We start from the raw sequence: 144,179 nt of genomic DNA on the forward strand, positions 1-144,179 counted from the left end.
TAAGGTGGAAAAAGGCTGTTCTTGTGACATTTGAAATATGATTTTCAAAAGACAAGTTGCGGTCTAGTATAACACCCAGGTCTTTTACTGTAGAGGATAAAGTAACAGGACGTCCATCTAGATTAAGGTTGTATTGTAAGAGGTTTTGTGGGCAGTTTTTTGGACCAATCAGTAATACCTCCGTTTTATCTGAATTTAATAGAAGAAAATTACACGTCATCCAATATTTTATATCTTTAACCCTTTATCGGGCGAGGAACCATATATGGTAACTTAATCGCGCACACAAACTGACTCTCCCCTGCCTGTTTGCGTTGTCATGTGAGCGCATAGATTTCTCCTAGCCAATCAGCGAAGATCAGGCTACGTCACTGATAGTCACATGATGGCATCTGACAAATCAGAAGTTGCGCGGAGCATCTCAAACTTCAGCGTCGTTCCGGATATTGGAAAGTGAGGTAATCCGCTACTACCTACTCCCACATCAGCGCTAATAACTTAAAAACAAGAAATGGTAAGTTGATGAAACTCACACATTCTATGGTTGAATAGTTGTGCAACATGTTGAGATAGGTGTTGTTTGCATAGATTTCTTGAAAGTAGTGACATTTGTTGCATGAAAAATGGTGAGACCATATTTGATCATACGCCCTGTTCACGTAAGATTAGCGCGAGTCCATATTTAGACATACGCCCTATGCGTATAGAAAAGCCGTACCAGGGTATTTTTTCTACAAATAATGCATTATAACCAAAGTCTGTGATTATAACGTAGGACAATAGTATTTACTAGTGCATTGGATGTTATCACAGGTTTGAATAACATTATAAAGTGATCCAGTGGGAAACGTAACACATTTATAGACATTTTCAAGCCATAGATATTGAAATATGTGTGGTTTTGGTCAGTTTTATGACCTTTACAACAGTTTTTAATACTTATAATGATATTTTGCACTTCTTATTATATATTTACACTTTATGTGTACGTTTTATGCCCTTGAAACAGTTTTTATCATAGTTAAATGCCATGTATTGGTGTGGTTTTTTTTACTGTTAAAACTTATTACTACTAAAATAAGTGGTACCACCAGTACTTGACCATACCAAAGATCAGTAGTACAGATATTTTATAAATGTATACATTTATTTATACAAATGTGCATTTATAAAACATGAATCATATTAGATGTTCTTAGGAGCACAAACCATAAATGAATACCCTATTCATTAATTTGGTTTCAAATTATGTTAATGTATTAAAATAAACATTTTTAATAATTTGGGTAATATTTCAAAGGATTTATATTTTTAGCACTTAAGTGTTATGACAGACCAGTCCAATGTTACTCACTTATTTTTCTTATTATTTATATTTCAGTAGATCTGCACTTCAATGTTACTCAACAAATAACTCAAACTGGGCTTGATATTGACTCAAAAATGTACTCTCTGTTCTTTGCAGCTATCTACGCGAATATTTTATGGCAAGAGGGGGACAGTTGTGCCAGCCCACCCCAGCATCAGTGATGATGAGGGCTCTGAGGAGGAAGATGATGATGTGGCAGACCCTGACTTCCTCCCACCCACCCATAACCTAGACACTCCAGGCCAGAGTGATATAGGCCCCTCTGCCAAGAGGAAGTGTGTGCAGCCTGCAGTTGAGGTACTTGATGATGATGATGATGACGACGACGATGATGATGAAGAACCAGCACCACAAGCAAAGAGGCCAACTAAGAAGGGGAAGCCAGCAGCCAGGCTAACCACCTGGAGGAAGGATGACCTGGACAACGCCGCCCTGCCTGAGTACCAGCACTGTCCCCCAGACTTCATTGAGACTCCTTTTCAGTACTTCAGCAGGTACTTCAGCCCCCAAGTCGTCAAGCACATAACATACCAGACCAACTTGTATGCAAACCAGAAGAACATCAACACCACCTTCACCACCACTGAAGACGAGATGATGATCTTTGTGGCTATACTGATGTACATGGGGATTGCTGAGCTGCCTGCCGTTGAAGACTACTGGGCAATGGAGACCAGGGTCCCTCAAGTCGCAAACCTCATGTCATCGAAGAGGTTCAGGCTGATGAAGAGGCTTGTCCACTTCAACGACAACACCCAGATCACTGGCACCATCGATCGATTCTTCAAGGTGCGGCCACTGTTCAGTCATCTGAATGCTGCCTTTAGGAGTGAGCCACAGACCCCCAAGCAGTCTGTGGATGAGGTCATGATTGCCTACAAAGGCAAGACAGCTGGCAACCTGAGGCAGTACATTAAGAACAAGCCAGACAAATGGGGATTCAAGTTGTTTGCTAGGGCTTCTGAGGATGGCTTCATCCATGACATGGTGTTGTATCAAGGTAAGACTACGCTGGAGGCCCACGGTGTTCCCCTGACACCTGAACAAACAGCCATGGGTGTCACCAGCCAGATCGTCTCCGTCCTAGCCAGCACCATGTCCTCCTCCACCACCACAGCCATCTTTGCGGACAACTTTTTTACCAGCCTGGAGATAGTGCGGTACCTCAAGGACAAAAACTGCAGGTACACAGGGACAGCCAGGGACAACAGAATAGGCAAGCCTCCACTCAAAAACATCAAGGAGATGGAGAATAAGGCTGTCCCTCGTGGTACGTATGACTACGTCACCAGTGACGATGGGATCCTGGCCCTCAGGTGGAAGGACAATAGGATTGTCACTCTTCTGTCAACAGACATGGGGGCAGAGCCCATTTCCTCAGTTTACAGGTACTGCAGTGAAACCAAGAGGAAGGAACAAGTGAGCTGCCCTGCTGTCATCAAAAGCTACAATGCCAACATGGGGGGCATTGACAAAAGTGACATGCTGGTCCATCTCTACCGCACCCCCATGAAATCAAAGAGGTGGTATATGCGCATGTTTGCCTACTCTGTGGATATCAGCCTCACGAATGCCTGGGTTTTCTACAGGCGGGACTGCAAGGCTATTGGCTTTCTGGAGGGCCTGTCTTTAAAAAAATTTAGAATCCAGGTGTTCAGGGAAGCTAGCAGCCAGAGGTCACTCACATCGCATCCCCGAAGGAGCTCAGCATCTCAAGGCAGCCTCAGCACTTCTGTTGCCATCCCCACACCTGTCCGGGGACACCGCAGCACAAATACAGCAATCCATGTGCGGTTTGACATGTCCCTGTTCCACGCCCCTGACTACACAAACCGCCAGACCTGCAAGTACTGCAGCCGGAAGGGGAATATCATGAGGTCGAACGTGGTCTGCAGGGTCTGCAAGGTCCATCTGTGCCTCAATGCTGACCGCAACTGCTTCCTTAAGTACCACGAAGCAGTGGCCTAATTCGATGGACTTGAATTTTTTTTTTTCCTAATAATAATTAAAAATGTTCCTAATAGTAATTTAAAATGTTCCTAATGATAATTTAATTTAAAATGTTCCTAATAATAATTAAAAATGTTCCTAAATAAATAATTTTTATGTTTGTAACAAGTTTATGTGTTTTTATTATATTTTTATATATACACTTTTTAAAGGTGCCATGTGTAAAAATTGAGGTAAAATTATCCAAAAAATGAGCTACACGCATCAAAAGAATGAGAAGAAATAAGGGCAATGATGTCATTAAAAAAATGTCAAGTTATAGTGCTGCAGAGATATCAACCTTAATTAGCATTAGCATTTCTAGCCACGGCCCGACAGGTGTTGTAATACCAGTTTCGGCCATGGGAGGCGGTATGCGGGCCACATAACCACCAGCCAACCTGCAATACACGACACGAATAACTCGCACGGCTTGTGGGCGTACTTGAACCTGATGTCTATCGTGTGGAAAGTACAGAGCCCACTACTTCATTTCAATTCAGGGAAGAGAGCGGAAGGATGGCTGAAGCCTTTGGCAAGAGACCCCTACAACCACCGCGCTCTGAAGCACAAATCAGATCAGATAAGAAAAGGACCGCTCGTCACGGTCCGGGCTCGAAAGCGCGGGGGACGGCGGGCGAACTGCAGCGCATAGCCCTGTTTTACAACGTTCAGCACCCATTCTGACACGCCCGGGATCGCTCCCCATGCTTTCGCACGCATAGCTAGGGGCAGAATGGTCTCCGTGTTCTGACCGCCGCACTGCGCGGGTTCGAGAAACTGAAACGGAGGTATCAACACGGCGCGCGCGCGCCCTCGTTGTCTGAAGAGTGCTGCTCGCTGACGACAGCAGCCGCTGTTTCACATTCAATGACTCGGTCGCTAAGGACGGAGAACAATTTGTGGCGCGAACAGGTCATTTGTAGCCTACTGTATCTTTCAACAGTGTTCGTGTTGTTTTTACTATAGTAGAGATGATCGGTTCACGTGCGCTGTCTGATGTTTACTGCATCACTCGACATGGAGAGGTTGGGTAAAGTAATAATTACAAGAGCTTCACGGTTATCAGATACAAGCATTTAACGGCCCTGTAGTATATATATATATATATAAATAGTTATTTGTGTTTGCGCACGTGATATCAGGAAGCAATGTAACGTTACCTGTAATACACACATGATGGCAATGCGCAAATCGTGTGTGTGTGTGTGTCACAAATCATTATTGTTTCTTCAACTTATTAAAATATCTTACTTTACTGCAACTATCTGTTTCTGCTTCTTTATCATATTTATAGTGTGTGATTTATAAAATACCATATCCTACATCACATATTTTGATATGTGAGGTATACTGCCCCCATCTGGTATGGAATGTGAAATATGACTTGATTTTTTTTGCCAGACAATGACACATGGCACCTTTAAGGGAAAAACATTACCCTAGACTGGCGAGGAACCATATATGGTCACTTCATTGCCCTTGATTTTCAACCTAAAAAAATATATTTTTTTAAAAACTCACAAATGTTTAGAAGTCTTATAATATCCTCCAATAACAATCTATGGTTGAAATTTAGAATTTCCAAGTATTTCAATGAGTGCCCTATAAAGGGTTAACACACTCTGTCATTTTAGATAATTTAGTGTTATCATCTGGTCTTGATGAAATATATAATTGAGTGTCATCAGCATAACAGTGGAAACTTATTCCATGTTTTCTTATAATATTACCAAGTGGCAGCATATAAATTGAGAATAGCAGGGGGCCTAATACAGATCCCTGCGGCACTCCATAATTTACTGACGTTATCTTTGATTTTTCCCCATTTAACCCCCTGGGGTCGGCAATCACGCCGGCGTGATTTGCGCGTTTTTTTTCACATAGCAGCTGAATAAACTTAAAATACTCCGTCATATATGGTCATACAGACTTAATAAAAATGAAAAAAGAATCTGTGAGATGTCTACTTTTGTATGTGTCCACTTACAATCAAAACAAAACGTTGTGCTTTTGTAAAATAAAGAAATTAAACAGGGTGTGCATTCTGCCTCTCCGTCTCGTGAACTTTTTTTTCTTGAGCACGTCTCTAAACATTTAAAAAACTCAGCGAATACTTGTCACACATTTGTGAGCTCTATATATTTATAATCATTTAAGTGTGTAGTTTTAAATTATCTGATTCAAAACGAAAACAAATATTCTCTGTTTAAGTAATTTGTATAAAACCAACAAGATATTCAGTTTCTCTAACCCTTCCTCATTAGTTTTAATGTGACCACACCCACACGCGCAAAACATATAGAAATGCAAATCGTCCATGTGTCGCGCGAACGCCCCCATTACCTCAACAACAAAGCGGCAAACTTTATCAGTCCTCTGCAGTCGTCGAGTTTGGAAGACACGCTGTGAGATTATTGGGTTTACATCTGAAGAAGATGATCGCGATTTGAAGACAAGAACGATTTTAAGGTAAGAAATAATTCTGAATTATATTAGTTAGTGTTATTGTTGCATAAACTTCATATTGCCATTGAACTGTTGCACGATGCTTCAGTGAATGTTCCCTGCACGCGCTGTGAGTTTGAGTCATTCGCGCGACGTGCGTTTGAAAAGCAAAACGCACCATGATTTTACTCCAATCTCATTTCATAACGTCATATCGATTGTAAACATTTGAAGTAACATATGATAATCAATATGTTTTTCTCTAGTGTAGTGTTACTGAAGTGTTCCTTTTTAACTATGCCTGCTATACTATTGTTCTTATTATTTGATTCAGCCCTGCAGGTATATGCCTACAAGGCACAACAAATGTATATATATGTATATATATATATATATATATATATATATATATATATATATATATGTGTGTGTGTGTGTGTGTATTTTGTACATTTTAAAAAGGAATTTTCACCAGAAATCTAAAATGTATTCCCACAATCATGCAGCCCTGGTTTCTTCTTGATATCAGCATGTTCACAGCTTTTTTATATATATTTTAGGTAGCTACCCGTCCTGCTGACTTCAACATGAGCATGAGGAGGTAAAGTGAAAAATCAAACACCTTGGAAATGACAGGTAGGCTATGCACTATGTTTCAGGAAAGGAAAGGTGTGTGACTGGTTAAGTCTCTGGTCGTTAGTTCAGTGTGGTAAATAATGTGCTTTTTGCCATTTGTTGTGTATCTTTGGATTATGTTGTGTTGTAAATAAATTCAAACAATCAAAAAGCCATTCTTTTTTAAATCTCCTCATTCTTTGTGCAAGGTAATGTAATGATAGTGCCTGAGAGCTCCTAATAGGGCCATTATGGGAGGCCCTTTGTCTTTTCTCAGGTGTGAAACACTCAATATTCATGGTGGTTAACGCCTCCTCGCATAAAGCTTTCTTACACAAAACATGTCATACAAATTTTAAATCAATATATTGTCTCATCTGAATGAGTATTCAGGATGATTTTCACATAGTTTTGGAGCAAATATTCTAGGCTACATGATACAATTTTCAAAAGCCTTGCGAAGAAATAATTAGTTTGTGTTTCATGACATATTTCAGTGACTTTTTTTTTGGTCATTTACACAAACCACGCATACATGTTATTATCTCAAAACTACAAACTTTTACATACATGCTGCTGACATATTATTGTAGCAGAGTTTGTGCTGAATGCAGTGTAAGAAGACCTTAGCCATGAAAATGTCACAAGTAACAGAAATAAGCACAAATGTTAGAGCATGTCAGAACACCTCCAGGACCCAGAAAACACCTCAGACCCCAGAGGGTTAAATGGACAAAATGGTAACGGTCTGATAGGTACGATCTAAACCAGCTTAATGCCTGTCCCTGAACACCAGTGTAATTTTGAAGTCGATCTAAGAGTATTTTATGATCTATAGTGTCAAACGCAGCACTAAGATCGAGTAAAACTAGTATTGAGATACAGCCTTGGTCAGAAGCTAAAAGTAAATCATTTGTAATTTTAACCAGCGCAGTTTCTGTGCTATGATGTGGCCTGAATCCAGACTGAAACTTTTCATAGCTATCGTTTTCTTGCAAGAAAGAGCACAGTTGAGCGGACACAACTATTTCTAGTTTTTTTAGACATAAATGGAAGATTTGAAATGGGTCTGTAATTTGCTAGGTTATTTGGATCTAATTGTGGTTTCTTAATAAGAGGTTTTATAACTGCCAGCTTGAATGTTTTTGGAACATGTCCTAAAGATAGAGACGAGTTAATACTATTGAGAAGAGGCTCTTCCACTACAGGTAACACTTCTTTCAGTAGTTTAGTGGGTATTGGATCTAATAAACATGTTGTTGGTTTAGATGCAGTGATAAGTTTATTTAGCTCTTCCTGTCCTATAGTTGTAAAGCGCTGTAGTTGTTCTTGAGGGGCGATAATTGAGGCTGAATCATAAGACGCTGTGTCAAAGATTGTACATTTACAATTGTGTTTCTGATGCTTTCTATTTTCTCAGTGAAGAAATTCATGAAATCATTACTATTAAAATGTAACGGAATATTTTGTTCAGGTGATGTCTGTTTATTTGTTAATCTAGCCACAGTGTTAAATAAAAACCTTGGATTGTTTTGGTTATTTCCTATTAGTTTGCGGAGATGCTCAGCCCTGGCTGCTTTTAGAGCCTTTTTATAACGTGACATACTGTCTTTCCACGCAATTCTAAAGACCTCTAAATTTGTTTGTTTCCATTTGCGCTCTAAGGTACGAGTTTCTCTCTTGATAACATGCGTAGCACTGTTGTACCATGGTGCTTTAGTTTTCTCTCTAACCTTTTTTAATCTAATTGGTGCAACAATTTCTAATGTACTAGAGAAAATGGTGCTCATACTGCTAGTCATTTCCTCTAGCTCATCTGTTTGTTTGGGTTCACTGAGAAGCTGAGATAGATCAGGTAAGCTATTCAAGAATCGATCTATAGTAGTTGTAAGGATTGTTCTGCCTGGTCGATAACGCGGCGCAACATGACACATTTCAGCCGTACGTAGTATGCAAGTTACCATGTAATGATCAGTGAAATCACTTTGCGGTATAATATCTATATCGGTTGGATCGGTTCCATATGATATAATTAAATCTAGAGTATGATTAAGACGATGAGTGGGACCACTAACGTTTTGCTTGACCCCAAAGGAGTTTAATAAATCTGTAAACGCAGCCCCTAACGCATCATTTGTGTTATCAACGTGTATGTTGAAATCTCCAACAATTATTGCCTTATCGACATTGACTAATAGATCTGAGAGAAAATCTGCAAATTCTTTTAGGAAATCAGCGTAAGGCCCTGGCGGTCTATATACAGTAGCCAAGGCTAGAGATAATAGGGATTTCTTTCTTACATCTAGGAGCGTAACATTTAGCACAAGTACTTCAAACGAATTAAACCTGTGGCCTGTTTTCTGAGTAACATTAAGAATATCTCTATAGATTGTTGCAACACCGCCGCCACGACCAATCAGACGGGGCTCATGCTTATAACCGTATCCTGGTGGAGTGGACTCATTAAGACCGAAATAATCGTTCGATTTAAGCCAGGTTTCAGTAAGGCAGAGTACATCGAAGCTGTTATCAGTGACCATTTCATTTACAATAACCGCTTTAGGTGTAAGCGATCTAATGTTTAGAAGACCTAGCTTTAGAAATTGTTTTTGTTCACTAATATTGAGATTTTCTGGTTTAATCACAATTAGATTTTTCTTAGATCCTACAGTAGATTTATTGTTTGGCCTCACTAAACGAGGAATAGACACAGTTTCTATAAAGTGTTCTACACTGGTACTTATATAAATTAATTTGGGACAGCAAAGAATGTGATTTGGACTTTGACTTACTAGTCATATGGTGTGTAACGTCTTGGAGATGTTGTCCGACAGAACAGCCGCTCCGATTCTGCTGGGGTGCAGGCCATCAGCACGGTAGAGCCTAGGTCGCTCCCAAAACAGATTCCAATTATTTACAAAGAGCAGTCTCTGTTCATTACACCATGACATTAACCATTCATTTAGTGCAAACAATCTACTGAACCTTTCTTGTCCTTGTCGGTACGTGGGAAGCGGTCCAGACACGACGATCTTTGCTTCAGGCGATGTTCTGCGTACCGTCTCGATCAAACTCCTGTAGTCCCTCTTCAGAACCTCCGTCTGCCGCAGCCTGATGTCGTTCACCCCCGCGTGCAGCACGACAGCTCCGACGCGCTCGTCACCGTTCAGGATCTCGGGGACCTGCGCAGCGACATCGAGAACACGAGCACCAGGAAAGCAGTGAGTGCGCACCATACCTTTACCTGAGGTAGCGCAGACATGCCGGACCATGGAACTGCCGATGATCACAGCGTCGTCGCGTTCCGTCTCGCGAAGAGGGGAGAAGCGGTTCCGGGTGGAGATCTCGAAGACCGGGAGGGGCGGAGAGGTCCTTACTCTGGTCCTGGCTCGCGTCTTCCGTTGTGGAATCATCCAGGGTCCATGGTGCTGTGTCGGTGCCGGGGTGAATGAGGGCAGGGATGCTCGGGTCCTGTGCAGAGAAATACACGGAGTAGAGGAGGCCAGAGTCGAAAAGTTACTAACCACTGATCACGAATCTGCTTCTCCACGGACTCCAGCTCCAACCGCACCGAATGCAGCTCAAACGTGTCCTCACCTGCACTCAGAGGTAGACACACATCCGATGTATTCGCCATTATGACAGATGAACAATAAATTAGCAGTGATGCTACCAATATCACTACTAATTTAGGACTGAAATCATGGATAGAACCCGTATCCTTCCAGTGATTCGAGTTTAAATAAGACGGTCGATAGGCGAGACCACGCGTGCAAATGCTAGCGGGCTAACGTTAGAGATAGTAACGGAAGTTCGGAAAGTTGGATATAACCAGCGATATCAAAGCAATCCGATTGTTTTTTATAGAGAGTAGTATCGGAGATATGTTCACACGCTGAAAAAATAGAAAATGCTCATTTATTAATGAGTGTAACGACGAAAAAAAATCAAGGATTTATGAATCAATTCGACGGAGCTCCAAACACAACAAAGCGATTCGAAACACAAAAATGAGTGTAAAGAAGAAAATCAAGGATTTATGAATCAATTCGACGGAGCTCCAAACACAAACAAAGCGATTCGAAACACAACACAAACTCCAAACACAAACAAAGCGATTCGAAACACAACACAAACTCCAAACACAAACAAAGCGATTCGAACACAAACTCCAACACAAACAAAGCGATTCGAACACAAACACAAACTCCAAACACAAACAAAGCGATTCGAAACACAACACAAACTCCAAACACAAACAAAGCGATTCGAAACACAAACACAAACTCCAACACAAACAAAGCGGTTCGAAACACAGACACAAACTCCAAACACAAACAAAGCGATTCGAAGCACAAACACAAACTCCAACACAAAACAAAAATTTCAGTGATTCGAGTGTAAATAAGACGGTCGTTAGGCGAGACCACGCGTGCAATGCTAGCGGGCTAACGTTAGAGTTAGTAACGGAAGTTCGGAAAGTTGGATATAACTAGCGATATCAAAGCAATCCGATTGTTTTTTATAGAGAGTAGTATCGGAGATATGTTCACACGCTGGAAAAATAGAAAATGCTCGTTTATAAATGAGTGTAAAGAAGAAAATCAATGATTTATGAATCAATTCGACGGAGCTCTCAAACACAAACAAAGCACTCACTCGCGACGCATGCGCAGAAGTCTATTATTAGAAGTCTAATAAATCAATCTATTGTTTAATGTGAACGATTAGCCCGGATGATTTTCAGATCATTTTGAAGTAAAAAGTCTAGCCGACAACATCCATTAGTCAAAAGTATTGTGGGAATATGTGAAGTACTAACCCTAACCCATCTCAAGGACCCCAAAAACACCTTAGACCCCAGAGGGTTAATAATCTGTGAAGGGATAGGATCATGTGGGGCTGTTGATGGTTTCATATGCTTTACAATGTCCCACAGTTCAGTGTGGGAAACAGCTTGAAATTGGTCAAAACTTGCTGTAGTAATGGGGACATGTAATGGTGCTTCAGATACAACAGGAATAAACTGTGTTCTGATGTGGTGAATTTTCTCAGTGAAAAACTTCAAGAACTCTTATTGGTGGATGCCTCCACCTTCTGAAGAGACTTCGGGGTTAAGAATTTAATTTATGGTATTAAATAAAATTCTAGGGCGATGGGAATGTTTGCTTATAATGTCAGAGAAGTACTTAGTCCTGGCTTTTTTTAGCTGCAGCTTGGAAATTAACCATGGAGTTTCTGAATATTTCTAGAGAGACTGAGAGGTGATCCTTTTTCCACTTACGCTCAGCTCTTCGACAAACCTGCCTGAGATGACGGGTGGAATCATCAAGCCACTGTTGAGATTTAAAATTAGGGCGTCTGAATTTAAGAGGGGCCACAGTTTCAAGGATAGCTGAGCAAGATGTGTTGAAGGAGGATATTAGCTCATCAGGGCTCAAGAGGTGGTCATGGTTAGTAATAGAGGCAGTGATATAATTTCCCAGGAAACATTCAGAAAACTTATTTGCAGTAAAAGGGTTAATATGACGAGAGTAGTGACCGGAAGTTCTGGCTGTATACAGTGGGTTAAATAATTTAACATTGAACAAAATAGGCACATGGTCAGAGAGAAATGCCTTCTCAATGCTTATGTTATCAATGGAAAACCCATGGGATAAAATCAAATCAAGGGTGTGCCCATGCACATGGGTCGCCTGATTTATGTGCTGAAGGAGGCCAAAGGACTCCATTACATGGCAGAACTCACTAACCAAGGGTTTACCTGGGCAACATACATGAATATTAAAATCACCCAAAATCAACCATCGATCATAAGAAGATGCATAATGAGACAGAAAATCTGAGAATTCTTTTATGAAATTATTATTTGGTTTGGGGGGCCTGTAAACAAGTGCGCATATCAATGGTGAGGCAGCAGATTAAATTTTTACGCATTGTACTTCAAAGGAGGAAAAGCTCCCAGCAGAAAGTGTTTGTACCTTAATTAGATTTTTAAAAATCAAAGCCACTCCACCTCCTCTTCCTGAACTCCTCGGAGTGCTTATGAATGAACAGTTTGTGGGGCAAAGTTCACCAAAGACAGATGACTCACCAGCACCGGAACCAATCCATGTCTCCGTTAAAAACAACATGTCCAGGTCTCGCTGAATAAAAAAGTCGTTTAAAATAAAGGTTTTGTTTGACACAGACCTGCAGTTCAGTAGCACCACCTTAGCAGCAAGGTAATCCAAAGGCTGTGGAAGTTGAGAGCGTTGTAATGGGCGAATGTTCCGAAAGTTCACCCCGCCACTTCGGACCCGCAGTCTTGGTGGAGCTGCAGGGCAATCAGGCGTCATTGACTGAGCTGAAAAAATGGAGAGATGACAGGAATATCTCAAGTCCCATGATCGACGAGCCAGGTAAAGGCCTCCGCATCTTGCAAAGGCGATGTAGGGCCGGCGAAGTAATGGTTGCGTACGGGAGACATTCACAACTCCCCTGATCCGCACTCGAACACCGCCGCGATTTCCTCGCTTCCTGCGCCGCTTCTTGCGGTGACAAATGCAGCAGGAGAGCTAGCGAACGCAGTCCGCGGGAGAGTTGATGAACGTCGGGTGGCATCTGTAGTAAGGGCCGAGACGCCCAATGGACTGTAGCTCTAAAGAATGTTGGATGTGTAACAGTATAGAACGATCATAAGTCCGTAGGGCATCGGCGTAATGCCAGAGCGACAACAGGAGGAACACAAACAGACACAATAACATACGGGCAGGTAGGAGCTGACGGCAAGCCGACCAAAACACAGGCGCCATCTCTCTCCCACCAGACCTCTGAATTAAACCTGAAACAGACCACTGCAGGGTTCTCTGCTTTCACTTCAGCTCTCCTTGGCCTCCTGCTCTGTGACTTGTACCAGAGGACTCTCGACAGGATTTCATCCTCTTCTTGTGCTTTGTGGATTTGATCTGCTGAGAGAGGTTGGCTGGTTTCACTGTCCTTCACCATGCTCAAAGCACTGACCTGAATCAACCCCACACCCCGGCAAGGGTTTCTCCTTTCCGTTATGACCTCTCCATGGATGCACTGATTACATCTTGACTGGCCTCAGCCGTACAGCAGCGCATGTAGTCCTCAATATCCAAGGGCATCCGTGACAACCCATCTGCATCGGAGTTGTTCTTGCCTGGGCGGTACCGGATGGTGAAGTTATAATCGGCCAACTCCGCCACCCATCTGTGTCCTGTTGCGTTGAGTTTTGCGGCGGTGAGCACATACGTCAGTGGATTGTTATCTGTATATACCACGAACGATGGTGCATGGTAAAGATAATCCTGGAAACGTTCGCAGATGGTCCACTTCAATGCTAAAAACTCTAGTTTTCCAGAATGCAGATGGTACCTCTTTTCTGATGGAGGCGATCACTCTCATCTTTCTCTGCTGTCTCTGATATAACACTACACCCAGACCAACTTGGGATGCATCACAATGTAATACGAACGCCTGGGTGAAATCCGGATATCCAAGGACAGGGGGCTTCGTGAGTGCATCTATTAGCTGGTTCAACACTTCCTGGTGAGAGTTGGTCCACTGTACAGGTGTCTGCGATGGTAAGTGACCCTTGTTTTTCGTTCCTGTTTTACGGGGCTTCTTCATGGTCGGGTCTGGAGTGCACTTTATGGGAGGGTCTTTGTCTTTCTCAGGTGTGAAACACACAATATTCATGGGGTGGTTTACGCCTACTCGCATAAAGCTTTCTTGACAAGACATGTCTTACAAATTTTAAATCAATATATTGTCTTATCTTAATGAGTATTCAGGATGATTTTCACATAGTTTTGGAGCAAATATTCTTGGCTATGTGATACAATTTTCAAAAGTCTTGTGAAGAAATGATCAGTTTGGGTTTCATGACCTTATTTCAGTGATTTTTTTGTGTGTGTCATTTTCACAAACCAAACCAAAGCATAAATGTTATTATCTCAAAACTACAAAATTAGGTAAAACTTCTATAATTAACCCTCTGGGGTTGGCAAATGCACGGGCGTGTTTTGTTAGTTTTTTTTTTTACATAGCAGCAAAATAGACTTAAAGGGCACCTATTATGACATTTAAAATGTTCCTAATGTTGTTTTGGGAGTCCCCAACAACAGTTTTACGTGCATGCAATGTCAAAAAACACTTTTGTTTTCGTATAATATGCATTTATTTTTACCTGATTTGCTCACCGACTCCCAAATGATTCGTTCAACGACTCATTTTTCCAAACCCCTCCTTTGCGCGACGCTAATCTGCGATTGGTCAGATGACCCAGCAGTGTTTACAGAGATAATACTTATTGTCTAACACGGAGTACAATGATGCTTTTATCAATTAAATCGTGTTATAATAATGATTATAGTCCACTGCTTTGTAGTTTGTAGTAAAAAACTAAAAATAAGATAAAGAATTTAATGTTATGTTAGCGAGCATAGCCCAGAGTTCATATTGTAAAAGCACAATCAGTCTTTGTTTGCATTAGCCCGATGCATAAACATAACGTTTAAAAAAAAAAAAAAATGCAGTTACGTTACAACGAGGTATTACTCTATTCTTTAAGTCAACTCCGAAAACAACGACAAACACTTCACATCTCAATACAATTGCCATTGAAGACCTAGAAGCTAAACGGTGCTTACACAACAAACAAAATAATAATTAAGCATGCTACATAAAACATAAAAGCAACAATTATTAATAACACTTACAGGTTGTGATACGGAGGAGGAAGCTGATGCAAATACACTTGGAACCAAACCTTCCTTCAATATCAGCCGGCTCGCGAATCCAAGTTTGATTGCATTTAAAAGCAATCGTCTTCAAAATGGCGCGAACAAAGCACAAGGCTCGGACTATACTTCTGTGGTATAGTTATATGAATTGTAGCCACTTCAAATGCTCCTCCTTGGGCAGATGAAAAAAGTTGGCTTTTGTGTCGCACTTCAGAACACAGCGTCTCATCGCCCTGATGTTTTCCCTGGCTGGCCTTGGAGCGCAATAAGTGGGCGTATCGTATTCAAATAACTTGACAAGTTGACGTCATCTAGTCAGAGAAAAAGCTTCGGTCTTCTAACGATTCATAAAAATGACTCCGAGTCGACTCTTACTTTTGAAAGACAATAACTTTATATACAGTGCACTTTCATATTTCAAACTTTGCAGGATGTTTTTGTTCACTTAGATCTATGTTACACACTACATGAAAGGTAAATTTCAAAATTCCATAATAGGTGCCCTTTAAAATACTCCGTCATTTTTGGTCACACAGACTTAAGAAATATGAAAAAATAAGCTGTTAAATGACTACTTTTTTATGTGTCCACTTACAAACTAAATAAAACATTGTGCTTTTGTAAAATAAAGAAAATAAACAGTGTGTGCTTTCTCCGTGAACTTTTTTTCTGGAGCACGTCTATAAACTTAAACAAAACTCAGCGAATAGCATGAGCAATATATCTTCATAATCATTTAAGTGTGTACTTTTAAATTATCTAATTCAAAACTAAAGCAAATATTCTCTGTTTATGTAATCTATATAAAAAGAGCGAGTTCTCATTTCAGCTCATTATAGCTAGTTATCTTTTAATGTGACCACGCCCACAGAAAGCGCGCTATTCAAACGCAAATGATCTGAGGGAATACATGCAAACCGGCCACATCAGCTCGATAAAACAGTTTAATCAGATGAATGTACTATGTGTCATCTTGCGAGGCTGTGAGGAATAATCCTGGGAAATTTACCTCAGAAGTGCTGGTTTCACTTCGAGGAGCAATGGATCCAGTTGAGGATTAGTAGTAAGTTTTTTATTCTTATATGCTTTGTTCTAATCGCGATATGGAATAGTATCTGTAAACCGCAAAAAGACTGTGATATGAATCGCGTTTCTGTGTGTGATGAATGAATGGCACATATGCGGTGTTGCTACTAGTTGTGACTAGTTTTGGATAGACTATAAAGTTTTTACTGTAAAATAGACATCAAATAAGCTTTTGTTAGCCAGTTTCTGCTCATATGTTAAATATATAGCCTAGTATGTTTTGTCAAAAATAAACACATCTATAACAGATGTTATAGTGTTTGTTCCAATGTAACGTTAGGCTATATCAAACTAATGAATCCTTAACTTTGAAATATGTATGATAAAATGTATACTTTAAAAAAATAAATATTACACTTGAAATATTGTTAAAATTGTAATTGTTGTTGATTTACATGTGAACACTTTTTAATAAAATAGCAAAAAAAATATTTTCAAGGTAGATGTAAAATAATCTTAATAGGTCAATATAAGCCTTCTCATTAAATTATTTATTATTGTTTTTTATTAGTGACACATTTGTGCAGAGGATGTATTCCAAAACTTTCTGAAAATACAGTATGAGAATTAACTGCACAATTACTAGAAATGTTTACCTTGGATATTATACAATTTGCATGTGTAAAAAAAATTGTGAAAAAAAAGGAAAAGTTTCCAAATCTAACTTTGAACCAATTCTGTAGAATGGCTCATATAGCTTATTTGAACAGGATTTGTTTCCAGGTATGACTATGTACTAAAAATGTGCTTTTGACTTTAACTTGGATTTTAAATATATATGTATTTATTTACTTTCTTGTGTGACACACCTGAATGAAAGGCTCATTATGCAAGCTCATTATGCAGGGTCATTATCTTCTCAGGTGTGAACCACTTATTATTCATGATGGTGTTGGATCGTCCACGCCCCTGCGCATATTGTCTTTCCAAACAAAAAGTGTTTTACAAAATGTAAATCAATGTATTGTTTTATGTGAATGATTAGGCAGGATTATTTTCAGATCATTTTGAAGGAAAAACTCTAGGCGACAACTTCCATTACTCAAAAGTATTGTGAACACATTTACTATGCGTTTTGTGGCGTTATTTCAGACACTTTAATTATTATTATTTTTTTAATAACCATGCATAAACATTATTCTCTCAAAAATACAAACATGTACATGTATGTTGCTCACATATTATGGTAGCCCTGTTTTTGATAAATAGAGTGTAATTACACCTTTGCCATTAATATGTTTATAAGCAACTGAAAAAAAGCACAAATGTCAGGGCATGTCAGAACATCTCAAGGACCCCAAAAACACCTTAGACCCCAGAGGGTTAAGCACCAGATTATAACTAATGACCCCGTTCCAGTACGGAAAAGAGCATATCCCGTTCCAATCAATAAGCAAAGCTTCATTGATGAGGAAGTCAAAGCCATGCTGAATAAAGGTATAATACGACCATCTGTTTCCCCATGGGCAGCTACAGTAGTGCTAGTGCCCAAGAAGGATGGGGATATACGTTCATGTGTGGATTTTCGAGCACTAAATGCCAAAACCCCACTGGATGGTTGTCCCATGCCTCAGATACAAGAGATCTTGGAGTCTGTCTACGGAGCAACTGTATTCAGTACCCTAGACCTCAAGACTGGATACTGGTAAGTGGTGATGGATGAAAGTAGCATCCAAAAAACTGCTTTTGTTACAAAGTACAACCAGTATGAGTTTGTTCGTCTACCATTTGGGTTGAAAAATGCTGGAGTAACATTCCAAAGGCTCATGAACAAAGTTCTACAAGATCTTATTGGCAAATGTTGTTTCGTGTACATAGACGACATTGTCGTGTACTCCAGGGACATCCAGCAACACTTCCAGGATCTGAAGAAGGTGTTTGTTGGCCTGGAATAAGCTGGCCTAACCCTTAACCGTAGGAAATGTAAATTGGTAAGGAAATCACTGACTTTCCTAGGACACGTCATTTCAGCGGTAGGCATCAAGACAGAGGATTCCAAAGTGGATGCTGTCAAGAATTTTCCTGTGCCTAAAAATATTAAGGGAGTTGAGTGATTCCTAGGTCTTGCTGGGTGGTATTACCGATTTATTCCATATTTTTCGGAACGTGCTGCTCCACTTCATGCACTTAAGAGGAAGGGTGTACCATGGAACTGGACTAAGGAGTGCGAACATTCTTTAGAAGATTTGAAGGATGCCCTACAAAAGGCCCCAGTTCTGGTGCCCCCAAACTCAAGTAAATCATTTAAAGTGCAGACCGATGCTAGGGACTTAGGACTTGGGGCTTTACTGACTCAGGATTCGGAAAAGGGAGAACATGTCATCGCCTATGCATCCCGTCTGCTTCAAGGAGCTGAAAAAACATATCCCGTTTCAGAGAAGGAATGCCTCGCTGTAGTCTGGGCGGTTGAGAAGTGGCGACAATACCTAGAAGGGAAACCCTTTGAAGTTCTTACTGATCATGCCGCACTCACTTGGGTATTCAACCATCCTCGTCCAACATCAAGACTTACTAGGGGGGCTATCCGACTTGTAGGAAACTTTTCCTTCCTAAGCAAAGACCAGGAGACGTTGGAATCACGTTCAAGCAGAAGTTATTCTTTATTGAGTGCGTCTGCAGTTTTCCAAAACAGTCTGAATCTAAAGCAGTTTACATTGTAATTTATATACCTTCCAAGGGGGAGGGATTTATCTTGTGATGAGAACAAAGTCTGTAAATGCAGTGGCCTGCATGAGTCAGCTTATTTACAAAGAGATTTCTTGATCTCATCAGTCAAATGATCCAATCAGCTAAACTAGTCAACGACTGGGCCAGGGCAAAGGACAAAGGGCAAGATTTAAGTAATCGGACTCATTTAACTCACAATAGAGAGAACAGGACTGCCAGGAATCCAGGTAAATGCTGGAAACTCAATAATCATCATTTATACCTCAAATGAAATAGGTTCTTAAAATGTGTTATTCTTCAGACTCCAGAGATTTGACTTCACTGTGAGGTACCGAAAAGGGAGATGTAATGTTGTGCCTGATACGTTGTCCCGTGCAATGCCTGAGGGAGCGCCACTGGGAAGTGGTGCGGTATGCCGGGCAAAGGATGTGAATGGAGACTTACCGATCAACTGGTCAAAGCCAGAAAAGTGATCAATCATTGCAGCCTCTGTGGGATGAAACAAAGCTAACCCTATCGACCACCAATGTATCCATTATGTTGTACAGAACAGCTTTCTGTTCAGATGTGTCCCTGAAAGTCAAAAGGGTCATACTTTGCAAGTAGTTATCCCAAAGGATCTCCGACAGCAATTTCTCCAGTTTGCACATGACAATCCTTTAAGTGGGCATCTTGGACGCATGAAAATATTGCGTAGACTACTCAACGTGGGGTACTGGCCAGAAATCCAGCGAGATGTATGGGATCACTGCAAACGATGCCAAACCTGTCAGCAATACAAGCCACGTATATATCCAAACTTTCTGGAACCCTTCAATCTACTCCGGTAAAAGAACCTGGATATATGATGGGCATTGATCTTATGGGACCATTTCCAAGGAGCACAAAGTTGAATGAGTATTTACTGGTTTCTGTGGATTACTGTAGCAAGTGGGTCGAGGTGTTCCCTTTGCGGTCAGCTAAGACACCTTTGATAACATACATCCTTATCAAAGATATCTTTAGTTCAGGTTTGCAATCAATTCAGCTTGGCAGGAGAGTACAAAGTATACCCCAGTGGAAATCGCTCTAGGGCGCAAGATGAAAGGACCCCTTGAACTATTCCAATATCGTTCGCCTGATCCTGACCAATCTGCGTATATGTTGTTGAACGTCAGCAATCACTTCTGGAGAGAGTAAAGGAGAATGTTACGAGAGCCCAGAGCAGACAACAGAGGTACTACAACCTGAAGAGGTGGCAAGAAACCTTCCAGGAAGGGGAACTCGTCTGGGTTTGTACTCACCCGTTGTCTCATGCAAGGGATGCCTTTATGGCCAAACTAGCTCCTAAGTGGCATGGGCCTGCCAAAGTTTTGAAACAGTTGAATAATGTAAACTAAAGAGTTGAGCTGTCAACCGAACCTAAACAAGTTGAGACATACCATGTAGAAAATCTGAAAAGGTTTTACGGCCAGGTCAGGCCTTCTTCTGAGAGGGGGGGGGGTGTAACAGTTCTAGTAAACTGTTACCTGTCTCCTATGTTAGTATGCAAGTTGTAATTTCACTCCCGGCCATTAGAGGGCGCTAGGGAGCCATTATCCCATAGATCTCTCCAGGCCAGAGAGTAAAAGGAAGAGGGAAGTGTGAGTTAGGGATACATGTTAGCTGAGAGCACATGCTCTTTCCATGCTTTCATTTGGAAAACCCTGTTGAGGAACATTTGTGTTCAACATCTCAATGTGAGTTGATTTATTTGTTTCTTTATCATTAACAAAGGTTTATAGTGCGATATTTTGCTTGCTGAACCTCATGTTGTATTGTTTGTTTTATTTTGACCAGAGGGTTTTGGTATCTGCTTGATTTTGAGGGCTTCTCAACTGGTTCAAGTTCCTTATGTTATTATCTTCAACGTGGAAGTATATCCGAACTCCTGAACGAAAATACACTTTTTCCTTGGATTAACCCTTGTTGAACAAACGTGGATGATGTTCTTCTAACATCTTAAACATCTACAATGGTGTGATAGACCAAGGACATTTGTGGTAACTCTGGACTTTGATATTGTGTGCACATTTATAAGGTTTTGCTTCCAAATGCTCTGCCTCATGTAATTTTGTCAAGACATTTTTTATGATCTTAAAATGTATACTTTACTTAAGTGAAATATAACTGTTGGTAAATGGTGATTAGGGATGGGAACCGAGAACCGATTCTTCTTCAGAACCGGTGCCCAGTAAATCGATTCCTTGGAACCGTTAGCATGCCTGCGTATCGATTCCGCGTATCGGTTCCGCTCGTTGCAAATGTGTCATGACGTCACGCACGCGCTGCGTTGTTTTGATTCAGAACGCGGCAAACATGGCAGAGGCAGAAGTTCGACGCAGAAGTATAATGAGGCATTTAACGGGACGCATGTTGCTTTCCGACCAGCCATCGCGTGCCGTCTCACACACACACACGCGCGCGCACATATACACTCACTCACTAGCGCTCACACGCTATCTCGCGCTCACGCACACATTCTCGCTCACTCATAAGCACACACTGTCTCGCGCTCACACACGCACTCTCTCGCGCTCACTCACTCACACACACAAACGCACACATGCTCACTCACACACTATTTCGCGCTCACACACACACACACACACGCGCGCGCACACTCTCGCTCACTCACTAGCGCTCTCGCTCACTCACTAGCGCACACACTCTCGCTCACTCACTAGCGCACACACGTTTTGTTTCAGGTTGAATCCAAATGAGCATATATTGACCAAATGTTAATATTCCAAAAGGCACAAGCTCTTCCTTGACTGTTTTCAGTCTGTGTTTTTCGTTTTTATGGCACATAAATGGCAGGTTTTTTTTGTTTGTTTTTTTTGTCTGGACCAATGAATGCGAAGACACTAAGGAACTCTTCTTGATAATCTTTCAAGACACACACTAGCGTGCCATGGCATACTGGTTGAGAAACACTGTGGCTTAGGGCTGGGCATCGTTCAAAATCTTTCGATCCGGTGCCAATTTCGATACCTCAGTTTCGATACCGGTTCCTAACGATACTTTTTTCGATACCAATTTTATGAAATCTATTTTAACAAGATTACATAACATATTACCTCAGAAAAACTTTTATTTTTTATTTATTTAGTTTTATTTTTTCAGTTTGACTCATGCTCCTTAGCCAGTGCACAAAGGAATAAAAAATGTTTTATAAAGCGCTCATGCTCACCAAAGCTGAATTTTTGAATAAAAAAATACAGTAAAACTTTAGTAATATTGTGAAATAGTATTACAATTTAAAATCGTATCTAATATATTTCAAAATCTAATTTATTCCTGTGATGTCAAAGCTGAATGTTCAAAATCATTACTTCAGTGTCACATGACCCTTCAGAATATGAAAACAGTTTGCTGCTTAATATTTTGGAAACTATGATAATTTTTTTCATGATTATTTTATGAATAAAAAAATCAATAGAAAAGCATTTATTTAAAAACATAAATATTTTGTAACATTACACATGTTTTAATGTCACCTTTGATAACTTTAATGCATCCTTACTGAAAAAAAATTCTGACTTACCAACACATTTTTGAACGGCAGTGTACATTCAGTAGGTTATTATTTATTGCAATATAAACACTGGAGTGATCAACAAGATATCTCTTCATTTACCAGTCGAAGACGGAGCAACTTTCTGCTCTTATGTTTACTCCGTGCACTGTCAAGGTCTTCATCATGTTTGTCGTGGTACCGGTCTTTGCAGCAATTATTTTACCGCAAATACTGCATCGCGCGCTGTTGGCATCGAGCCTGGAGAAATGTACCCACACTTTTGATCGATTTTTCCACATCTTTAAGGTATTATGTGTGTGTGCTCGCGTCTCATATGAATATGAGCGCGGAGAGTTTGTGTGTGTGTGTGCTCGCGGCTTATAAGTATGCGTGTCGAGAGTTTGTGCGTGCGCGCGCGCGTCTCATATGAGTGTGCGCGGAGAGTTCCGCGTGTTTCGTGTGAATAGAGTTTGTGTGTATGTGCGTGAGCGACTTTATGTGTGTCGTTGTGCATTTCATATGTATTTGTTTGAGCACTGACGTTGACGAGTTAACTCCTTAGGTATCGAAATCTGGAACCGAACAACATGTCATTTTTCGATACTCGATAGTATCGAGGCAATTCGGTCGGTACCTAAAAAGTATCGAGACTCGGTGCCCAGCCCTAGGCTATAGGTCCCTGGACTTTCCTTTTGAGAAGTAGCTTACCTACTTTTAGGTTTGTTCTGAGGTTGCTACACATAATTTGTGTACATGTGCTCTGTGCTGTGTCTTCTGATCAGATATTAAAGCGAGTTAATACAAACAAACAAATTTGTTCTTATTCCCTCACCCAATGAGAATCGATAAGAGAATCGATAAGGAATCGGATCGATAAGCAATATCGATAATGGAATCGGAATCGTTAAATCCTTATCAATTCCCATCCCTAATGGTGATTGATCCCTTCTCATTTATTTATGTGACCCTTGACGTTAGTGTTGCATAGTAATCATAGCAAAATAAACAATATAATCTTGTATCACTCTGTCAGGTTTTATTTGGACCATAGTGGCCAGCTTACTATTCATTTTCCAATTTTAATACACAGTTACACCAAATAAATGTGGTCATGAAGTACTGATTTAAGTTAAAAATTGTATACACATATATAAAATTACCTGTTTATTATCTCAAAGCTTATGCTAAGAAAAAAAATAAGTCCATTACAAGGTACAAAACAGTTGGCCAAGCAACAAAAGGAACACTGCCACAATATTACTGTAATATTGATATTTTAGTACTCTGAGGTCATGTATATTTGCTATAATAAAAAAGACATCACATAATATTTGATAAATATATTATTAAATATGATAAATAGTTAAGACCAACCTGAAAAATTATCTGCTAGGTCCCCCATAGTCATCAGAACTTTCACCTACAAATTCGATTTGTGGGGATTTGTGCCATGCGAAGTAGGTAGTTTTCAGTGCAGTACATATGTACTATCCAGAATTTTCCTTCTTCTGGCCACTACAATCACCCTTTCTTCCAAATTAAGATTTTCCCGCTAAAATGTTCTGATGATGTCAGCAGCAGTAACGTAATCGTAAGTCATTACAATAACAAAAAACAAACTTAATAACATAAATGATTATGGCTTTTTAAAAGTATGGTTGCATACTTACATCAATTTCATTGTTAGGATAAACAGGTGAGGTCAACATGACCACATCCTCCTCATCTCCAGAATCTAATGCATAAACTTCACTATAAAGTACACAAATGGAGGTATTTTTTTAATTGCATAACTTAGTCTAGACACAAATCCACACAACAAACTGTATTAAACTTAGGGCCAGATTTACTAAACTATGCAAATTAGCGTGAGAGCTCAAATCCATAAAAGAGCTGATGGGAGTGGAAAGCGATTATCTATTGACGGCACGCAAATCAAAGAACACAGATGCAGATCATTTCCATAATGACCAACGCAATCTATGAATAACAGAAATTAACTTAGGGTCACAAACCTGCAAAGCCGCTGATAATCATGTGAGTGTGACAAAACAGGTGCAAAATGAGTTAAGTCATGATTTTTTTACCTTTTTTTTGGGCCCGTAAATAATTGCGCAAATACCAGTAAATTGATTGTGCAAAGTGCAAACCTTAGAAAATCACCTTGCATGATTTCTTTAAAATATTCTCCTCCCATAAATCTTGCGTCTGAAAGGAAAACTCCTACAAATGCATATTGAATAATGTCAACCGCAAAAATAACCCTGTTCATACCTTTTCAGCGCAAATTTTTCACTGCTGAGGTGGTGTGGCAATAGTAAGGGGAAAAAAGAAATCAAAGACCATGGTGGTGTCGAGGGTGAAGAACCAGTATGCAGTTGCATAAAGGGAGAAGAATTGTCAATTGGTAGAGAAAAAGCTGGAACAGGGCAGGGGGAGAAGCCAACATCGTGATCACGGGAATGGATGGGACTCGGGATGTTTCCTGTGACTGTTGGAGTACCCAACATCCTGATCACTGGAATGGATGGGACTCGGGATGCTTCCTGTGACTGTGTTGGAGTACCCCACATCCTGATCACGGGAATGGATGGGACTCGGGATGCTTCCTGTGACTGTGTTGGAGTACCCCACATCCTGATCACAGGAATGGATGGGACTCGGGATGCTTCCTGTGACTGTTGGAGTACCCCACATTAGAGCCCGACCGATATGGATTTTTGGGGGTCGATGCCGATATTAACTCGAAAAGAGCCGATTTATAAGCCGATATTTTGATTTTGAAAATAAACTGGATATTAGACCCATTTCCTATAAACTGCACTTACACAACATTCAATAGCCAAATATCTGCCTGTTCTATGTATGTGGGCTGTATAAACCATTTTCCAGAATGGATTATGTTTTAAAAAAGCCTTAGATTACAGTCTCAATGACTAAACAATTGCACATCAAAAGTATATATTTTTTAATGATCAAAAAACAGTCTGGTTTTAAACATTTAACACTTTTACTTACTTCCAGTTGAAGCTGGTTTTAACAGTATGTGTCTGTAAATAAATTATAATACTAAAGTTAAAGTAAAAGAGCTATACCAAACAAATTCAATATTCCACAAAACCATGTCAATGAATAGAAAAATAAATTAAAATAAGTTAAATGTATAGCTACATATAAAATAAATAAATATAAATTATAAAATAAATAAATAATACCAAAATATAATTAAAACAATGTAGAATGTTCTCAATATATAGCCTACTGCAAATTGTAAAACATACATTTTCAATATAACAGGCCAAGGAGAGATGATATGTCTCATTGCTATAACTGTCACGCTATTAAAGAAATACTTCAGTCACATTGTCAAAAGTTAAAAGGACAGTCAGTCAACTACACTGTAACAACGTAACGTTACTAGCTAATTCCGCTTCACTCTCGGCTTATTTAACAGCAGCAAAACTGGACATGATAGTCACAAATTTTGTCATGCTTATTTGAGTTAATAGAACTGATGGGGATGTTCTTTTAATTGTTATTCAAGCGATGTATGTCTCATGACCAACTCACCATGAACTCACTTAACCAGTGCCGCCACTCCCACCACGCGCTGTGCGGGCACCAAGATCGAGCTGAGGGGGCACCAAAAAAATAGCCTCCTGGAATTTCCGAGAGTCTCCCGTATATTGATAGTGGCTCACTGATGCCCGCGAATTAGTTAAAATCTCCGGAATCTAGAGCGAGCGCGCCCGCGAGACAGAGACTGTGCTCCAAACCGCGTAGCGCGTGCACGGCAGAGAGGGAGAGAGAGAGAGAGCGCAAGAGAGAGCGCAAGAGACCGCGCGTGCCTCATGAAATGCGTGTGCCTCATGAAGCGCATTTAATATTCTGGTTGACAAACTATACAACGCCAACACTCATGACATGGTTGAAGGCTGTTTCGTCCGTTTTTTGTAATTCAATTTTTATTTTTTTAAATATTCATTTATCGGCCATTATAAATGCCGATACCGATAGTTTGGAAAATGCCTAATATCGGCCGATAATATCGGCCTGCCGATATATCGGTCGGGCTCTACCCCACATCCTGATCACGGGAATGGATGGGACTCGGGATGCTTCCTGTGACTGTTGGAGTACTCCACATCCTGATCACTGGAATGGATGGGACTCGGGATGCTTCCTGTGACTGTGTTGGAGTACCCCACATCCTGATCACGGGAATGGATGGGACTCGGGATGCTTCCTGTGACTGTTGGAGTACCCCACATCCTGATCACTGGAATGGATGGGACTCGGGATGCTTCCTGTGACTGTGTTGGAGTACCCCACATCCTAATCACTGGAATGGATGGGACTCGGGATGCTTCCTGCGACTGTGTTGGAGTACCCCACATCCTGATCACGGGAATGGATGGGACTCGGGATGCTTCCTGTGACTGTTGGAGTACCCCACATCCTGATCACTGGAATGGATGGGACTCGGGATGCTTCCTGTGACTGTGTTGGAGTACCCCACATTCTAATCACTGGAATGGATGGGACTCGGGATGCTTCCTGCGACTGTGTTGGAATACCCCACATCCTGATCACTGGAATGGATGGGACTCGGGATGCTTCCTGCGACTGTGTTGGAGTACCCCACATCCTGATCACTGGAATGGATGGGACTCGGGATGCTTCCTGCGACTGTGTTGGAGTACCCCACATCCTGATCACGGGAATGGATGGGACTCGGGATGCTTCTTGTGACTGTTGGAGTACCCCACATCCTGATCACTGGAATGGATGGGACTCGGGATGCTTCCTGTGACTGTGTTGGAGTACCCCACATCCTAATCACTGGAATGGATGGGACTCGGGATGCTTCCTGCGACTGTGTTGGAAAACCCCACATCCTGATCACTGGAATGGATGGGAATCGGGATGCTTCCTAAGTCCTGAGTAGCAGCTTGTCCTACTCAGTCCTGAGTCCAACTAAGTCCTGAGTAGCAGTTGGTCAGTTGAAGATTCAACACTGGATGCAATTAGTTCCTAAAATGCATTATAATAATATCGCCATAAGTTTTTTTTTTTCACTTTTAGAAAAAACTTTGATGTTTTAAAGTTGAACTTACCTCTATTTGAACAACTGACATCCAAAGCACATACAAGGTTGAGGGCCTACTAATTTCATGATCTGAGAGGCTACCATCAACAGTGCTAAGTATAGTGTTCGGTAACCATGACAGCTGTACACGGAATACTTCACTGGCCATGTCGTCTGACCCAGCAAAGGCAAACAGATCCTTTACAACACATGAGGGTTACCCTGACGAAATTGGGATCCCTAATAAAACGCCATGGTGCTGGCCCCTTCCAGTGCCCAGCTAAGCCGCCCTACAGCAGTTTCGAATAATTTTCGGGGGCTGCTAGGAATCCACTGCTGTTCCGCAAGACCCACACAGAGGACATTGGATAACACTGGGAAGCGTACCTCAACCCCCGGGGGGGGAGGCACACTGCGGAAAACCAGAATGCCTGAACTGGCCTGGAATACTCATATGGATTCATATAGTGAACATATGGAGTCCCTGAGATGGTCCCAACCATTGGAATTGAGAGCACATTCAACAAGGACGATGGAGCGAGTCCGTCGGGGGAAGACACGGCTGGACTGCACGTGGCAAAAGCGGTACTCAAGACCACTGAACACCCAGTCTGCTAGACAACTCTTGCTAGAGGAGCAAACCTGGCGCCGGCGGTCCGCCACGCCGGGCACCGGGGGGGTGATGGAGGAACTCAACGAGGCTACCACTTAGGGTGCCAGCGGAGCGGAAGAGACGCACTTATCTGATTTACAGAGTGGTGCAGCAAGCCGACACAACCTATTCCCTCGACCCACTGGACGAAGCCAGAACCCGGGAGGAAACCGGTTCCACACGGAGGTTATAGAACCTAGCAAACGTGTTAGGTGTCGCCCAGCCCCCAGCTCTACAAATGTCTGTCAGCGAGGCGCCTTGAGCCAACGCCCAGGAAGCGGCAACACCTCTAGTTGAGTGAGCGCGCAACCTGGGGGGACAAGGCTCACCCTGAGCCTCATAGGCTCGGGTGATGGCATCCACTATCCAGTGGGCTAACCTCTGCTTGGAGACGACCTTCCCCTTCTGCCGGCCTCCGTAACAGACAAGGAGCTGGTCTGAGGTCCTGAAGCTTTGCGTTCTGTCAACGTAACACCGCAAGGAGCGGACGGGACAGAGAAAAACTAGGGCTGGGTCTGCCTCCTCCTGGGGCAGCGCTTGCAGATTCACTACCTGATCTCTAAACGGAGTGGTAGGAACCTTGGGCACATATCCGGGGCGGGGTCTCAGTGTTACGTGGGACAGGCCCGGCCCGAACTCTAGGCACGATTCGTCGACCGAAAATGCTTGCAGATCCCCGACCCTTTTAAAAGAAGCCAATGCTAACAGGAGCGCTGTCTTAATAGACAGGATATCAAGCTCTACTGTCAGCAAAGGCTCAAAGGGAGGACTCTGGAGAGCTCTCAGTACCAGAGTCAAGTCCCAAGGGGGTACGGAGTGTACAGGGCGAGGAGGGTTTAACCTCCTAGCACCCTTCAGGAATCTGATGACCAGGTCGTGCTTTCCCACCGACTTATCGTCAACTGCATCGTGATGCGCCGCAATGGCAGTGACATACACTTTGAGGGTTGAAGGGGACAGCCTACGCTCCAACCCATCTTGCAGGAAAGAAAGCACAACACCGATCGGGCAAGTTCGGGGGTCCTCCTGACGGGAGGAGCACCAAGCGACGAACAGGTTCCACTTTAACGCATAGAGGCGCCTCGTAGAGGGGGCTCTAGCGGAAGCGATAGTGTCTACCACTGCCTGTGGCAGACCACTCAGAACCTCCGCGTCCCGTCCAGGGACCAGACATGGAGTTTCCAGAGGTCTGGACGCGGGTGCCGTAGAGTGCCCCGTCTCTGAGAAAGTAGATCCTTCCTCAGAGGAATCGGCCAAGGAGGTGCTGTCGAGAGGAGCATGAGTTCTGGGAACCAAGTCCTGGTGGGCCAGTACGGCGCCACCAGCAAGACCTGCTGCTCTTCCTCCCTGACCTTGCACAGAGTCTGCGCAAGAAGGCTCACTGGGGGAAACGCATATTTGCGTAGGCCCCGGGGCCAGCTGTGAGCCAGGGCGTCCGTGCCGAGGGTCCCCTCGGACAGGGAGTAAAACCACTGGCAATGGGTCGTGTCCGGAGAGGCGAACAGGTCGACCTGTGCCGCTCCGAAGACACTCCAAATCAGCTGGACCGCCTGGGGATGGAGTCGCCATTCTCCGGGCAGGGGGGTGAACCGTGAAAGCTCGTCGGCCACACGGTTGAGAGCCCCCGGCACGTAAGCGGCATGAAGCGACCTCTGATGCTTCTGACTCCATAGGAGGAGGTGGGAGGCGAGTCGCGACATACGACGGGAGCGTAGACCACCTTGACGGTTGATGTACGCAACGGTCGCAGTGCTGTCCGTACGGACCAGTACGTGCTTGTGTCTGAGAACCCCTACGAGGCGACACAGAGCTAGACGTACTGCTTGCAACTCCAGGCAGTTGATGTGCCAATGCAGCTGGGGCCCCGTCCACAGACCCGAGACTGCATGCCCTTTGTACGTGGCCCCCCACCCCGTGGCAGAGGCATCTGTGAAAACCACAGCATGCCTGGAAACCTGGATCAGGGGCACTCCAGCCCGAAGGAACGCAGGGTCCGACCACGGGGAGAAGGTTTGGCGGCAGTGCGGGGTCACTTGGACCCGGAACGTGCCACTCTGCCACGCCCACCTCGGGACTCGATCGTGAAGCCAGCGCTGTAGCGGTCTCATATGTAACAGGCCGAGCGGTGTAATCGCCGCTGCGGCCGCCATATGCCCCAGGAGCCTCTGAAATTGTTTCAGTGGAACCGCTGTCCTGCCTCGAAAAGACCTGAGGCAGGTGAGCACTGACTGGACGCGCTCCTCTGTGAGGCGCGCAGTCTGGGCGACCGAGTCCAGCTCCATACCGAGATAAGAGATCCTCTGCGTGGGGCAGAGTTTGCTCTTGTCCCAGTTGACCTGAAGACCCAACTGACTGAGATGCCGGAGCACCATGTCCCTGTGTTCGCACAGAACATCCCGAGAGTGAGCTATAATGAGCCAGTCGTCGAGGTAATTGAGGATGCGAACGCCTTGCTCTCTCATGGGAGCAATGGCCGCCTCCGCGACTTTCGTGAAGACACGGGGGGACAGGGCCAGCCCGAAGGGCAGGACTCTGTACTGATACGCTCGACCCTCGAACGCAAACCGCAGGAACGGTCTGTGTCGAGGAAGTATCGAGACGTGAAAGTAAGCGTCCTTCAGGTCGATTGCTGCAAACCAATCCCGGGGACGGATGCATTCGAAAATGCGCTTCTGCGTGAGCATCTTGAAGGGGAGTTTGTGCAGGGCCCGATTCAAGGAACGCAGGTCCAGGATCGGTCGTAACCCACCGCTTTTCTTGGGTACAATGAAGTAGGGGCTGTAAAACCCGGACCTCATCTCGGCAAGAGGGACCGGCTCGATCGCGTCCTTCGCCAGCAGGACATCAATCTCTTTCCGCAGGACAGGGGCATCCTCTGACCGCACATGGGTGAAGAGAATGCCCCTGTACCTGGGAGGCCGGCGGGCAAACTGAATTGCGTAGCCGAGCCGAATGGTGCGGAGGATCCACCGGGACGGAGCTGGAAGCGCTAGCCAGGCCTCCAGGAACCGAGCGAGTAGACCCACCCGAACCACCGGCGTACCCGCGGAGGGGCAGCAGGGCGGGGGACAGGGACCCGGCTCCAGCGACGACGTGGCGACCGCGAGTGGGGTCTGGGCGCAGGTACTGACACCTACCTGTCCACTCCGGGGGGCAGACGGCAGAGAGGGTTCTTCGTGTACCCTCTGCTGCGGGCCGCCCCGTGGCGAGGGGATGGGGAGAGACGAGGAACGAGGCCCTGACTCCTCGCAACCCCGTCTCTGCGCCTCCGTGGCCAGCCGTAGGCCGGGGCGACGCGGAGGGTTCCGCGTGGCCGCTACCCGCAGGCTGGGGAGAGGGGAGCGGGGGCCGTGTCGCACTGAGATGACACGCGCCGCCGCTGCGACCCCCCGTGCCCGACAGTCTCGGCCGTGGATGACCTGGAAAAGGATACAGAAACTGCTCTTTTATTGAGGAAGTGAGTACCACTGACTGTGTCAGTGGCGGAACACAAACAAACAAAAGATTCTCCACCCGGCCCTCCCCCGGGGGAAGGAGGCGAATAGGGACCGCCTCCCGAAGAGCAGCAGCATCCAGTTCCAGGTCGCCCGCATCAGGAACGACGTCCACCTCTCCTCTTCCTGGAAGGTGCAGGTGGCGTCGGAGCGGGCTGGGTCGCCCTCTTACGGCCCGACCTCCGTCCCCCAGGCTGAGGCTGCTGGCCTGGAGGGGGAGCGGCCGGAGGAGGACGACCTCGGCGACGAGCGGCCGGAGGCTGTACAGCAACAGGAGTTGGGCCAGCAGCGGCTTTCCTCCTGTGCAGGACATGCCGCATAGCTTCCGACTGCTTCTGGGCGGCGGAAAACTCTTGGGCTAAGTTATCCACCGCCTCGCCGAAGAGGCCCCCTTTGGACACGGGGAAGTCGAGAAGTTTGTTCCTCTCGGCTTCCCGCATATCCGCAAGGGTAAGCGACAGGTGGCGCTCCTGGACCACAAGCGTGGACATCGCCCGACCCAGCGAACGTGCGGTAACCTTCGTCGCCCGTAGAGCGAAGTTGGTCGCCGCACGAGGCTCCTGCAGCAAGGCTGGGTCGGGACCACCCCCCTGCAGGTCATGGAGTGCTTTGGCCTGGTGGACCTGAAGCAGAGCCATGGCATGCATGGCGGAGGCGGCGTCTCCACACGCCTTATAGGTCTCCCCGGTTAGACCCGAGGAGAACCTACAGGCGCGGGAGGGGAGTGAAGGGGCACCCCGCCAGGTGGAAGCGGTCTTCGGACACAGCTGCATCGCGATAGACCGCTCCACTGTGGGGATTCCCTCGTACCCGTGCGCCGCCCCGCCGTCAAGGGTGGTGAAGAGGGAGGGGCGAGGAGGCCCCCGCCGGTACGCCAGAGGCGCCGACCAGGACTTCCTCAACTCCTCATGCACTTCGGGGAAGAAAGGCACTGGAGCGGTACGCGGGGCATCCGCACGTACCGCAGCAGGCCAATCATCAAGCCGCGAATGCGAGGGCCCGGGCGGAGGGTTCCACTCGAGTCCCACATTCGCGGCCGCCCTTTCGAGCATAGCAACCACCTCGGGATCAGCGTCAGCTGCAGCCACCACACCCGAAGGGGGTAGACCCGCTGACTCCTCACCCGAAGATGATTGCTCCTCTTCCGATGCCGCGATAGACATCTGGTCCTCCGGGGGCGCTCCAAAGGAAACAACCGGAACCGTGCGGGACGGCCCCGGAAGTTCAGCCGGAAGCGCCGCTGGCAGCGAGCTACTAGAGGAGTGGGAAGCTCGCGAAGATATTTCACCACACGAGACATTCCGCACTGTAACCCTCATACGCTCACCAACGGGAATGACCGAAGTAGCCGCCTGTCGAACTGAACCGACAGACGAACTAGATCGAGCATTCTCCGAAGGGACTCCCCCATATTTCAGGGATCTCAGTCTCGAGCGGAGCGTCGCGATGGCCATGCTCCCACAGAGAGAGCATGACTCATCCAACAACGCTGCCTCAGCATGGTTTAAGCCCAAACATGCAAGACAGTGTTGATGGCCATCATCCGGAGGGAGAAGTCTACCGCATCCAGAAACGCACGGGTGAGTCGACATCCTGAAAAGGACGCGAAACACCCGCCAGCTCTTTTAGAAAGAAAAGAGAGAGAGAAAAACAAGAGAGAGAGAGAGAGAGAGAGAGAGAGAGAACGCCGAAGCGCCGAGGGACCACCGCAGCAGACAGGCGGGGGAAACTGCAACCCTTTGCTGCTTGAAGGCGAAGATCACTGCACCGCGCCGTCACACCAGCGATTCTGCTCTCCCGGTAAGATTTGGTTGTTGTTCTCTGGAAGGCTTAGGTAGTCAACAGTAGTAACTGAGGCTCCGAAGCGAAAGGCGATGATGCAATGTTTACTTCCGGCTTTATACCCGCGCTGACGGGCGGGTCCGCGGAATGCAAATGTTGCATGCCAATGTTCATTGGCTTTTTGTTAGTTTCTCGAAGGTAATAGGCTCCCTAGCGTGATCCCAATTTCGTCAGGGTAACCCGACGTACGTCGGAGTTTCCTGGACGAAAGGGAACTCAAATTATCAAACTATTTAAAATTACTAAAATGTGTACAGGGCTCCAGACTGCGACCAATTGGTCGCATTTTGCGACCAAAATTTGAGAGTGTGCGACTGAATTTTACATCCAGTCGCACATGTGCGACCAGTAAATTAGTCCCTTTTTTTTACTTTTTTTTTTTTACACGTTAAACGTGGAAGGGGCTTATCAATGAATCCGGAATGTGTGGCAGTGCAAGAAGAATAGGGAATGGCCACTGTAAGTGGCTAATGTGTGGAGGGGGAGGGTCCTAGAGATAATCGAGCGCGCGTTTAAACGTCTGTAGGAAGGAGACGGAGACAAATATCACAACCTGCTATGTGCGTCTGAGCCACGAGCAAGCAAACTATTGACTCGTTCTGCGGCTAGTGTGCCAGTTAAATTCACTTGCTGGCTTCTCAAATAAAACATTACAACAGCGATAATAATAAAAAAACGTGAAGAAAACGATTACTCTTTGTGCATTGTTCAATGTGAGTGCCAAATGCTCGAACATGACCTGTCATTTACGCCGTCATCACCCGGGAGTTGATAGCGCACGAGCGCAGGCGAGACCTGAACTGCAGATGTTACCATCGGTGTTTAAACTAAACTCATTTATTTTGCCAATGCAAACATTCAAGAGCAAGACGCGAAAGAGAACTCGCGTCTAGATTTGTGCGCGCGTCTGTGTGTGTGTGTGTGTGCGCGCGCGCGCGTGTGTGTCTATGTGTATGCGTAGGTTACTCATCTCGGACAGCGCGCAAATATTATCTTTCAAGTTATCTTTCAAGTCTTGCTCTTGAATGGACAAATTCACACAAAAAGTATGTCAACATGTCCGTCTTGATGAGTATCCTAGCAGACATAGTATCTGTTATGCCTTAAGTGAACATGTATGAAGAAAGACACTCACAGTATCGGTGTAGGCCTACTGAATCAGCTCTGAATTAAATAGCTTTTGTAACTTTAATAAGGATTCATCTTTAATTTATACAGTCAAATATGCAATGTTATTTTACATTTGATTATTTTATTCAATTTCTGTACCTGAAAACTAATGTTAGACCTACCTGAAAAGCATAGTTTATTTTATTAGTAGGCTAGGCTATCTTTGCTCTATTGTATTTATTTGTGCTTTTGCTTGTGGTTAGATTATTTCTTAATTTTTTTGACAGTAGTCTTTTTTTCCCCTGAACATAACACCGAAATCATACCGAAACCGTGAACCTAAAACCGTGATACTAACTGAACTGTGAGCTATTTGAAATGTTGCAGCCCTAGTACAGTGTCACAGTCGGATGATGATTCAGAGTGAGAGGTTTAGTGGCAAAAAAGGCCGAACCCACCATTTTCGGGAAGACTGGCTGCGAGAATTCAGCTGGTTGAGGTAGTACTGTAAGGAGACGAATACCATGAACTGCGAATGTTGCAGTCGCTACCCCATAACTGCGGGGAACACGAAGTTTGCCGACAGTGCAGGCACTTCACAGTTTAAACACAATACTCTATTTAATAACAAAGCATAGAGTATGCGGTGTTAATAAATCAATTGCCGGTTGCTTTTAGAAGACAAGAGGCTGTAACGTTAAATCAGAGCGCAAAGGCATTGTAATTTCTGCATCTATTATCAAAGTATTTATTAGTAATACACTGGAAATTAGTAGAAATGTGAATATTTGGTTAGTATGTTGATTTACGGTGTGTGCTCCTAAATTTCCTGGTTGTGCTCCTAAAATTTTCAGTTAGGGGCCACTGTGCACCTAGGGAAAAAAGTTAGTCTGGAGCCCTGGTGTAAAAAAAATACATGTACTGTACCATCAACCTCGGATCGTCGGAAGTCTCTAATAACAACAAATAATGCACACAAATTTATAATAACAATGCAAATCATATGTTTTCGGCGTTCGTTGAATTGCGGTGGTTGCGCCTGATATTATTCCCGTGCTTCATTGAACGTACGTCCACATAAAGCTGCCTCTTTTTCATGGCTTGTTGCGCTTACGGTCAACTACACATGAAAACATTGTCACAACGTTTGTCTTGCCGCATATTCACATAAACACATCGGTTATGTCCGTGCGGTCAACAGTAACGCATGCGATTAATGTTTTTCAGTTTAACGCGTTACATATATTTAATGCAATTAACGCAGCATCCATTTTTTGCAGCATCCGTCGCGCGCCAGAATTGACTTATCTTTCGCGCTTGAATGAATGACACACAGTTATGCCAAAATGTCCGTTTTGTTGAGTATCCTCATGAGAGCAGTCTTAAATTAGTTAAGTAAAGTCTTAAATTAACGTTAAGAGTTTTGAGTAAATGGGACGCGTGTGAGATCCACATGTGCAGCAGTGACAGCAGAATCACAGAACACAGGGAACAGAGAAAATTACTCACTGCTCTTGACTAAAGAACGCTTGTAGCTTTAATAAGGATTAGGGATGCACGATGATATTGGCACAACATCGGTATCGGAGGATAACAGCTTAAAATGACCATCATCGGCATCGGCCGATATGAATATTTCTGCCGATGAGCCTTGCCAATAGGGTGGCCTTTTTCCTATGCGCACGTGACGACCGTGAACGTAGCATGAGCGCCAGCAACATAAACTTCCAACATGGAGGCATTTCGAGCATGGGTCAGTTTGGTTTGAAATGCGCTGGGGACAGAGACGCATTGGGAAGTGCATTTTTAGAAGTGCTGGGTAATGACGCAATTTTTTTTCTCTTTCGCGCAGGTCATGTTTTGAAAGACAATGTCCTGTAACTTACTAATGTAAGCTCTCCAAGCTACTATGCTCTCCACAGAACATTAAATATTTATTTTATTTTATTTTTTCGTGTCCGCATTTATGAGGAAAAAACAATGTTACGGACGTGTCAGTTCTCGGTCACGGACGCGACCGCTCTGAAATCGTCTCTAAAAGACTGCAAGAACTTCATCAGAGACCTCAATCAGAAAGCACAAAGCCTTTCTTTAAAGCTGCAGTCCGGCACTTTTTTGGGTTTAAAAATATCAAAAAAGACATTTTTGAAAAAGAACGTAACTAGCCAGTGTTCAAAACGATCTGCTTGCCTTACCTCGATTCAAAACGGTAAGCTTGTAATAATGATTTTAATTCCAGTGGTACTGGTGGATTTCCGCGGGAATTTCGAGCATGTCTTTCCGTCATTACGTCACTTCTGTACACATAGAGAAGGAGTCCCCGGCTAGCGTGTGTGGATGATGGAGGTGGAGGTTTAGCTTAGCAATTGGTATGGCGGATCCCGAAAGTTTAAAGCGACAATCACCAGTGACAACTGGAGATTCACCAGTTGTAAAACCCAAAAGACTTCGGACTTCAGATTGGCTACAGAAAAAATATATTTTTCACGTTTTGACGTGATATAAGCAATCGTTAGATTTAATCAGCATGATATAGCTACTGCAATGCTTCCCCCCACCCCCCGAATTTGGTCAGAACAAAAGTGAATGTTACTTACTTGTTCAGATGACATTTTCCGATGAAAATTCTAATGTTGACACTTTCAAAAAGTATACTCTGACATTGCTGATGACAGTAACGTTACAGTATCCACAGCGACGCGGCAGCCTCAATACATTGTGTTCATCCGCGCTGTTTCATGCCGATTTACTACCCACGCACAGTTAATAATTCCGCGAATAACTGCAATTGCAGATTTCTAACAGAGATGGCGACAAAGAGGAAAAACGACGGACTGCAGCTTTAAAGTGAATTTCGTTTTGTATTAATCTTAATTTTAATCAATGTTTCATCAACCAATTGCAATAAATAAGTAGCCTAAAGCAGATAATATATCACGACACGGGAGGCGCATGAACTGGAGCTCGTCTCATAAATGAACCGAAACTCAGCATAGCCTACTTGCCTCACAGACCTAATAGGCTATATATATTATCTATAGAATGCTTTAAATCATACTTTAAAAACAGAACAATTCAAAACGAAAGAAAACTATGTAGCCTAATCCGTATGAAATGTGCATTTCTCTCTTGCGCGTTCACTAGGCTACTGCGAAGATCGCGAGTCAGCATCATCAACTTCATCTTTGCAGCCGACATATTCATATATTTGATATATTCTATATTTGACATATTCATAATCATTACCTTTGCCGGTTCTTTGTGACAGCTTTTAGGTGTCTCAATATACCTCGAGTTGTCATAGACGCGGCGCTGCGCTGCGCTTCTCGGTGCGATGAGTTGTCATAGACGCGACACGTAACTCTCTCTGCCTGCCTTGCTTGTGCTAACAGCTGTGCAGGCTCTCTTGCGTGCCCAATCTGCACCATAGAACTGGCTTAAACAGACGATCTGATGGGTTTTAGAAGATTTAATAGCCTACTGTCACAGTGTCTGGTTTGTGTATTCCTGGTGTCCACTAGATGTCCTCTTCCCCACGGTGTCATCCACATTCTCACTACATTTCCCATGATCCTGTCTGTCACTTAGTGTTCATTATGTTCAGCTGTTTCTTGTCACCTTAATTAGCCCTTGTGTATATATACCCTGTCAGTTTCAGTGTTTGTCACGGAGTCCTTGTTTAATGTCCCCACACTTCCGTTCCTGTTTGTCTTTTGTATTTTGGATTGCCTTATTGGACTTTTGACCTTTTGCCTGGACTGTTGTGAGTACGGATTACCCCTTAATTAAATACTGCTATTGGATCTTCCTGTTTCTGTGTGTGATTCGTGACAGAAGGACTCCGTCACAATGCAAGGATCCAGCGGTATGTGTTCCGACTTCTCTTCCCCAGCCATCGAGCGGGAGAGGAGGGATTGTTTTGAGGGGACCCGCCTAGCCATTTTTCGTGGGACCCGGGGAGGTCACAGAGGAGGAGGTGGTCGAGATCAAGGCCAACACCACCCTCCACCTTGGCCCCCCTTCGTCCCTGGACTGGTGAGGGACGGATTAGAGCCACCATCTCGCCATCGCGGGCGGAGAAGGGGAAAACGCACGTCTGCCCAGCCAGAGTTTGTTCACGTCCCGTCTGCCCAGCCAGAGTTTGTTCACGTCCCGTCTGCCCAGCCAGAGTTTGTTCACGTCACGTCTGCCCAGTCGGAGACTGTTCACGTCACGACTGCCCAGTCGGAGACTGTTCACGTCCCGTCTGCCCAGTTTGAGACTGGTCTAGAGATGCCCATTTGTGGGGCCGCCAAGGGTATGTTGGACTATTTGGAGCATCTGGCTCGGATCCTGGACATGCCAGTGTCTGCTGTTCCTGAGTCGGAGCCAGTGTCTGCTGTTCCTGAGTCGGAGCCAGTGTCTGCTGTTCCTGAGTCGGAGCCAGTGTCTGCTGTTCCTGAGTCGGAGCCAGTGTCTGCTGTTCCTGAGTCGGAGCCAGTGTCTGCTGTTCCTGAGTCGGAGCCAGTGTCTGCTGTTCCTGAGTCGGAGCCAGTGTCTGCTGTTCGGATTTCGGTGGTCCGGAGACGGAGGAGGAGAAGGAGAGGAGCCTCTTCATCGGGTCGTCTGGTGGGTGCTAACCCAGAGACCAGCCCGGAGGTAACTGCCATCCCTGCCGCCCCGCCCGAGCTGCTCGCCCTGCCGGCCCCGCCCGAGCTGCTCGCCCTGCCGGCCCCGCCCGAGCTGCTCGCCCTGCCTGCCCCGCCCGAGCTGCTCGCCCTGCCGGCCCCGCCCGAGCTGCTCGCCCTGCCGGCCCCGCCCGAGCTGCTCGCCCTGCCGGCCCCGCCCGAGCTGCTCGCCCTGCCGGCCCCGCCCGAGCTGCTCGCCCTGCCGGCCCCGCCCGAGCTGCTCGCCCTGCCGGCCCCGCCCGAGCTGCTCGCCCTGCCGGCCCCGCCCGAGCTGCTCGCCCTGCCGGCCCCGCCCGAGCTGCTCGCCCTGCCGGCCCCGCCCGAGCTGCTCGCCCTGCCGGCCCCGCCCGAGCTGCTCGCCCTGCCGGCCCCGCCCGAGCTGCTCGCCCTGCCGGCCCCGCCCGAGCTGCTCGCCCTGCCGGCCCCGCCCGAGCTGCTCGCCCTGCCGGCCCCGCCCGAGCTGCTCGCCCTGCCGGCCCCCGCCCGAGCTGCTCGCCCTGCCGGCCCCGCCCGAGCTGCTCGCCCTGCCGGCCCCGCCCGAGCTGCTCGCCCTGCCGGCCCCGCCCGAGCTGCTCGCCCTGCCGGCCCCGCCCGAGCTGCTCGCCCTGCCGGCCCCGCCCGAGCTGCTCGCCCTGGTTCCTGAGCCGGTGGAGCCGGTGTCTGTTGCAGTTCCTGAGCCGATGGTGTCTGTTGCAGTTCCTGAGCCGGTGGTGTCTGTTGCAGTTCCTGAGCCGGTGGTGTCTGTTGCAGTTCCTGAGCCGGTGGTGTCTGTTGCAGTTCCTGAGCCGGTGGTGCCTGTTGCAGTTCCTGAGCCGGTGGTGCCTGTTCCAGTTCCTGAGCCAGGGTCTGTCTCTGTTCCGCCTTGGTCGCCCGAGTGGTCGTCTCCGCCGTGGCCGCCCGAGGGGTCTTCACCGCCCTGGCCGCCCGAGGGGTCTTCACCGCCCTGGCCGCCCGAGGGGTCTTCACCGCCCTGGCCGCCCGAGGGGTCTTCTCCGCCCTGGCCGCCAGATGGACTGTCGTCTCCGCCCTGGCCGCCAGATGGACTGTCGTCTCCGCCCTGGCCGCCAGATGGACTGTCGTCTCCGCCCTGGCCGCCAGATGGACTGTCGTCTCCGCCCTGGCCGCCAGATGGACTGTCGTCTCCGCCCTGGCCGCCCGATGGACTGTCTGCTTCGCCACGGCCGCCGGTTAGATTGTCATCCCCTGTTCCTGTTCCCCTTCATGGTCCTGGCCCTCCATCCCTCCCCCTGATCCTCCACCATTCTACCTCCCGCCTGGACTCTTGTTTTGTTTTTGTTTTTTTGTGGGTCTTGGAGCGTCTGGTAGCCGCTCCGTAGAGGGGGGATTATGTCACAGTGTCTGGTTTGTGTATTCCTGGTGTCCACTAGATGTCCTCTTCCCCACGGTGTCATCCACATTCTCACTACATTTCCCATGATCCTGTCTGTCACTTAGTGTTCATTATGTTCAGCTGTTTCTTGTCACCTTAATTAGCCCTTGTGTATATATACCCTGTCAGTTTCAGTGTTTGTCACGGAGTCCTTGTTTAATGTCCCCACACTTCCGTTCCTGTTTGTCTTTTGTATTTTGGATTGCCTTATTGGACTTTTGACCTTTTGCCTGGACTGTTGTGAGTACGGATTACCCCTTAATTAAATACTGCTATTGGATCTTCCTGTTTCTGTGTGTGATTCGTGACACCTACAACCCGACACTAAAAAACAGACGTGGCCTCTATTTGAGACCGGCCTTTATTTATCCAAACCTGTAGCCACACCAGACGTGTAAAAGAGACAGGGGTCTATTTGGGACTCGGCTATTATTTTAAGTTTTATGGTATACATCGGTATCGGTATCGGCATCGGACAAAATTAGTTTGAAAATATCGGCATATCGAATATCGGCCAAAATCCATTATCGTGCATCCCTAATAAGGATTAATCTATATTTAATTTATAATTTATGCAGTGAAGACTGTAAAGTGTTTGATAACTTTATTCAGTTTCTGTGTATTTCCTACCTGTAGACAGGTAGGCACAGGTCAATATGACATTTATTATGGGCTTATGTGAAGATTGTGAAGATATTTTTTGGAGCCTAATCAATTTTAAAATTGATAGCTTTCAATGAATACTACTGTGAATAATAATAATAATAATAATACATGAATAGTGATAATTAGTTTGTTTTATTTAAAAATAATAATAATTGAAGAAATCAGTAGCAGTATTGTTATCAGTGATACTGGCCTTCATTCATAAAAAGATGCCATTAAACAATTATTTAAAATATACTTATACTATCTTTATGTTGTTTCTACATTTATTTGGAGATTAACTGTGAAATGATTACATTATAAAATATATTACAAAACAAGCTAAAGTGGTATGAAAAATTTTGGGCACCCGTGTAAATTTTCATGATTTTCTTTTATAAATCATTGGTTGTCTGGATAAGAAATTTCAATTAAATATATCATATAGGAGACAAACACAGTGATATTTTAGAAGTGAAATAAAGTTTATATGATTTATGGAAAGTGTGCAAGAATTATTTAAACTAAATTAGGCATGTGCATAAATTTAGGCACCACAAAATAATAATTAACTCAATATTTTGTGCATCCTCCTTTTGCATAAATGACAGCCTCTAAACGCTTTCTATAGCTTCCAATTTGAGTCTGGATTCTGGCGGAAGGTATTTTGGACCATTCTTCTTTACAAAACATCTCCAGTTCAGTCAGGTTTTATGGTTTACGAGCATGGACAGCCCGCTTTAAATCATACCACACATTTTCAATAATATTCAGGTCTGGGGACTGAGATGGCTATTCCAGAACGTTGTACTTGTTCCTCTGCATGAATGCCTTAGTAGATTTTGAGCAGTGTTTTGGGTCGTTGTCTTGTTGAAAGATCCAGCCCCGGCGCAACTTCAACTTTGTCACTGATTCCTAGACATTGTTCTCCAGAATCTGCTGATATTGAATGGAATCCATGCGACCCTCAACTTTAACCAGATTCCCAGTCCCTGCACTGGCCACACAGCCCCACAGCATGATGGAACCGCCACCAATTTTACGGTAGGTAGCAAGTGTTTTTCTTGGAATGCTGTGTTCTTTTTCCGCCATGCATAACGCCCCTTGTTTTGCCCAAATAACTCTATTTTAGTTTCATCAGTCCACAGCACCTTATTCCAAAATGAAGCTGGCTTGTCCAAATGTTCTTGAGCATACCTCAAACGACACCGTTTGTGGCGTGTGCTGAGAAAAGGCTTTTTCCGCATTACTCGTCCATCCTGAATAGTTGAACGATGCACAGTGACACCATCTGCAGCAAGATGATGTTGTAGGTCTTTGGAGCTGGTCTGTGGGTTGACTGTGACTGTTCTCACCATCCTGCGCCTCTGTTTATCTGAGATCTTTCTTGGTCTGCCACTTCTGGCCTTAACTAGAACTTTGCCTCTGGTCTTCCAATTCCTCACAATGTTCCTCACAATGTTCCTCACAGTTGAAACTGAGAGCTTAAATCTCTGAGGCAGCTTTCTATATCCTTCCCCTAAACCATGATGTTGAACAATCTTTGTTTTCAGGTCATTTGAGAGTTGTTTTGAGGCTCCCATGTTGCCACTCTTCAGAGAAGATGCAAATAAAATAAATAATTACAATTGGCCTCATTAAATACCCTTTCTCATGATTGGATTCACCTGTGTATGGAGGTCAAGGGTCACTGAGGTTAGAAAACCAATTTTGAGTTCTAATAATTAGTGCTAAATGTATTGAAATCAATAAAATGACAAGGGTGCCTAAATTTATGCACATGCCTAATTTAGTTTAAATAATTCTTGCACACTTTCCATAAATCATATAAACTTTATTTCACTTCTCAAATATCACTGTGTTTGTCTCCTATATGATATATTTGATTGAAATTTCTTATCCAGACAACCATTGATTTATAAAAGAAAATCATGAAAATTTACAGGGGTGCCCAAACTTTTTCATACCACTGTATCTTGTGCAATTATAACATAATTATCCCAATATAAAAACACACTGAGTGAGCAAACATTTAGGTGAGATAGCTTTGTTGTGTTTTATTTGATCTGTTGTGTTTTCCTGTCATTTTTATTAACAGGCGTTTAGACTAAATAATAGGGGAGGTGTTCCGGGCACGTCCCACTGGGAGGAGACCCCAGGGAAGACCTAAGACACGCTGGAAGGATTATGTCTCCCGGCTGGCCTGGGAACGCCTTGGTGTCCCCCCGGAAGAGCTGGAGGAAGTGGCTAGGGAGAAGGAAGTCTGGGCATCTCTGCTTAGACTGTTGCCCCCGCGACCCGGCCCCGGATAAGCGGAAGACGATGGATGGATGGACAATATAAATTTGCTACACTCCAGTGCGCCTCTGTTGCGCTGTATACAGACGACAAAAACCAAAGGTGCTGTTGAAGGTTATCAGCCGATGGCACCAGAAAATGAAGATGATGATGCTGGTCTTTAATCTGCTAAATTATTGTTTTGGGAATCATTCACGAAATTGAGATGACTGACAGATCCATAGCAAAAACAGATCCATACATTGAACAAATCAGAAAAAAAGACTGATTTTGTTGACTTGTCTAAAAAAAATGTAACCAAAAAAAGGTAAGGACTGCGGCTTTAAAGTCATATTGTTACATTAACCAGAAACAAACGTAAACAAGTATAACACGCATTACACTGAATTTTTTGTTTGTTTTTGGTGCCACCCCAAGATTTTGCTATGGCTTCCTCTGGCCACCCCTATTAAAATTTTCTGGGGGCGCCACTGGTTGAGACTCAAGAAATGTCCTTGTTTTCCTGGTGCCATCAGGGTACTGAAACTGTATTGCAATGTCTTGCTCCGGCTCAACAATCTGACATACTGCTATCCTTTGATGGTAAATGGCCTGCATTTATATAGCGCTTTCACAGACCCAATGGCCGCCAAAGCGCTTTACATTTTGCCTCACATTCACCCATTCACACACCGACGGCGGTGTCAACCATGCAAGGCGCCATCCAGCTCGTCGGGAGCAGCTGGGGTTAAGTGTCTTGCTCATGGACACCTCGACACTTGGTCAAGTGGAACCGGGGATTGAACCACCAACCTTCCGGTTTGTAGACAACCTACATGAACAATGTTAAACACACACACACACACACACACACACACACACACACACACACACACACACACACACACACACACACACACACACACACACACACACACACACACACACACACACACACACACACACATACATATTTATATATATATATATAATATATATACACATACACACACACATTATATCATATATAGGAAAACATGATTAAAACTGAAAAAATAAATAGAAGAAAACCTGTCTTTGTTCTAAGGATTCAAACTGGCGTCACTGATGATCTTTTTAACATAATGAACAAATAAATAAGTTTATAACATTATTCAAAGTTAATCACAAAGTCCAAAACAAAATCTTATTTTTAGAACATAATATGCTTTAATTAAACATTACACCAAACTACAAATAAATGTACATGTTTCACCTGATAGATGATGAGAATGCTGGTAACTTTACTTACCCTGTTACTTCTTCCTGCATTACCTAAAATGTATATGGTTCCACAGATTGGATCCTATCAACAAAATGACATTAAATCAGAATACAGATTTTTACAGGGTCAAATATCATGTTAATTTTGTTGTTCTTGCTGACGGACAAAAAGGTCTGAGAAATAATGAATATTTTACACTTTAGAATGAACATTAAAAAAAACAGTCACAGTTTGAAAAGAGGTGGTTTGTCTTAAGCAATATTGTAATAAATAAACTTATCAAGTATATCTGAAGAATCATAAAGTGAGAAAAACTTACAGTAGTACTGCCAGTGGTGGACAGTAACAAAGTACACTTACTTGAGTACTGTACTTAAGTACACTTTTTGAGTATCTGTACTTTACTTGAGTATTATTTTTTCTGGAAACTTTTCACTACATTTGAAAGACAAATATCGTACTTTTTACTCCACTACATTTCTGTCAAGGTCCTCAGGTAGAAAGTAGTAACGTCAGTGATGGTTTGGGTTGCATTTTGGTTGTAAATGAAAGTGTGGTTGACGTCAGAACTCGACTGATGTTGGTTTCTGACGTCAACCCGATTATCAACCACAATACAACGTCTGTCTAACGTTGGAGATTAACGTCAATCTGACATTGGATTCTGACATCAACATGATTTTAATTTTCAACGTTGGGTTTGGTCTTCTAAATGCCAATTTTGTTTTTGTTTTGGAGCACACTAGCTTATAGATAACAGTAAGGATAACATATTCACACTAAAAGCCAAAACACTGGGAATAGCCATTTGGGTGTCCTAAACCATTGTGGACGTTATTGAGTGCACTTATTCAATCCCACTACTGGAACTGTGTTATAGAAATAAATGTTATATTGATATGAGGGTAGGCAGGCATAGATTCAGAGGCTTAAGGTACTGTAAGTATTACATGCAACAATAATAAAACAATGCATTGACATTTACTTTTATACTTAAAGGATTAGTTAACATTTAAAAAAAAAAATTGCTGATAATTTACTCACCCCCATGTCATCCAAGATGTCCATGTCTTTCTTTCATCAGCCGAAAAGAAATTAAGGTTTTTGATGAAAACATTTCTCCATATAATGGACTTCAATGGGCCCCAAACAGTTCAAGGTCCAAATGACAGTGTCAGTACAGCTTCAAAGGGCTTTAAATGATACCAGACGATGAATAAGGGTCTTATCTAGCGAAACGATCGCTCATTTAAAAAAAAAAAAAAAAGTTTACGTTTTATAAGCACAAATGCTCGCCTTGCTCTGTTCTGTTATGCGCGTTCGTGACATCACGTAATACACAATTACATTGAAAAGGTCACGCTTATTCACCTAAGGGCCTGTTCACATATCGCGCCTAGTGTTTGAAACACTAGGCGCGCCGCGTTCTCCTTTTTCCAAAGCACTAGGGCGGTTGCGCTCCGGAGGCATCTGTCTTTGCTAAGCAACCATCAGCTGCGCTCTCCGTTACAGCAAGGATAAATAATGAGAGCTTGACAAGTCATAAAGTTCAGGATATCCCTGGACCGCAATGATGAGCTGTTCCTCCATTTTTCTGCTGAGGTTGCAACGTAAACAGAAAAGGTGAGGAAGCTGATTGGTTGGTTCTTGTCACGTGACCTACGGTGCGCTTGCGGCTTGCGGTCTCGATGTGGCGCGGACGCGCTTGGAAAAAACTAGCGCGTCGCACCGCGAACGCGTGGCTTCCAATATGAGCGAGCATACCGCGCGCCTACATTTGAAATAATGAACTTGAGCGCTCAAAAGACGCGATATGTGAACAGGCCTTTATTCTGCTCTAAACAATGCCGACGTGACGACGACTCAGGTTCGTAGTGATACCAGTCAATTTTGAGGTGAACGGAAACCAGGGAAAAAACCCAGATAGCAAAATTGTTCCGGCCCTTTTATGGCCCAAACACTGTTCTTAGTTTTGGCAATCATACCGCCAGGAATGCAGGGCCAAAACCGGCCCAAACAGTTTTGCCAAAAGCACGCTTTATTTTGAAAAACAAAGACATTCCTCTGCGTTTATGCCCTTTGTTTGCATACAAACAAAGAATTTGCCTCTAAAAACGGTGGCCACTACACTGGAGCCTTCCAAGAGCCTTTATTCACCCTGTATTGAGGGGTGGCAGCTCATGGCAGACAACGAAGCTGGTAAATAAGGGCTGAACGATATTCGATTTTAACATCGACATCGCGATGTGCGAGTGAGCGATAGTCACATCGCCGGAACATGCGATGTGAAGGGTAGTAGCACAGTAGCACCAGCGGGAGATATTACGCGCTTCATGAGGCACGCGCGCGGTCTCTTGCTCTCTCTCCCTCTCTGCCGTGCACGTGCTGCACGGTTTGGAGCACAGTCTCTGTCTCGCGGGCGGCGCGCTCGCTCTAGATTCCGGAGATTTTAACTAATTCGCGGGCATCAGTGAGCTGCTATCAATATGCGGGAGACTCCCTAAACTTCCGGGAGACTTGGGATGTCTGTATCTATAATAATATCGGCATTAGAATTATTGATTTTTCATTAGGCTATTTTTTTGGTGCTCCCTCAGCTCTTGATGCGCGTGGTGGGAGCGGCGACGCTGACAGGTGGTTTGGTGTAAAGCTGCTGTTTAAATGTGTTCGGCTTTTCTGTTTACAGAAACATGTTCTCTAATCTGTTTAGAAGATTTAATACAAAATATATGAAAGTTTTATATCATTTTGTTTATTTCATATGATTATGATGACCAACACCAACACTGTTTTACTTTGGCACTTTGGCTAAGAAAGTTGAAAGATTGTGAACCAAAATGCTTAAGTTGTTTTATAAAAAATATATTTATTTTAAGTTATATTGTTGTAAACCAATCAGGGGGTTGGTGTAAAGCTGCTGTTTTATTTAAAAATGTGTTCTGCTTTTGTGTTTACAGAAATGTTCTAATTTTTTAATAAAATATTAACCCTCTGGGGTCTAAGGTGTATTTGGGGTCCTTGAGATGTTTTGACATGCCCTGATATTTGTATTTTTTTCAGTTGCTTATAATATATATGAATGGCAAAGGTGTAATTACACTCTATTTAGCACGAACATGGCTATCATAATATGTGAGCAACATGTATGTACATGTTTGCATTTTTGAGAGAATATTATTTATGCGTGGTTATTCAAAAAACTCAAACTTAAATTGTCTGATATAAGACCACAAACGACCAACTTCACATATTCCCACAATACTTTTGACTAATGGATGTTGTCGGCTAAAGTGTTTACTTCAAAATGATCTGAAAATCATCCGGGCTAATCGTTCACATTAAACAATAGATTGATTTAAATTTTGTAAGACACTTTTTGTTTGGAAAGGCAATATGCATGTGGGCGTGAATGATCCAACAAGGTCATGAATAATGTCCTCATTCACACCTGAGGAGACAAAGAAGACCTGCTAATGCTGCATACTAATGAGCATTTCACTGAGTGTGTCACTGAGCCACAAGATAGAATGCAAAAACAACACACACACATATATACATACATACACACACACACATATATATATATATATATATATATATATATATTACTACAGAATTGGTTCAGAGTTGGAAACATCTTGAAAAAAAGTGTATTTTTCCACAAACTTTGTATGCTTGCAAATTGTATAATATCCAAGGTAAACATTTCTAGTAATTGTGCAGTTAATTCTCATTCGTATTTTCAGAAAGTTTTGGATGTAGGCTATCCTCTCCCCAAATTTGTCACTAATAAAACACAACAATAATTTAAAGAGAAGGCTTATATTGACCTTTTAAGATTTTGTTTGCACCTTGTAACTTAGGTTTTGATGTGGCAGTAAAAACTTTATAATCTATCCAAAACGAAATGTTGTCTTTCATATTTCGTCTGTAACATATCGTAGTTTATACATTAGGGCATAAATGTTAATTTGCAGTTTAATATGTTGCTTATACAAAGACATTGTATTTCAACGTATTCAGTCGATTTTTACTCATCTCAGTTAGCCTGGCTAACGCCAGACCCAATTCTCGTTGAGACTTGGGTCTGGGAACCACATGTGCATTTTCTCGTATTTGAGGCGTGGTTTACGAATGCGCCGGCGCCGTTTATTGGGTGCTAAGAATGTCTATCAAATGCGCCTGTACGTAGCTCATAGCCAATCGTTTCCATTATACCAGATGACGTATGTAGAGAAATGGTTTAACGCCAAACGCTGCTCTTTTTTCTAAATAAAATTGCGATCTAAACTACTTAGAACAATATCAAAGGCTGCATCAAAAGGTAGCTTCGCGTCTGCTGCCATGTTGACTCCATAGATATAAACAAACTGCTTAGTTGTGTCGCAAAGATGTCGTCATCGTCTTGCTGCTCCCTCCCCGTTCTGTGATTGGTTCCCTAAACGAGGCGAAAATCAGGTCCATGGTTTCCAGACTGCCTTTCAGCGAGAATAAAATTGCGCTGCGCAAAGGCAGTGTGGGGAAACCCAGGCTACATCTCAGTAGGCAATATAGATAGTTTGCTAAAAGCGATATTCATTCACACGGACACGCGCGAGCTGTAGTAAACAACAGCATGTGCCGTTCATTCATCCAAACACAGAAACGCGATTCAAATTTAAACAGTCTTTTGCGGTTTACAGACACCATTTCATATCGCGATTAGAACAAAGCACTTACTGATCATCTGCAGCTGGATCCGTTGCTACTCCAGCACGTTTGAGGTAAAATTTCCAGGATTATCCCGATATTATTATTCCTCACAGCGAGTGTGTTGTCCAGCTGTTGTGGGCGTTGACTGGTTTGCATGTGTTGCTTCAGGTTATCTAGCGCGCGCTCTCGATGGGCGTGTCACATTAGCAGAGTAATGAGGTGAGAGAACGATAATGAGAACGGCTGATCTCTCGCTCTTTATATATAGATTACATAAACAGAGAATATTTCTTTTAGTTTTGAATTAGATAATTTAAAACTACACACTTAAATGATTATAGAGATATATAGCTCATGTCTGAGTGAATAGTATTCGCTGAGTTTTGTTTGAGTTTAGAGACGTGCTTCAGAAAAAAAGTTCACGGAGAGGCATAAAGCACTCCCTGTTTACTTTCTTTATTTTACAAAAGCACAATGTTTTATTTCGATTGTAAGTGGACACATAAAAAAGTAGACATTTAACAGCTTATTTTTTCATATTTCTTAAGGCTGTATGACCAAAACTGACGGAGTATTTTAGGTCTATTTTGCTGCTTTGTAAAAAAAACTGAGCAAAACGCGCCCGCGCGTTTGCCGACCTCAGAGGGTTAAGTGACCTTTTTGTCACTTGTAATGAAGCTTGCTTATTAGTGAAATTATTAATATCATGGAATGGTAATTATTGTCTTTAGCCTGGAGTTATGGCTCTCAATATCGCAATATATATTGTTGGGGAAAAAAATATCGCAATGTAATTTTTTTCCAATATCGTGCAGCCCTACTGGTAAATGAACCTAAAAATGTTGCCTGGTATATCTAATCAACACTTTTACCTGTAACAACATTCTTGACTTCTAGGCCCTGGAATGATGTTTTGCCATGGAGGCCTGTCCAATTCATTTTGCAGGCCAATTCGTTCTGAAGAAGCATCTTCATGACCCTCCACACAGTGTCCTTGAGGGTCACGCCCCCAGCAAGGCCCAGTGTCAGCACCTGGAAAAAAAAAAAAAAAAAGTTTTGAAAATATGAATGTTTATTGCGGAGAAAAAAAAAGAAAAGTTAAAAAAAAAAACAGTTCAGAAAAAAATCTGGTCCAAATACTAATGATAAAAGTAATTATTACCAAGTCCTTTCTCTTCTCTGGCTTTGTCTTAATGTCGCGGTCCAGCGCCAAAAGAGCCTCAGCATCCCTCAACGGCTAGGCAATGATCTCTCGTAGTAATGCTGAAACCAGAACATTTTAAAAACTGTTCAATGGCTCATTGTGTTTGCCTGCAGGAAATTAAAGTAAAGTACGATTTTCACTGATCTCTTCCAGACCAGCCTAACAGTTGCCATTGAACAGCATTGACGTGCACATCATTCAATACCAGTTCTCTGAATTGTAGAACTTCCCCTTCAAACAAGTCTGGTACAGGCCCATTTCTATGCTCTATATTTACTTGCATTTTTGGCCACTTAACTTCAACGCTATGTTTTTGGTTGTGAACTTTAGACAGTCTACGGATCTAACAGAGTTAGATGGCTGTGTGGTTTTCTGATATTTTTTTTAATGTACACAGGTAATTTTCAAATGGAAACCCAGAGGTCACATCTAGATGACCATGAATATTTACATCATCACTAAGATGAATCAACCCATGTATATTGTAGACAACAAACTCAGGACCATACAATTTACTGAGGTGCTCCACAAATGACACAAGTAACATTTTCGCGAAACCATTCAGAGCTGAACAAAGTCGGGGATTGGCTAAAATCGAGATGGCAACTGAGTGCAGCATGAAGTTGTTATATATTTCCTCAGGTAACACACCCCTAAGAACAAGAGTATACAGAAGGAACTGCCTTAGTTCAGTTGCCTTCCACCTTAGTCTTTCTGCCAGACTCCTTGGCTTCCTAGCAAATTCAACTGGGACAAATGCCTTCAAACTTACCAGCTTTTCAGAGATCTCCTGCATGTCACGACCCGAACGACGACACCGAAGAGGGCCAGAACTGCCAAACCACAAATCTAAGAGACTCCTCATTACTCCCAAACAAACCAAATGCATATAATCGTGAGGAAACTGACTGACCATACCAATACCTGTTTCAGTTAGAGGGGAAACTGCTATGTGATGTTCCTCATCTGTGCCCCTTGAAAATGACTCATCAGTCCTATCAGGAGCACTAACCTCTGGGAATGTCATGCGGTGACGAGCATAAACACCTGGCTGTAAACACTTATCACATCCTGCATAACCTGAATGGCCTTTCACCTGTTTGATAAAGGCTCTAGCAGGAGCATCACAAATGAACGAACTTACCTTCAGAAACAAGGTTTTTGAGCCTATGACAAATCCCTCTCTCAGCATTGTCAATTCTTGAACAAGGGCACCAAGATACTCTTGCAATAAAGTGGGTTTAGTCTCACCACAGAACAAAGCAATTAACAGTGGCCTGCTGGAAACATAATCTTTGTGACGCAACATGCCTAACACTGGCCAGAACTGAGTCGACAAGCTCTTAAACAGCGGCAATCCATCAAAATTAAGCTGCAACATAAACACATTTCTATCTGGAAATTTGGACGACAAATACTCAAATGTTTTGCGAAACATGTTCAAAATACCAAAATAGAAAAACACCCCACCAGCCAACCTTTCCAGAGTGTACTTGGTTGCCGTTTTTAAAAGGGTTCTCCCATCCTTTGGAAGAAAGGGGTGATGCACTCTAAGGATGCACAGAAGAGCAGACAATGCCACTAATGATGCACCATACTCAACAGCCCAGCCAGACAGAGCAGTGGACAAATCTAAAGGAGAAGAAATCTCATCCTCATCCTCATCCTCCTCGTCATCTTCAGAGACCCTTATCCTCACTCACCATCTCAGTGTCCACAACTTCACCAAAGTCACTACTTACCATCTCGTTGTGCTCTACGACACCTGTGCAAAGACTTCTTTGTACCTCTAAAATTCTGTCATTTGTCCTTTTTATGGCTCGCTTGCGCATGTTACACCACTGGGACCGCTCCATTGTGAACTGGGGAAAACCAAACACAGACATTTGTTAACGCTACTGATTTATTTAGAGAGAAAAGAGAGGAGAAAGCTCTTTGTATGTATGTCTTGAACTGTGTATATCTCAAGTAGTCTAGGCTGTACTGTAAGGTAAACCTTATTCACATAAAAAAACAACTCCACTGCTCAATTGATTTATTTGTATTGAAATTTGAAGTCAAATCTTTCACTAGCCTTCACATTCACAATGTTACACTAGCCAAATAAAACAGCTCCATTCAAAAATACTTAGAAAAGGTAATACAAATATTTCATGTTGAAGCCTGCAGCTTATTGATAATTTTATTTCATGTAAAAATCTGTCAGGCTCAATTGTGGAATAAGATAGAAATCATGCAATGAACACGGGAAAGGACATTTTTTGTTGGTGAGGCTAAAAACAAAAAAGTCTAAAAACACTATAGCTGCATCCCAATTCGCCTACTTATACTACGCCCTAAAAGTATGTACTTTTTTTTTTTGAAGAAAAAGTACATACTTTTGAGTGTGTAGCAAAAGAGTAGGCAAGCTTTGGGACATACTACTTCGTCATCTTTAATGGACAGCTCTGTCACGTGCATCCTGTCAGTAAACTGCCCTGTCAATCATCTTGTCACAGGTAAAATCCTCCATTCAATCTAATTTAATTTCCTACAGTTTCGGAGAGAAATGTAGTCGCACGTTCATCTGCCAGTCATGGGTCTTTCATGCGGAGACTCTCCTCATGTGTTTTCAATTTGAATGTAATGATGCATTTAAAAGTTAATGGCTAAACGTGTCTTTACAAAAGTTAAAAATGCTGCTGCAGATTAAATATAATGTGGAAAACATTGAATAAATAACCTCCGGACTCGTTCCATGTCTGTAGTTTTTTTTTACTTTTCACTCGTGTTTGTAGTTCTAACCGAATCCTCGTCCAACGCGCGATGGGTTGTGGGCAATATTAGCCGTTAGAGTGTACATCTGCACTTCAGATTCTGACCGGAAGTAGTAGACCATCCGGGTATCTTTGGAACACTCATTTCAACATACTACGATTTGGGATGTACTAATTCTACTTTTGAATACTATTTATGACGGATAGTATGCGAATTGAGACGCAGCATACGACTGTGATCGGTTTAGCGATCTTATACCGCCTTTATCAGATACACCGATGTGATTGGCTGCCCCGCAGTATGCAGTGGGAAAATGTCTGCCTCTTGCATTCTTTCGATGACCACCAGACAGAACGACAGGTGCCGTCTTGCGGAAAAATCTACTTAGCAGATAAAATACGTTTAAATAGCCGACGCAAAAAAAAAAATGCAACATAGAACAAGAGTTAAAAACATACAGAACACAACTTACCTTACTTTTACTTGGCTCTTGATAGTCACCGGTGAAATCTCTGTCAGGAAATGTACAGGAACATTTGGTTTGGTCAGAGAAACGGTTTGGTGAACATGCTAAACCTAGTAGCTAGCTAAAGTAAGTGCTGACGCTAATGTCTGGTACAACTATTCAAAAACGGGACAGTTTAATGCTTCTCATATCATATAATGCCAGTTTACACGGAACTTACCACCTACAATATACAACAGAAAATATAATTAGGTAACTGGCTATTTGCACGATAGTTAATGGAATTACTAAAAATAAAGCATAGTTCAGCTTAAGTAACACACTTTACCTCAGCGCGGTTTAGGTACTGAGGATGAGAATTGTCCGACCTCATTTAAAATGGCGCGGCAGCAAGGTCAAAGGCCAGGGTAAATCACAAATGTTTTAATAAGTTCGTTTTTTCATACTTAAATATCATGTATCAGTTTTATTTTATTATGTCAAGTTAATTATGGTCAGACCCTACCTTTACATACATTTTAAATACGAAACAGTAATTTCATTTTTGGTTAAATTAAATAATCTTCAATTCCTAGAGATAATTATACAAAATACAAAAAGTAGTCAAAACGCCATCTAACAGAAAATATATATTATTATTTTTTACAATATTATGTGCTTAATATTTTATTTAACGAAATGTCAATCTTCATATTTATAACAGAAGATACAATCTTCAACATACAGTACAATCTTCATGTGTATAAAGGAGTCACCTTCAAAACAGTCCTTTTCGAGTAGGAACAAGCAAATAGGCTATAAATATTTGGTTAGCATCTTAATTTAATCTTTATAAATAACTGGATACTAATTATTAGTATCCAATAAATAAGTAGCCTAAATAATGTCAACTGAATGTATTGATTAGAGTTGCCATAGAATAAAGATTTTTCTAGTCGACTATTAGTCATTTATTTAAGCAATAAGTTGACAAATCGCACGTTTATATTAATTAAATACTAGGTGTATGGAGGAATAGCCTATCCTATTCCGCGCTCAAACGCATGCATAAATCTTGCCTCAAAAGCAGGCTAATTATAATAAATGTTTCTGAAAAAATAAAGAGGCATTTTAATTTATTTAGAAAACAGTCGTTTATTAATAAACAGTGTCCGTGTCAAGCTTTACATGTATATTCCGCATGTCTGTTAGTTAGGCATTAAAGTTTCAGTTCATTTTCTGCTCCAGTTCACGGAGATCATGAAAGTGCGCCTGATTGTTTTATTTTATTTGACAAAAGCACAATGCTTTCTTGTTATTGTGAGTTTACACAAATAAAAGTAGTTGTGAATGATATATTATTATTTTCTGTATGACTAGAAATGATAAGAGTATTTTATTTCAAGTTGTTTCCACTGTTAGGAAAATGCAAGTGTTCGCGCCGGCGACTCCGTGCCATGCAGTGTGCGCTCCACTTGGATATGCGTCAAAATCTTGTTAATTTGTAATAATCTTAGCCCTGTAGTATTATTATCGTCTAACCTGTATTATGACTGACATTTGACGAATTGCTTTGTTCCTTTTTTTGGATAAAAGCTTCTTTTAAATGTAGCCTGTAATAATATAATGATAATAAAAATGAGTTCACCTAAGACAGTAATATGTTTATCACAAAATAATTTATGGATGTTTTATTTTTATATAACCTTTTACAGTTTTGGAAATGTTTGTGTTATATTTCTTTTTTTATATGTGAAGTCTTTTTTGTGCTTATTTTATTATAGGCTACTGCACTTTTTCCTCCCAAAAAAATTTACTTTAAAAGATAGGCTACAAGTAAATGTGTTTTTTTTTTTGAAAATTCTGGAAATTATCCATTTTGAAAAATTAAGTTTAAACACAATGCAATGCATCCTGCAGTCCCGCATCTAAACTAACGGAAGTGGAAAACCGTTTAGTCAGTTGAACCCGCTATGAATCATGGGAAATAGAACCGGTGGATAGCATGAAAACGCCATCTCATCGTCTCCTCTAAGTTCAAAATTGTCCGTTTTTTTTTCATCGTTCATCGTTGTTTTACCTTTTAACTTCCTTTTTTTGTAAACGGCGTTTGACTTTGTTTGCACGTTCAACTTGTAAACACTGACTCCCACCTACGTCAAGCGTGACCTTTTCAACGTAATTGCGTATTACATGACGTCACGAACGCGCATCACAGAACAGAGCAAGGCGAGCATTTGTGCTTATAAAAATTAAACTTTTTTATTTATTTTTTAAATGAGTGATCGTTTGGCTAGATAAGACCCTTGTTCATTGTCTGGTATCGTTTAAAGCCATTTGAAGCTGCACTGACACTGTCATTTGGACCTTGAACCGTTTGGGGCCCATTGAAGTCCATTATATGGAGAAATGTTTTCATCAAAAACCTTAATTTCTTTTCGACTGAAGAAAGAAACACATGGACATCTTGGATGAGGGTTTTTTAAAAGTGAACTAATCCTTTAAGTACTTTTAAAAATAAGTACTTCTGTACTTTTACTTGAGTAAAAGTACAGATTCTACTGGTCAAATATTACTCCGTTATAAGTAAAGTTGTAAAGACCGATTTTTACTTAAGTACGGAAGTTGTGTACTTTGTCCACCTCTGAGTACTGCTTTGACAGTTCACCTCATCACTGCTCTCATGTTGTGTGCCAGCCGAACTGGATGTTTTATGTCAAAAAGGCAGCATCTTCTTTAAAACAACAGTTTTCTTTTTAATTAAATATAATTAGTAACAATACTAATAGCATCCCGGTAAAAGCAATGCAGGATAAGTACAAAACAAAAACCAAATACTTTGCTATTCACATTAATTCCAGAGCTCTATTATTTTACTGTACATCAACAATTACCTTATTTGTGTATATTTATTTCTCATAAGCAATTTTATGAGAACCATCTGAAACAAAGTTGATACTTAATGAGCTCCAGCCCCCTAAGATATGAAAAAGCAACCTGCAATAAAACTGTCTTCTGAGAAGTTTCAAAATAGGAATCAGAGGTTGGATCTGTTGTCAGGACTGCCTAGTGACCATTCGATGGTCTGATATGTAATCAGGGAACTTAAACCAAAAAATGGGTTTCCAGTTCTCCATTTACATGAAGATCCAGGATCTGGTTCCAGCAACATCACTAATAATAGTGGCTGCAAAGAGCTCAGATGCGTCTTTATCTGATCTACATTAGCTCTCTGATTTTTAGGCTTCTTTGTTTTCTGGTCTAGAGAAACAAGTATCTAAGTAAATAAAGAAAGTGAGAAAAACTTACAGTAGTACTGCTTTGACAGTTCACCTCATTACTGCTCTCATGTTGTGTGCCAGCCGAACTGGATCTGTTCTGTCAAGAAAAAAGGCAGCATAGTCTTTCAAACAACTTTTCTTTTTAATTGAATATTAATAGTAACAATAGTAATGGCATCCCAGCTAAAGCAATGCAGGATCAGCAAAAAAAGAACATGTTTGTTTTTATAGTATAATAATTAATTTGGGATATTGAATAGGCTACTATGTTGTTCTTACCTTAAGCCTCACATATACCGCTGACCTGCCAAACTGTGGGCATGCTTTTATAGCTGCAGGGCAAACTGAGCTCAGCTCAAGAGGTATTACCCTTCTCCTCCTGTCAACTCTGCAGATTTCAATTCCACCCTCTCCTATTATTGGAAAACCTTTCCTAATTTTCTGATGAAATGCTCTCTCATCCATTGAAAATGGCACAACTAGTTTTTTAACCGTTGTACCTGTTTAAAGAAAAAATTTATCAATATCAAATATGAATATCACAAATAATAAGCACTTACGTTGTTTTGTGATGAGATGCGCCCCACCATTTTCAATAGAAAGAAATCCTAATGATGCTCTGCCTAGCAGCTCTTCTCCTTGTCGTGGCTGTGACTCCATCTGGGATGTTGCTTTGGAATAGGATGGGCATTTTAGTCAATTTATTATTTAGATCATTGATAGGTCTCAAAAAACGAGTACTCGAGTACTCGGGGGGCGGGGCGTGTTTGGGGGCGGTGCTTATTCGGGGGAGGTGGCGGGGCGTGTCCGTCATGGAGACAATATCAATTTAATATTTTCGCAATATTTTGGATTACATTAGCACTTTCTGATAAACCAAATTTTATTTTACAGTATATTGGCTAAAATTACACTTTATTACACAGAGTAAAACTGACTTAAATTACTAAACAAATGATTATATAAGTATATGTTCATCATCATAAAAATGAACACACATGATACTTTGAGGAATACTTTATTCAACAGTAAATAAAACGTTATCTTCAGTGTTAGGCTACTTCAGCAGCATATTTCAACTGTGCTTATAAAACAACGACAAAAACTAGTGTTTTTTTTCAAAGCTAAAGGAAAAAAGTGTAACAAACGATACCGTGGGTATAGCCTATAAAACAGACAGAATCATTTATTAAAACAAACAACAACAAAAAAATATTCTGTATAGGCCTATTTACCACGACTGATTAAATTTAAACATAGGCTACAGCCTACATTTTGCTCTTCAAAAAGATAAGTTGGTCTACGTGCTCAGGCGAGAGGCGTGTGCGGAGTCTATTCACAATTAGGCCGGCGGTGGAAAAAACGCCGTCATGCAAACAAACACATTTCAGTGTCATGCAAACAAAAATCACTCTCACCGTAATCTTCACCAAAAAGAGTGTCGAGTGCCGTTGCTGCTGCGTGATCAGGCTGAGGGTCATTTTGAATGGGTGTGACAGAATTTGAAACGGTGTCGTAAAGCTGTTTCAGACTCTCCTTTACTCTCTCTCGAAGCTCTGTCTCAAGAAACTTCAGATGTTGGATCCAGTGTCTTGGATCCAATGTTGCTGCAATCAGAGGTAGAGCCACTTTCTCAGACTATGCGCCGTTTCAGAGATTCTGCCACTGCTGTCTTGAATTCCGAAACTCTTCACTCACTGGTCTGTGTGTTTAGGTGTTTAGTGATGAGGCTATGTGTGATCGGATAGACCATCGAAACGCAAACATGCGTCTCACTGCACATTGTTGTTGTGGTGCACTTCAGAGACTGGAGAACAGGTATCAGTTCTTCTATAATCTGCCAGTGCTCATCTTTCAAGTCCAGCGTATTCGCATCTGCAAGCTTTGTAGTATTGCGATCTGACAGAACAGCGCACACAGTCCATCTCTGTTCGAAAAGACGTTCGAATATCGCACACAGAATTCCACCGCGTACGACAGTACTGGATAAGTTTGTGTTCGGTATGTTCTGCTGTTGTTGTGCCGCTGTAGCCACGGTGCTGTGGTGAAAATGTGCCACCAATCGGCTACTGGCACCTATCACGCTTTTAACAGACGCAACACTGAAGCCGTTGATAGCTAACTGCAGGGTGTGTTAGAAGCAGGGCACTGATTCCCAAAGTCCTCGATTCGCCAGAACCATGTTACTAGCGTTATCATGAACACATGCAATTACTTTCTCCGAGCTTGACAGCCACTGTTCTGTAGCATATTTTAGGTAGTTGGCTATGTTCACAGCGGTATGTCGTTTGTCGAAACTACGCGTACTCTAACACTCCACTATGCATTTCCCATTCAGCAATGTAATGACAAGTTAGTGTTATATAGGATTCAGTGGTCAGCGAGGTCCATGCGTCCGTAGTAATAGCCATCCTCACTGTCTTTGACAGTTTGTCTTTCAGTGAAGAAGCAGTCTTTTCATATAGAGCTTCTATTCTTCTCGTGACTGTCTTGCGCGATGGGACGTTATACTGGGGTTCAACGTAATTCATCAAATCTTTAAACCCTTCTCCTTCAACGAAACGAATAGGCAGCAAATCTTTCGCTATCATTTCGGTGATTAGTTGTGTCATCTTCTCACCTCTGGCTGCGTTGCATTTCTGTCTGACAGCAAAAGATGCGATGCTCATCTGAGTTGTGTCTTTGGTGGTATTGGAAGACATTTTATGTACAAATACTAGATGATAACGCATTGTACTTGTGGTAGATTTGTGTGACAGCTTGGCGCTGCATATTTTGCACTGAACTGTTTTTTCATCTATTTTGTGGAAGTGAAGCCAGACATCACTATGTGACTTTGAAGCCATTTTCTCTGTTTTTCGATTTGGACTTACGACCGCGCTCTGGCAACGCTAACCAATCAGAGCTCAAGGTGCTGCCCAAAATGCTGCTATAACCAATCAGATTGTCACTGTCACGTTCGAGTGCCCATCCCTTTGGAACATTCTCAGTCTGATAAGAAAGCATTTATTTCATAATGCAAAGACATGGTGGGTTATATTTTTGAAGCCCAACGCATGTACGTCTTATAAGTGTTAAATCCATGTGTATTTTTTCTTATTTTTCAGCTTAGTAAAGTGACTGCTTTGGAGGTTTGGCCATGTTATGAGAAATGATAAACAATAATGCAGGACTGTACTGCTGTAAATCCAACCATGTTAATAAATAATTTTTATGTAAAATCCAAGGATTTGCTTCTAAAGTTGATAGGGATCAAAATTAAATTCTGTATCTATTTTTTTTTTAAACATAATTAATTGATATAAGAGTTCTGGGGGAAAACAGGAAATGTTTAAAGGTTAAATATTAAAATAGGCCAAGTGAAATTTCATGACAAAAAAAGACAGTTCCCTATCAAGGGAACTCGAGCTGCGTTGAGACGCATTGGGAACGCCCTGCGTGATTGCGTCGTGAAGCAAGTGTTTTCGGTTTTCCTGCTGGTTCGCCGTTTCAGGACACCGAGGTGTCAGCATCCCCAAACGATCCTCCGAGGAGGGTCGTACAGCAGTCAGTTCGGTTTCCCTGCCGGTTCGCCGTTTCAGGGCGCCGAGGTGCCTGCTTTTTCCAACGATCCTCCGAGGAGGGTCATAGGTACTAAGCTAGTTAGAGGTAGGCAAGATCTTAAGTAGACAACTTAAACAAGAAGTCCTGACGGTGAGGCTATCAGTCTTCTGAGGTTTCCTCCGGGGCAGGAACGGTTTTGAGAAATCGTTTCTCCTCGGCGCCCTCTGGGGGTGCGACTCTCTGAGGACTGCTGCCAGTTCGGTTGTTCACTGCCGGTTTCCCGTTCAGGGCACCGAGGTGTCAGCGTCCCCAAACGATCCTCCGAGGAGGGTCGTAGAATGGTCAGTTCGGTTGTTCCCTGCCGGTTTGCCGCTTCAAGGCACTGAAGTGACTGTTCAACCAAATCCAGAGGCCAGTCTCGAGAGACTGGTGCCCTTAGTAGAATTTCTGGCAGCTTGGAAACTACTGCCACATATTTCTCAGTGGGTCCTGCACACTATAGAAAAGGGTTTCAGAATTCAGTTCGGTTCTCGTCCGCCCAGATTTCTAGGTGTCCTCCCCCCACAATGGTGGACCCTGTAGCGACAATGGGTGGTACATTTACGAATTTAGTTTGAACACAGATTAAAACAACACGCATTGCCATGTGACCAGCCTCAAAGACATTCCAACCCCCTTTTTCACTTCCTCTCTGCAAGAGAGAAAGCCATGTGACAAACTCACACACATGTGGCAAACACACACACACACACACACAAGTTCTCTAAATTCATAATATAAAATGGCCACAATGTTAATGTACATTATCCTAAGTGTGAAAGCTTCTAATATGCAAATCCTATGTAGTGTGTATTTTTCATATGTGTTTAATATCATTTTAAATCTCGTGACGTGTCCTGTCGCACCGACAGCCCATTTACGACGCTTAGGAATGCACAGAGAGAGTCGACCCTCACCCAATGCCGGCTGAAAGACAAATGAACCCCTGTTGTCCTATATTCTATAAATATAACCACTTGAAAGATGTGTTAAACATGTACCTAATTTTCCCATCTCATGATTGTAAAACGTATTGATGTGGGATTCCTTTTTATGTGTTCATTAATGCTTAAGACTTGATGTTCACTTGACACACTCATGTGTTGCATGTTTAGTCTTGTTAAAATCCAATTGTCGTCGCCCACTGGTTAATTTACATTACATTTAACTAATGTTGTGTTATAAGAATTAGTATTGTATGTTATCAGAATCTTGAAGGGTCCTCTCTGAAAAACCCTTCAAATGACTTATTCAAATTCACTGTCCTGAACACAAAGAGCCATAAAATCTTCCTCCAAAGGAGCGCTTTTATTGGCTCACACCCCCCAGAGGGCAGGACAGCTTCACACTCAAATAGTAAGGAACCCTACTCCTCGCTCTCTTGCCCATGCTCTGGTTCCAACATCTTGACGTGCTGAACGTCCCTATCTGAAGATGAGGCCGCGGGCCTACAAGCCTGCAAGGCCTCTCCATTCCCTGCCACCCAACGGCAGATGAAAACTGCAACGGCTCCATTATTGAATGGGCAACCATTCATTCTTCAACCTCCAGCAACACTCAACTTCAGACACCTTTTGAAAGGACCGCGCACAGCCCACGTGCTCCGGGAGACGCATTAAATTTAAGGAATGACATTTACACACACACGCATACAGAGAGACCTGGTACAAGTATTTATTTCTTTCCAGATTTAATTGCTTAAAGACTGCTTATCCCTGTTTTAAATTAATGATTTCCTTGGTGTTCTCAAAGGTTAACTGTATATGATGTTTGCGATATTTGATATCATTTAGACAATGATATCCAATCTTCTTTAGCTTTAATTCACTTCCATTTTCCCCTGCGCAACTCCATGTCGTTATCCGTTTGTCTTATGTGTTTACGTAACGTTACCCTGTGTAAATACCTGTATCACGTGTTTAGATGTAGAATTATGTATTCATTAGCTTCGTTTCATTAAAATACAAATATGATTTGATTAAACTGTCTCAAGCTCACATTACATCGTCCCTGAAATGTCTGATCTTAAGCTACAATGCTTTATAAATTTTATAAGGATAGGAGTCGTCATTCTTCTGGCCAGAGGATGATCTCTTCTGTGTTTATAAAATCGATGATCCTATTGAGAATTAATACAAACGCCCGTTCGCTGGACGAACGTAACTAACTTAATTCCAATCAGAATGATCTTATAATCGATCTGTAATTGGACTATTTGTATATTAATGAAGAACCATAGTGCACTATGATCATTAATATATACAATTGATCCATTATCAGTTTCGATAATTTAACGTAACTGTAATGTGCAAGATATCTTAATCATATTCCTGATTAAAATATAACTAATTCCCCACATAGTTAAATGACTTTATAGCCATTTTGAATGCGGTTACAACCCCGAGCAGGCTCTGGTTATGGAGCAGGAAGTACTGACACTTCTGCAAAAAGGAGCTATTGAAGGGGTTCCTCCTCCCAGCAGACAGTCAGAGTTTTATAGCCGATACTTAATTGTTCTGAAAGAGGATGAGGGGTTGCGTCCTATTCTAGACCTGCGTCAATTAAACAGCAGGTTTCAGAATCTCACGTTCAAAGTATGCTTACGCTAATATGATTGTGTCACAGATTCAGCCCGAGGACAGGTCTGTCACAATAGACTTGAAGGACGCTTACTTATCTATCCATCCTCATCACAGGAGGTTCCTGAGGTTTGCTTTCGGGGGCAAAGCATACCAGTATCGGGTTCCTCTATTCGGCCTAGGTTTATCACCCCGCACCTTTTCAATATGCGTGGGTAAAGCTCTGGCTCCTCTGAGACTCCAGGGCATTCGCGTATTATACTATATCGACGATTGGTTGATCCTAGCTCAATCTGAGCAGATGGCAGTTCAGCATCGAGATGTCGTTCTGTCTCATTTAAAGATGTTGGGGTTGCGACTCAACACCAAGAAGATTGTGTTCCTCCCAGCTTAGAGGACCACTTTTCTATGTGTATTGTAAACAATTCACCGTAAATGGGGTAAAACTAGGCCAGTCACTCACTGTGGAACAGTTTCAGACTGTTGGATCTCATGGCAGCTGCGTCCAACGTAATTACTTTTGGCCTTCTGTACATGAGACCACTGCAGTGGTGGCTCAGGACCAAGGGGTTTTCTCCGAGGGGAAATCCGTTTTCGAATGATCACGGTGACGCGGCTATGCCTACGTGCCTCGGTGATGTGGAAGAACCTTGGTTCCTCGCCCAGTGTTGGGGGCTTCTTGTCGACGCTTAATGCTATCGACGGATGCTTCCCTCACAAGTGGGGGGTGATCATGAGTGGTCACTCGGAGAAGGGTCTTTGGCAGGACCATCTTCCTTTTTGCACATAATTGGCTAGAAGTAATGGCGGTATTCCGAGAATCTCAATACTTCCTGTCAGACCCGAGAGGTCACCATGTGCCTGTCCTTCACACTGATGGTCTCGTATATCAGAGCAGATATCCTGTTGAGGCAGGGGCTGAGGCCCGGGGAATGGAGACTTCACCCCGAGGTGGTGGAGCTTCTTTGGGAGAACTTCGGTTAAAACTTTGCCCTGACGCATCCAGCTCCGCTTGGACTGGATGTGATGTATTAGGTGTGGTCGAGGCTACACCTGTACGCATTTCCCGATATCTTTGCTCCCGGGAGTTACCCTCATCTGGATTTATAGATACTGTGGGCTCGGCCTCTGAGGGGGCCCAGCTCATAGATTCAGGTCTCTCGACTGAGGTCGTGGAGACCATACTCCAGTGTAGAGCTCCCTGTACGAGAAGACTGAATATGCATTGAAATGTAAACTGTTCTCTGCCTGTGCGGAGAACGCCTTCTGAATCTTGCTGTCTACCCTATGGTACAGTACTGATTTCTGCAATGAATGTTTCTTTGCAGGGTTATCTCTGAGGAGAGATCCTTATTTCGTCTTCCCCGTGGTACACGAGGCTGAGGCCTGCACATACTTGGATTTGCACCTGGTATGGTGATAGTCTTTCTTTACCCCAGGCCGGGTTGTATTCCTAGGTCCCTACTAAATTTGCGCGTCATTTGTGCTGCAGGCCTTCTGTCCTCCACCTTAATCAGGAAAAGCTAAACAGATATTGAGCAAGTGAGTAGTTGAGGCTATCTCACTTGCTTATGTAGTGGCCGGACAGCCTTCAACTTTGGCTGTCCGGGCCCACTCTACTAGGAGTATGGCTGCCTCTAAGGCTTTCATTTCAGGAGTTTCTCTCCACGACATCTTTAATGCGGCAGGCTGGTCCTCACCGCATACATTTGTTAGATTTTATGACTTGGATCTTGGCTCCACTCCATGGTCTAGGGTGCTTTCTTCTTAGTGTGCGCATTGACTTGACACAGAACAGGCATTTGTCATATGGCGTCGTGGGTATATGGCTCCCAATGCGTCTCGACGCAGCTCGAGTTCCCTTGAAAGGGAACGTTTCAGGTTACTTTTTTTGTCCCTGAGAGGGAACGAGACGCTGCGGCGCCTTGCCATACTCCCTGCATGCCTGTGATCGACTTGCTTCAGGCTTTTCAGAAGCTGGCGCGGTCTGATCTCAAGGGTGCTTTTTAGCTTCCTGGTCGATGACGCCTATGACTTCTCGTCTTTCCATTGGACTGAATATACACTTGCTTCACGACGCAATCACACAGGACGTTCCCAATGAGTCTCGATGCAGCGTCTCGTTCCCTCTCAGGGAACCAGGGTTACATACGTAACCTTAGACGTTTTGTAATGGAAAAGGGGCACTGCAATACCAAAACCAATACCAAAAGCTCTTCCCAACTGTGAAACATGGTTTAATGCTCCTTTAAAGTCATGAATTTTCATGAACAATTTACAGGGGAATGTCAGGACAGCAGGTCATGTCTTCGACCTTTAGAAAGGTTATGTGATGCAACAAGACAATGAACCAAAGCACACAAATAAATCAAGTAAAAAAAATCTTTTACATCCCAAAATTAATTTTTCCTACCTCAAGCCAACTGAGATGCTATGGCAAAACCAAAAGATGGATGCCATCAAGACAACAGAAAATGTATAAAATGAAACAAAGTTGTGAGAAGAGATGGTCCAAAATTGGTAGAAAGGCAGCTATAGAAAAAAAAGTGTGATGGAGGATTTTCTAAAGAAGGATCAACATAATAAATTCAGTGGTTCGCTTTATTTTTACGCCATTTCTAAATGGCTATTAACATAAATGTGAAAAGTACAATTTGTTGTGTTCTGTGTAATTGCACTAGAGGGCACTAGTGAGTTCAAGTGCTGGTAGAAGGGAGAGAGAGAAAAAGAAGGAGAATAGAAATGAGTCATGGTTGATATGAGCTTGTGTAGAGTGTAAAATAAAGAAGTTAATTCATTCTAATTACCTCGTCTATCCTGCTTACTTACATATTGCTGAATCAAGACACAACAATTGGCGACGATGGTGAGTCTTCCCACACCTGCTCCGTTCCTGCCATGTGCTTCTGATCCACCGATAGCCTTCTGCACGTGGAAAAGAATCTTCGAGAACTACATGCTGGCTATTAATAAGATAAGATAAGATAAGATAAACCTTTATTCGTCCCACAGTGGGGAAATTTCTGTGTTACAGCAGCAAAAATTAAGAAATAAAAATATAAAAAATAAATTAAAAAAGAAAAATATACACATACTATAATAACAGTATATACAGTATATACACAATACAAAATATAAATACAAAGAGGGGGTGGGGGGGGGGGGTCTACTGGATCTACTGGTCTACTGGGAACAGCTTTGGTTGTAAAGTCTAACAGCAGCAGGGAGAAAAGACCTTCTGTAACGCTCCTTCAGACACTTAGGATGTATCAGGCTGTGACTAAAGGAGCTGCTCAGTGCTGTAACGGTTACATACAAGGGGTGAGAGACGTTCTGCAGCAATGATGATAGTTTTGCTACCATCCTCCTTTCTCCCACCTCCTGTACAGTGTCCAGGGGAATCCCCAGGACTGAGCTGGCCTTCCTGATCAGCTTGTCTAGTCTCTTCCTGTCTGCAGTAGAAATGCTGCTGCCCCAGCAGACCACTCCGTAGAATATGGCTGAGGCCACTACAGTGTCAAAAAATGTCTTCAGTAACTCTCCTTGCACTCCGAAAGACCTTAATCTCCTCAACAGAAAGAGTCTGCTCTGCCCTTTCTTATAAATTGCCTCAGTGTTGTTTGTCCAGTCCAGTTTGTTGTTTAGGTGAACACCCAGGTATTTGTAAGAGTCCACTCTCCCAATGTCCTTTCCCTGAATGTTCACTGGTGATAAAGTTTGTTTGTGCCTACGGAAATCCACCACCAGTTCTTTAGTTTTCCCCGCATTTATCTGGAGGCAGCTCCGTTGGCACCAGTCCACAAAATTCTGAACAAGTCCTCTGTACTCCCTGTCATCATCATCCGTGATCAGACCGACGATGGCAGAGTCATCAGAGAACTTCTGTAAATGACAGGTTGCTGAGCTAAACATGAAGTCTGCAGTGTAGATGGTGAAGAGAAACGGGGCAAGAACCGTAACCTGCGGGGCTCCAGTATTGCAGACAATCATGTCAGACTCACATTCACGAGTCCTCACATATCGGTCGGTCTGTGAGGTAGTCCAGTATCCAGGCAGACAGATGATGGTCCACTCCCATGTACACCATCTTATCCCTCAGGAGCGCAGGTTGGATGGTGTTAAAAGCACTAGAGAAGTCAAAGAACATAATTCTCACAGTACTCCCAGCCTTTTCCAGGTGTGAAGTAGCCCGATTTAGGAGGAAGATGATTGCGTCTTCCACTCCAATACCAGGTTGATAGGCAAACTGAAGTGGATCCATTGATGGACTCACCAGCGGTCGGAGATGAGTAAGCACCAGCCTCTCCAATGTTTTCATCAGATGCGAGGTCAGTGCTACTGGTCGATAGTCTCCGAAGTCTTTTGGGCGCGACGTCTTCAGAACAGGGACCACGCAGGATGTTTTCCATATCTGTGGCACCTTTCCCAGCTTCAGGCTAAGGTCAAAAATGTACAGCAGTATGCCGCACAGCTGGTCTGCACAGGTCTTAAGGAGCCTGGAGCTGATGCCGTCTGGGCCTGCAGCCTTCCTCGCCTTGATCTTCCTGAGCTCCATTCTCACCTGGGCTTCTGTAAGGGGCAGTGTTATTGGATGGAGTGTTGACTGGAGGGAATCAACAGGGAGGGTAAGTTAGGTGTATTTTGTATTGTCTGTGAGCTGATAGCTGTGCAGAGAGAGGTAGGGCTGGAGCTGCCTGCTGTGGAGGCAAAGAGTGAGGATTGCAGCATGGGGGACTGGATGGAGTCAGCGGAGGGTAGCTAATCGAATCTTTTAAAGAATAGATTGAGATCATTCACCCACTTTTGGTCACCCTCAGCCCGGAAACTGGACTCCTTATGACCCGTGATGGTTTTGAGCCCCTTCCACACACCGCTGACATTGTTCTGCTGCAGCTGATCCTCCATCCTCCTCTTGTAACATGCTTTTCCCTCCCTGATCTTCTTTCTCAGTTCTCTCTGGACAGTTTTCAGCTCTTCTTTGTTTCCTGACCCAAACACCCTCTTCTTCTCTTTAAGGAGAGTCTTTATATCAGGGTTAATCCACGGTTTATTATTGGCAAAACACCGTACAATCCTGGTGGGTACAGTATTCTCCACACAGAAGTTAATATAGTCCGTAATACAGTCTGTTAGACTGTCAATATCTTCCCCATGTGGACTACACAATTCCTCCCACACAGTTGTTTCAAAACAGTCTTTCAGAGCCTGACTGGTCTCATCCGACCATGTCGTCACTGTGCGGGTGGAAGCTGGTTGCCTGCATACAAGGGGTTTGTACACAGGTAGGAGATGAACCAGGTTGTGATCCGATCTTCCCAAGGGGGGGAGGGGTGCTGATGTATAAGCCTCCTTTGAGTTGGCATAAAATAGATCCAGTGTTTTATTTTCTCTGGTGTGACATGAAACATACTGAGTAAATGTGGGCAAAGTGGAGGATGTAGGGGCATGATTCAAATCTCCAGAGATAATGAGAAGTGCATTTGAGCTCTGTGTTAACAGTCTGTTAACAACAGAATGCAGGACATCACATGCCGATTCACCATCAGCAGAGGGGGGAATATACGCAGCTATCGCTATAACATGCGAAAATTCCCTGGGCAGATAGTACGGCCTCATACTAGCGGCTAACAGCTCGATGTCCTTACAACAAATCTGTTCTTTAATAGTGATGTGTCCAGTTTTACACCATTTATTATTCACAAACACTGCCAGTCCTCCTCCCTTTCTCTTACCGCTCTCCATCGTTCTGTCCGCGCGCAGTAAATCAAATCCATCCAGAGCCACGGCCGTATCCGGTGTTAGCTTGGTTAGCCATGACTTCGTGAACAGCATGATGCTACATTCCCGGAATTCCCTCTGATGCCGTGTAAGAGCCGTTAACTCGTCCATCTTGTTGGGTAAAGATCTTACATTTCCCATAACGATGGACGGAAAAGTTGGTCTGTAACGTCTCCTTTTATTCCGACACATAGCTCTAGCACGATTCCCCCGTCTTCTCCTTCTTAGTTCGTGTGGAATATCCTGTTTTCCTTCTAGTAGCATCGGCGTGCTGCGGAATGCTAACAGCTGATCCCTGGTGTAAACAATAGGACCGCAGCTGTGAACAGAGTTTCCAGACGCGACTATAAACAAAGTCCAAAGAAGTAGAAAAAGCAGAGCAAACTCTGTGACTTTGTTGGTGTCCATTTTGCAGTTTGCAACTATTTCGCGTACATACACAAAAGAAAAAGAAACACTATAAATAAATTAAAAACACAATTTTTAACGGGAGCTGCTGCAACAGGCTGCCACTTGGGCGGCGCCACCGTCAGGAGGCGTCAGGAGATTCCTGGACGGCTGCTCGAAGACGCGCAGTTCTTTTACATTGCTTGGGGACCGAAGGACAACGTATTATCTACACTTTGCCGAATACGGGTACGACTTATGATGACGCAATGTCCGCTTTGGAAGCGCATTTCATTCCGAAAGTCAACGTGGTTGTTGCACGTCACCAGTTCAGACAGAGAGCTCAACGCGCGGAAGAAACGATTGCGCAATACACTTCAGCGTTACGAGAATTGGCAGTTGATTGCGCTTATGGTACAGTAGAGGATGAAATGATTCGGGATCAGTTCATCGAGAAAGCGTACGCTACAATGGTGCGCGGGAAACTTCTACTGGATCAGCCCGCTTCGTTGGAGGCTGCTGTAACTGTTGCGTGCCATATTGAGCATGCATTGCACAACGTGAATTTACTTCGAGATACTGGTCCGGTACAGGCGGTGAGTTCAAAGATTTCTCATTATCAATCGACTACACAAGATAGACCTAAAACTAAACTGAGTAAGCCTACTGCTTCACAGCGTGCTTGCTACAGATGTGGCTCTACTAAGCACTTAGCAAACGCATCTGATTGTCCATCATCTAAAGCTAAATGCAATTCATGTGGCAAAACAGGACATTTTGCGAAAATATGCTGTTCGACAACATCCGTTCGCGCAGTTCTGCCCGAAGTACAAATATGCAATATGAACAGTGAAAATTCTGATGACAGGATTAAGTGTTGTGAGCAGTTTTCTACTGACACAGGGCAGTCTACGGAGACCGAGTTTGTCGTGGATGCAGGCTCTGTAGTTTCGATTTTGCCAGAGACTTTGTGCATCTCCACTGTTTGCGCCGAGTGTCCAATTGGTCACTTACATAAGAGGACACATTCCAGTTCTAGGATGTCTCACAGCTAATGTGTCATTGCATGGAGTGTCTGCTACAGTTCCACTTTACGTTTTGAAAAACGGATCTGCCTTGGGATTAGGCATGGATGTGCTTAAAGCACTGAAATGTATAGTTAACCATGACTGTACTGTTACTGTTTCTACTACTTCTGCTTCAGTTCACAGTGTTGCAAATACTGAGCCCGTGGGGTGTGTGACCGGCTTCGGTAACACTATATAATAACTGCACGCTATTAATCATTAGTTAAGCATTAGTAAACAGTTAATTCATCATTTATAAAGCATTAACAGACATTAATAAGCAGTTTATAAATACAGCTATAAATGCTTTGTTCTTGATTTATAAGCATATCTATAATGCATTAGTAAACAGTTAATTCATCATTTATAAAGCATTAACAGACATTAATAAGCTGTTTATAAATACAGCTATAAATGCTTTGTTCTTGATTTATAAGCATATCTATAATGCATTAGTAAACAGTTAATTCATCATTTATAAAGCATTAACAGACATTAATAAGCAGTTTATAAATACAGCTATAAATGCTTTGTTCTTGATTTATAAGCATATCTATAATGCGTTTAATAATTGTATTTTCATACTTTATTAATGATCAATTTATCATTTATAAATGAAGTATTTCATTATTTACAAACCAGTTATTTAAGAGTTGTCAGTGGTTCATAAGATCACTTAGAAAGTGTAAGTAAATGATTAATAAACTATTTAAATGTACATTCATACATCTTATTCAGACATATAGTAATAGTTACTTAGTGTGTTAATAAATGCTTTATTAACATGTATTCCTACTGTAATTCATGGTTAATTCAGGTAGTTATAAAGCATTTAGTAGTGGTTAGTTAACTATTTTTGTGAGCTCATCTAAAGTGAGGACTAGTTATGCCTTATAAAGCATTTATAAAGGAGATTTAAAGGCTAAGTTATCTTCTAAACAGAAAAAGGAAACGAACACAACACAGTGATACAGAACATAGAAATATTTATTTCACGATGCAAAAAATAAAACTGTACAACTGTACACTTGACAAAATAAACTTCTGCAATATAATGAATAAAAAGCAAAAAATTAACAAAAAACAACAACAAAATAAGCAAGAAAGTAAATATAAATAAAAAATAAGCAACAAAATGAATATATGTCAACAAAATAAGCAACAAAACTAACAAAAAACAAATAAACAAAATATTTTGGTGTAGTTAGAAGGTTTTCTTGTTTCAGTTTCATGGCTGAGTGAAAATTCATTTCAAACAGTGAGTCATAAAGTAGTGCCAAACATTCTATAAATTCCATCCCAGTGCAGTTACAGTGACTGAATATGACTACTTGTACTTTCTAGAAATGTCATGAATCAATCTGCCAAATGCACCATCATAGTGTTTCTTTGCCAGCCATTCATTCCACTCAATCACTGCAAGGTGGTCCGTAAGCAAACTTTCAGTCCGATTTCCCCTAAGCCTCCAGATCTGCTCCTTGTAGGATCTCCAGGCCCTCTCAATATGCTGGGTATGGGCACCAGTGTGGGGATCTACATAACACCTGCTGTGGTTGACAGTGTGATGGCGGTACCCTAGTGCAGGGAGTGTGCGATAGGCACGCCACTCGTCACTTATAATTGATGACCCAGACCTCACATGATGCACAATCAAGGGGACTAGATGACTTCGAGATCTTCTCTCCAGAAGACGTAGAATAGGTTTTCCAGATCTTTGCTGCTGATGATGCCTCACACCTAACATCCCAAAGACCCACTTCTTTCTTTTCCACCCACCAGCCATTCTTCCTCTACCATACTAATGGAGAAAAAACACAACAAACACAAACATAAATTGATACATTATAATAACAATAACTTTGGTAACTATATTTAACATTTATTTAAAGTCGATATTGTTACAACATACCTTTCTTTTGTGCCGAAAATGGCTTTCGTCGATCACAACAAACTCTCTTCTTCCACCAATCTACTGGCCTGTACGCCTTCTCATCCTTTCAACTGCTGTGACACAGACATCCCTTATTTTCTTTGCCATTTTACTAAGAGTTGCTGAACTGCCTGCAATACTGTCATCCATCATGTCTATCTGCCGTAACCGTAGACCCTGAGAAAACCTGTGAAGGCAAATAGAACATGTAATGTTTATGAACGCCTTTATGTAATATAATTGTCTGCATTATTTAAAAAATTGCACATTTTATGGAAATTACAAATGAGAACAGCAACAAAGTGAGTTTATGATTAATACATATTTATATTAGCCTACAACTATTATTACTTGCTTACCTGTACATGAATTGCATCCACTTACTGAAGGAGACCTTTGATCCACTGAAGATCGATTTGTGCCTGACAGAAATTTGTTTTGCCCTTCCCTTATGTGCTGCTTGTCGACAAATCCTATTGTAAAAAATATATATAATATACTGTTTTTAGAAAGGGTATATTAATATAATTGTATGATTATGTTTCAGTGCCCACCAGCATTATCACACTCAGCAAGTTGCAAATGGTTTTACATTTACTTAATTATATATATATTTCTATATATATATAATATATATATATTTTTTTTCCTTTTTTTTTTCTTACCAAGCATATTGATCTCCGCTGTTTGTCCTTTTCTTCATTTTCATCTCCTGATGACATTTTCTGCATTTCATTTTCGTTTTTAGCAGTTTCCTTTTCTGAAGCAACTTAATCAGTTTTAGGGTTTTCATTATAGAGCTGGGCTCATTAATAAGCTTCTTTAGCCTGGTTAATCTGCTCATTTTTTAAATTAAAAAATTGCTTTAGTGGTGATTTTATGGTGACAGCTAGTTTATGATCTGAAAGGCGGGATAAATCTCGCTTTCATACGTAATAAATATGGGACAAAGGAAAACTCGCGCTTTCAAACGTCATCAACAGGGGACAAAAGAATAGTGCAGCAGTGTGTTTATGACATGGAGAACTCCGACAAAAGTCGAAAAGGCGCGCGGACCCGGTCCAAAAGGAATGCCAGCGTGGAGATGGATGCATTGGATGAGACGTCCGTCAGTGGCACTACTGGTGAGTAGGTTACTCTGTTTACTGGTACACATTATTGATGATGGCTAGCAAGCTAGTCTCTAGTTAGAGGCTTTTACACCGGGGACGCGCAGAGGGGCGGGAGCGCTGTGGCTGTGACGAGCCGCACTGACTGCACTGCACTCACTATTTTTAAAAAAAAAATTAAAATATAATTTCAAATAACAAACAGGCATTAACATAGAATCGTTGTTAAACACCATAACACCAAGACAAGCAGCATATCGTAAACAATATAATAAAATAAATAAATAACAGGCCTAATAATAAATAAATAAAATATAAATTACAATAATATGAAAAGCAAATTATAACTAAATAAATTACACTTCAGGGGGAGGGGGGTTAATCCATATATATTGCAATCAATTTAGAGAGTTTCAAAGCACTCCTCCTTTTTACTTGTTTTAAGGATTGAAATAATTTTTTTTTAATCATTTTTAAATGCCACAAAAAATTACGAAAACGAAACTTTAACAAATCTACATTTGTGTAGGTAACACTTGGCTACAATCAATATATTATTACACATAAATTCAATATTTTTGTTGTCTAAAAAGACACCAAATTTAACACTGTGATAGTCAAAGGCAGGTATTATTTTTTTTCTTCTTCAACCACTGTCTCAAAAGATGTTCCTGAGATGCAATATTTTTTTTGACACAATGTACATACATTACTATCCAAATTAAACCTTACCTTAAAAATTCATTACATGGATAAATGTCATTAATTGTTTTAAAAATGTACTACTTTAATTTTTGGTAACAAAGGAACTGACAACTGTCTGGCAATAGGTGGCTTTTGTAATGACATGTTTGACTCTCATTGTGTAATGTACAGCGGCGGGCGGGATGAGAGTTTGTTAGACAACAAGAAAGTAAATTTAACGTTCTCAGTTCATTCAATAATGCACAGTTACTTTCAATTAGGTGTCTCCATGGCCCCCACTGCACATCTAGCAGACAAAAGAAAATCTCATGAGTTGGAGATGTTGAAGCTGAGAGTAGAGTGGCAAAAAGAGAAGATTGATGAGCTGACCAAGGAAAGAGACTATCTAAAAGAACAACTGGCATCAGGTAAGTCTTACAACACACAACATGTATTTAAAGTACAGTTAAGTTTTATTATGCGAGTTAAGTTTTGTGTTCCTGTGTACCATGTGATGCAAGCTGTGAGCCTTATGTATGTATTTGTATCCATTTTAACAGCTCTTAAAAAAGGGGACAAAGGTTCCAGCCAGACGAGTCCCTTGTCTTCAAAATCCTCTAGTGACATCTCAGTTGACTCTTCCTCTGACACTATGTTTGACTCCTCCTCTACATCCTCATCAGAGGGGGACAAGAAGAAGAAGAGGACGAAAAAGAAGGGGAAAGGGAAAAAGTATGGGAAGAAGTCAAAGAAAATGGAAACAAAGACACGTCAAAGAGGTTAGAATGCTATTTTCACTCTTTCCACTCACTGGGTTTTTAGTTTGCCACTGCTTGTCACATTGTGTGTGTACCATAATAATTGCATTGGAGATTCAGATGACCTGGTAGACCATCTACATCAGCTTCAACACTTTTTTTTAGAATTTTTTGTTAAATCCATGTAAAAGACTTTTAAAAAAATGAGAGTGTGACTTAATAAGTTGCATTTATTGCATTAAAGGAGCATTGCGTAAGTTCTGAAATTTCTAACCATTACTGACACCAGTGGCCGTTAGAGAAACTGCAGCCAGTCTCTTGCTCGTTAGAGAACGCGCATGACGTCACATTTTGAGAATTTTCGCGCCAATTCGAACCCGACTCCTCCACACACAATTGAGCCTACAGGCTGATAGAGGCAACCGTGGTGGACAGTCAAGGTGTCATTCTTTCTATTACATTATGGTTGGCTCATAAATGTACAAATGAAAACTCTTATCTTAAAGATTTTTTTAAGTGAAATCCTCCACATAGCCCCTTTAAATCATAAGTTCATAAGCTACCAGTTACTTTACTCCGGAAGAAGTTACAGCAACTACCCTAAAGAGAAATATTATTTGGTTAGCTAAAGTACTGTGTAAAAAAACAAACCAATAAATCACATCCTCATTGCAAAATATTAAATCAAATGAAATATATATATTTGCACATGACTATATATTTGCACATGACTGTATAATGAACAACTCTGAATTCAGAGGTTTTAATTTAACATTGGACTGAACTGATTGTCTGGGTGTTACTGAGGTGGTCTGCTGTGTTTCTATACCGAAGTTTGTAGAATGTGTCATACTGTAGATTGAAACAATATATGAATCAAAGGTGTGTGTGTGTGTGTGTGTGTCAAAGTGTGTGCGATAAGAATAAAACCAAATACTACTAACATACTACAAATACTACATCGCTGCACCCAGCAAGTTTAAAGAAATCCTAAAAAACCACAGCAGTCAGGTTAAACTTAGTGTGTTTGCCACACAATGTGCCGCTGCAATTCAGGAGGATCCAGCTGTAGAAGATACCATCAAAGCCTTTAAGGCTTCCGGTAAGCTGCTGCCCCTTAAACAAAAATGAACTGACCTAGGATCTGGGGTCAGACTAAAGTTGTTCACGATCTGCATTGCTGTTTTCGAATGTTTTAAAGTTAGTACTGAGGTAGTTACACTGTGAAATATTTAATATATTATTATTGTTGTTTTATTTTTTTAAAAAGTTGTATTTTTGCACTGGTAAATTGTTGTTTACACTACAGAAATTTATTTTTATATGCGACTGCAGAGTCCTAGTTTAATTTTACTGCACAGTTATGTTTTCTGGAGATGCACAGGAATTTTTATTTTCTATAACATTGCAGAGATTTATTTTTCATTTTATGTCAAATGTACAGTTTTATTTTTTGCATCGTGAAATAACTATTTCTATGTTCTGTATCACTGTGTTGTGTTCGTTTCCTTTTTCTGTTTAGAAGATAACTTAGCCTTTAAATCTCCCTTTAAATCTCCTTTATAAATGCTTTATAAGGCATAAATAGTCCTCACTTTAGATGAGCTCACAAAAATAGTTAACTAACCACTACTAAATGCTTTATAACTACCTGAATTAACCATGCATATCACAACTAACATCTGCGTCAGATTCTATCTGCGTCGACCTAAAACTTTGACTATAAATAACTTTTTGAAGTATTATTCAAATTATTAATTTATCGCAAACCATTGCGATATGCATATCGCAATATGCACATTTGCGATATTTAGATAATTTCGATATATCGTGCAGCCCTACTTCCCCCTGGGTTTCGCCAATAGTAGTCACTACAAAGAAAGGAGGAAAAATTAGACTTTGTGTTGATCTTCGTGAACCGAACAAAGCACTACTAGTTGACAAACACCCATTACCCCATATGGGTGAACTGTTGAGTGAGTTGAGGGGTGCAGCTGTATTTTCGACTATTGATTTAACATGCGCGTACCATCAACTACCCTTACATGCTAACAGCCGTGACTTGCCTTCATTACGCATGAGGGTCTTTTCAGATTCCGTCGTGTTCCTTACGGATTAGCTTCTGCTCCTTCAGCTTTCCAGAAAATGATGGAGACGGTGCTAAAAGGTGTTCCAGGTGTAAGAAACTATTTGGACGATATAATAGTTTACGCTGCTTCACAGATTGAACATGAAAAAACTCTTTACACTGTCATTCAGAAATTGGCAGATGCTAGTTTGACACTGAACATGCAGAAATGCACATTCAACAAGACTTCGCTCAAATTCCTGGGTCGCGTGATCTTAAAAAAAGGAATCTTACCAGATACTGCTCACATCGAAGCTATAGTCGATGCTCCTACTCCACACGACTTATCTTCTCTTCGTTCGTTCCTTGGATTGATCTCGTGGTACAGTAAATTCTTCCCAAACTTTACCACGGAGGTGGAACCATTACGTGCTCTGCTGAGAAATGCTTCTGAAACTTTGTTCGAATGGACTGCAAAGCAGACCGATGCTTTAACAAACTGAAAGCTGTACTGGTGGAAAGCCCAGTGCTTGCACTTTTTGACCCTGTTCTTCCTACGATCGTGTCAACTGATGCTTCAGACTATGGTCTTGGGGGAGTACTGACACAACTCCATGCAGATGGTGTTGAACGCACTGTCGCTTTTGCTTCACGTACGCTTAGAGCGGCAGAGAGAAAATACTCTACAGTGGAAAAAGAGGCTTTAGCCCGGTTGGTGGTCAGGTGGTGAGGGAGGTGGTCAGCCCGGTTGCTGTGTTTTTCGTATGACATTGAATACCGCCCTGGTGCTCAAAATCAGGCTGCAGATTGCTTGTCAAGAATACCCTTATCAGTGACGACTGAGCACATTGAAGAACCAGAAATGGTTGCCGCAGTCCTTGCAGGGTTAGCTTCAGTATCCATAGAGGATTTCACAAACGCTTCAGAATCTTGTTCTGAGCTGAGTTTACTTCGAATGCAAATACTGAATGGCTGGCCACACAACAAGAAGGATGTAGACCCAGCTCTATCATCATTCTTTTTCATTCGGGATGAATTGTCCGTATACAACGGATTGATCATGCGAGGTGAACATCGTGTCGTTGTTCCTGTTTCTCTTCATTCAACCCTGGTTAAGCTGGCTCACGAAACACACCAAGGTTTGGTATGAACCAAACAAAGGCTACGTGAACTGTACTGGTGGCCGAAAATGGATGCATTAGTTCACTCAGTGATTTCAAAATGTCTTACTTGTCAACTCAATGATAAATCTGCAAAGACACCTCCTTCTCCATTACAGCCTGTAGATTTGCCGGATGGACCTTGGCAAAAAACTGGGTCTTGATATTGTCGGACCGTTCGGACATGCTGCCTCAGGTTGCCGTTTCGCAATTTCATTGGTGACTATTACAGCAAGTGGCCAGACGTTGCTTTTTCTTCACATGTCACTACTGAGGTTGTTACTTCTTTCTTACACTCTGTGTTTGCACGAGAAGGAAACCCTTTTGTTGTTGTTACGGACAATGGACCTCAGTTTCTATCTTCAGCTTTTTCGGATTTCCTTTCTGAACGTGGTATACACCTGCGTACAAGTGTGTATCATCCACAAGGAAATGGTGCAGTTGAACGCTGGAACAGAGTACTGAAAGAGTGTATCTTATCTGCGGAACAAAAGAGAAAAGCTTGGAGACCGTCAGTAGTTGAGTTTCTTCAGAGTTGCCGTGCTACTCCTCATGCTACTACCGGTGTATCCCCATCTGAACTTTTGCAAAACCGAAAAATGAGAACGAAGGTAGACATTTTTCCTGTGAGGGGGAAAAGTGATAAATGTGCTGGTGTACGAGATGCTGTCAAGGAAAGACAGGAGAAAAGTAAGAAATACACAGACAGTAAGAGGAGAGCCAAACCTGTTTCTTTCAAGGTCGGGGAACAAGTAAGAATCGAAAGCCAGGTCATGTTCCTAAAGGAAGCCCTAAGTATACCTTAACTTTGTCGATTCATGAAAAAATCGGACCAAGTTCATTCTTGCTTAGCGATGGAAAGAAATGGAATGGACTGAGACTGACTAAATTCCCAGATCAAACTGAAAAAAGTGTTCAGGGATCAAATCTGCCTGCTCAAAATCGCCCAGTCACTCTCAGGAGGAGTGAAAGAGTTGTTAAACCACCAGTGTGGATGAAAGACTTCATAAAGTAGTGAAGTCAAAAGACAACATGATTGTGAAAAAAAAAAGGTTGAAAACCACATGTACTTGTTCTATTGTGTTAAGGTACTTGATTGGTATTTAGAATGGTATTTCTAAATAATAATCCTAAGGTTAATCAAGAGGTTTAAATGATGACTTACAGTAATGCAGAATGTTCTTGTATGTTAAGAAGTGTTACTATTGCTATTACTGATGTCTTAAAACATACAGCCTTGCATATTGGCAACGGAAGTATGGCGAGAATCAGCAGCGTGTCAAGTGCATTTTTTATTATGTCCTCGCTCCAATCAACACATTTAATCGCCTGCAGCCACAGGTGCCGCCGGTTCTTCTGAAACGGCCGTAATCCTGTCGGAATCCTATAAAACTTAAGCCCCTTGGTGGAATATCGATTAGAGCAACCGTAGACGCAACAACCAGGCATTATGATGCTGGGAAACCATTTTGATAAACTTTCGGAGTTGCTAACACGTTAGAGCCAGTGAGGAACAACACCACTTCCGTTGCCAAAAATATTTGATCACGTGGGCTGTAAAAGGGTCTATATACACACACATAAATACAAATATATATACACACACATAAATATGTGTGTATATATATATATATATATATATATATATATATAATTATTTTAATGCAAGCAACAACAACAACAACAAAAATAATAATAATAATAATTTGGAATAAAAGAAAAGAAATACCTGGAAATCTGTTTGTTAGTATTCTGTAGTCAAGTCAAGTCAAGTCATCTTTATTTATATAGCGCTTTTTACAATACAGTTTGTATCAAAGCAGCTTCACAGTGATAACATGAAAATAATACAAAAAATAATTTCATCATCGTCCACCTTTAAGGCAGATCTATAATATTGTTGAATATTAAATGTCCCCAACTAAGCAAGCCAGAAGGTAAGGCAACAGCGGCAAGGAACCAAAACTCCATCAGGTGACAGAATGGAGAAAAAAACCTTGGGAGAACCCAGGCTCAGTCGGGGGCCAGTTCTCCTCTGGCCAATGAGTGAACAGTGTATGAAGTTCAGAATGAATCAGAGTATTTGTCCAGTTCCGGTTGGTTGAAGTCGGAGTGGAGAGGAGGAGAGACTGGTTGACACTTCAGGTCAGCGGCGTCGTCGTCGTGTCCTGGCGCTGGTCCTTCATCAGATCTGGATACGGCCTGGTTCCGGTGGACAGCAGTAAACCTCGGGATAGACAGAGAGACTAATATTAGCGTAGACGCCATCCTTCTTATGATGTACCAAGTACATCAGTATTACGGGAAGTGTTCCCGGTCCCGGCTGTTCTAAACTATGCAGCCTAATTATATAAGTCTATAATGTGTTATGTGTATGCTAGGCCGAAGAGATGTGTTTTTAGTCTAGATTTGAACTGACAGAGTGTGTCTGCTTCCCGGACAATGGTAGGAAGACTGTTCCAAAGTTTTGGTGCTAAGTAGGAAAAGGATCTACCGCCAGCAGTCGATTTTGATATTCTAGGTATTATTAACTGGCCGGAATTTTGAGATCGCAGTAGACGTGAAGGACTATAATGCGTTAAGAGCTCGCTCAAGTACTGCGGAGCTAAACCATTTAGTGCTTTGTAAGTGATCAGCAATATTTTAAAATTTATACGATGTTTAATAGGCAGCCAATGCAGTGTTGACAGAACAGGGCTAATATGGTCATACTTCCTGGTTCTAGTAAGAACTCGAGCTGCTGCGTTTTGAACTAGCTGTAGTTTGTTTATTAAGCGTGCAGGGCAACCACCCAGTAGAGCATTACAATAATCTAGCCTTGAGGTCATGAACGCATGAACTAATTGTTCTGCATTATTCATTGAGAGCATATGACGTAATTTAGATATATTTTTAAGATGGAAGAAAGCGGTTTTACAGATACTAGACACATGACTTTCAAATGAAAGATTGGTATCAAAGAGCACACCCAGGTTCCTAACCGACGACGAAGACTTAACAGAGCAGCCATCAAGTGTTAGACAGTACTCTAGGTTATTACGTGTGGAAGTTTTTTGTCCAATAATTAGAATCTCTGTTTTTTCTGAATTTAGTAGTAGGAAATTACTAGTCATCCAATTTTTTATATCAGCTATGCATTCCGTTAATTTTGTGAATTGGTAGGTTTCGTTAGGTTTTGAAGAAATATACAGCTGAGTATCGTCGGCATAACAGTGAAAGCTAATTCCATGTTTCCTAATGATATCTCCTAATGGTAGCATGTGACTCTAACGAGAGCTGTCTCGGTACTATGGTACGGTCTAAATCCGGACTGAAAATCCTCGCAGATATCATTTCTTTCAAGAAAAGAACACAGTTGTGAGGATACTGCTTTTTCTAATATCTTTGACAGAAATGGCAGATTAGAGATCGGCCTGTAATTGACTAGTTTTGTAGGATCAAGTTGCTGTTTTTTAACAAGCGGTTTAATCATAGCTAGCTTAAAGGTTTTTGGTACGTATCCTAGAGACAAAGATGAATTAATGATATTAAGAAGAGGATCTATGACATCTGGAAGCATCTCTTTCAGCAGCTTAGTCGGTATAGGGTCTAACATGCACGTTGTCGATTTAGATGATTTGACGAGTTTGCAAAATTCTTCCTCTCCTATAGCAATGAATGAATCAAATTTTCCCTCAGAATGCACTTCCTGATGCGATACTGTATTAGACGGTTGCATAGTTATAATTTTGTCCCTGATATTATCGATCTTATAAGTGAAGAAGTTCATAAAATCATTACTGCTGTGTTGCTTGGAAACTTCTGGGCTTGAAGCTTTCTTTTTCGTTAGTTTAGCCACTGTTTCAAATAAATACCTAGGATTATGTTTATTTTCTTCTAATAGGGTTGAAAAATAAGCAGATCTAGCAGCTTTTAAAGCCTCTCTGTAAGCAATCGAGCTCTCCTTCCATAAAATCCGAAACACCTCTAGTTTTGTTTACTTCCAGTTGCGCTCCATTTTTCTGGCTGCTCTCTTAAGGGCCTGAGTGTGCTCGTTGTGCCACGGCGTTGGACTATGTTCTTTAATCTTCTTTAAGCGCAGCGGAGCAACTGTGTCTAAAGTGCTGGAAAAGAGAGAGTTAAAAGTTTCTGTTGCAATATCAAGTTCTTCTAAGCTATCCGGGATGCTGAGATGATAAAACTGATTAGGAAGATTATTGATAAAGCAATCTTTAGTGGCAGAAGTGATAGGTCTAACATATTTATAACACGGAGTCGGCTTTGCAGCCTTGGCTAAATGTAATTTACACGAGACTAGATAGTGATCTGAGATGTCATCGCTCTGTTGCAGTATTTCAACGGCATCAACATCTATTCCATGTGATAGTATTAGATCTAGAGTATGATTACGGCAATGAGTCGGTCCTGACACGTGTTGTCTAACTCCAATTGAGTTTATAATGTCTTTAAATGCCAATCCCAATGCATCTTTTTCATTATCTATGTGTATATTAAAGTCACCAACAATTAGTACTTTATCTGCAGCCAATACTAATTCTGATAGAAAGTCCGCAAATTCTTTTATAAAGTCTGTATGGTGCCCTGGTGGCCTGTATACAGTAGCCAGCAGAATTTTCAAACGTGATTTATCGTTTACACTATATATTTTTACATTAAGCACCAACACTTCAAAAGAATTATATTTACAACTAGATTTCTTAGTGGTTTTGAAAATATTACTATAAATTAAAGCAACACCTCCTCCTTTGCGTTTCAGACGAGGTTCATGTTTATAACCGTAATCTTGTGGGGTTGACTCATTTAAAGCAATGTAATCGTTTGGTTTTAGCCAGGTTTCTGTTAAACACAGCACATCTAGGTTATAATCTGTAATCATATCATTAACTATCAGCGCTTTTGAAGTAAGAGATTGAATATTCAGCAACCCAAGCTTTATCATTTGCTCATTTGTATTATATCTGTTTTTTATTTGTTGAAGATCAATTAAATTTTTAACCTTAGATGGGTTTGAACATATTTTGGATTTCCAAGTTCGGGGAACAGACACAGTCTCTATATGATGATATCTAGGTGAAAGAGGCTCTATGTGATGGGATTTATCTGACCTTGGTGACGTGAGGCCGCTAGCAGACGGTCGGTTAAGCCAGTCTGTCTGCTTCCTGACCTGAGGCCCAGATTGTCATGTTTTATCTCTAAGACTATGAGCCAAATTACTAGAGAGAAGAGCAGCACCATCCCAGGAGGGATGAATACCATCTCTTTTCAACAGGTCAGGTTTGCCCCAAAAACTTTTCCAATTGTCTATTAATTCTATATTATTTCGTGGACACCATCCAGACAGCCAGCCATTGAGTGAACACAATCTACTATCTCATCACTCCGGCGAACAGGAAGGGGGCCAGAGCAAATTACAGTGCTTGACATCGTACTTGCAAGTTCACACACCTCTTTAATATTAATTTTGGTGATCTCCGACTGGCGGAGTCGAACATCATTAGTGCCGACGTGAATAATAATCTTAGAGAATTTACGTTTAGCATTAGCCAGCACTTTCAAATTTGCTTTGATGTCAGGCGCTCTGGCTCCCGGCAAACATGTGACTATGGTGGCTGGTGTCTCTATTTTCACGTTCCGTGTAATAGAATCGCCAATTACCAGGGCACAATCAGAATAATTCTCAGTGGGTGTTTCACTGAGCGGGGCAAATCGATTTGTTATCGGAACGGAAAAGTGTTTTTTTGATCCGCGACTAGAGCGATCTCTCACTGTCACCCATCTGCCCTGCTGCACGGGCTCTACTTCAGCCGGAACCGACTCATGTAAAGAATTAACTAGGCTAGGCGCATCCAAAATAGTATCTAAAGCTCTAGCACTCTTCTTACTATTCTCGATTAAAGTTTGGATGCGTGTCTCTAGTTCTGAAATCTTCTCCGTCAGCCTGACTGTCTCCTTGCATTTATCACATATAAATCCTATATTGCCGACAGAGAAGGCTATGGTAAACATGTGACATGAAGTGCAGGTGACAATAACAGGAGAAGACATTACTCACCGTGTTTGTTGACTGATTCTTACTCACCTGGGCTTTTAAGAACTCAAAGGCGCGGGCGCGCGAGAGAAAATTTTATTATAGCACTCATCAGTCTGCAGCAGCCAATATGATGATCCTGGAAACAACACAGAGACTGCATAAATAAACTATACAACCAACTAAACACCAAATTAAAAAAAATACTAAAGATATGTGTGTTCAGTTTTAAATATATGCTGTGTAAGTTATATACTTTTGAAAATGATAGGCCAATAACATTTAATAACCCATTTAGATAAATTATCATTTATATTATGGATCATAGCATTTACTTAATTTACAATGTAACATTTATTAATTTACTCTAGCACTTAAGATATCAGTAGAACAAGGCCACAATAAACTAAATGATTAATATGTGGGTAAATCTAAAGGTAAGTCTGCTTTAAAAAAATATTACAAGTTCGAACATGGCCAGAATGTACGCATCGAGAAAAACGTTCAAATTGGTCGTCTTAACATGGTAAAACTGTGCGTCTTTACGCATACTAAAGTAACACGACGACATCTGATGCCTTAACACGACCAGAATGTGCGTGTCTACGCATACAAAAGAAACACGTAAAAATTGCTGCGTTAACGCGGTCAAAATTCACACGTTTCGTTTAAAGACTTTTGGCCCTGTTTGCCTTTCATATCAGTGCAGTGTGTCAGTTCTTGCCAAGCGGCAACCTCCCTGTCTCTCTCTTGAAACCAACACGGAAGTGAACTAAACTGCAATTCATCGACTGGCCGCTTTGAGACTAATTGCAGAAGTGAGTCAAATCTGTTTCTCCCCCAAGTTGAAATGCCCAAGTTTACAGCAGAAAAAAACATGTTTACAGCCTGGTACTCGAAGTGGTTTTGTTTTATACAGCTAATTTTGCCCTTCATGAAAACTGTGAGGGGGGTGAATTTTTTTATAACTCATCCGTTTAAATTATATTAAGCCTTGAAGTTCTGCATAATTAAGGGCGTGGCCACTTGAGTGACTGGTGGATTGCCGCTGATGTCAATGCAAGCCGTTTGTCTGCTGTTAGCCGTCACTTCACCTCAGCAAATTCCAGCTGCTGAACTTGCCATCTCTGCCGTGTTTGTGCTTTTTTTCGGGATTATTTCATACAATTTAATACACCCATTACTTCGCCCACGTCGTTGTCGCCGAGTATCGTTCGAGAGAACAACCAGTGCTGTATTTCAGTTGTTTTCCTCTGTGAACATGCACTAATGGATGTCTGCCAATTTCGTTGTGTGGCAAAGCGGTGTTCGCTCAGGCAGTTCTAATTTACCTACTTTCGACTATGCCACCTGGGGAATTTCACCCCAGGAATCTAACGGTACCTCTAATGTAGAAGGCATGCACAGGTCCTAATCACGTTGAGTCAGAGACACAGATGAATTGCAAAAAGATATGTACGTTTATTTCATTAATTGTTAAAAGACATTTATCATTAAAAGGTGTTGACCAGCAATAACTTCAATTTACTAAATCCTAATGTTGGCTGTGGGGGGACCTGGGCACATCCAGGGGCAGTCTCAGGATATCACCTTTTTGGAAATTACTCTACTCAGTGCACACACACCAGCACAGCACACTCAACGACTCATGTCAGAGAAGACCACGGCACACCGTGAGGACACCACCACCAAATTTGGTCACTCGTCTGCCCCCGGGCGCCCAGGACCTGCCAACAAACAAAAGGAAAGATACAGTAACCAGTGATATGTAAACAAAATAATATGTAAACAAAAATGATATATATAACCAAAATAATATGTAAACAAAATGATATATAAACAAAATGATATTGGTTTACAATTTCAGGAGGGGACCAACTCCTTGGTCCCGATCTGGGGTGCGTTTCCCGAAAGCATCGTTAGTCAACTATGGTCGCAAGTTCCGTCGTTATCAGCATAGTTCAACGATTTGGTGTTTCCCGAAACCATCGTTCCAACGAACGTTCGCAAACAGCATCGCAAACTTGTGTGGTTGGAACGACTGCTCTCGAGCTGTGGTTAGAAGCATAGTTTCTAGTTTACATGAGATGTAGACTGAATAAATCCTTATCTTTAGCAAAATAAGCAAGCTGACATTCAGTACAACCCGTGTTATTTATTTAGAATACATACAAATGTAATTTACGTCTTTTAGTTTGTCAAGAGATTTAAAACACCGTTTTTGAAGACTGCGCATGTGCGAACGCGCTCTACTATGTAAGAACGAGCCTAATATTGAGTCTGGTAATAAAGCAAAATAACTGAGAAAAATTAGAAATGGTCTTCAGATGCCATGTCTGTAACTTATATGACAAAATCTAGCGTTAATTCGATCTCAAACAGATTAATTAAAATAATTTATTAGTCCACCACGTGCGAGACGTCATAAACCAGCGTGGTTGAACGGTACTTTGCGACATATGGTTTCGGGAAACAGTCGTGACGAGCTAGTTGATTTCTCCAACGATGCATCATACTATGGTAGTTAAGCAGTGAGCTATATAGTTGTACGGGAAACGCACCCCTGGTCGTCACAAATCAAATACCCAAAAGAATAAGAAAAGCTCTATAACCAAAGATCACAATTTCAGCAGCATAAGTCAACCAAAAATAATATATAAATTCACCAACACAACAATTGAGTCGGAAACAAATACAAATTACAAAAAACACTCCCTCCTTAACATAAATCAAAGTAATAAACAAAAAGAAGACAAAATAAACTCAAAACATACCACGGTTACAAGTCACCGTCAGTGGAACTAGTTAGTTTGAAACGATTCACCTGATGCGGTTCGCCGAAACAGTTCACTGGCAATGATTCACTCAGAATGTTACTTGAAGGGTTTCTCACAAAACAGTTCGCTCGGATGATTCACTGGAAACGATTCACTTAGAATGGATTACTTGAAGGGTTTCTCACAAACAGTTCCCTCAGATGATTCACTGGAAACGATTCACTTAGAACCATTCACCTGGCGTGAAACCGCGCCAAACAGAACAAAAACAGAACAGCACAAAAGCAGAACAGCACAAAAGCAGAACAGCAGCTGGTAAGGCACAGCGCAAACAGGCTCCACAATGAAGCACCAGGCAGATAACTCTCGTTCAGAATGGCGATATTGTCCTTGTCGCATGCCTAAAAACAAAGCAGAGGGTGTTACACTGAGCGTTCTTCCCCCTTAACTTCATGCTCTAACAGTGACTCTATACTCACAACGGAGCACGCTGTCCCGGGATCAATATGCGAGGAATAGGGCCGAATGCCTCCGACAACGCTCACCAACGCAGACAGATCTACACTACAGTGGGCATACGGGTTAATCAGACTAATCGCTGGGTCAAGCAACAAAGTTTACAAAGCGCTGTCGCGCGCAAATGCCTCTTACCTGTCTCAAATGTCCACATACAACTCTCCCAACAGCACCCAGACCGGCCTACAGCACTGCCAGAGGCCAGCAGCTTCGGTGAGCTTTTACGAGCGGCAACACAGTTTGCCGTGCACTCGATCAACCAGCAGCAGGGCACATGGATGACGTCATGACCGCGGACGATGACGCATGCCAAAATAGCAGGTAGGCTATGCTCTTATTCACACTGGGTGCCGGGCCATTGGCCAAACATTAAACAATTACGAGTGGGAGGGGCGATAGACCGTCCTGCTACAGTTGCTTTTTGGAGTTTTTAGATTTTAAAAAGTCTATAGATATAGAGGCTACACTCGTTCTGCGGTACAGTTGCTCTGGAACAGATTATAACATGCTTATGTGCTGTCAGATGAAATCCTGCAGGTGTCGGTGCTTTCTCCGTCCATACAATAACGTTAAATACACATCCTTGAATGAGCGCGGATTTATAGCGCATTTACTTGAACTTTATAGGTAATATATCTATGGTTTAACCCATTTGAGATGCGGCCAAAATCAGAATTTAAAATGGACTGAATAATAAAGCTCTCTACGAACTTGACGAGCGATGCCGCGCTGACGGACCATAGACTGTAATAAAAGAGTGACTGACATGTGTAGGAAACTTTTTCCTTCGTCAAAGCAGAGACCAGGAGACGTTGGGATTGACTGTAACCCTGTTCCCTGAAAAAGCGGGAATGAGATGCTGCGCTTCATTGCCACACTGGGGGCCGTGTTCGGGGTGTTCTTCAGACAAAGTGACCTGATGAGCGCACCTGTCACACGTCTATTTTTAGCCTCTGACGTTTGCATGTTATTTAAGGTTATTTATTTGGCGTGTTTGCCACACGTATTCACAACCAGTCAAACAAAGATGTTTTTACATAGTGTTAATCAGCGCAGCATCTTGTTCCCGCTTTTTCAGGCAACAGGGTTAGAGTCAAGTAACCCGAGACGTTCTCTCTTTCCACAGGGACAGCTAACTCAGTTGTTGTAAAGGAAAGTAACTTAATGCTATGTTGATACTTAATGTTGTGGTCATAACTATGGCAACCAATGTAGATATTTCAGATACTGATACAGATACCACTTAGTATGAGGGTATAATGCAAATAATTTTAGATGCATAATAATAATCTGAAGAATAATGTTGAGGTAACTTTAAAGATTTTTTTGAGAAACTTCTTTCAACAAAGCAGTATTATGAGTCCGATAACATTTAACATTTCACTGTGCTTTCATTAAAGATTGAGATACACCACTCCACTGCCCGCCATTGGCAAACCCGCATCATTACAGTCATCAGGCCTTATATCCACCACAAGACCCAAGGGTGTGCTTAAGGGCCTGCTTTTGGTGCTCATCACTGTTGAGAGAACAAATTGCTTGGGGGCCATGGAGCTGACATACATGGCATGTTCCCTATTTGTTCCTCTGACCGAGTGTGACCACACTCCATGCATCGCTCCCTGAGTGGGGCTGGCAATCTAGTCCAAATTCATCGGGCAGCAGTTTGGGCTAGGTTATTAGATCCAGATGGGCCCAGGCTCAGTATTACAAGCTCAGAGTAGAGAGAGAAAAAACACTCTCTTTCTCATTGGCTTCACGCAGGCCTTCTCTGGGGGAGATGAGAGTTGCTGGTCCACCCATTTCCTTTCCTTGCCCTTCCCAGGCATGTCAGAGCGGAGCCCAGCCAAAACAAATCAGACCTGCAGTGGCTTCTGGACTGGCTTTGGCCTTCAGCAGTGTGGTAATTCTACATGGTGTTTAGTAAGGTGTACACTGAAGAGGGGGTGAGCAAATATCATTTGTGAACAGTTTCCAAGAACTGAAGAAAATAAATATGATTGTCAAAAGTCAGAGTTGACAGCAGCCCTCTCTGTATGTATAAAGACCCTCACTGCCTTTGAACATGAGTGGAACTTGTAAGCTTTGGGGAGTATTAAACATTTAAATTTGAAGTCACCATTACGCCTGTGCCCGTTGCATGTGTACAGAAAACTTGCGCTAAGCTGTTTACATGGGACATTATTTGCACTAAGTCTGTGGAAAATATGACTTTAAAAATTATTCAGTACAGTTGTATCTGTTCTGTAGCATTGTTTGCATCGAATTCCTTGAACTAAATTGGTATTCACTTTGGCCATTCAAATGTCTGTGGTTGACTGTTTGAGTTCTGGTGTTTCCTCCATGTATCCTGTTTCACTGAAGGCAGATTTCAGTTCAGTCAGGGTAGAACTGACAGGTAAGAGGTTCAAGAGTTGTGTTACTTAATGAGGAGCCCCTCACAGTCAAGACTTTGCTCAAATTATCACAGTTCACAGAATAAATTGACCAGCCACATGTAAATAACCATGTATTAATGTGCAGGCATGCTGTGAAGATTATAGAGATCTTTAGAGATTCATAGATGTTAGTTTTGACTGCAATGGATTAAACTTTCTCTATACATTTCAAATAATTTTTGTTTTGGCTTATGGTGAATGCAAAAATAGGGTGTCAATAATTGTGTTAAGTCATGTGTAAACCTCAGATTCATACTATATCCCAGTCTGTTCTATTTAACTGACAATTTATCAAACACATCTAACATAACCTAAGATGTAAACTCAGATAGACTATGGGCCCTATTTTAACGATCTGAAACGCAAGTATCAAACGCGAAACTCAAGTAACTTTGTGGGCGGATCTCGGGCGCTGTTGCTATTATCTCGGCGGGATAAATGACTCTTGAGCCCGACGCAAATCTAAATTGGGTTGGTCTGAAGTAGCTTCATTATTCATAGGTGTGGTTAGGGTTAGGTTAGGGGTAAAGAAACTCCAGCTCCCTTAAAAGAGCCGGAAAGCACGGGCTCGCACATCGTCCTAGATCGTTCACCGCTAATTGTCCGTTAAGCCGATGGAGCGGTTTTATCGGTCCCCTCTTCAATGCTCATTTTCCCTTTTTCCTTTCTTCCTTTTTTCAGGTTTTCATCTTGGGTAAGTATTATATGTCATTTCACCGTTATATGTAAATTGATTTTAATACTATCTTTCGTTTCTTTTAAAGGTTTCTTATGGTCAAAAGGTTATCGAAGAATCTGGCGATTCACGATAGAATCTGTCTGATCAAAATTAGAGAAGGTAAGTATAGCACACTTTTTATATATATGGATCCATATGGATATATATGGGGAAGTTGATTCCTGGGTTAATTCATGTGGGAATATACCATCAACATTTAAAATATATATATAATATATACATTTTTGTCACCCATCAATTAAACCAAGGATGGTGTATCTCCCTCTACCCGGAAAATTCAACGTTTTAATAAATAAGTAACCCCACTTAAGGTTCAAACCTACTATACTTGATTGAGACCGTGGGGATACACCGTATTCAGTTTTTTGATCCACTGTCTCTCCCTCATCTATCTCTGTTTATCAGACCACCAGGATCCCGCTTCTATCCCCATGATGGACAAGTTGGTGCTCCCATGAGTTCTAAAATGCTCATAAAGGTGAGTCCCCCTCCTGGTCCCATTGATCGAGCGCAGATGTTGTTTTAGTCTTTCCAACAGTGTGTTTTTGGTTTGACCAACATATAATCTGTTACAGACTTTACACTCGATACAGTAGACCAGGTTGGATGACTGCAACCCCAGGGCCTGCAAGTAGAGCCCTGCAACCCAAGATTCGCGCGGCCGGCTCACTCCGTTTTTAGTGTCCCCCGCCAGCAGCAGAAGTATAGCGAGCGTGACTTCAGCGCAGCTGGAATAGTTAAAGAAAAAAGTACGACTGGATTAAAACCTTCCATTGTGGATGCTGTGATTTTTCTTCACGATGCTCTGTAAGAAACCATTCTTAGCCATGTTAGGGGCTGTCTTGTTGGTTTTCGTTTGAAAACGACTTTATTTTCATTAGTCTGTTGGAAACTATTGGACATAAGAATGGCCATGTTCTGTAGCGAAGACTTGATTTTTGAGGTAAGATAATCTGCATGTCTGTTTTTAATTTAATGCCATTTATTTGATTTGTTTAGATTGTCTATAGCTCATTTCGTTTGCGAGCGCTGTTGTGACTGTGAGCAGCAGAGCAGTTTGCCTCGACTTTTAAAAAATTATAATAAACGTTTAAACTATAACTGTCTGTGTGTGATATGCTTAAGGTGTTTTATGGATTTTATTGTAGCCAAGTAAAGTGTTGATTTGAGAGGCTAAATGGATCAAACATCTTTAACTCGCTGTCGGCTGCTTGGTCGTCAATAAAAAAACAAAAAGAAACCGAACATTTGTCTAAATTAACTTAATAAAGAAATGAAAAGAAACATAACTAACAAAACGGACATATTTTAATGGCTGCAAATAGCTAGTTTGCCCTAGGCCAGGCTACAGCTGTGTATTGAAAAAAATAAAAAAAAATAAAAACGGGCTCGGGTCGGACTCGGGCTGATAATTATGATGAGCTGTCGGACACGGGCCGGGCTAGGGCCTGAGCGTCTCGGGCCAGGGCCGGGCTAGGGCCTAGATTTGAGGCCCGTGCAGGGCTCTACCTGCAAGAGCGGTGAGTAGTGAGTAGGTGAGTACGTTTATTTTTTCAATAAAATTGGTGCATTTAAGAAACCCACTGTATTTGTCTTTTTTAGGTCTACCACCCAAAGAGGAATGTACCAGTAAATCTTTCAAATTTTAATTTCGTCTGAAAGTTGCTATACTTTTAAAGGGGTAAGTGGTTCCCAACGATCCTGTATTCTCTGGAAATTAGTTTTTAATTTGGAATTGAATGCTAGAGAGGCAGAGGAAAAGGTCGAGATGAAAGGGACCAAATGGTCCTCACGATTTTGTTCTCCAAATTTCAAACCTTGTTGGAAAAGTTGTTGTACCTCCACCTTTATGGTTCTGAGGAAGGTTCTACTGTAACCCCGATGTCTAAGGGCTTGGAAGAGGGTCTGAGTTGCCAACCTAACATCCTCAGCTACTGTGCAAATTCTATTGTATCTCATTAATTGTGATTTCACAATTCCCTTGTAGGTGTGTTTCGGGTGATAGCTGGTCTTATGCAGCAGCACGTGGGTATCGGTGGGTTTAAAATGAACCCTCGTTCCCAGAGTACCCTCCCCACTATCTCCCCTAGTAATATATACTTCCGTATCCAGGAACTCGATTTTATCCCGTTGTATTTGACTGAGATCGAGGCATGATGTTCGTTCAGAATCGTAATAAAATTAAAAAATTCCCTCTCCGAATGGTTCCAAACACCAAAAATGTCGTCCAAATATCGTATATACACCCTGGGTAATTTATGGCATTTAGAGAACACCGTTGTCTCCCAATTTGCCATATATATATTGGCATACGCGGGGGTGAATTTCTTCCCCATTGCTGTACCCGAAATTTGGAGATACTGTTTGGAATCGAATTGGAAGTCATTTCTAGTAAGACCCAGTTCCAATAAGGTAAGGAGAGCCTCATCCGGTCTGGTAGGGTCGGGGTAATTCACAAAGATCTCCTGGACTGCCTTAAGGCCCAAACGGGTATCTATATTGGTATAGAGCGAATCCATGTCAATGGTGAAAAGCATACCGCCAGGTGGCACTATTATCCGTTTTATCTTAGCTACAAAGTTGAAGGTGTCCTTGACATAACTGTCATGTTTTTGTGATAAGGGGTTCAGGAAGGAATCAATAAGGAATCAATAAAAGCCGCAATCCTGTATGATTCGCTCCCACAGTCCGATACAATCGGTCGTCCAGAAGGAACCTGGTTCGGAATCGTCCAAACCTCCGGAGACTTATGAATCTTGGGTAGGAGATACAATTTCCTGGGCTGTGGGGGGTTTTTCCCGAAGAGATAATATTTCTGTTTAGCTGTTATTCTCTTCTTTTCATACAGGTCGCTGACAATTTCCCGAATCTTCTTCTGGGTCTCCAACTGGAGAGAGCCAGTCAAAGGTAAGTAATGTGTTGTATTGTTTAATTGTCTGTGAGCTTCGGTCAAATATTGACTTTTATCCATTATCACAATTTTCAAACCCTTATCCGCAGGTTTTATTATGATATCATGGTTGGATTTTAAATGATTAAGCGCCTTTTTTTCCTCCATTGACAGATTACTACTCCTCTCCCCATGGAAAAAAATTATCTCGAAAGCACGTCTATCTTGCCTGATTAGCTGTTTAATGGGTTCTGATATCGAATCCCATCCAGGCTCCCAGGAAGAGGGGTTGACAAACGGCTCACGAGAGAAATCCATAGCATAAGCAAAATGATCCAAAAGTTTCAGCTTTCTATGGTATAAGTGGAGATCCCTGCGAAGTTCCCTACTGTCCACCCCAGACGGTGTAGGGATGTAAAAAAGTCCTCTCTCTAGTATCCTTTCCTCAACCTCGGAAAGGGAGAAATTAAGTGAAAGATTTAAGATATTTGAAAGGGGCTGTATAACATTCCTAGGTCCCCCTATTTGAAGTTTAACTGAGACATCCAATTGTGCATTATTTTAGTTGCTGTGCCAGCTGTCCAATGGATCAAGTCCCTCTGGTTCACTTGAAACTGGTCTTCCTCAATCCCTCCCAAGGTTCTAAAATTGTCCTCCAAGAAGAGGTTTACCTCCCTTACTAGGGTTCGTACCTCCAATGGGAGTTGGGTTGAAATTTGGATCCGAGGAACCCAGATCTCCGCCCGAGGAAAAATACCTCTGGCTCTTGACATTAACTGTCGAAACTGCCCCTGCATAGTAGCTAACTTGTTTTTCCTAAGGCAATTATTAATGCCAATTGAAAGGAGGACTTTTTGAACTCTCAAGCAAGGATCTAATTTGCCCAGTATCTCCTTCAAATAGAGAATCTGAGCTCCAGGAAAACTGTCTATCTGAATCAGAGGATGTTCAATTTTTGGAATCCTAGACAGGTTGGAGTCCCCTATTATTAGAATAGGTTGTTTAATCTCTACTCTCCATTGTACCATTTTTTGATATGTATTACAGTGACGGGTAGGTTTCCTAAATCGAGGTACTCTAGTATCAACCATGTCATCATCCAGATTTGAGGAGGTTCCCCTCTCCAAGGGAAGTTCTACTTCCTCCTCCACTCGGAATTGTGACTCTGAGAGAATCACCGCCACGTTGGACTGTGGAACCATTTCCTCCCTTACACCAGGTAAAACTTCCTCCCCTTCACTTGTACCCCCTATATTAAAGTCCTCCAACAGGTTGAGTTCAAAATTGGGTTGGGAACTCAAACTGCCATTTAGATTGTGTGTGGAAAAGGCTGGATGTATTTCAGCTATACAGGTCTGAAACCTGTTCCTCAACTCCAATCCAAGAGGGGTACCCCCAGGCCTGTTTTCCCCAGAGGTAAGTGGATCGGGTTTAAGGAAGGGTTTAAGATTAGGATTGGGTTTAGGATAGGGTTCAGGGTTAGGACTGGGGTTAGGATAGGCATCCGAATTAGGACTGGGGTTGGGATTAGGTTCAGGATTAGGACTGGGGTTAGGATTAGGTTCAGGATTGGGATTGAGGGAAGGAGAAAAAGAAAAGGAGAAACCTCCTAACAAACAGCTACTGATATTTTCAATTTGGTCCTTTGCTATAATTGAAGACTTTTATAATAAAAAAAACTATTTTCGGGCAAAATCATCCTTCAATGAGTTCATTTGGCACAATGTTTGAACTGTTATACAAAGAAAAATCTCCCAAAGCTGAAGTCGTCTAGGCAGTCAGTTAATAAAAAAAACTCTGTGTTTAAGGTGAAAAACACTCCAAACCACTCTCAACGTGTAATTCACATCACTCCAAGACACCAATACTAGTGTCCACCACTCCAAACCACATAATGAATAACCTTCATTATTCATAGGTGTGGTTAGGGTTAGGGTTAATGTAAACTAGATTTATACCTATTTTTTCACATCTTCATGGACAACAATGATTTCCCTCGTGTGTCAATATTTTTCTTGAAATAATGTATGATTTGCAAAAATGAAAACTGCTTTGTCTGTTTAGATTATAGAATCAAAGTGTATGCGCGTTGTTCACACACTACATAATGGCCAAGCATGTGCCCTTAAAATAGCATATGACTAACGCACAACGCGCCACTGTCTTTAGACTAGGTTTTTCCTGGTCAGTGGTGGAATTGTTTTCTAAAACTGCAAAATAGCACCAGGGAACGTTTCCGCCGGAACACGCCTCCTCTTTTCACTGAACCAGCCCCGCGAGCGCAAGTTCATTCCCTAATTTACCGACGTATAAGTATAATTAAATTCAAAGACTTGTGGGAATCAAACCAGAAGTCTTCTAATTATAATTATTTTAGGAATAACGTGTGTGTGTGTGTGTGTGTGTGTGTGTGTGTCCTTCATATGAACTATTTTTAGCACACCAGGGAAACTAGGAACATGAAATTATCCAGCCATGACTTCCTGTTTAACGGGAGCAAATATGAGGAAACGCAAAGGCCAAATTTCCTTAATTATCCATCACAATGCATAAAACCAAAGAATATAGCTTTGATGTGTAGCAAAATAACAAAATACAAAATAAACCAACAAAACAAACTGCTAAAAGCGACGCAAAATTAAGTAAAATTAAGCAGGACAGATTAAACCAAATCAAGAAACTGCATAATCTATTGACAGCATAATCTATTCACGCCGCCCTCAATGCCAGGTACCTTTTATAGTAAATATGCAAAGTAAAAAATACAGTGTTGTTTGTTTACAGTATTTTGCATTTTTGGTAACACTTTATAATAACGTTCAGTTGTAAGTCATTTATTACTTTTATTATATACATTTATTATGTAAGTCACATGGTTAGATGAACTAATCATTTCCAAAACATTCATAAATTATTAGCAAGTGATATCCTAACATTTTATGTATGTTTTGTAAATTATATTACAAGTAATTTACAAGTGATTAGTAAATGATTAACTAATTATTTACAAATGATGTTAAATTATTTGGTATGTTTTGCTCACATCATGTGCACAGTGGTTAAAGACTCCATGTGTTTAGAAAAGACAGCTGTCTATACCCTCACCAGTCAGCACTTACACTGCAGTACACACTACAGTGTTCAACACCTGTTATAAATGTGTAAACACATGAATAAATCATTTATAACACTTTCTGCATCCCCTAATCTAAAGTGTAAACTATTCATCACTTGTAAATGTGTTATACATCACACAAACTTGTTATACAAGTTTCTTCGTCAGATTCACTGATACAATAGTTCATTGCGTTTTGAGGATGGCACGTTTCTCCGGTAAAGACGCCCTTCAGATGATTCTGGACAGCGAGGAAGAATTCACCTTTTCTTTAGAGGAAGATTGCAACTTCTGCAAAGGAAGGCTGCATTTTCAAGAGCGAATTGATCCCGCCGAGGATACAAGTTCTGAGTAAGTTGTTTAATGTTTTTTTTTTTATTATACAGAACTCATATGAATTTTCAGACTATATTTTGCTTAGTTTTGGCTAGTTTTTGACATCTTACAGGAAAGATTGCCTTACAATATCAATACAATATATTATTTGTATATGGTCAAGTGTAAACTGTTTCAATGTGATATTGCTCTCTAAACATATTTGTATATTAAATATATTTCCGTTTTGATTAGCTTATGACACTGATTATCATGCTAAAAATACTGCCTTATGCGTAATGTAGCTTATTTACGAATATCTGCTTAGGTGTAAATATGATTTAGTGCAGATATATTTCAGCCTCCGGTAAAATCTGATACTTTCTAAATACTAGACAGTAGACATTATATTTTAATGGCGTGTGCGATGCATATAGATCACCTATTACCATGTGAATAGCACCAGGGGCGTGACGGTCTCATTAAAAATGAAGGGAGAACGAAAAACTGTACCTCTCCTTGGTTTCAAACGGATTACATAAACTGAGAATATTTGTTTTTTATATAAATTACTTCATTTAAAAGAAGAAAATTCTAGCTTCATAAAGACAAATCTCTCGTTCCTGAGTGACAAGTATTCGCTGAGTTGCAGTTCATTTTCAGACGCGTTTCACTAGCCGCGTTTCCATTACAGATTTGCGCAAATGTTTTGCGCTTTTATCTAAATATCGATACAAAACTATTGCGAAATGACGGCGTTTCCATTAACCGATGTTATGCGACTAAAACGTCCTTTTTTCTCTCGCGATAAAGTCATTCCAAAAATCACGGCAGCGGACGTTGGTTTATATAATCTCACAGCCACCGCATTAGACATTATTATTTTTAATGGAGGGAGACGTACGTGTTATCCAAGCATTAATGGCAGGGAAAGACCCTTATATTCCAAACGAAATATAAGGAGTTTCTGGGTGTTTCGCCCTCATTTCTGCTCTGAGGTTTTGATTGTGGCATTTCTTTGAAGTTTAGAATCCAGTATTCCTCTAGGCTAATTATTGTTTCTTTTATGAATTTAATAAAGAACTCTGTCTCCTATTCCAAACGATCCATGTAGGCTACTTTTGTGTCCATTCGTTTTTTCCTTTTTAAACCCGTAATTTGAAAACGAAAAATAAACGGTTGTCTTTTTAAAACGCAAAGTTGAACACCACAATTTTAATTTGAACTGGCTACACCAACTGCTGCGCAAAAAAGTAAATATCGACGAATTTTCAGATGTTTGTTTTATGACTTTTTTCCCCTTTATTAAACATGTAAAATATTCACAAATTAATATGGAAAACTTGTTGATTTTACTGGTTTTCTAAGGCCAAATTAGAACCTGGAATTTACATTTTCCCGCAGTGCTGAATAAGAAGAGCCATTACTATTGTTTTCTAACTCGGCTAAAAACATCTCCATCTCCGCTGTTAAGCAGATGCTCTTTTAGAGAGAAATGCACCTTTCATACGGATTACTTAATCAGAACAAAATGTATTAGCTTTCGATTCGAATTTGTTCGTTTTAAAGTGGACATTTCAAGCTTTAGCTATATAGGCTATTTTGTTTCAGTTCTCGCGCTCCAGTTCACGGAGATCATGAAAACGCGCCTGATTGTTTTATTTTATTTTACAAAAGCACAACATTTTCTTGTTATTGTTTACACAAATAAAAGTAGTTACAAATCATGTATAATTATTTTCTGTATGACCAGAAATTATAGAGTAGGCTATATTAAGTTGTTTCACTGTTAATAGGAAAATGCAAGTGTTCACGCCCGCGCCTCCGTGCCATGTAGTGCGCGCTCCACACTCCACACTTAGATATGCGTCAAAATATTGTGTTTATTTGTGATAATCTCAGCTCTGTATTATTATTGTCTAACCCGTATTATGAATGACATTTGACGAATTGCTTTGTTCCTTTTTTGGATAAAAGCGTCTCTAAATATGTAGCCTAGTAAATGTTATAATAATAATGATGATAATTATTATTATTTGCGTACACCGACCCCAAACACACCGCGTAAGTCAGGTGATTGTAAATGCGCAAAAACTGTTTCCATTGCAGTTTTGCGAAATATTCCTTTTTCGAATTGGCTGAAAAACCTCCTCATGCGAGCGTAAAAACTTTTTTGCGATAAACGAGAGTTTTTGCGAAATTGACGTGTTTCCATTGAGCGTATTTTCAATTCGCAATTTCAATTTGCGCAATTTGAAGGGTAATGGAAACGCGGCTACTGACAGAGAGAAGGCAGAACTCGCATCATGTTTATTTTTCTTTATTTGGCAAAAGACACAACACTTTGTTTTTATTGCGAGTATACACACAAAAAATAGAAACTTAACTGAATCGAATGATGTAAAGCACTTAAATGTAATCTCAAAACCAACAGAGTATTTTGAATCACTTTTTCACTGATCAGAAAAAAAGCAAGCAGATCACGCCGGCGTGATTGCCGACCCCAGAGGGTTACACCATAAAATGTGTGATGGGGTTTCAAACTTAATTAACTTTAGTGTTCTTTTACATTTTCATTGTTTTTTATTTAGTTAGTCTGTTATTTTTGTATAGCCAAGTCAACAAAATCAGTCTTTCTCTGATTTGTTCAATGTATGGATCTGTTTTGAAAAAATGATTTTGATGCTATGGCTGTCACGTTTATCATGGACTTTCTGTTTGTTTTCTTCATCTTATCACTGTTTTCAGTAGTTTAGTTCATCATCATGAGTTCAGTTCTGTCACCTGTGTTTAGTTAATTAGTCATTGTTCATCATCACCATCACCTGTCGTCACTCGTTATCATCTGTGTATTTAAGTTCCTGTCTTTCACCTTTCAGTTGTCGGTCAATGTTTATGTTAGTGTTGAAGTCTGTGCTCTGAGCACACGCGCCTTCCTTTCTTGTATTTGCCTTATTGTGAATTAAAACCTTTGATTTATTATCTTCGTGTTCGCCTCCTGCATCATCTACCCAAAACCTGACAGATTGACCGACCCAAAAGGAAAGGAGGAAGAGACCATGGAAACGTTTAGTTTCGATCAAGACGGTAGTACTTTGGAAGAATTTGTGGAATTTTACCTCCATCTCTATCAGGATGTGTTTTGGGGGGAAGATTTCTTAAAACAGCAGTTCTGGAGCGGGTTGGATGACCCACTCGCCCAGATACTGCTGATCGATGATCTCAACCTATCATTTGTTGAGTTTTTGGACCGAGCTCTCTGGGTTTGTGGTTCCTCTCTCACGGTAACACCAGCCGATCCAGAAGCAGTTGAGCAAGTGCCTGTCGTCTGTCCAGCCGATCTTGCACTTCTCTTCACGCATGCCGAGCCAGAGCTTCACGTCCCGCCTGCCGAGCTAGATCTTCACGACCTGCCTGATCTTCACGTCCAGCCTGCCCAGCCAGAGACGATTCCTGCCTGTCCAGCCAAGTCTGCACTTCACACCAGTCCAGCCGAGCCCGCACTTCACGCTAGATCTGCCGAGCCCAAGGCAGTATACGTCATGCCCGCCGTGACTGAGAGCATCATGCCTGCTGAGTTTTTTTCGTTGATCCCGTCTGGCTTGGATCTCCCTCCACCGCTGGTCCCGTCCAGCCCAAAGCTTCCTGCACCGCTGGTCCCGTCCAGCCCAGAGCTTCCTGCACCGCTGGTCCCGTCCAGCCCAGAGCTTCCTGCACCGCTGGTCCCGTCCAGCCCAGAGCTTCCTGCACCGCTGGTCCCGTCCAGCCCAGAGCTTCCTGCACCGCTGGTCCCGTCCAGCCCAGAGCTTCCTGCACCGCTGGTCCCGTCCAGCCCAGAGCTTCCTGCACCGCTGGTCCCGTCCAGTCCAGAGACTGTTTACGCCATGTCTGCGCCGCCTGAGCCCTCAGTGACCGCGACACTGGCCATTATGGCCACAGCCATGTGGTGTGTGTGGGCTACGCACACACTGGAGCCGGTGTCTGTCCCTGAGCCGGTGTCTGTCCCTGAGCCGGTGTCTGTCCCTGAGCTGGTTCCGAATCCTGTCACTCTGCCCAAGTATTTTTTTGGGGGGGGGCTATAGGCCTCGGCCTGGACCACCCGAAGGGAGGTCACCGCCGTGGCCGCCCGAAGGGTCCACACCGCCGTGGCCGCCCGAAGGGTCCACACCGCCGTGGCCGCCCGAAGGGTCCACACCGCCGTGGCCGCCCGAAGGGTCCACACCGCCGTGGCCGCCCGAAGGGTCCACACCGCCGTGGCCGCCCGAAGGGTCCTCACCGCCGTGGCCGCCCGAAGGGTCCTCAACGCCGTGGCCGCCCGAAGGGTCCTCACCGCCGTGGCCGCCCGAAGGGTCCTCACCGCCGTGGCCGCCCGAAGGGTCCTCACCGCCGTGGCCGCCCGAAGGGTCCTCACCGCCGTGGCCGCCCGAAGGGTCCTCACCGCCGTGGCCGCCCGAAGGGTCCTCACCGCCGTGGCCGCCCGAAGGGTCCTCACCGCCGTGGCCGCCCGAAGGGTCCTCACCGCCGTGGCCGCCCGAAGGGTCCTCACCTCACAACAACATCTCATTCCTTCTCCCACATCTCTATTCAGGGCTATTTAATCGTGTCTAGATCCATTCCACAGCCGAACAGCCAACCCCACAATAATCCTCAGTTACCTTCACACATCAGTTCAGTAGCAAGGGAAAATCCAACTCTCTCGAGGGACACGTCCAAAGGAAAGCACATCCGAAGAAGACAAACATCCGAGGGGTAGAACAGCACCCGAAGAAGAACCACATCCGAGGGAAGAACGCACAAGAGGAGTCTACCACACTCCGAGGGAAGAACACACAGGAAGAATCGACAACCTTGCCATGGCCTCTGTACTTCCTTTTTATAGGGCTGCCCCGCCTCCATAATCCTCTCGCAGATCGCCACATCAAACCCTCCGCACCAGACGTCAATCGGTCAATCAGTGTTGTTATGGCGACATACCGCGCAACCCGGAAGTGGGCCGGTGTTACAGTAACACCGTTCCGGGCGGAACACAATTCCAGCGGGAACTCAGTTCCGCTTCGCTTTCGTCACCTCGTGACAATCGCTCTGCTGCAGTATTTTAACACCATCAACATATACTGTATTCCATGTGATAATATTAGATATAGAGTATGATTACGACATAGGTCCTGACACGTGTTGTTTAACTCCAATTGAGTTTACAATGTCTTTAAATGCCAATCCCAATGCATCTTTTTCGTTATCTACATGTATATTAAAATCACCAACAATTAGTACTTTTTTCTGCAGTCAATACTAATTCTGATAGAAAGTCCGCAAATTATTTGATAAAGTCTGTATGGTACCCTGGTGGCCTGTATACAGTAGCCAGCGCAAATCTCAAACGTGATTTATCATTTACACTATATCTTTTTTTTGTGCTAAATAATTTATAATAATTTATAACGCAATAACGTTTTTGGGATTTCCAAATTCAACACCGGTTAAGCCAGTCTGTCTTCTTCCTGACCTGAGCCCCAGATTGTCATGTTTTATCTCTAAGACTATGAGGCAAATTACTAGAGAGAAGAGCAGCACCATCCCAGGAGGGATGAATACCATCTCTCATCATCACATAATGTTTGGATCACAAATCTCATCCCGTTAGAGCCCGAAGCCATTTGTTTTGAGAATAATGGCTGGCTGATGAAGTTATTGGCTGGCTAGCTGGCTCAGCCAAAACCTAAATGGCTGCTGCAGCCGCCAAACCTTTCATAGCTGCAAATGGCTGAAGCTGCCACTTCATGTCTACAGATGTCTATGTTATACTTTTGTTGAATTTATGAGAAATCTACAGACGCAAACAGACGAAGTGTAGTAAAATAAAGACCTAAATGTGTATTTCGGACTTTTTTTCACCACAAGTCTGAAAGAAGACAAGAATCTTTGATTCAGGTGTTTGTGCAACAGTGCCCTGAAGATTTCACAAAAGTCTGGGTAGGCCTAAGTTTAAAAAAAAGTAATTAGGAATTAGGAAAGTATGTGAGAAGGGAGATCAAAATTACCTTGCTTGCTTCTTTCCGCCATTTCACCTCAGTGCGAGAAAAAAATGCATCGCTTCTTCTGTACGGAAAACGAGCAATTTTAATTGGTTGTCAATTCACTGTGAGTCTGTGTATCGTAGCAACGATCACAAGAATGTGCTGTTATGAACAGGGGTGCACATAACTGGTACGCAGGTACGCATGCGCGACAAAAATCAGGAATGCGTAATGCCACTTGTGTTACTACGCGCCTTTGCGTACTGTCGCCAAAATGCAACCTAGGCAGTGTTAATTAATTTTTTTCACAGATGAAAACGAGACGATAACAAAATAAAAACCTTGTTTTAAATGACGACCACTATGACGAATAAAAACTAGACGGAAATTTAAGGGAGGGACGATTGGGGAAGTGATCCAGTCAGAACTGATTTGCGTTTGTGGAAGATGCGCACATTTGAATAGTAACGTGCTGATCTACCGAGTCGGCATGCGCTTCATGCATGTCTCAAATCGTTAAAAAATGTAAACGTCTGGGAGAAAGAGAAGAGCAGACATATGGATAGATCTGAATAAGAGTGACGACGCGAAAGACAGCTTTATTCGGTATGTTTTTCTGTGCGAACACACACACACACGACCCGAAGCGTGCAGCCCCGCACATAGACGCTGCGCGCAAGGACTGAATCGAGCTCTCTTTCGCATCTGAATGGACAAATACACACAACATTATGTCTAAATGTCCGTTTTGGAGAGTATTCACGTAAACACAGTCGGTTATGTCTTTACAGAACGTACCGTGCATCAGTGCAATTGGATCTGCACACTCTTAAAGTGACAGTGCGTAATAAACCTAATGCCTTCTGTACACTTAATATTGATCAAACAACAAAATAAAAAGAGAAAATTCACTGCTCTTTAATATCTTTAATAAGGATTAATTATATTTAATTTATACAAATACATATATCTGAACAATCAAATAACACTTCAAATAAAAAAAATTTCTATCATTTTAGGTTGTTCTTTTCACGCTGATGTAAATTTAAGTGTTCGTTTATTTTTATTTTATAAGTTTGGTTTTAGTTAGTTATTTTATGCTATAAAAATGGAAATGTGACGTCATGATTGACAGCTGTGGCCACGCTACATATGAGGTGAGTACCAAACACCATCTCCTGGTCCTCACCTGAGTAACTCACTGAAAAAGTTATGTGCACCCCTGGTTATGAATCCAGTGGGAAAATAGATCTCGTGTATTGTTTATATATTTCGTGTGTGTATGTCTCTATGTGATAGAATTATAATTTTTATGCATTGTCATTCTAGACAGCATTTTATTGGGCAAAATTTGAATATTGAATAAGTCCAAGACGAATCGTTTACATTTTGTTCCATTTTCCCAGAAAAGAAAAGTTTAGACTATAAAGTTTAAATGTCCATATCTCCTGAATTATTTATTTGAATATCTTATAAATAGCTTTAGATGATGTTCTTGTGTTTTAGTATATTTCTCTCTGAATTTGCCCTGCAGTCCTACACAATGACACATTAAACACAAGTCTTCCCACATCAAGCTCAAAGCACTTTGCACAGGGCCAAGTCTACACTTGAGAGCTCTGTAAGCATACCTCCTCCACCTTTGCAGAGGAAGACTTGGCCTGAAACATTATCTCCACCCTGTCGCTGATAACCGTGTTGCCCCCTCCTAGTCGCATGCTTCTGAAGGCTCCTTTATGACTCACCCTGTGACCCGGCAGAGGTGGAGGGCCCTGTGTGCAGTATGGCATCACTGAGGCGGAGTAATTTATTATGGGAGCTAAGTGTTTCCATTCACAGCCAGAGCCACTAAAAACAAGCAGGGCCAGGGTTTCTGGGGGGCCCTCTCATAAAAATACTTATATGGTGGGGGCTGGCTGCTTGCCAACAACCTGTTTGGGGAGCCGTTTTGATGCAATTGTAATGAATACATAACCCAATGAACATATGTACAGATAGTTTTTCGATTAAATAAAAAATCCACAAATTACATATTTTAAAATATTACATAATTCATTGATGCCTGTTTGTCATGTATAATACACCGACCAATCGTCATCTGGAAAAACAAGTTAAAATTTTATTAGACAATGTGAAGTGGAGCAGTAATTTTCAGTCATTCATAAATCATTTGAAAAAAGTCTCTTATGCGCTTCAAGCCTGCATTTCTTTGATTAGAAAAAAAGAAAACAATTATTACAATTTAAAATAATGGTTTTCTATTTTAATACAGGCCTACTTCAAAATATTGAATAAAAAAAATCCCCATTGGATTGCAACCTTGTAGTGGTCGGGGAGCTTGTGTGTCTCAATGACCCCTAGAGCTATACCAGCGGGAGATTTAACTCCTGGTAGGGCCACCCATGCTGGACAGGTCAAAGGGTAGACGCCAGACAAAGAGCAATCCACTGGTCCTCCAGGTTGGAGGTTTAGCACAGGACTAACAACTCTGTCTTGTAAAAAAAAACAAGCCTGTTACGGAAACAGCAACAGAAGAAATCGACGCTACTGGTCGTGATGGACTTCCAGGGCTATTGTCAGATGCTAGGATGAATGCCATTGGTGAAAGCCAAAAGAAAGCCAGTGACAGGAAGGTGGAAATTTTGAACGCCAAACTTAAGATTTTGGAATGTAAGAACAATGTACAATACAGGAAAATTAGCACAAGTGACATCAGAGATGAGAAGATATGACATAGATATACTTGGAGTAAGTGAAAGCAGATGGACAGGATCAGGGAGACTCACAACAAGCACAGGGGAAACAGTGCTGTACTCAGGAAGAGGTGACCACCAGCATAGGGAAGGAGTAGCCATCATTCTGAAGAAAGGAGTAGAGAAGAGCTTGATAGTGGAAACCTGTCAACAGTAGGCTCATGAAGATTAGGGTGAGGGGGAGGTAAATTACAACATCAACAAAAAAGTACAACATCAGAAGGATCAGGCCCTTCCTATCAGAGCATGCTACACAACTCCTTGTTCAGGCGCTTGTTATATCCAGACTGGACTATTGTAATGCTCTCCTGGCTGGTCTCCCAGCTTGCACGGTCAAACCTCTGCAACTGATCCAGAATGCTGCAGCTAGAGTGGTCTTCAACGAGCCGAAAAGAGCACACGTCACTCCTCTCCTCACAAAATTGCACTGGTTGCCGATTGCCTCTGCAGCTCTGCAAGCGAGCGGCGTCTTGTGGTGCCATCTCAAATAGGCACGAAATCTCTCTCTCAGACCTTTACCATGACTGTTCCCTAATGCTTGCAGCTCTGCAAGCGAGCGGCGTCTTGTGGTGCCATCTCAAAGAGGCACGAAATCTCTCTCTCAGACCTTTACCATGACTGTTCCCTACTGGTGGAATGATCTGCCTTACTCAGCCAGAGCTGCTGAGTCCGTAGCCATTTTTAAGAAACTGCTGAAGACGTATCTTTTTCGGCAGCACTTAATCCAGTAATACTAACACTTTCTTCTCTATTCTAACTTTAAAAAAAAAAAAAAAAAAAAGTTTTACGTTGGATTGTACTGTGAAGGGTCATAGCACTTACATACTGTTGTTCTACTGCTAGTTTAATTGCTTCTATTGTTTCTCATTTGTAAGCCGCTTTGGATAAAAGCGTCTGCTAAATGAATAAATGTAAATGTAAATTAACTAGGGCTGTCAATCGATTAAAAAAATTAATCGCGATTAATCGCATGATTGCCATGAGTTAACTCGCGATTAATCGCACATTTTTTATTTGTTCTAAATATACCTTAAATTAATACTTTTCAAGTTTGTAATACTCTAATCATTATGGGCATGCATAAATATGGATGCTTTATGCAAATGTATGTTTATTATTGAAACCATAGTCAACACAGAGCATGAAGACCAGACATGTTTCAAAGGTCATAGATGTTTTTCAAAGAACTTGTTCATGTCTATTAGACACATGGAGAAAGAACAAAGAAATACCAGGTTCCCATTACTTCTCTTTCTTTGCACTGAGCAATTTACTAAACCAAACATCTTAGCTTTTTGCATGACAGGGCAGCTCTTCTGAAAATGCTATGTACATTTATTATTTATTATTATATTAGTTTGTCTCTCTGTGTGCCCATTTTGATTAAGCTAAATTCTCCATAAAACTGTTTTCATTGGTATGTTTTACTGTTTCTGTTGTCAAACAATGGAATGAATATGAAATAGTGACTGAAACGCGACCCATACAGGGGCGGAGGGGCGGCTAATTGGGCTTAAGCCCCGAATGTTTTGTCAAAAGCCCCGAATGTTTTAGGTTTTTTAAAATAACTTCAACTTTGTTTCATTTCACAAAAGCTCTATTACCGTGCGTGGTGGCGGATGGTAATGCATCGCGCATCACTCAGCTTGTTTGCCAACTGCCAATAAAAGCTAACGAATATAAAGAATATAAATCTTCTTCTTCGTCGTTGTCATCAGGGGCTGGCGGGCTGTTGTATGTTTTCACCGGCGTCATGAGCTTACTGGCTAACCGGCTGAAGTTATATGGACTAAACAAAGTTTTTTATATGGACTAAACCTCACCGGCCGGAGAGAGATTCAGAAGCAGCGTTGGACGAACCGCGGACAAGTGTATGCTGCGTTCACACCAAACGCGAATACAGCGTCTGGCGCGAGTGATTTCAATGTGGAGGTCCTGCGGCGCGGATGAGACATTTTTTTTACTGAGTAACTGTCATAATTTTCCCAGATAGTGTATAGATTTTTAGGCATTCTATTATCTCAAACAGCCTGAAAAATAGTGCATTTAGCTGACGTAAATGGGGAAAAAAAATCTCTGCACAAAAATCCTGATAATCGAGCTGTCGTCTGATGAAATCAAATACACATAAGATAAAGACAATATCTGAGCTGTGATTTCGGCTATACTTGCATGTAAAATTAGAGAAGCAACATAATATCTGTGCTTAACTGAATTAAAGCGCTGCTCCTCTCAACACAGAGAGAGAGAGAGAGGTGCGAGCGCGTGCTGGGAGAGAACCGATTCTCAGAAACTAAACAAGGTTTGGGCGCTTTTTTGAAGAGAAAACAAATCGCTAAATGTGTCTGCAATGTCGCTAAGTTGCCAACACTGTGTATCTCCATTTGTCCAACTAGGGGTTGGGCCACGGGTCAAACAGAAAATAAGCGCTGCGTTAATCGCACGTTAAAAAAAATAGTGCCGTTAATATGATTTTGCGTTAACGCTTAATTAACGCGTTAACTTTGACAGCCCTAAAATTAGACAACTATTATCCAGTGCTATGCTCCAACAAATGACAGTGATGACACCTGGAAGGATGAATTCTACGAACAACTGCAGGCTATATTGGAAACTACACCCAGACACGACATGAAGATAGTGATAGGGAACCTAAACGCCTAGATGGGAAACAGCAACACAGAACACGACAGGGCGATGGGAAGGGAAGGTTGCGGTGTCATGAATGAGAATGGGGAAAGGTTAGCAGAGTTTTGCACCATGCATGACCTCGTCATTGGGGGAACCCTGTTCCAACACAAGGTCCTTCACAAGCTAACATGGTGCTCTCCAAATGGAAAGAATCAAAATCAAATAGATCATCTCATAATAAATGGCACATGGAGACATTCTTTACTTGATGTTAAGGTCAAACGAGGGGCAGACGTTGGTAGCGATCATCACCTGGTAACAGCTATGCTGAGAATAAAGCTTAGGAAAACAGGAAGCAGAAAGACAGCCAGAAAGCAATTTGATGTTGGAAAGCTACATGATACCAAGGTCAGAGGTTATTTTGTGCTAGAACTAAAGAACAGATTCCAGGCATTAGCAGATATGTTGGATCATGCTAATAACTGGATTGGGCATGTTTTGAGAAGAGAACAGGACAGCATCCCAAGAGGAGCCCTTCATTGGACACCCGAAGGTAGAAGAAAGAGAGCACGACCCAAGACCACCTGGCGTCGCAAAGTAGAGGAAGAAATTAAATTATGAACCTGACATGGGGAGATGTCCAGAAAATAGCCCAGAATCGACCAGAGTGGAGGACCTTCGTTGCTGCCCTACATGCCAGAGGCATAATGGGCAGTAAGTAAGTAAGTTCAAAATATAATTTATTTATGTGATGCAATGCTGAATTTTCAGCATCATTGCTCCAGTCTTCAGTGTCAAATGATCCTTCAGAAATCATTCTAATATGATGATTTATTATCAATGTTGGAAACAGTTGCTGCTTAATGTTTTTTGGAACCTGTGATACTTTTTTCAGGAATCGTTGATGAATAAAAAGTTAAATAGAACATTTAATTAAAATATAAATTATTTTATAAGTCTTTACTATCACTTTTGATCAATTTAACACATCCTTGCTGAATAAAATTATGAAAATTATTTTTAAGAAAGAAAGAAAGAAAGAAAGAAAGAAAGAAAGAAAGAAAGAAAGAAAGAAAGAAAGAAAGAAAGAAAAGGAAAATGACTGACCCCAAACTTTTGAACGGTAGTGGATATTGGTACAAAATATTTATATTTGAAATAAATGCTGTTATTTTTGTAACTTTTTAAACTCAGAATCTTGAAAAAAAGTATCAAAGGTTATAAGTATATTAAAATAGAAAACTATTATTTTAAATTGTAATATTCACAATATTACTGTTTTTTCTGTATTTTTGATCAAATAAATACAGCCTTGATGAGTATAAGAGACTTCTTTCGAAAAAAATTAAAATAGTAATGTTTCCAAACTTTTGACCAGTATATATACTTTTTTACATTTGAGCCCCTGCCCTCGAGGAGCTCTCTGCATGTCCCTGCTCACATGCTTATCGGAGCATTATTACTCAAGAGTCCCATGACTTGGCTACAATGCTATATTGGGTGTTTTCCAGGCCGATTCATGTAATTGCTATATAGGAGAGTTGTTGCTAGGTGTCCACCTCCAAATTTCTACTATATTTTGGTTCCTAGTTATGTCAAGGTCAGTGTAAGTCTATGGATTTTTTCACCAGTTTTTTTCACCTAGCAAATGAAAATCAACCAGTTTAAAGTTATTTTTTTCTTTTACAAAAGTAACAGCACACCTCTACAATGTTTGAGGTGTTGCTCATGTCCATAACATAAATGGTATAGGAGATACACATCTATGTTTAATATCTATAGGGTCAGGGGTTTGTATATCAGTAACCATGAGAATAAATAGTGATTCTTCCCCTGTTAAATGTTTTAGGAGTTTTTTTATTGCCTGTCTTTTATCTGTAATTCAAATTTATGAAGAACGACAATCAAGCCTAGAAATAACTTTCTGAATGAACTACTAAAATCCATTCATTCATACAACTGTCTGTAAGATTGAAATTATGGCAACTAAAAAAAAACAGGAGTTGGCTACTCTGAAACGGATATTGAGGGGAAAGCATTTTGAGGCAACTGGGACTTTCCTAGATTGATTACTTCCACTTTTAAAATATATTTCTGGGAAGGTACTTTGTCTGTACTCAAAGCATGGTCACGGGAGGAGTTCTGGCAGAAATGGATCATATATCATGGCAGAGAATAAGTATTTCACAAGAGTCATAAGCTGGACATTTGTTTTCATTGTAAAGAGCATGCAATATGTATTGTAGATCTGTGCAATTGGTATAAAGATAAACAGTAATGAAAGCTCAGGGAGAATAAAAAAGTCTGTTGGATCTATGAAGCATTTGCTCTTAATTTAGCAAAAGTAAAAACTGATCAAAGGCAGTGTTGTCACATTCAGAGCAGCGGAGGACATAGAAAGTGGATAAGCTTTATTATGTTCTGGTGGTGTGATAGAGAGAATTAAAATTATTATTTATAATTAAATTTGTAGTGATTGACCTAGTAACAAACACATTCTCATACACAGCGTTTTTAACTAAAATATTTTGATATACGATGACAGCCAAAATATGAAGTTTAAAATATATTTGAACGGTAGTTCTAATGCTACATATTTTTTTATGACCTCTTCTAGCAGTCTGCCTGGATTGAATGCATAGAGGTACATTTCTGTTTGTTAGTCTTGGCCTGAATGTAAATCAGCTAAGCTGAAGTGAAACAAGTATATATATATATATATATATATATATATATATATATATATATATATATATATATATATATGTGGCAATGTGGGTGACGTAGTTCAGTTTTATTGGCTTATTGGTGCATGATTGTCACCCACCATAGCCTATTGGAGGTGGCACTGATGGTATTTTAAGACTGGAGTTAGATCACCTGGTATGCGTCACGACCGGGACCGCCCATACTGAGCGCGCTGGTGTAGACGGTGCGTGGTTTCTCTTGGTTTGTAACTGTTTGGCTAATAGACGTGAGCAGGTGGATTTTTAAATGTAGACTTTCTCTTTTTTTAGTGTGTGTTATGCCTGGTTGGGTCATAGGCTGTCCACTGCATGTCAGGTATTGTGCGTGATTCTTTTCCTACTGTTATTTTGGCATCGGGCGATTAATTATCTGTTTTACTCTTAGCCGTGAAATCAGTGAAAAGTCTTCCTGCATGCTAATTCATTATGAGCTGTGAGCGACTATACACTCCGTGTGGCACGAGGAATTGCTTTGGGTAAGCGTGATCAATCTGCTTCCTCTTTTTCACGAAATAAGTGTTTAATTAAGAATTTCTCTTTCTTAGTGCGCTGAGCTGTCTCTCCCGTCGCGTTTTCTGAAGGCGGAAGTTTATATCCGTTGTTAAAGGAGGATGCGCTGCTGTTTTTCCTTTCCTGCTGTTTTTGGGCTGGCTTACATCTAGGGCATCATTAATGTCATCGCTTAATGTTAAGTGTTTCCACGCTAGTGTGGGGGGACTTTGAATCTGGGACCTGCTTCAGTGAGCATTTGAACTGTGGCATTCATTTTACATTTGTGTGGTGTTGTTTATATTGTTGTTTACTAGTATTTTGTTTTCTATATTCTCAGTAGATTAAGTCTGTTATTGTAATAGTGTTTCTTTATAAATGTCTTTGTTTATTTTGCTGGAAATATCTTCATTGTATTATGGAATTTAATGTGTTTTGTTTGTTTTGGTGTACTCTAGGCACTGCTGGCCTGGGGCTGGCAGGCTAGCTGGCTAGTTTGCAGTATCACAGGTGGTGGTGCAGTTGTGTGGAGTGCAGTGCTGCTTGGATTCACCTCTCACTGTGTGTGCGTGTTACACGAATCCACAGATAGGGTCTTCACTCCATCTAGCCTGCCCCCGCCGCTGGAAAGCCTGTGTCTTTTATTATTTCTTTTGTTTATTTTTCGTTTTGAGTATTTTCAAATTGGTATTTCTATTTTTTTCAGTACACAGAGTTTCTGATTGTGACCGTGCTTGATCGTGACCTGACATTTGACATTGATTATCATTGAACATTTTAACTATTTATGGTGATTTGAATAAAGTCTTTTGTACATTGTTCACACGCCTCTCTCGGATTACTTCAGCTTACGAATTTGTGTCCCTTATTTTGGTTAGTTCCCCGTTTCTTTACGGGGTGGCGTAGTCGGATTGTATTTCGGGGTGTTTAAACGTATTTACAACGTTGACCCCCTCCCTCAGCATTGCCACACATATATATATATATAATATATATATATATGAATAAACTCAGATCCATTTATGACCAAAGCAATAATTGTGTGTGTGTGTGTTTACTTTTATTTTACATTTACCTTTTGTCAAAGTGGGTGTATACAGTATGTCTTACTGGAAGTTTGGTTGCTTTGATGCCACAACCAGTGGTAAACTGGACAAGGTGGCAAATGCAGGCAAGGTCCTGGATATTAGGCTGGCTTCCTCTTAGTCTGCTAATCACTGAATTGTGTCTGCCTTTCATTACACTTGCATTGTCAGAGATGAAGGCAAAGACATTCTCCTATGGAATGCCTCTTTTGCTATTGGAAACCAAAATAATATGCCCATAATTAACCTATTTGACGAAAGCTTTTATGTAAACTGTGATCACATGAAACTGAAATAAAAAAATGTTCTAGCTGTTATAATTAAATGCAAAATAGGTAAACACAGTGCAGTTCCCTCACCTCAATGCTTCGGACAGATTTTCATATAGGTTTTCTGCATTTCCCACATTGCATATGGGCATTTCAAGGAAATTCGTTGTCACCTCCAGATTGGACTCATTATAAATTATGTCTATTTTTCTGTTGTTTGATTCATCGCACAACAATGAAAAAGGCTGAGATTTATATATCCTTGCTACGTCCTCATCAAGCTCCACAGCTCTGGCACCTGTTAAGCAAAAGTGCCCAATTACTTTTGGCTACACCATGGGAGCAATATCAACGATTCGATTTGATTGTCCTACTAATTTTGAAGCAACAAACTTTTGAAGTCTATATCTTACCTTTGATGAGTTGCGTGGCTTTTGTTTTTCCCTCAGAGTACTTCCGAGCGATGGCAGTGTCAGGGAACCTGTCTGCTACACTGCGGTTGAAATCATTGCAAAAACTTAAAGGGATACTTCAGGATTTAGCATTAAGCTTTGTATCAGTAGAAAGACAGTATTATTTTCGAATTACCAAGCTTCCCCTTGCCTCATATCCCCTTGAGATGAGATTTATGTATTTTTAGTCAGGAAAAAAAAAATTCGGCCAGAGGCTTAAAACTACAGCCAGTAGTAGTAGCTGCTCCGCATGTTTTCACCACGCCCATAGAGGGAGGGATCTCACTCACAGAATGTAAAGATAGTGTCAGCCATCTCTCCAGTAGCTAACAGGCTCTTGTTCTTTGGCGAAAGTTAAAATAAAAGGCTAATTACCATGGCGGAAGGTAGAGAATCGGATGCTCGTGGCTACCTGTACGAGCCGCAATACAGTGATGAACAGTTGCGGGAGATGGAGGAACAAGAGGCGGCCGGAGCAGCAGATGAGCGAGACCGTCGAGACCCGCTCGGCTGTCAGGAGGAAGTACCCGGGCAGACTCGAGATGGGGCGGACTGGTGGTGTCAGTGCTCTCGCTGTCGCCAATGGAAACTGATAGAGAGTCCCATTGCTGTTGTGAATTTCACAATGCAATTTAGCACCATTTCGATGGAAATCTATCAACTAACTATTAACTCACAATTTATAGAGACACGATGTATCAAAGCAAGCCTAGTTGTATCAATTACACAGTTCGGATACTGCCGCCTGTAACCGGTAGGCGTGGTTTGGGAGTGGCCTCGTAAAGGCAGCAAAGCAAGTGCATTCTGGGAGTTGTTGTCTTTCATCCATATGAGTCAAAAGTACATTTTCTGTCTTTTCTCAGACTAGAATGCTCCAAATTCAAAAATAATTTCACATTTCTACTATATAAATTACCCTTTTTAAATACACATTCATCTTCCCAGGAGTGAAGTATCCCTTTAAGGCCACATTATTTTTAGCGCAAAGCATTGACATTTTCAGCTCAGCTTTGGTCACTTGATCAGCCTCAGAAACGTTTGTAGTTACAAATTCAGTCATTGGCTGGGCATGTCTCTGCGCCTCTTGGGCGCTCTTGTGCTTTGCAGATTTTTCATGTTGGCTCACATCACTTTTCCCTCCATGTGATGCACAAATCCGTGTAGCATTTTCATAGATTAGTATTTTCATAGATTTCATAGATTAGGTCAGCCGGAACTGGGAACACTTCCCTTAAATCCTGATGTACTCGTTACATCATAAGAATAATAATTTTAGTGTCTTTGTTTATCCCGAGGTTTTCCCCCAGCCTGACGTTATGGAACTGCCAGGTGGGACTGTCGAGTGAGAAGCGGTTGGTGGAAGTAGTGACTGTCTGAGTGTCTGCACGAGCTCAGTGATTGAATCAGAAGCTCCTGCTTCCATTCTTTTCAAGTTTAGGTCCGGTCTTTTGTTGGTGGAACTGTTACAGTTGACACTGTTACAGTAATGTGAAATTACTTTTATGTTTCCAGTAAAACTTTTTTTATTTTTTATTATTTTATTATTTTTTACTCCTTTTATTTTTCATGTTGGTTGATTGCATTATTGATATAGCATATATGTGTACAGCACTTTGTTAAACACCTGTTGTTTTTAAAAAAGTGCTATATAAATAAACTTTGACTTTGACTTTGACTTTATTTCTTCAGGTGAATTTAATTTAAGATATTTTATTAAAATGTATTTGATATTTTTTATTAAGAAAATTAACATCTAAAATATAGCTGCAAGCAGCGATTACGGGCCCAAGCCGGTGGCACCGCCACCCCGGTGCCTTTAGTTGCACTAAGGCACCGAGGTGGCGGTGCCGCCGGCTTGGGCCCTCCATCGCTGCTTGCAGCTATATTTATTTATATATATATATATATATATATATATATATATATATATAAAAACGCCACCCCGGTGCCTTTAGGGTTCCTGTGCACGACGGGCAATAACGTAACTCCGCTTTGACTGTCGAGAAGAAGTCTGCTTTAGAGCTTGCATCAGTGTGGGTTCTGCAAAAGTGCGCATCGAGGGCACATATCAACCACAAAGTATGCGTGAGCACCCTTCTGAAACCTAAAATGAAAAATTTGACACCCTACAGTCTCATGGACTTAACGGACACATAAAATCAGCAGCCATTGTACACAAGTATATTTATATTACCTTTTTTAAGGGACAAGACACAGAGAATTTGACTTGCCTGACCTGATTAGAACAGTAAAAAAATTAAATAAAAAAAATAATCACTAAAACGAGAGAATTGTTCTGATTTTATGATACTCAAAATATTCCACAACAAATCTTTTAAATGTATTGATATTCAGAACAGAACAAGAATTAAAAAAATAACTATAAAATATAATTTATTTATTTCGATTTTGTATTTTTATTTAATTACTATTATTTATTTAGAGCAGGTACAGCTAGTGTGCAATGCTTTTGCTATTTCAGAGGGGAAAAAACACATTTTATTTAAAAAATGCTTTTCAATTAAATCAAATGTTCAAGCTTTGTTTTCGTTTTATTATTATTATTAGGGCCCGAGCACCGATGGTGTGAGGACCCTCTTGGAATTGCTCTGTTTATTATTATTATTATTATTATTCTTCTCCGCATTTAATCGCATTTTTGAGGGCCTAAACATGCACGAAAACTCACGAAAATTTGCACACGCGTCAGAACTGGCGAAAATTGACATCTGATATGCGTTTCAGAATTGGGCGGGGTAAAATGGCTCGATAGCGCCACCTATAAAGGTTCAACGGAGTGCGCCTCCCGCTACGTTTCACGTACGTGTACGAAATTCGGTACATACATGTAATGACCCAATACCTACAAAAAAGTCTCTTGAAGCATAGCCTTAAACACAACAGGAAGTCAGCCATTTTGAACTTCCTCTCTGATTTTTGTGCAGTTTTTGCCATTTTCAGGCCTCGTACTTTAACGAACTCCTCCTACAGTTTTAATCTGATCATCTTCAAATTTGGTGAGTGTAATCTTAAGGCCTTTGCGACGTTAAATTGCGAAGATCTAGAGTTTTCGTCGAAGGGCGTGTCCTCGGCGGCCTGACAAATTTTGATGTTTCGCCATGAAACAGGAAGTTGCTGTAACTCAGGCAAACAATGTCCAATCTGCCCCAAACTTCACACGTTTGATAAGCGTTCTGTCCTGAACACATGACCATGCTCAAATTCAGTTACAGTCATAGCGCCACCTGCTGGCAACAGGAAGTGACATGTTTAACACTGTTTTGGACTCCTAATAACATATAAAAAATTGCCAGCAAGTGCTAAACATGTTAACAACATACTAGAAACATGCTAAAACATGCTAGCAAACATTAGCTAAGTGCTAAAGCATGCTATTACTGCAATTAAATAGGAATTTGCTGTAACTCAGGCATTGAATGTCCAATCTGCCCCAAACTTCACACGTTTGATAAGAGTTCTGGTCTGAACACATTTACATGAGAATATTCAGTTATAGTAATAGCGCCACCTATTGGCAACAGGAAGTGACATGTTTAACACTGTCATGCTGTACTAGCAACATATTAAATAAACCATTGAGTTATAAACATGTTAGAAACATGTTAAAACATGCTAGCAATTCTTAGCTAAGTGCTAAAGCATGCTAATGCAATGAAACAGGAAGTTGTTGTTACTCAAGTAGGCAATGTCCAATCTGCCCCAAACTTCACAGGTTTGATAAGAGTTCTGTCCTGAACACATTTACATGAGAATAATCAGTTAGAGTAATAGCGCCACCTGCTGGCAACAGGAAGTGACATGTTTAACACCATTTTGGACTCCTAATAACATAAAAAATTGCCAGCAAGTGCTAAACATGTTAACAACATACAGGAAACATGCTAAAACATGCTAACAAACATTAGCTGAGTGCTAAAGCATGCTATTACTGCAATTAAATAGGAATTTGCTGTAACTCAGGCATTGAATGTTCAATTTGCCCCAATTTCACACGTTTGATAAGAGTTCTGGTCTGAACACATTTACATGAGAGTATTCAGTTATAGTAATAGCGCCACCTACTGGCAACAGGAAGTGACATGTTCAACACTGTGATGTTGTACTAGCAACATATTAAATAAACCATTGAGTTATAAACATGTTAGAAACCTGTTAAAACATGCTAGCAATTCTTAGCTAAGTGCTAAAGCATGCTAATGCAATGAAACAGGAAGTTGTTGTTACTCAAGTAGGCAATGTCCAATCTGCCCCAAACTTCACAGGTTTGATAAGAGTTCTGTCCTGAACACATTTACATGAGAATAATCAGTTAGAGTAATAGCGCCACCTGCTGGCAACAGGAAGTGACATGTTTAACACCATTTTGGACTCCTAATAACATAAAAAATTGCCAGCAAGTGCTAAACATGTTAACAACATACAGGAAACATGCTAAAACATGCTAACAAACATTAGCTGAGTGCTAAAGCATGCTATTACTGCAATTAAATAGGAATTTGCTGTAACTCAGGCATTGAATGTTCAATTTGCCCCAATTTCACACGTTTGATAAGAGTTCTGGTCTGAACACATTTACATGAGAGTATTCAGTTATAGTAATAGCGCCACCTACTGGCAACAGGAAGTGACATGTTCAACACTGTGATGTTGTACTAGCAACATATTAAATAAACCATTGAGTTATAAACATGTTAGAAACCTGTTAAAACATGCTAGCAATTCTTAGCTAAGTGCTAAAGCATGCTAATGCAATGAAACAGGAAGTTGTTGTTACTCAAGAAGGCAATGTCCAATCTGCCCCAAACTTCACACGTTTGATAAGAGTCCTGCCCTGAACACATTTACATGACACTTTTCAGTTATAGTAATAGCGCCACCTACTGGCAACAGGAAGTGACATGTTCAACACTGTGATGTTGTACTAGCAACATATTAAATAAACCATTGAGTTATAAACATGTTAGAAACATGTTAAAACATGCTAGCAATTCTTAGCTAAGTGCTAAAGCATGCTAATGCAATGAAACAGGAAGTTGTTGTTACTCAAGAAGGCAATGTCCAATCTGCCCCAAACTTCACACGTTTGATAAGAGTCCTGCCCTGAACACATTTACATGACACTTTTCAGTTATAGTAATAGCGCCACCTACTGGCAACAGGAATTGACATGTTCAACACTGTGATGTTGTACTAGCAACATATTAAATAAACCATTGAGTTATAAACATGTTAGAAACATGTTAAAACATGCTAGCAATTCTTAGCTAAGTGCTAAAGCATGCTAATGCAATGAAACAGGAAGTTGTTGTTACTCAAGAAGGCAATGTCCAATTGGCCCCAAACTTCACACGTTTGATAAGAGTCCTGCCCTGAACACATCTACATGACACTTTTCAGTTATAGTAATAGCGCCACCTACTGGCAACAGGAAGTGACATGGTTAACACTGTGATGCAGTACTAGCAACATATTAAATATGCCATTGAGCAATAAACATGTTAGAAACATGTTAAAACATGCTAGCAATTCTTAGCTAAGTGCTAAAGCATGCTAATGCAATGAAAGAGGAAGTTGTTGTTACTCAAGAAGGCAATGTCCAATCTGCCCCAAACTTCACACGTTTGATAAGAGTCCTGCCCTGAACACATCTACATGACACTTTTCAGTTATAGTAATAGCGCCACCTACTGGCAACAGGAAGTGACATGTTTAACACTGCGATGCATTACTAGCAACATATTAAATATGCCATTGAGTTATATACATGTTAGAAACATGTTAAAACATGCTAGCAATTCTTAGCTAAGTGCTAAAGCACGCTAATGCAATGAAACGGGAAGTTGTTGTTACTGAAGAAGGCAATGTCAAATCTGCCCCAAACTTCACACGTTTGATAAGAGTCCTGCCCTGAACACATCTACATGACAATTTTAAGTTAAAGTAATTGCGCCACCTACTGTCGACAGGAAGTGACACGTTTTAAACTGTGATGCATTGCTAGCGACATATTTAATATGCCATTGAGTTCTAAACATGCTAGAAACATGCTAAAACATGCTAGCAACACTTATCTGAGTGATAACGCATGCTATTATCCCCATAATAAAGGACATTTTTGTAACTGACTTTGACATACTCCTATATTTACCTACTTAAATGCACAATGCCCACCGTGCTCTGTCTTCCTAAATCCACCGGGTGGCGGTTGGCACAGGTGCGAGGGCCCCTTCATCGCTGCTTGCAGCTTTAATTAGGGCCCGCGCACCGATGGTGCGAGGACACTATTGGAATTGCTCTGTTTATTATTAGGGCCCGAGCACCGATGGTGCGAGGACACTATTGGAATTGCTCTGTTTATTATTATTATTATTATTATTATTATTATTATTATTATTATTATTATTTTCCGCATTTGATCGCATTTTTGAGGGCCTAAACATGCACGAAAACTCACGAAAATTTGCACACGCGTCAGAACTGGCGAAAATTGACATCTGATATGCGTTTCAGAATTGGGCGGGGTAAAATGGCTCGATAGCGCCACCTATAAAGTTTCAACGGAGTGCGCCTCCCGCTACGTTTCACGTACGTGTACGAAATTCGGTACATACATGTAATGACCCAATACCTACAAAAAAGTCTCTTGGAGCATAGCCTTAAACACAACAGGAAGTCAGCCATTTTGAACTTCCTCTCTGATTTTTGTGCAGTTTTTGCTATTTTCAGGCCTCGTACTTTAACAAACTCCTCCTACAGTTTTAATCTGATCATCTTCAAATTTGGTGAGTGTAATCTTAAGGCCTTTGCGACATTAAATTGCGAAGATCTAGAGTTTTCGTCGAAGGGCGTGTCCTCGGCGGCCTGACAAATTTTGATGTTTCGCCATGAAACAGGAAGTTGCTGTAACTCAGGCAAACAATGTCCAATCTGCCCCAAACTTCACACGTTTGATAAGCGTTCTGTCCTGAACACATGACCATGCTCAAATTCAGTTACAGTCATAGCGCCACCTGCTGGCAACAGGAAGTGACATGTTTAACACTGTTTTGGACTCCTAATAACATACAAAAAAGTGCCAGCAAGTGTTAAACATGTTAACAACATACTAGAAACATGCTAAAACATGCTAGCAAACATTAGCTAGGTGCTAAATCATGCTATTAATGCAATTAAATAGGAATTTGCTGTAACTCAGGCATTGGATGTTTAATCTGCCCCAAACTTCATACGTTTGAATATTCTCATGTTTAACACATTTACATGAGAATATTCAGTTATAGTAATAGCGCCACCTACTGGCAACAGGAAATGACATGTTTAACACTGTGATGCTGTACTAGCAACATATTAAATATGCCATTGAGTTATAAACATGTTAGAAACCTGTTAAAACATGCTAGCAATTCTTAGCTAAGTGCTGAAGCATGCTAATGCAATGAAAGAGGAAGTTGTTGTTACTAAAGAAGGCAATGTCCAATCTTTCCCAAACTTTACACGTTTGATAAGAGTCCTGTCCTGAACACATCTACATGACACTTTTCAGTTATAGTAATAGCGCCACCTACTGGCAACAGGAAGTGACATGTTTAACACTGTGATGCAGTACTAGCAACATATTAAATATGCCATTGAGTTATATACATGTTAGAAACATGTTAAAATATGTTAGAAATTCTTAGCTAAGTGCTAAAGCATGCTAATGCAATGCAACAGGAAGTTGTTGTTACTCAAGTAGGCAATGTCCAATCTGCCCCAAACTTCACACGTTTGATAAGAGTTCTGCCCTGAACACATTTACATGAGAATATTCAGTTATAGTAATAGCGCCACCTACTGGCAACAGGAAGTGACATGTTTAACACTGTGATGCTGTACTAGCAACATATTAAATATGCCATTGAGTTATATACATGTTAGAAACATGTTAAAACATGCTAGCAATTCTTAGTTAAGTGCTAAAGCACGCTAATGCAATGAAACAGGAAGTTGGTGTTACTGAAGAAGGCAATGTCCAATCTGCCCCAAACTTCACACGTTTGATAAGAGTTCTGCCCTCTACACATCTACATGACAATTATAAGTTAAAGTAATAGCGCCACCTACCATCGACAGGAAGTGACACGTTTTACACTGTGATGCATTACTAGCGACATATTTAATATGCCATTGAGTTCTAAACACGCTAGAAACATGCTAAAACATGCTAGCAACACTTATCTGAGTGATAACACATGCTACTATCCCCATAATAAAGGACATTTTTGTAACTGAATTTGATATACTCCTCCTATTTTTACCTACTTAAATGCACATTGCCCACCGTGCTCTGTCTTCCTAAAGCCACCGGGTGGCGGTGGCACGGGTGCGAGGGCCCTTTCATCGCTGCTTGCAGCTTTAATTATTATTATTATTTTCCGCATTTAATCGCATTTTTGAGGGCCTAAACATGCACGAAAACTCACGAAAATTTGCACACGCGTCAGAACTGGCGAAAATTGACATCTGATATGCGTTTCAGAATTGGGCGGGGTAAAATGGCTCGATAGCGCCACCTATAAAGGTTAAATGGAGTGCGCCTCCCGCTACGTTTCACGTATGTGTACGAAATTCGGTACATACATGTAATGACCCAATACCTACAAAAAAGTCTCTTGGAGCATAGCCTTAAACACAACAGGAAGTCAGCCATTTTGAACTTCCTCTCTGATTTTTGTGCAGTTTTTGCCATTTTCAGGCCTCGTACTTTAACGAACTCCTCCTACAGTTTTAATCTGATCATCTTCAAATTTGGTGAGTGTAATCTTAAGGCCTTTGCAACGTTAAATTGCGAAGATCTAGAGTTTTCGTCGAAGGGCGTGTCCTCGGCGGCCTGACAAATTTTGATGTTTCGCCATGAAACAGGAAGTTGCTGTAACTCAGGCAAACAATGTCCAATCTGCCCCAAACTTCACACGGTTGATAAGAGTTCTGTCCTGAAAACATGACCATGCTCAAATTCAGTTACAGTCATAGCGCCACCTGCTGGCAACAGGAAGTGACATGTTTAACACTGTTTTGGACTCCTAATAACATATAAAAAATTGCCAGCAAGTGCTTAACATGTTAACAACATACTAGAAACATGCTAAAACATGCTATAGCAAACATTAGCTTAGTGCTAAAGCATGCTATTACTGCAATTAAATAGGAATTTGCTGTAACTCAGGCATTGAATGTCCAATCTGCCCCAAACTTCACATGTTTGATAAGAGTTCTGTCCTGAACACATGACCATGCTCAAATTCAGTTACAGTCATAGCGCCACCTGCTGGCAACAGGAAGTGACATGTTTAACACTGTTTTGGACTCCTAATAACATACAAAAAAGTGCCAGCAAGTGTTAAACATGTTAACAACATACTAGAAACATGCTAAAACATGCTAGCAAACATTAGCTAGGTGCTAAATCATGCTATTAATGCAATTAAATAGGAATTTGCTGTAACTCAGGCATTGGATGTTCAATCTGCCCCAAACTTCACACGTTTGATAAGAGTTCTGCCCTGAACACATTTACATGAGAATATTCAGTTATAGTAATAGCGCCACCTACTGGCAACAGGAAGTGACATGTTTAACACTGTGATGCTGTACTAGCAACATATTAAATATGCCATTGAGTTATAAACATGTTAGAAACCTGTTAAAACATGTTAGCAATTCTTAGCTAAGTGCTAAAGCACGCTAATGCAATGAAAGAGGAAGTTGGTGTTACTAAAGAAGGCAATGTCCAATCTTTCCCAAACTTTACACATTTGATAAGAGTCCTGTCCTGAACACATCTACATGACACTTTTCAGTTATAGTAATAGCGCCACCTACTGGCAACAGGAAATGACATGTTTAACACTGTGATGCAGTACTAGCAACATAGTAAATATGCCATTGAGTTATATACATGTTAGAAACATGTTAAAACATGCTAGCAATTCTTAGCTAAGTGCTAAAGCACGCTAATGCAATGAAACAGGAAGTTGGTGTTACTGAAGAAGGCAATGTCCAATCTGCCCCAAACTTCACACGTTTGATAAGAGTCCTGTCCTGAACACATCTACATGACACTTTTAAGTTAAAGTAATAGCGCCACCTACTGTTGACAGGAAGTGACACGTTTTACACTGTGATGCATTACTAGCGACATATTTAATATGCTATTGAGTTCTAAACATGCTAGAAGCATGCTAAAACATGCTAGCAACACTTATCTGAGTTATAACGCATGCTATTATCCCCATAATCAAGGACATTTTTGTAACTGACTTTGAGATACTCCTCCTATTTTTACCTACTTAAATGCACATTGCCCACCGTGCTCTGTCTTCCTAAAGCCACCGGGTGGCGGTGGCACGGGTGCGAGGGCCCTTTCATCGCTGCTTGCAGCTTTAATTTTTTTTAACTTTGTTCAATTTATATTGTTAATCATTTGACACAAAACAAATAAAAGTATCATTTTAACTTTTAAAAAACTATTAACATTTGTTAATAGTACATTGCCTGTCTTTTGTTAATAGGACAAAACATAGTTATTATATTTTTTCTATATATATTAAATAAACATTTGTAATGAAATCGTTCAAAAAAAAATTATATTAGCATTGTTTTAAAGTTTGAAACACAGAAGTAGCGGAATGCCTGAACGCCCACTTCTGGCATCAGACTTTTAGGTTGGCGCTGTCGTGTTCACACTGCTATGACGTATGGTTCTGGGGTTCTGCAGTTACTATTGGGGCTCCCGCGCCGCCTCCTTTTCACAACCTGAGGGAACCGTCTCCGGAATATTAACCTCACTCCCAGAAGTCCAATTCCCATCATCCATGCCTCTTACCTTCGACTGATTGCACACACACACACACACACACACACGCTTGCACGCACACGTAGCCTACACTGTTTAAAAGCAATAAATATTTATCCAATCTCGTTTAAAACAGTCTGTCGGTGCCATCTTTTGGACATTCATCACCAACCTGGACCTTGGACATTGACCACCAACCTTCCACTTGCACGCACACGTAGCCTACACTGTTTAAAAGCAATAAATATTTATCCAATCTCGTTTAAAACAGTCTGTCGGTGCCATCTTTTGGACATTCATCATATTGCATTGGTTTTAATTTCTAGACCTCAAACAGAGCACTAATCTGTTTATTTTTAAGTTATTGATTAAAAAAGAAACATCAAATGCGTTTTTAGTCATAGTATTATTTTATACAGAAATAAAGTATTTGTAATTCAGATGAGAATAATTTTAAGGAAAACAAATATATTGATCTGAAAAACAAATAGCCTATATTGATCTGAAATATAGCACATGTTTTTGTAAAATAAATTCAAGCAATACCCCCCGCCCGAAATGGCGCTAATTGTAAAATTAAACCAAAAAAGCTCACGGCTGCACAGGCATTCATAACGGTGCGCGTCCAACGCGAGGAGTGAGCAGAACAGAGCGAACGTTTTTTAGTTAATTTCTACTTTCATAGGAATTCATTCGAGCGCACTGCGAGCGCCACCATAATCATACTTACTTTCACTTTTATATTAGCGATTTAAAAGCCCTCGCTGGTGTCACACGTTGGTTAACCGGTGGGGAAAATATACAGATATTCAAATATAGGCCTACAGATACATGGTAAAAATGGTAAAATGACCTGCATTTATATAGCGCTTTCACAGACCCAATGGCCACCAAAGCGCTTTACAATATTGCCTCACATTCACCCATTCATACACCGACGGCGGTGTCAGCCATGCAAGGCGATCCAGCTCGTCGGGAGCAGCTGGGGTTAGGTGTCTTGCTCAAGGACACCTCGACACCTGGTCAGGTGGAACCGGGGATTGAACCACCAACCTTCCAGTTTGTAGACAATCTACATGAACCACTGAGCCACTGTCGCCCTATTAAATATATCATCGCCCTCCACCGTCGATTTGATTTGTGTGTGTGTGTGTGTTAAAATAGTTTAGTTCAGTTAGAGAGTGGGCACTAACCTACAATTAAAGGGGTCATGACATGAGAAACCAAATTTGCCTTGATCTTTTAGTATATAAGAGGTCTTTGTACCATTAAAACGTCCTGCAGGTTTCATAGCTTAAGACGTCCTCCCCATTATAAACGAATCATTTATTTAATCAAGCTCTAAATACAGCTCGTTCTGGATCCATGGTAAGAAGTGACGTCACGGTACGAAGTGACGTACCAGCGTTTGCATATGACCGCCTCCAGCCCAAGACAACTACGCTTAAAGCGCAAGGCAACTACGCTCATTTCGTATCGTTGTCGCGCCCGCGCGCTGCGCGCCTCACAAGTGTTCAGTCGGCGGGACAGCGAGTCACGAGTGGGTCTGTGTACAGGGAAATTACGATGCCACGCAGATGTGCTGTTCCTGGCTGTGGACAAACAACATCTTTGAATATGCTGCCGAAAGATCCAGTCGTCAGGGAAAAATGGATGCACTTTATTTTTTGCGGACGTCTCAGTCACGGCAGTATTAGTTTAAGCGTTTGTTCTATACATTTGAAGGATGACTGTTTTGAGAACAAATCCCAAAATGATGCTGGCTTTGCCAGAAAACTGTTGCTCAAAGATAAGTCCTTGCCGACTATTCTGGGCTCAACAACGACGACGCAAACTGTAAGTAATGTGTTTAAAACTTTAAACTACTTTTTAAATATGCTGAAACCGCAAATGTTCTGGCTGGGGGCGTTAATAATTGATGCATAGGCACTGACGTTAGCCAATCATAACAGTGGGCGTTAACACTGAACTCTTAAAGGGGAAACACCCCCAAAACAGACTGTTTGAATCAGAGGATGAGAAACAGGGTGGGAAAAGGTCAAAAATCACTACATTTTAAAAGTTTTTTGTAAAAAAAACTATAGTAATACTATATTTGCACCTAAGGGAACATAATAATAAAATAAAAAAACCCATGTCATGACCCCTTTAAAACCTGAACGTGTCCACTTAATAAATCGTGAGCTGAATGAGAGTCGCAGCAAAGATCAGCACAAGGAATCCAATTTCATTAATCATGAGTGAAGAGCTGACTGAAAAGATGATGACGGAATATTGAACACGCAATTCAAGCAATCCCACCCCAGAAATGGCGCTATGTTTAAAATGAAACTAAACGCTCACGGCTGCACGGGCAATAACGCGTTCACGGCGAGGAACGAGCAGAGCAGAGTGAATGTGTTTTAGTTCATTCATACTGGACGTCCAGTACTTACTTTGGCTTTTAAGTTAGCGATTTAAAAGCCCCCGCTTTAATCACACACCGATTAACCCGTAGGAAAATATTCTCACAGTCACTAATATATTTATAGAGACGATATACAATGGGCCTACCTGATTTTGACCACAAGAGGGCAGTATTGCCCTATGTATGACTTATTTTTTGACTAAATAGCGCATTCTGGCTGTTTTTTAACTTATACATAATTCTTAAATTGAAAAAAAAAGAACAAAATGGGTTTAGTTCTGATATTTGTATACTTTTATATAGAAATAAATGGTGTATAATTAAATTTTTAGAAGATATGAGGCTTTTAGTGTTTCTTTTTGGACATTACTTTAATCCCTCGCCATAGCAAAACCGTTTGAGATATTTTAGATAGATAAACCGTTCACAATTTAGCATCTTTAATGTATTTTCATTATGTTGAAAAAGTTTGGTGTGAATAAAATAAACCACCATTAAAAACTCGGAGTCTAAAATATACAAAAAATCACATTCAAACCAAAATATCTGACTTCCTGTTGGTCGGAGCTAATGACTGTAAATTAGAAAGTTGTCCGGCTCGGGAAGATAAATATAGATACCGAGTTTTGTTACTGTAGATAAAACTAATACCCCATTTTTGACTAAAGGTGGAGCTACTGAGCCCCTCCACCGCGCCCGTTTCTGAAACTTCGCACATGTCTACTACCTAATAAATGTGATATGCATGTAGAGTTTCATGCAATTTGAAACATGTTAAGAGCCTCAAATGCATCCAAAAAGAATATAAAAGTTTAAAGCATTGCCATGGCAACAGTATTAAAGATATCAAAAATCCTTTCACAGGTCTACATCTGCCGTGTGTTTACATTATACAGATGAAGTTTGAAGCAAATCGGGTAAAAATAAGAGGGTGATTTTAAAGCATTTTGAAAGTGACACACTTCCTGCTGCCAGTTGGTGGCGCTATAACGTTGACTCACAATAGTCACATCCATGTGATCGGCCTCTTACAATGAACACAATGCTGAAGTTTCATCAAGATCAGTTAATGTCTGCAGAAGTTATAACACACTTCCTGTTTCCAAAATTCGCCATCGATTTTCATATTATTACATGCAAGTGTGTTTGATTTATGGACCAAGTTTTCGGACCCCGTTCCAGGGGGCGCTGTCGAGCCCCCCTGCCACGCCCGGGTCCCAACTTCAGCCCGGCCCTAATGGCCGCGGGTTCTGACCCGTGTGCAAAGTTTCAAGAGTTTTTGAGCACGTTAAGAGACCCAAAAGTGCCCGAATAGTCGTAAGAAAAATAATAATAAATATAGCTGCAAGCAGCGATAACGGGCCCAAGCCGGTGGCACCGCCATCCCGGTGCCTTTAGTAGGCTTGGGCCCTCCATCGCTGCTTGCAGCTATATTTATTTATATATATATATATATATATATATATATATATATATATATATATATATATATATATATATAAACCGCCACCCCGGTGCCTTTAGGGTTCCTGTGCACAACGGGCAATAACGTAACTCCGCTTTGACTGTCGAGAAGAAGTCTGCTTTAGAGCTTGCATCAGTGTGGGTTCTGCAAAAGTGCGCAACGAGGGCACATATCAACCACAAAGTATGCGTGAGCACCCTTCTGAAACCTAAAATGAAAAATTAGACACCCTACAGTCTCATGGACTTAACGGACACATGAAATCAGCAGCCATTGTAAGTACACAACACCGAAAATTCCTATGAAGTGTGGTATATATATTCATTGAAATTACTGTACTTTAAAACACTTGTTTAAAAGAAAAAAAAACACATGTATACATAGTATAAAACACTAGATGGCACAATATACCTATTTTTAATAGAGTCTTTATGCCCCCCTCCCCACACACACAGACAGGGGGAGCTGTCTGTGTGTGTGCCCTGCCTCCCCTCCCCACACAGAGACACACACACACAGACACACAGACACACACACACACACACACACACACACACACACACACACACACACACACACACACACACATACACACACACACACACAGAATGGCAGGAGGAACTCTGGCAGAGAGAGACAAAACCACATTCAAACCAAAATATCTGACTTCCTGTTGGTCGGAGCTAATGACTGTAAATTAGAAAGTTGTCCGGCTCGATGTGCACAATATACATACCAAGTTTTGTGACTGTAGGTAAAACTAACCCCCCCACTTTTGTCAAAAGTAACACACTTCCTTGCTGCCAGTTGGTGGCGCTATAACTTTGACTCACATTAGTTATATCCATGTGATCGCTCTCTTACAACAAACACGCTGCTGAAGTTTCATTAAGATCAATAAATGTATGAAGACGTTATAACACATCGTGTTTCTCTTTTCTCACCATAATTTTGTTTCCTCGCCACGGCCAAACCGTTCGAGATATCAAAAATCCGTCCGCAATTTAGTGTCCTCAATGTCTTGACTTCATGCTGACCGAGTTTGGTGGCGATAGGATAATTTTTCTAGGAGGAGTATATAAAATTCCAGGGACATGCGTTTTCATACAACCCATAATAGCCGACTTCCTGTTGGACTGGCGTAAAACTTAGAGCACGAAAGTTGTTCGGCCCGATGAGATCTAAATGTGTACCGAGTTTCATATTATTACATGCAAGCGTTTTTGATATACGGACAAGTGTTCGAATCCCATTCCAGGGGGCGCTGTCGAGCCCCCCTGCCACGCCCGGGTACCAGCTTCAGCCTGGCCCTGATGCCCGCGGGTTCTGACCTGTGTGCAAAATTTCAAGAGTTTTCGAGCATGTTAAGGCCCTCAAAAGTGCCAGAGATTTTGCACACAGCAGAGAAAGGGTTAAACTAAACTAGCCCCCCTCCTCACACACACACACACACACACACACACAGAGGGGCAGAGGGAAAATCCTCCAACAGTCCACATTCAAACCAAAATATCTGACTTCCTGTTGGTCGGAGCTAATGACTGTAAATTAGAAAGTTGTCCGGATCGAAGAGAAGAATATACGTACCGAGTTTGGTTACTGTAGGTAAAACTAATACCCCATTTTTGACTAAAGGTGGCGCTACTGAGCCCCTTACCACGCCCGTTTCTGAAACTTCGCACAAGTGTACTAGGCAATAAATGTGATATGCATGTTGAGTTTCATGCAATTTGAAGCATGTTAAGAGCCTCAAATGCATCCAAAAAGAATATAAAAGTTTAAAGCGTTGCCATGGCGACAGTATTAAAGATATCAATAATCCTGTCACAGGTCTACATCTGTCGTGTGTTTACATTATACAGATGAAGTTTGAAGCAAATCGGGTAAAAATAAGAGGGTGAATTCAAAGCATTTTGAAAGTGACACACTTCCTGCTGCCAGTTGGTGGCGCTATAACTTTGACTCACAATAGTCACATCCATGTGATTGGCCTCTTACTGTACGTTCACACCGCCGCCGGCGAGAGCGGCAAAATTCGCTCTCGCCGCCCTGCCATCGACGCCGTGAGATTCGGGGACTCTCTGACGCTCTGACGTATATTTTAGAATGCGTGATTTTTTAAAAACTTTATTTAAAGGAGCCGCAAAGCAAATAAGAACTGAACATAAATCAGTATCCTATTTTGTGCATTCTGGCCACACGTAGGGTATAAATTAACCTATTAAAATATTTTAAATGTGAAAGTAACAAAACACCAACAATTTCAGACACCTTTTACATTCGTCGTTCTTTTTATTAATGTCCCTGTATGTAAACAGGGACACGTCGTACAATAACGGGAAACCCGCAACAGAAATGATTAACTTTTCCTCCATTTGGCTTAGGAACTAATGTCGTCGGAACCTAAGTTTACAGGATTGTGTTCTCTATTATCCTCTCAGGCGGAGCACTTCTACATTCCGATTGGTTGCCGCTGGTTGCCGCCGAACCGCGTCATAGCTTATTACCATAAAGTTGACTTGATTTCAACTCTTCTCGCCGCTCTCGCCGTCCAAGACGCGCCGCGCCGCTCTCGCCGGAGCTCGCCGCCGGCTCTCATTGAAAATGAATGGCTTCCGGCCACTTTGACGCTCTCGCCGCGTGCGGTGTGAACGCACAGTTACAGCGAACACACTGCTGAAGTTTCATCAAGATCAATTAATGTATGAGGATGTTATAACACACTTCCTGTTTCCAATATTCGCCATAAATTCGTTTCCTCGCCACGGCCAAACCGTTCGAGATATCAAAAATCCCCTGGCAATTTATCATCCTCAATGTCTTGAGTTCATGCTGACCGAGTTTCGTGGCGATTGGTTGAATCGTCTAGGAGGAGTATTTTAAATTCCATTGAATGCGTTTTTCTAACTACCCCAAATAGCCGACTTCCTTTTGGGCTGGGGTAAAAAGTCAGAGCATGAAGGATATATGAACCGGTGAGATCTATAAGTGTACCGAGTTTCATATTATTTCATGCAAGCGTGTTTGATTTATGTACCAAGTTTTCGGACCCCGTTCCAGGGGGCGCTGTCGAGCCCACCTGCCACGCCCGGGTACCAGCTTCAGTCCGGCTCTAATGGCCGCGGGTTCTGACCCGTGTGCAAAGTTTCAAGAGTTTTTGAGCACGTTAAGAGACCCAAAAGTGCCCGAATAGTCATAAGAAAAATAATAATAAATATAGCTGCAAGCAGCGATTACGGGCCCAAGCCGGTGGCACCGCCACCTTGGTGCCTTTAGTGCAACTTGCACTTGGGCCCTCCATCGCTGCTTGCAGCTATATTTATTTATATATATATATATATATATATATATATATATATATATATATATATATATACAGTGTTGGGTATAGTTACTTTGGAAAGTAGTTAATTAGGTTACAACGTTACCATCAATTAAAAGTAATCAGTTACGTTACTGCGTTATCTATTCATAAAAGTAACGCGTTAGAGTACTCATGCGTTACCAAAAATTAAAAGCCGTTTGCAGCGCCTCACACATGCTGCAGCTTAATTGACAGACACGGCCCCCTTTAAATGCACCTAGAAGTCGTGACTCCTGGCAATGAATAACGTCAGTCATCCGACTAAATTAACACTGCAGGATAACAATAACAGGAAAGACAGTCATAGGCTATTCCACATAGCGTTTTATTTATTTATTATCACAGAACAGATTAATCAAAATTCACACCTTCCCAGCCCGGGTAGTAGAGATGCGCGGATGGGCTATTATTTCAATAAAAAAATCAATAATTATAATGGCGATATTATTTCAGTATAGAAATGCAGACATCCCAAGTCTATCGGAAGTTCCGGGAGTCTCCCGCATATTGATAGCTGTTACGATTCGGCAAGGACGAAGCGGAGAGCGAATCCACATGCACGCACTACTTTATTTAACTCAGAACAGAACAGGACAGGAACAAGGAACAAGAAATAGCTACAGCAAACAACGACCGACAACCAACAACTGAAACACAGAGGTATAAATACACAGACAAACAAGCTAAACAAGATAACAAGGGGGTGTGGCTAATCAGAAACACATGGGAACAATGATCAGACAATTAACAAGACACATGGCAAACAGGGAATCACATGACAGACAACAAGGAACAAAACCCACACCGTGACATAGCCCCTCCCCTATGGGCGGCTCCTGAAGCCCATAAGGGACAAAAAACAAAGACAAAAAACAAAACATGAACGTTCAGGTGGGCGGTGAAGCGGAGGCGGACTCGGGGGAGGGATGGAGGGCCAGGCCCGTGGAGCGAAAGAGGGCCTGGAGATTGAGGCTGGACAGACGGCCAGAGCAGAGCGGGAGACGACCCTTCGGGCGGCCAGGGCGGAGACGACCCTTCGGGCAGCCAGGGCGGAGACGACCCTTCGGGCGGCCAGGGCAGATCAGGCAGTGCAGACACTGGCTCTGCGGCGGCCATCTTGTGCGCAGACACTGGCTCGGCGCCGGCCATCTTGTGCGCAGACACTGGCTCGGCGGCGGCCATCTTGTGCGCAGACACTGGCTCGGCGGCGGCCATCTTGTGCGCAGACACTGGCTCGGCGGCGGCCATCTTGTGCGCAGATACTGGCTCGGCGGCAGCCATCTTGTGCGCAGACAATCTCTCAGATGACGTGGCAGCGGCCATCCTGGGAAGGAGAATCAGGCGTGGCCGCCTTCTTGGCTGTAGACTCCCCAAAGCTGCGGCTGGATTCATCGTTTGGTCGGTCGTTCTGTTACGATTCGGCAAGGACGAAGCGGAGAGCGAATCCACATGCACGCACTACTTTATTTAACTCAGAACAGAACAGGACAGGAACAAGGAACAAGAAATAGCTACAGCAAACAACGACCGACAACCAACAACTGAAACACAGAGGTATAAATACACAGACAAACAAGCTAAACAAGGTAACAAGGGGGTGTGGCTAATCAGAAACACATGGGAACAATGATCAGACAATTAACAAGACACATGGCAAACAGGGAATCACATGACAGACAACAAGGAACAAAACCCACACCGTGACAATAGCGGCTCACTGATGCCCGCGAATTTAGTTAAAATCTCCCGGAATCTAGAGCGAGCGCGCCCGCGAGACAGAGACTGTGCTCCAAACCGCGCAGCGCGTGCATGGCAGAGCGGGAGAGAGAGAGAGCAAGAGACTGCGCGCGTGTGCCTTAATGAAGCTGGAGGGTGGTGGGGTATTGAAGCGCAGAAACACTGTCTTGATCCTGGGGAATTTTTTTTATTCGGGATTTTCCTTTCCTTAAAATAACGGATTACTTTTTTTAAAAAATAACGAAGTTACTGATTACTTAACGCACAAAACTAACGCGTTAAGTTACACATTTCACGAAAAAGGTAATTAGAGTACTCTAACGCGTTACTTTATAACGCGTTACCCACAACACTGGATATATATATATATAAAGCCGCCACCCCGTTGCCTTTCGGGTTCCTGTGCACGACGGGCAATAACGTAACCCGCTTTGACTGTCGAGAGGGCAATATAGCCCTATGTATCACTCGATTTTATTTAACCAAATGTTTTTTTAACAAAATATGTTATTTATCTGATTCATCCAACCCTATACTGCACTCTTTTACTAATACTATATTATATTTCATCGTTTTCATGTCTTGCCCTCAAACATATCTGTTTAATCTGCTTATTTTTAAGTTACACATAATACATTGATTGAAAAAGAAACTCAAACGTTTTGTTTATGGTAATATTATTTGATACAGAAAGAAATAAGTGAGACTGTGGGAGTGAGGGGAGGGTAATGACAGCCAAAGGGAGACAGAGACAGATAACTTTTGAAACTAAAAAAATGACATCCTAACTTTGATAATGTTTAAATATACATAAAAATGCAGCATATCATTAATTGAAATTAGTGTACTTTAAAACACTTGTTTAAAATAAAAAACACATTTATACATAGTATAAAACACTAGATGGCACAATTGTTCATAGTCTTTCTGCTCCCCTCCCCACACACACAGACAGGGGGGCTGTCTGTGTGTGTGCCCTCCCTCCCCTCCCCACACAGACACACACAGGGGGGGCTGTCTATGTGTGTGTGCCCTCCCTCCCCTCCACACACAGACACACACACACACACACACACACACACACACACACACACACACTCACACACACACACACACAGAATGGCTGGGGGAACTCTGTCAGAGAGAGGCAGAGAGAGACAAAACCACATTCAAACCAAAATATCTGACTTCCTGTTGGTCGGAGCTAATGACTGTAAATCAGAAAGTTGTCCGGCTCGATGTGCACAATATACATACCAAGTTTTGTGACTGTAGGTAAAACTAACCCCCCCACTTTTGTCAAAAGTAACACACTTCCTGCTGCCAGTTGGTGGCGCTATAACTTTGACTCACAAAGGGAGCCAAAGGGAGACAGAGACAGATAACTTTTGAAACTAAAAAAATGACATCCTAACTTTGATAATGTTTAAATATACATAAAAATGCAGCATATCATTAATTGAAATTAGTGTACTTTAAAACACTTGTTTAAAATAAAAAACACATTTATACATAGTATAAAACACTAGATGGCACAATTGTTCATAGTCTTTCTGCTCCCCTCCCCACACACACAGACAGTAAGTCTTCGTCGTCGGTTAGGAACCTGGGTGTGCTCTTTGATACCAATCTTTCATTTGAAAGTCATGTGTCTAGTATCTGTAAAACCGCTTTCTTCCATCTTAAAAATATATCTAAATTACGTCATATGCTCTCAATGAATAATGCAGAACAATTAGTTAATGCGTTTATGACCTCAAGGCTAGATTATTGTAATGCTCTACTGGGTGGTTGCCCTGCACGCTTAATAAACAAACTACAGCTAGTTCAAAACGCAGCAGCTCGAGTTCTTACTAGAACCAGGAAGTATGACCATATTAGCCCTGTTCTGTCAACACTGCATCGGCTGCCTATTAAACATCGGATAAATTTTAAAATATTGCTGATCACTTACAAAGCACTAAATGGTTTAGCTCCGCAGTACTTGAGCGAGCTCTTAACGCATTATAGTCCTTCACGTCTACTGCGATCTCAAAATTCCGGTCAGTTAATAATACCTAGAATATCAAAATCGACTGCTGGCGGTAGATCCTTTTCCTACTTAGCACCAAAACTTTGGAACAGTCTTCCTACCATTGTCCGGGAAGCAGACACACTCTGTCAGTTCAAATCTAGACTAAAAACACATCTCTTCGGCCTAGCATACACATAACACATTATAGACTTATATAATTAGGCTGCATAGTTTAGAACAGCCGGGACCGGGAACACTTCCCGTAATCCTGATGTACTTGGTACATCATAAGAAGGACGGCGTCTACGCTAATATTAGTCTCTCTGTCTATCCCGAGGTTTACTGCTGTCCACCGGAACCAGGCCGTATCCAGATCTGATGAAGGACCAGTGCCAGGACACGACGACGCCGCTGACCTGAAGTGTCAACCAGTCTCTCCTCCTCTCCACTCCGACTTCAAACAACCGGAACTGGACAAATACTCTGATTCATTCTGAACTTCATACACTGTTCACTCATTGGCCAGAGGAGAACTGGCCCCCGACTGAGCCTGGGTTCTCCCAAGGTTTTTTTCTCCCTTCTGTCACCTGATGGAGTTTTGGTTCCTTGCCGCTGTTGCCTTACCTTTTGGCTTGCTTAGTTGGGGACATTTAATATTCAACAATATTATAGATCTGCCTTAAAGGTGGATGATGATGAAATTATTTTTTTTGTATTATTTTCATGTTATCACTGTGAAGCTGCTTTGATACAATCTGTATTGTAAAAAGCGCTATATAAATAAAGATGACTTGACTTGACTGACTCACATTAGTTACATCCATGTGATCGCTCTCTTACAACAAACACGCTACTGAAGTTTCATCAAGATCAATTAATGTATGAAGACGTTATAACACATCGTGTTTCTGTTTTCTCGCCATAAATTCGTTTCCTCGCCACGGCCAAACCGTTCGAGATATCAAAAATCCGTCCGCAATTTAGCATCCTCAATGTCTTGACTTCATGCTGACCGAGTTTGGTGGCGATCGAAATAATTTTCTAGGAGGAGTATATAAAATTCCAGGGGGATTCGTTTTTAAACAACCCATAATAGCCGACTTCCTGTTGTAAAACTTAGAGCACGAAAGTTGTTCGGCCCGATTAAATCTATATGTGTACCGAGTTTCATATTATTACATGCAAACGTGTTTGATATATGGACCAAGTTTTCGGACCACGTTCAAGGGGGCGCTGTTGAGCTCCCCTGCCACGCCCGGGTACCAGCTTCAGGCCGGCCCTGATGGCCGCAGGTTCTGACCTGTGTGCAAAGTTTCAAGAGTTTTCGAGCACGTTAAGGGCCCCAAAAGTGCCCGAGAAGTCCCACACAGCAGAGAAAGGGTTAAAATAAAGCCCCCCTCCTCTCTCACACACACAGACACTGAGAGAGACTGGCAAAATTCCCATCAAATCACATTCAAACCAAAATATCTGACTTCCTGTTGGTCGGAGCTAATGACTGTAAATTAGAAAGTTGTCCGGCTCGGGGAGATAAATATAAATACCGATTTTTGTTACTGTAGGTAAGACTAATACCCCATTTTTGACTAAAGGTGGCGCTACTGAGTCCCTTACCACGCCCGTTTCTGAAACTTTGCACAAGTGTACTAGGCAATAAATGTAAAGTGTCTGTCGAGTTTCATGCAATTTCAAGCATGTTAAGAGTCTCAAAAACTTTAAAAAATAATATTAAAGTTTGATGCGTTGCCATGGCAACAGTATTTAAGTTATCAATAATCCTTTCACAGGTCTACATCTGCCGTGTGTTTACATTATACAGATGAAGTTTGAAGCAAATCGGTAAAAATAAGAGGGTGATTTCAAAGCATTTTGAAAGTGACACACTTCCTGCTGCCAGTTGGTGGCGCTATAACTTTGACTCACAATAGTCACATCCATGTGATCGGCCTCTTACAGCGAACACACTGCTGAAGTTTCATCAAGATCAGTTAATGTATGAGGATGTTATAACACACTTCCTGTTTACAATATTCGTCATAAATTTGTTTCCTCGCCACGGCCAAACCGTTCGAGATATCAAAAATCCCCTGGCAATTTATCATCCTCCATGTCTTGGCTTCATGCACACCGACTTTCGTGGTCATCGGATGAATTCTCTGGGAGAAGTGTTTCAAATGCCAGAACATGCGTTTCCATACAACCCATAATAGCCTACTTCCTGTTGGACTGGCGTAAAACTTAGAGCACGAAAGTTGTTCGGCCCGATTAAATCTATATGTGTACCGAGTTTCATATTATTACATGCAAGCGTGTTTGATATATGGACATGTTTTTGAATCCAATTCCAGGGGGCGCTGTCGAGCCCCCCTGCCACGCCCGGGTACCAGCTTCAGCCTGGCCCTGATGGCCGCGGGTTCTGACATTTGTGCAAAGTTTCAAGAGTTTTTGAGCACGTTAAGGCCCCCAAAAGTGCCCAAAAGGTAGTAAAATAATAATAATAAAGAAGAAGAAGAAGAATAAATAATAATCCTTAGAAAAACAATAGGGCCTTCGCCTTTTCAAGGCTTGGGCCCTAATAATCCGAAGGAAAACAATAGGGCCTTCGCCTTTTCAAGGCTTGGGCCCTAATAATAATTAAAGCTGCAAGCAGCGATTGCGGGCCCAAGCCGGTGGCACCGCCACCCTGGTGCCTTTAGTTCCACTAAAGGCACCAGGTGGCGGTGCTTAAAAAAAAAAATATATATATATATATATATATATTAAAAATATATATATATATATATTATGTAAATTATTTTTTCCCCCTATTTTTAACATATATATTATTATATATATAATAATACAAATATATATTATTAACATTTTTGGATGCTAAACTATTCTTTTTATAGGCTTTGTACTTTGTACACTTTGTACACTCACGTTCCAATATAGAAAAATGATCCTCTTCAAATGCGCAAAAATGTGCTTGGAAACATCACAGTGGAGCGGTGCTTACTATGAACGGCACAAACTGTACAACTGACTATTTAAACAGAGCAGTGTAATTTTTATATGTAAGGTTGACTATTTTATTATTATATTTTATTAAGGCTATAATGAACATTCTGCGATGTCAAGATTGCAATGCTGGAATGCTGTGTGTGTGTGTGTGTGTGTGTGTGTGTGTGTGTGTGTGTGTGTGTGTGTGTGTGTGTGTGTGTGTGTGTGTGTGTGTGTGTGTGTGTGTGTGTGTGTGTGTGTGTGTGAGGCTCGATCGAACAATGGAGACATAAAAACATACTCCGTCATTTTGTTCATACAGAACACAACATTGTGCTTTTGTTAAACTATAAACTCTTGTCAAACTGTAACCTACAACTGTCACCCAACCAAAATCACACACACACACACACACCCCCTCCCCTCCCCTAAACCCTCCCCTCCCCTCCCCTCCCCTCCCCACACAGACAGACACACACACAGAGAGAATGGCAGAGAGACAGAGAGAGAGAAAATACACATTCAAACCACAATATCTGACTTCCTGTTGGTCGGAGCTAATGACTGTAAATTAGAAAGTTGTCCGGATCGAAGAGAAGAATATACGTACCGAGTTTGGTTACTGTAGGTAAAACTATAACTAAGTTATAACACACTTTATGCATCCTTTTTTAATCATAAATTTGTTTCCTCGCCACGGCCAAACCGTTCGAGATATCAAAAATCCCCTGGCAATTTATCATCCTCCATGTCTTGACTTCATGCTGACCGAGTTTCGTGGTCATCGGATGAATTCTCTAGGAGAAGTGTTTCAAATGCGAGAGCAAGCGTTCTCCAATCAACCCGTAATAGCCGACTTCCTGTTGGGCTGGCGTAAAACTTGACCCAGGGAAAGTTGTTCGGCCCGATTAAATCTATATGTGTACCGAGTTTCATATTAATTCATGCAAGCGTGTTTGATATACGGACAAGTGTTCGAATCCCATTCCAGGGGGCGCTGTCGAGCCCCCCTGCCACGCCCGGGTACCAGCTTCAGCCTGGCCCTGATGGGTTCTGACCTGTGTGCAAAATTTCAAGAGTTTTCGAGCATGTTAAGGCCCTCAAAAGTGCCAGAGATTTTGCACACAGCAGAGAAATGGTTAAACTAAACTAGCCCCCCTCCTCACACACACTCACACACACAGAGACGCAGAGGGGCAGAGGGAAAATGCTCCAAACAGTACACATTCAAACCAAAATATCTGACTTCCTGTTGGTCGGAGCTAATGACTGTAAATTAGAAAGTTGTCCGGATCGAAGAGAAGAATATACGTACCGAGTTTGGTTACTGTAGGTAAAACTAATACCCCATTTTTGACTAAAGGTGGCGCTACTGAGCCCCTTACCACGCCCGTTTCTGAAACTTCGCACATGTCTATTACACAATAAATGTCAAATGCATGTTGAGTTTCATGCAATTTGAAGCATGTTAAGAGCCTCAAATGCACCCAAAAAGAATATAAAAGTTTAAAGCGTTGCCATGGCAACAGTATTTAAGATATCAATAATCCTTTCACAGGTCTACATCTGCCGTGTGTTTACATTATACACATAAAGTTTGAAGCAAATCGGGTAAAAATAAGAGGGTGAATTCAAAGCATTTTGAAAGTGACACACTTCCTGCTGCCAGTTGGTGGCGCTATAACTTTGACTCACAATAGTCACATCCATGCGATCGGCCTCTTACAACGAACACACTGCTGAAGTTTCATCAAGATCAATTAATGTATGAGGATGTTATAACACACTTCCTGTTTCCAATATTCGCCATAAATTCGTTTCCTCGCCACGGCCAAACCGTTCGAGATATCAAAAATCCCCTCGCAATTTATCATCCTCCATGTCTTGACTTCATGCACACCGAGTTTCGTGGTGATTGGTTGAATCGTCTAGGAGGAGTATTTTAAATTCCATTGCATGTGTTTTTTAAACTACGCCAAATAGCCGACTTCCTGTTGGGCTGGGGTAAAAAGTCAGAGCATGAAGGATATATGAACCGATGAGATCTATAAGTGTACCGAGTTTCATATTATTACACGCAAGCGTGTTTGATTTATGGACCAAGTTTTCGGACCGCGTTCCAGGGGGCGCTGTCGAGCCCCCCTGCCACGCCCGGGTACCAGCTTCAGTCCGGCTCTAATGGCCGCGGGTTCTGACATTTGTGCAAAGTTTCAAGAGTTTTTGAGCACGTTAAGGCCCCCAAAAGTGCCCAAAAGGTAGTAATATAATAATAATTAAAGCTGCAAGCAGCGATGAAAGGGCCCTCGCACCCGTGCCAACCGCCACCCGGTGGATTTAGGAAGACAGAGCACGGTGGGCATTGTGCATTTAAGTAGGTAAATATAGGAGTATGTCAAAGTCAGTTACAAAAATGTCCTTTATTATGGGGATAATAGCATGCGTTATCACTCAGATAAGTGTTGCTAGCATGTTTTAGCATGTTTCTAGCATGTTTAGAACTCAATGGCATATTAAATATGTCGCTAGCAATGCATCACAGTTTAAAACGTGTCACTTCCTGTCGACAGTAGGTGGCGCAATTACTTTAACTTAAAATTGTCATGTAGATGTGTTCAGGGCAGGACTCTTATCAAACGTGTGAAGTTTGGGGCAGATTTGACATTGCCTTCTTCAGTAACAACAACTTCCCGTTTCATTGCATTAGCGTGCTTTAGCACTTAGCTAAGAATTGCTAGCATGTTTTAACATGTTTCTAACATGTATATAACTCAATGGCATATTTAATATGTTGCTAGTAATGCATCGCAGTGTTAAACATGTCACTTCCTGTTGCCAGTAGGTGGCGCTATTACTATAACTGAAAAGTGTCATGTAGATGTGTTCAGGGCAGGACTCTTATCAAACGTGTGAAGTTTGGGGCAGATTGGACATTGCCTTCTTGAGTAACAACAACTTCCTCTTTCATTGCATTAGCATGCTTTAGCACTTAGCTAAGAATTGCTAGCATGTTTTAACATGTTTCTAACATGTTTATTGCTCAATGGCATATTTAATATGTTGCTAGTACTGCATCACAGTGTTAACCATGTCACTTCCTGTTGCCAGTAGGTGGCGCTATTACTATAACTGAAAAGTGTCATGTAGATGTGTTCAGGGCAGGACTCTTATCAAACGTGTGAAGTTTGGGGCCGATTGGACATTGCCTTCTTGAGTAACAACAACTTCCTGTTTCATTGCATTAGCATGCTTTAGCACTTAGCTAAGAATTGCTAGCATGTTTTAACATGTTTCTAACATGTTTATAACTCAATGGTTTATTTAATATGTTGCTAGTACAACATCACAGTGTTGAACATGTCACTTCCTGTTGCCAGTAGGTGGCGCTATTACTATAACTGAAAAGTGTCATGTAAATGTGTTCAGGGCAGGACTCTTATCAAACGTGTGAAGTTTGGGGCAGATTGGACATTGCCTTCTTGAGTAACAACAACTTCCTGTTTCATTGCATTAGCATGCTTTAGCACTTAGCTAAGAATTGCTAGCATGTTTTAACAGGTTTCTAACATGTTTATAACTCAATGGTTTATTTAATATGTTGCTAGTACAACATCACAGTGTTGAACATGTCACTTCCTGTTGCCAGTAGGTGGCGCTATTACTATAACTGAATACTCTCATGTAAATGTGTTCAGACCAGAACTCTTATCAAACGTGTGAAATTGGGGCAAATTGAACATTCAATGCCTGAGTTACAGCAAATTCCTATTTAATTGCAGTAATAGCATGCTTTAGCACTCAGCTAATGTTTGTTAGCATGTTTTAGCATGTTTCCTGTATGTTGTTAACATGTTTAGCACTTGCTGGCAATTTTTTATGTTATTAGGAGTCCAAAATGGTGTTAAACATGTCACTTCCTGTTGCCAGCAGGTGGCACTATTACTCTAACTGATTATTCTCATGTAAATGTGTTCAGGACAGAACTCTTATCAAACCTGTGAAGTTTGGGGCAGATTGGACATTGCCTACTTGAGTAACAACAACTTCCTGTTTCATTGCATTAGCATGCTTTAGCACTTAGCTAAGAATTGCTAGCATGTTTTAACAGGTTTCTAACATGTTTATTACTCAATGGCATATTTAATATGTTGCTAGTACTGCATCACAGTGTTAACCATGTCACTTCCTGTTGCCAGTAGGTGGCGCTATTACTATAACTGAAAAGTGTCATGTAGATGTGTTCAGGGCAGAACTCTTATCAAACGTGTGAAATTGGGGCAAATTGAACATTCAATGCCTGACAGCAAATTCCTATTTAATTGCAGGAATAGCATGCTTTAGCACTTAGCTAATGTTTGTTAGCATGTTTTAGCATGGTTCCCGTGTGTTGTTAACATGTTCAGCACTTGCTGGCAATTTTTTATATGTTATTAGGAGTCCAAAATGGTGTTAAACATGACACTTCCTGTTGCCAGCAGGTGGCGCTATTACTCTAACTGATTATTCTCATGTAGATGTGTTCAGGGCAGGACTCTTATCAAACCTGTGAAGTTTGGGGCAGATTGGACATTGCCTACTTGAGTAACAACAACTTCCTGTTTCATTGCATTAGCATGCTTTAGCACTTAGCTAAGAATTGCTAGCATGTTTTAACATGTTTCTAACATGTTTATAACTCAATGGTTTATTTAATATGTTGCTAGTACAGCATGACAGTGTTAAACATGTCACTTCCTGTTGCCAATAGGTGGCGCTATTACTATAACTGAATATTCTCATGTAAATGTGTTCAGACCAGAACTCTTATCAAACGTGTGAAGTTTGGGGCAGATTGGGCATTCAATGCCTGAGTTACAGCAAATTCCTATTTAATTGCAGTAATAGCATGCTTTAGCACTTAGCTAATGTTTGCTAGCATGTTTTAGCATGTTTCTAGTATGTTGTTAACATGTTTAGCACTTGCTGGCAATTTTTTATATGTTATTAGGAGTCCAAAACAGTGTTAAACATGTCACTTCCTGTTGCCAGCAGGTGGCGCTATGACTGTAACTGAATTTGAGCATGGTCATGTGTTCAGGACAGAACGCTTATCAAACGTGTGAAGTTTGGGGCAGATTGGACATTGTTTGCCTGAGTTACAGCAACTTCCTGTTTCATGGCGAAACATCAAAATTTGTCAGGCCGCCGAGGACACGCCCTTCGACGAAAACTCTAGATCTTCGCAATTTAACGTCGCAAAGGCCTTAAGATTACACTCACCAAATTTGAAGATGATCAGATTAAAACTGTAGGAGGAGTTCGTTAAAGTACGAGGCCTGAAAATGGCAAAAACTGCACAAAAATCAGAGAGGAAGTTCAAAATGGCTGACTTCCTGTTGTGTTTAAGGCTATGCTCCAAGAGACTTTTTTGTAGGTATTGGGTCATTACATGTATGTACCGAATTTCGTACACGTACGTGAAACGTAGCGGGAGGCGCACTCCGTTGAACCTTTATAGGTGGCGCTATCGAGCCATTTTACCCCGCCCAATTCTGAAACGCATATCAGATGTCAATTTTCGCCAGTTCTGACGCGTGTGCAAATTTTCGTGAGTTTTCGTGCATGTTTAGGCCCTCAAAAATGCGATTAAATGCGGAGAAGAAGAATAATAATAATAATTAAAGCTGCAAGCAGCGATGAAAGGGCCCTCGCACCCGTGCCACCGCCACCCGGTGGCTTTAGGAA

General features: G+C 41.7%; 2 protein-coding genes and 1 long non-coding RNA gene across 3 annotated transcripts; 1 reads left to right on the forward strand and 2 right to left on the reverse strand.

Moving 5' to 3' along the window:
- Window positions 1–6,254: 6,254 nt before the first annotated feature.
- On the reverse strand, window positions 6,255–59,973 carry LOC306998959 (uncharacterized protein; the record flags this gene model as incomplete). The annotated part of the gene is made up of 4 exons (XM_079613358.1): window positions 6,255–9,892; window positions 50,457–50,616; window positions 58,690–58,878; window positions 59,892–59,973. 4 exons carry the CDS (start codon window positions 59,971–59,973, stop codon window positions 9,217–9,219), a joined length of 1,107 nt encoding a protein of 368 aa, XP_079469484.1. The 3' UTR covers window positions 6,255–9,216.
- Window positions 59,974–73,620: 13,647 nt separating this feature from the next.
- On the forward strand, window positions 73,621–76,276 carry LOC306998960 (uncharacterized protein; the record flags this gene model as incomplete). Its single annotated transcript, XM_079613359.1, has 4 exons — window positions 73,621–73,718; window positions 74,669–74,815; window positions 74,948–75,166; window positions 76,131–76,276. Exons 1-4 carry the CDS (start codon window positions 73,679–73,681, stop codon window positions 76,274–76,276), a joined length of 552 nt encoding a protein of 183 aa, XP_079469485.1. The 5' UTR covers window positions 73,621–73,678.
- A 3,893-nt stretch (window positions 76,277–80,169) lies between these two features.
- LOC306998114 lies at window positions 80,170–113,348 on the reverse strand. The gene is made up of 3 exons (XR_013797517.1): window positions 113,273–113,348; window positions 85,992–86,128; window positions 80,170–84,540 (listed from the first exon to the last, which is right to left on the reverse strand). It is a non-coding gene; the product is annotated as an uncharacterized lncRNA (long non-coding RNA).
- Between the last annotated feature and the right edge of the window lie 30,831 nt (window positions 113,349–144,179).

Source organism: Phoxinus phoxinus (assembly GCF_949152265.1).
Source record: "Phoxinus phoxinus genome assembly, chromosome: 5".
NCBI lineage: Eukaryota > Metazoa > Chordata > Actinopteri > Cypriniformes > Leuciscidae > Phoxinus > Phoxinus phoxinus.